General features: G+C 39.8%; 3 protein-coding genes across 7 annotated transcripts in view; 2 read left to right on the top strand and 1 right to left on the bottom strand.

Annotated features, from left to right (window-relative positions):
* rnd1 (Rho family GTPase 1) overlaps window positions 1-2,039 on the top strand; it is an 8,766-nt gene extending 6,727 nt beyond the window's left edge. The window contains exons 4-5 of the mRNA NM_001008072.1: window positions 111-245; window positions 894-2,039. Coding sequence (NP_001008073.1) covers window positions 111-245; window positions 894-1,139 — 381 coding nt within the window. The 3' untranslated portion in view covers window positions 1,140-2,039. The remainder of the gene's footprint in view (window positions 1-110; window positions 246-893) is intronic.
* A 23,995-nt stretch (window positions 2,040-26,034) lies between these two features.
* On the top strand, window positions 26,035-45,916 carry ddx23 (DEAD-box helicase 23). 2 transcript variants are annotated; one of them, NM_001017213.3, is given in 18 exon segments: window positions 26,035-26,159; window positions 26,913-26,980; window positions 27,515-27,708; window positions 29,186-29,269; window positions 29,351-29,444; window positions 30,571-30,636; window positions 32,642-32,780; window positions 33,473-33,606; window positions 36,253-36,365; window positions 37,338-37,481; window positions 39,653-39,878; window positions 40,197-40,342; window positions 41,701-41,878; window positions 43,082-43,324; window positions 43,681-43,832; window positions 44,008-44,116; window positions 44,409-44,583; window positions 45,089-45,916. In NM_001017213.3, coding segments are annotated over 16 exon segments (2,421 nt in total). In that variant the 5' UTR covers window positions 26,035-26,159; window positions 26,913-26,980; the 3' UTR covers window positions 45,313-45,916.
* Window positions 45,917-52,842: 6,926 nt separating this feature from the next.
* Window positions 52,843-142,217, bottom strand: cacnb3 (calcium channel, voltage-dependent, beta 3 subunit). 4 transcript variants are annotated; one of them, NM_001126672.1, is given in 13 exon segments: window positions 52,843-59,415; window positions 60,617-60,775; window positions 62,041-62,136; window positions 63,542-63,693; window positions 64,442-64,551; window positions 66,312-66,370; window positions 73,831-73,911; window positions 78,493-78,512; window positions 81,105-81,163; window positions 81,270-81,385; window positions 86,954-87,076; window positions 88,263-88,385; window positions 124,602-124,754. In NM_001126672.1, coding segments are annotated over 13 exon segments (1,455 nt in total). In that variant the 5' UTR covers window positions 124,644-124,754; the 3' UTR covers window positions 52,843-59,100.
* Between the last annotated feature and the right edge of the window lie 1,962 nt (window positions 142,218-144,179).

Raw genomic sequence — 144,179 nt, 5'->3', positions numbered from 1 at the left:
TTTAAGATACCACCTCTGACAGTTCAAAGGCTGTATTCTTGTCCCAATTAAATAAAGTGTTGTAAAGGGAAGTAATGTATTTTGTCTCAATTTTACTGTTCTCCTTGCAGTGGAAATCGGAGATCACAGACTATTGCCCTAACACAAGAATACTCCTGATTGGATGTAAGACAGACCTACGCACTGACCTCAGCACAATCATGGAATTATCAAACCAGAAACAGGCACCAGTATCATATGAGCAGGTATGAAACCATCAGCACATCAACTCCTTTTTTTTTTTTTTTTTTTTTTTTTAAAAAAGGAGAACCAAAGCCTAAAGAATATGGGTGGAAATATTCTATGTTATATACTGAACTTAGTGTTTTAACCCAGAACTATTAGGGGTCATCATAATGTATTAAAACATTAGCAGAAAGTTATTATTAACAGCTATTACCCAGTTCTATTGCAAAGTGCACTGATTATTATGTTGCTATTTAACGTGAATCTGAATTCATTACTGATCAGTGCAGTTGCATTTAATTTTGGTGAATTGTCAAGAGCATCGTCCCTTTGCAATCACTATTATTCTGGGAATTCTGTTGTGTTCTATATTGTATGCATACTGTATATTGTGAGAAGGTCCCTAAGCTCAGCTAACTGACAGCAACACAGAGCATGTCCTGTGAATAAGCAGAAAATATAATGAGTAGCTATTTGGGGGCAATTTTAGAGAATATTCACTACTAAATTACAGTGGTAACCTTGGTGCTGGTACAGAAGCCTCAAAACATAAGACGTAGCATTCTTACCCTTCTTTGAGCTTTAGTTCTCTTTTAAGCCAACACACAAGCTTTGTAATTTGCAGTCTGAAATCTGATTAACTCTTCCCATTTTGCTTTGATTTCTAGGGCTGTGCTGTTGCGAAGCAATTGGGTGCAGAGAATTATCTTGAGTGTTCAGCCTTCACATCAGAAAAAAGTGTGCACAGTATATTCCGAGCAGCGTCTTCCGCGTGTGTGAACAAAGCTTCTCCTGCCAGCCGCAAGAGCCCAGTTCGGAGCCTATCTAAGAGACTTTTAAATTTGCCCAGCCGTTCTGAGATCATTTCTTCCACCTTTAAGAAAGAGAAGGCCAAAAGCTGCTGTTTGATGTAGGGCTCTTATGTCTGAGAAGCACATGGACATGGACATTTGTATCAGACTTTGGACATTGTCTTGCACTCTGTTATCACCACTGGAAGAAAGGCAGGATGGGCCTGGGGGTGATGATTCTGACACCAGTAGCCTCACCTCCAGGGCAAGCTAGCATCTGGGCCAAGAGAGTGACGGAAAAGTTGGATTTGCACAAAGAATGATTGCACAGGAAGACAAAAGTTTAAAGCAGAAAGGTGTGCGGCAAAACAAATAGGGATACATTTTTTTTTCTATTTAGCAACCACAAAAGAAGCTGCTTTAATACACCTTCCCATACCTTGGTTAAGTCCCCTGACTTGCTGGGGCAAATCATTACAGTGTTATCCCTGTGGTACTTGTCCCTGTACAATACTGTATAGGATGCAGTTCCAGGAGAAACCAATAAGACAAGTGGTTTCCTTCCTGCGCTGTGAAGACTATAAATTATTATATTTTTTAATCAACAGTAAACCTGTATGTGCTTGATCTGTGATACTAAATTATTTATTGAAAATATATGGGAGAAAAACACCTGACGTGTTTCTTTCACAGCCTTTTAACTTGTATTAGGAGTTTTTAAGACTGTCAGGGATCCCTGCCCTGTGTGTACACTGATGCACTTTGGCACTGCAGATCTTGGTATCTGTAAGACTCATACTTCCATACTGTATACTTGATGGCAGTTATCCTGCTGAGTCATGTTAAATGATGTGTGTGTGTAACAGTCCTTGTTAAAGTTCAGTGATGACTGCATCCTGAGGTCAGAATCTCCAATATGTGGAGGTGATGACGTGCCCTAGACCAGAACTGGCAAACTAATTTAAAGGTTGCTCTGTAGGTGCAATAAACTGAAGCTGAACCATAATCTTCTCTTTAACCATGTTCTGTCTGTTTTATTGTCTGCCTGTTGCAAAAACTTTAGGCGTTGATGTGTCAATGAGCATTGATTTAAAGGAACAGTAACACTAAAAAATGAAAGCGCTTTAAAGTAATAAAAATATAATGTACTGTTGCCCTGCACTGGTAAAACTGGGGTGTTTGCTACAGTAACACTAATATAATTTATATAATAAGCTGCTGTGTAGCCACAGGGGCAGCCATTCAAGCTGGAAAAAAGGAGAAAAGGCACAGGTTACATAGCAGATAACAGATAAGCTCTGTAGAATACAATAGTGTTTTATCTGTTATCTGCTAAGTGCCTGTGCCTTTTCTCCTTTGAATGGCTGCCCCCATGGCTACATAGCAGCTTATTTATATAAATTATAGTAGACTTTCTGAAGTAAACACACAACTTTTACCAGTGCAGGGCAGCAGCACATTATATTTTAGTTACTTTTATACACTTTCATTTTTTGGTGTTACTGTTCCTTTAATGCTAAGACCAAATTAACTCAATGACTGACCTAGCCACGTGTGCCTCAGAAGTGCATGGATGCAACATACAGCCTTTCAGTCACAAACAAGAGCCCATGCAAGAAGATACTGGGAAATGGCATTCAGTTTCCACTTCCACTGGATACCAACATCTTTGGTATCCAGCGATTTTACAAAACTATGGTGACATAGCTCTTGGGTATAATGGTTGTAATGTGTTGCATGGATGTAACAGTACACACATACAAACTATTTCTAACATTTAATTTTTGCTAGCGCTCAAGCAGTCATGTAATAAAAGGCACAGAGTTGGACAGAATAAACATGAAAGACTAGATACCTATTGCATTTGCTTGGAGTGCCAGTACCTTCTATATTGAACAATATGGTCATTCAATAAATAAATAAAAATAAAACCATTTTCTAGTGAAGTTACCTTGTGGGCTCTGAATAGCCATTTTGGATTTGAGGGGCCAGTTTTCATAGCGGGGCTTGAAATAGGTCTCCAGTGAAGAGGGATTAGCATTTTAGTCATGTTTATTAACATATATGTATTTATAGTGATGTTCTATTAGCGGTTATTGGTAATTGATTTTTATGTAGCAAGACAAGAGTTCTCCATATGAACATCAGATTCTATCTCCAGCTCAAATCAGAAGCATTGGGTAGAGTTTACTGTCTTTGCTTTTGGGACTGTGGGGCTGTGATTATCCCCTTCCTATTTTGTTTTTGGCAGGGACCTTTACGACATGCCCAACCAATTTTACAGATAGTATTAATTTTTAGACCAAAGTGAAACTAGCACTATATATTATTCAATAGTAGGTGAGAAGTTAGAATTCACCCATTGATAAATATAGTTCTAAAAATGTATTAAGCTATAAAGTCACATTGATAAATCTGCCCCTAAGTTTGTAAATTAAAGTTTTCTTGTCCAGGTCTATTTTGATAAGTGAATAGGTGTTTAAACAGCACGTCTATGGGTACATGGGGTGAGTGAGTTTTTGGGTGCTTGGAAAATATTTAATTTGGAAATCTTGCTACTTGTTAGTAAAGATGGAGGGAATAAGCATTCATAGATCTATGTGTCATTACATTTAATGCAAACTGATTATTTTTTGATTGATTGAAGCTATTTGCCCTTATATCTGGTGGAAATTACCTTTTTATGAAGGATATGTGTTAACCTGGAGGTTAACCTGCCACATTGTTATATAGTCATTAAAGCTGGCCATACATGCACCAATATCGTAGGAAACGAGATTTCATTTGATATTCGGTGCAGGTATGGTGAATTGATGAGATGGGCGATATCGCAAAAGCCTTGGATATTGCCATGTGGTCGATTGAGTAGGACAGAAAATTTTGGTGCTGTTGAAGGCTTCCGAGCAAAGGCAAGCGTTTAGGGCTGAATCGTCAGATAGGGGTGTAATTCCTATTGTTTCTACCTCCATATATGACGATTCAGCCGTGAATATTAGTGGAGGGAACGAGCAATCTTTCTTGCAACCAATGGTCGCAGGAAAGAATGTAATTGTAACGTGCATGGCCTCCTTTAGGTTGAAAAAAAAAGCTTCACAGCTCTCACTGTATAAAACCTTTCCGAATATTAAAATGAAAACTCCTTCCTTCTTATCTGAATAGGTGCCCTCGTATCTGCTGGAGGGACCTACTGGTAAATAAAGCATTAGTGAGATTATTATATAATTATATTATATCCCCTTATATATTTATACATAGTTATCATATCACCCCCTCAAGCGTTTCTTCTCCAGCATTAAAAGACCCCAACTTGTCCAGTCTTTCTTTATAACTGAGTTGGACTCTCTCTAAGTCAGTAATATCCCCTTTGAGCATTGGAGACCAAATGGCACATGTGTGTCTCATCTCTGTCTGCAATCGCCATGTTGCAGCATTTTTTTCCCAGAATTCCATCCTAATAGTGATTGCAAAGGGACGATGCTCTTGACAATTCACCAAAATTAAATGCGACTACACTTGTGCTTTTGTCACAAATTGGGTTTTCGCACGTGAGTGATGTATTCTTTCAGCACAACTGAACTGCAGTGATAGACACAGGGCATTGAGGGGACCCTGGAGCTATCGCCTGGTCTGGAGGTGACTATAGTTCCAGGGTTCCCTTGCATCGACAGACAAAACATCGCTGGATTTGGAACGGAGAGCAGGAAGGGCTGAGCGGTGCCAAGCACTATACTGAAGCACAAGGAGCGCATTTGAGAGGGTACAGCATCTCCACTTGTGGATATACATGAGCCCTCAAAGAGGAGCATTTGTGTCCTGGGAGCTGCCCTGAGGCAATGCCACCCACCCCCTCACCCCCCAGAGCTTACCTTTTCTTCCACCGAAGGGGGTCCAAGGGGAGTTGCATAGCTAGTTTGGGGAGTGCAATTGTGCTCTCTGCACTTGGAGAGCCAAATTGGCTCTTAAAGTTACTAGGAGTGGCTTTTTGCTGCCCTGGTAACTTTTGGGGTCGCTGCTGCCTGAGGCAAGTTTCTCGTGTCATGGCAGCAACGCCCTTGTCCTCTGAACTATCTGGTATCTGACTAGGAGTCAGAACCAGAAATACAAACAATATAAACAACCAGACAGATAATACTTTCAAATACATTTGCAGACACATTTGCAAACCATTGAGCATGTTTAATTAATGTATATTGGAAAGTTGTTTAGCACAACATTTTCATTCATTATGTAAAAAGCAGTTTTTGGGTGGAGAAATTCTTTAACAATTGATGCTATGCTAGGGGTTTGTAGCCTTTATTTAATGCATACTGTAGTCAAAATAAAGAGTGTTTACTTTTTGCCAGGGCCCAAAAGTAGCCTTCTCTCTCCTGCCCAATGTGTGGAGGAAAACAGCAGTGAGCTGTGAGCTTATACCAGTATGTAATAAAAGGCACAAAAAAACTACCATCAAAAGTGTAATTTACCCTTAAATATTTTCTGTAGTAAGTTTGGAATGTGATGCAATGTTGCTACTTAGGATTTGTCCCTGTCCTTACTTGAGGGGCTGCTGTAAAATGCCATAGACAGTCACTATTTCTTGGCCCTGCGGGGGTTGTGTGGGTCTCTAAGTACTCAATCTTGACATTGGTGGTGATCTCCCAGGTGCCCCCTGAAATGTAAGCCCCCCCATAGGATAACAGCATTATTGTTATTGCTGTTGTTATTATTTAATATTATTGTATATTTTGTTCATTAATGCACAACCCCCAATAAGTAATGCATTATACTGTCATGTAGTACACCACACAGCTCCCACCAGTGCATATACAGCAGGGCCGCCGCTCCCTATAAGCAGAGTACTTATTTTATTTTTACTTCCGTAATATTTGGGGGAGGGGGCACAAAAGTAAATTTCTGCTTAGGGCACCCATTTGGCCAGCAGCGGCCCTGATATACAGTACAGTATGTGGATACTGCAACATTAGCAATCCATTTTCCATTACACAATGCAGTGCATCTCTCTGCTTCCAGGGTGTGACAAGTGTGTTCTTTAGGGCTGTTCAACTAGAGGCCTGAGAGCAGCTGGATGTGGCACTCCACATCCAATGTATTTTTTACAGTCCCCTGCCTGCCTGCAGGCTTCATAGACTGCTGTGTATTATTTTAATATAATCGGCCATATGGTATGTCAGATAATTGTCGCACAGCATGGAAAGAGTTGGGCAACACTGCTGTACCTTACAACCCTTGGCCCTAGTTCATATCTATAACAATGCACACAGCGTTATTGTGCTATTCTTTATACTGCATGTGGATCTTTGATGTCTCTATAGTACATTGTACAGTCTGTAAATGCCCCTGCAGTGCATCACAAGTCTACAACGTTAAGCTATTCAGGGTACCTACAGTACATTGCATGCACCGTTCATGCTCCTCAAAGAGCACCACAGTTCCAGCATGTTGCTCACCAACCCCTTGGATGTTGCTCTCAGTGGCCCCAAACCAGGTAGTTATATTTGAATTCCTGACTTAGTAGCAAGTTTTGGTTGAATAAAAAGATTATAATAAATAAAGCCCCTGTAAGCTGATAGTGTGCATAGAGGCTGCCTAATAGCCAATCTTAGCCCTTATTTGGCACCTCCATGAACTTTTATGATGCTATTGCAGCTCTCCAAGCCATTTCACATTTGACTGTGGCTCATGAGTAAGAAAGGTTGGGGCCCCTGTATTAGACAGTATTCCCTTAGCAGTCATTTCTCATTGCATAGGATACATTCAGCGAGTGAGAGGTCTACTTCTTAGACATTTCTGGGGAGGTCACATTAGGAATGGTTTGTATAATTAGAACAGCTTGAAAGTGCAACAATGTATAAAGATTGATTTAATTAATGTGGATACTCCCATGCCTTTGCTTGTGTCTTTTTTCTTATTAATTCTATTTAGCCTTTGTTTCTAATAATATTTTCTGATAAAATATTTATTGTTAATTCACTGTGTAACAAATGTAGAGGTGGTGCGATGTTGAACATACAACCCCCCTCTTGGCTGGCTTTACAGTAGAGTACGTTTTATGGGTTATTAGATGTCATAGCCATAATTTTCCCTATATTTAACCAGAATTGTAGTGAGGGCTAAACCATGAAAGTGGGGAGCAGACTTCCTTAGCCATTTTTCTATTTATTCTTCCTGGGGCTGAATAAACACCACTGCACTGATGAAAGCTAAACCATAAGGCAGGGGTGGTAGACTTGCAGAATTTTCCTTATTGTGAGGTACATGTTCCAGAATTCTCTGCCAGACACATCTAGGTGGGCTGTCACCCTGCTTTAAAGGGAAAAAAAAAACATACTGTACGTTGAACAATACATGGGGGATGTCAATATTATTGAGTTGGGATTTTATTTGGTATTATTATTATTGTATTTTACTCAAACATAAATCATCTGAGAAAATATCCAAATTTCATTAAGAATTTCCAGGAATAATTTTATTTTCATGCACTTTTTAGAAATAGGGCACACTTATTGTATCTAGATCATTTTCATGAATGTTGTTGCCATAGTAACCAAAATTAAATACTTTACTAGAAATGACGTTTAGTTTCCAACATGAACGTTGTACAGAGAAGAACGATGATAAAGTTGATACATTTAGACTGCTACAATGATCTAAGATGCCCTGTCCATTCTGTCTCTCTGGGCTGCCCGGAATTTATAAAGAAAACTATGAAATGATAGGAGAATGTGGATCTATAAAAATCAGTTGTGCCTGCACAAAGGAGTGGGATAGATTTAAATGGTCTGTCATCCCAGTCCAGTTTTATATCTTTGGGAAATTCTAATAAGCTGTACTAATAAACACATGCAGAATAAATACATTTGCAGTATTCGTGCATAACATCCATATGAATTTAGCCATCTTCTCACTCCTGACCAAAAGCTTTCCAAGTGCTACCTATTCTTGCACACCTATATACCAGGCACCTATGATTTTATGGCAAACAGAACAGAAAAGCAAGAGTGTTTGTTTTATGTCATTCTCAGTAAATGCACATACTCCTACAGAATGAGAAAACCAGGCACCTACTTGGCTACTAAAAACCACACAAAATTCTAAATTTTGAACTATTCTTTGTACACTGAGAAAAAAGTAAGTTATTTAAAACAGCCTACACAGTGTCTGCCTGCATAATGGAATTTATTTAATGTTAGGCAAAGGAAGTGAGCCAAGAGAGACGTAGATTAGGCCAGTCTAGAAGAGAAAATTATTTTGTGGTGTCAGGTAGAGAATGGCTAAAGGGCATTTTGCTTCCAGGGAGTCATCATATTCACTAAGACTGGGGTCAAATTGTGACAATGACTATATCCAATTTAATATGTGGACATCCCAGGAGTGCTTCCCTTAAGTTGTACTTGGTTGAGGTGTTACATAGTTACATAGGGTTGAAAAAAGACCATCAAGTTCAACCCTTCCAAGTAAACCCAGCACACACAAACCTATACTGACCTATCTATACACTCACATACATAAACCATATACTGTATACCAACATCATAACTAACTGCAGATTTTAGTATCAAGTTTAGAAGTGTTGATGTCAGCAGATGGTTCTGTGCGCTGTTTACATCCAGCAGGTAAAGGTGGCATTTCATTGAGACAGCAACTACCTATGTGACAAATCACAATAGATACAAATCCAATTTAGGGGCACCTATTACCTGAAAATTGTTTCAGTGCGGACCAACATTGGGGGAAACATTAGTATTTTTCTAAGAAAGCCCACTATTTAGTGCTCTGGCCCCTGCACCTGGTGGGAGATCCAGGCAGCCATGTTGGGGCAAACACGTACACATAATGAATGAGTGCCCCACCCTTATATCACCAGCATTTCCATAATTAGCGAGCTAGGACTCTCCTGGTGCGTGGGCCAGAGTGTCCAATAGGGGACTTTTCCTAGAAAAATTCTGTTGTTTGCCCCATCCAGAGTATGGGCATTGGAGGGGACATTTTTACATGATAGGTGCCCTTTAAATGCCTTGAAGATCACTAATATGCTTTCAGACAGAGCTGGGTTGAATTTAGGTGAACTACTTTCCTGCAATATACAGGGCAGGGTTGTCCAAATGGAGGCCCATGGGCCAGATATGGCCCTCCAAGCAGTAGGTCGCACTGGACCCCCCTGCAAAAAAATCTGGCGCAAACAGTAAGATCTGAGATTATGGGTTTTAATACAGAAATGCAGCTATTCTAGTGCACTGGCAAGTAGTGATGCAAACTCTATTCACCTTTGTTGGAGAACAAAAAATGTAAGTGTGGTAGAAAGAGGGTAAGGCTGCCTTTTGTCACCTGTGCAAGAGACAAATTCAGGTGTGCAGCAAAACACACCACCCGCCATTACCCTTGAGAATGATTTTTAGTAACTGAACAGTAAATGTGCTGTCCTCTATGCTCAATAAGCAGGGAGCAGCGCATGGTTTTCTGTTTGTTTTGGAAGCGAACAAAGCCTCAGTTAAGGACAATTAGATGTTTTATTGTGGGTAAATCAGAGCATGGCAGAACAGATAAATAGAACTGAAAGGGAAAACAATGCAGCCATATTGTGATGGGGAAACTTATTATTGCCATTATAATCCTTGTACAAAGCAACAAGGAACAATGAAATGAGAAGAATTGTGTAAGCATGTGTGTAAATAAATGAACAATCTAATGACCTTGCTCGTTACAGCTAAAACTCTCTACTTAGAGGAAGTTTCATAGGCGGATTTTCAATAAGGCTTGGGGAGGCTAAGCCTCCCCAAACCTGCTCTGGCACCCTAAAAATAAAAAAATAAAATAAAAAAATAAAAAAACCTGGCTCCGTTTCTGTGCTGTCCTGCAAATCTTCTCCTGTCCCTGCAAGCTCCGGGTTCTGCTCTAATCAGCTGTGCTCTGATTGGATCTTTCTTCTTGCATATTCTCCAATCAGAGCACAGCTTTCTTGACAGACAGTAAAATTGACCAATCAAGACACAGATGCAGACAGGGATCGGGAAATTTTGCAAACTGCAGAAATGAAGACTTAAAAAAGAAGAATCTGCAGACTGTAAGTTTACCCATGAACCAGCTTTGAACTTTGCTGCAGTTTTCATCCCACAGGTACTATACACAGGTACTATACACAGGTACTATACTGTATATGTTCTAAATGCTGACCCACTAGCTGGAATTAAATTGTTTTTTGTCATCTGACATTTATAATATCCCCTACCCTAACAGATGGAGGGTAAGTTAATTTTTCCCCCGTGACAAAGCTCATTGTGTTTTTATATATTTGTTATGGTTTTTTGCACATTCTATTTTTTTTTCATTTATAGTAAGTTACAGTGGGGCCAATGTTGTGTATCAGTGCCAGTGTTATAGTGCCAGGGCCTGAATATCTGCCATCTGTACCCACTGCTCCTCATGGCATATAATGTGCTGGTTTTGTATATAAAGACTGTGTCTCGCTGTATATAACGTGCCTGGGATGTCAGTACCTGCTGCCTCACTTTCTATAAAGCTAACTTAAACACATCTAATGGGGAGGTTCACTTTTAAGTTAACTTGTAGTATATTATAGAATGGCCTATTCCTAGCAACTTTGCAATTGGTCTTCCTAGTTAATTTTATATAGTTTTTGAATAATTTGCCTTTTGCTTCTGCCTCTTTCCAGCTTTCAAATGAGGGTCACTGACCAAAAAGTATTGCTCTGTGAAGCTACAGTTTTATTTTTCCATGCAGGCCCCTTAACTATTCATATTCCCATCTCTTGTTTAAACCACTACCTGGTATATAAGACCCTAGCAACCAGATAGCTGCTGAAATACCAAATGGAGAGCTGCTGAACAAAAAGCTAAATAACCGAAAAACCATTAAAAATAAAAGAGGACCAATTGCAAATTGTCTCAGAATATCAGTGTCTACATCATATTAAAAGTTAATTTAAAGGAACAGTAACATCAAAAAATTAAAGTGTTTTAAAGTAATTAAAATATAATGTGCTGTTGCTCTGCAAAAAACTGGTGTTTTTGCTACAGAAAAGCTACTATATAAATAAGCTGCTGTGTAGCCATGGAGGCAGCCATTCAAGCTGGAAAAAAGGAGAAAAGGCACAGGTTGCATAGCAGATAACTAGTAGATAAGCCCCATATAATGGGGGTTTATCTGTTATCTGCTATGTGCCTGTGCCTTTTCTCCTTTGAATGGCTGCCCCCATGGCTACACAGCATCTTACTTATATAAACTATAGTAGTCTTTCTGAGGCAAACACACCAGTTGTAGCAATGCAGGGCAACAGTACATTATATTGTAATTACTTTTATACACTTTAATTTTTTGGTGTTACTGTTCCTTTAAAGGTGAACTACCCCTTTAACCTAACTGAACACAAATGTATAGAGAACCCCTAACAGAAGTGCACGTATGAATGCTTTTACATCCTAAGCATTTTAGGGTTAAAAAAATCCCCCCCACCCGCACTTTTGCACAGTATCCCTGGGAATCAGTGGGAACTGCCAGAGGTAGTTGGGAGGTTAATTTTTTACACCAGCAGTGAATCCACTAAGTGTCACATTAGGCTGATGCCACATGCGGCGTAGGGCTGATTTTTTCGGCAAGCGGAAAAACGCTTGCTGAAAATTCAGCCCTACGCCTGCTACTTGTGCCTGCACCCGAATGAATGGGATACGCTCGGGTGCAGGCACATGTAGCCGATATATGCACGAAAACGAGAGAGAATGCAAAGTCTTGCGTTTTCATACGTATATCGGCTACATGTGCCTGCACCCGAGCGTATCCCATTCATTCGGGTGCAGGCACAAGTAGCAGACGTAGGGCTGAATTTTCGGCAAGCTTTTTTCCGCTTGCCAAAAAAATCAGCCCTACGCTGCATGTGGCATCAGCCTTAGCTGTAGGTCAGTCTGTGTATGGACCATCTTTAGCCTCCCCAAACAAAAAAGTCATCCTCCGCCTATGGGAAGTTTGCTACACGGCATTTCCCTGTGTTCTGTAAAGAATGAACAAATCAAAGGGCAGTGGTACTTGGGAAACTTTGGGCCCTTACCCATTGAATCTCTAGGTATCTTGAACACACAAACACAGAGGGCCCAAACACCCACTATTTCTATCCATTAGCCCCATGAGAATTGCCTGAAAATGTTAGCATTGGGGTTTGTCAGGTGATTATTGCCTGGAAATGTAAATCTGCAAACTGGAAATTTCACAGCTAAACAACATTAATAATAATCTAAACCTTCAGTGTGGATTACCAACAGACTAGCAGGTTTCTATCTTTACTTAAATTACACCTTGTCTGTTTTTTTTTTCATACAGTTTAGTTCTTTTTAATAGTTACCTTTTAAGGTAAATTCATAAAATCTAATGCCTATGTGATAATATTTTGTTTTAGGGATAGTGTATAAAACAGGGATTCTTAACCTAGGGATTTGGACCCAAAAAACATTGGCATTGATGAGGGTGGGTCGCAATATATTTTTTCTACAATAGAGAATAGTAACTGAACCAGCTATTGGGTGCCAAACATCTTTCACGGGCTTAATTTGGATTTGAAAGGTTGCGTTTTTTCGTAATGATCGGTATTTTGCGATTTTTTCATAAATTGACACGACTTTTTCGTAGCCGTTACGACTTTTTCGTAAATTGTTGCAACTTTTTCGTAGCGTTACGACTTGCGCGAATTGTTGCGACTTTTTCGTAGCCATCGCGTCGCAGAGTGCCATTGAGCCCTATGGGAGACTTTCCTTGGGCCAGGTTGGAGCTGCAGAGTGCCATTGAGTCCTATGGGAGACTTTCCTTGGGCCGGGTTGGAGCTGCAGAGTGCCATTGAGTCCTATGGGAGGCTTCCAAAATCATGCAAAGTGTGAAAGTTTTGCCCGCCGTTTCCGAGCGCTCAATACGAAAAAGTCGCGACAATATACGAGCAAATCGTAACGGCTATGAAAAAGTCGCGACAATTTGCGCAAGTTGTAACGGCTACGAAAAAGTCGCGTCAATTTACGAAAAAGTCGTAACGGCGACGAAAAAATTGCAAAAGATACGAAAAAGCCGCAAAATGTTTGTTTCCAATCTGAATTTTTCCCATTCGGATTCGTGGATTAGTAAATCAGCCCCCAAGTTTGCAGCTTATTTACCAGTGTATGGGTCCAAAATCACAGCCTGTCTGACCAATATCTGGTTGGGCATTGGTCTGATATCTAACTAGCCATTCCGAAAGCCAGGGTGGATTTAAATTGAGGGTGCTTATTTATTTACCTAAATAATTCTGATTCCCATTCAAATGAGTGAAAAGCTAATTTCAAGCAGTTTGTCCCTCAGCCAACGACTCCTCTTTACTTCCTCATCTTCCATTGAGGTCTATTGGCCCAAATAAGAGGAACAATAAAAAAGTAGACATGTTTAAATATGGTCCCTTGTAGAGTATCAATCTTTAAGGGGCTAATCCACTTGGATACCATATGATGTTTTAAAGCAAGGCCATCAACCAACAAGAAATACTAGGTTCTGCACACCTCTGTGCACTCCCACAGGCCAAACAATCAGTTCATCTAAGTCAGTGTTCCCCAACCAGTGGATCATGAGCAATATGTTGCTCCCCAACCCCTTGGATGTTGCTCCCAGTGGAGTCAAAGCAGGTGCTTATTTTTGAATTTCTGGTAAGGAGGCAAGTTTTGGTTGCATAAACACAAAGTATAATGCCAAACAGAGACTTCTTTAGGCTGTCAGTCCACTATTATGTAGCCAATTAAAGATCTTATTTTTACCCACAGGAACCTTTTTTATGCTTGTGTTGCTCCCCAACACTTTTTCCATTTAAATGTTGGTCACAGGTATAAAAGGCTTGGGATCCCTGATCTGAGTATTCCCTTCCACAAGGGGCAACAATGATCATCAGGCCTAAAGACCAAACTACTGGCTTTCAGAGGTATCAGCCTTTGTATATCCAGCTCTGGGATAATTCACTGTAGATGATACTTCTCATAATAGAGTGAAACTCCCTGACTTCTTTACAGTCCATTGTTTCTGAGATACCATTAACCCCTCCTACTGCAATGAGACTTTACCGTGCCATTTAATCTATAAGACAATATATAGTTTCATTCGCATTATCATGCAGAACACGTGCTATGTTTGAAAATGCATCACCAATGTCTTTTAGTGATTACTGCTCTGGGCTAATTGTTCATAATGAGGTGCTTCTTTTCTTTCCTTGAACAGTCATTATGATGGTATTATTACTCAAATATCAAATAAGGCATTAGTTTAGAGATAATACTAGATGGGGGAAATAAATTAATATTTTATGATATTAAAATAAGTCACTTGGTTAATGTAATAATAATTTGAAGGAATTTACACCCAAGAAATAGCTTGCTTTTAATTATTAATAGTGCTAGAGAGGTTTTTCATTTTACTAGTGGAACAGAATTTACAATTCTTGGAACAGAATTATAATCGGTTCTTGATTTTTAATGATCTGATAAACTGTTGTATAGATGTAAATAAACTATTTAGTATAGTTTGTTTCTTTCTTTGTTAAAGGGAACTTGGGCTAGTGCCACACAGGCCAGATTCTTGAAATACACTTGAAATATCTGATTCATGCTTCTTGTGAGAGAAAAAAATAGATTTTATCTCTAGATTAATTGTCAGATAGGTAGCTAGGGTCCAAATTACCCTAGCAACCGGGTACTGGTTCAAATGAGAAACTGGAATATAAATATGAGTGGGTCTGGATAGATAGAAAGATAGATAAGTAATAAAAAGTAACAATAGCAATTAATTATAGCATCAATAGCATCATTAGTTTTCTGGCTACTGGGGTCAGTGATCACCTTTAGAAAGCTGGAAAGAGGCAAGTTAATAAATAGTTAATAAATAATAAATAAATAGACCAACTGAAAAGTGTCTATAAGGTGGCCATTCTATAACATATAAACTTAACTTAAAGGTTAACCACCCCTTTAATAAGAATTTGCTTGCCAGATGTCTAATAAATGCATGGTTCAAGCCTATACTAGCCCAAAGTGGGAACAGACTTTACAAAATAGTAAAAATACCAAAAGACTTGGGTATTCTCCTGGGGTTGGGTTATAGCCAGTTGCAGCTGTGGTTTTCAGGCAGCTGCGATTTTCAGGCACCTGCAGCCCTGATGCCGCCCCTTCTCTCCCACTCCCTGATTACAACTTTAGTGTTGGAGTGGGTCCGGAGGTTACAGAGTCGAAATTTCATTTTAAAAAATTAAAATTTGGCTCTTAAAGGACAATGAAAGGTTAATATAAATTAAAAGTCTAAAGGCATTCTTTTTAGGTACTTACTGCATATCTAAATTCCCAGATCCCTGCTTGCTTCTCTGAGATATGGTGCTGGCAGCCTACAGCAGTGTGAAGACTACAGTGACATCACTGAAATCTCTCTCCCCTTCCTGTAGGTGCCAGCGGCAGCCTTCCTATTCTCTGAGCATGTGTGTAACTTGGTCCTGTCTCCTGTTCTGAGCTACACATGCCCACCAGCCAATCAGAAGCGGATCTGCCAGAGGGGAGGGGGGGGGGAGGGAATGAAACACATGTGCAGTATGAAGCAAGGAGGGAAAGGAAGAGAGAATACCTTTTTAGAGATGGCTGCCTGTTCTAGAAAATGTGAAGTAAGTGTGACTGAGTAAATATTTGATTAGGTGAGCCAAAAGTGTGGCGTTATTACTAAACAATAGGAGGAATATTGGGCAGTATGCTTTTTAAATTTTGACTTGCATTCTCCTTTAAAGCTACCATCGGCGGCTTTTTGCTGGTCTAGTAACTGGCCATTCCCAGCCGCCTGAGGCAAGCTTCTCACCTCACGCATCATGGCCAGTTGTTCCACTGCAAGCCAAGGCTTCCAGGATTTCCAGAATCTTTTAATAACCTTATAAATAAGCACCGTGAGTTTTTCTATCACCAGTATATGCCCCACCTTATTCTGGATTGTTGTCCAGTTTTGTCCACTTTGTATTGTTGTCCACTACTCGCTACTAATACTTCTCGATCTCTCTGCTGCTTTTGACACTGTGGATCACACTCTTTTCCTCCAGACTCTCCGCTCTCTTGGCCTTCGTGACACTGCCTTATCCTGGTTTTCATCTTATCTCTCAGATCGATCCTTCAGTGTCTCTTACAATGGGGAATCATCTTCTCCCCTGCCTCTTTCTGTCGGGGTTCCTCAAGGCTCTGTCCTGGGCCCCTTACTATTTTCTCTCTATACCTCCTCACTTGGCAAATTAATCAATTCTTTTGGATTTCAGTACCACCTCTATGCTGATGATACTCAGATCTATCTTTCCTCTCCTAATCTCAACCCAGAGCTTCTAACTCGTGTCTCTTCCTGCCTGTCCGCTATCTCCACTTGGATGTCCCAACGTTACCTTAAATTAAACCTCTCTAAGACTGAACTGGTTCTCTTTCCCCCATCCAATGCCCACATTGTTCCCGAGGTATCTATAAAGGTTAACAATTCCACCATCACCCCATCTCCCCACCTAAGAAATATTTCCAAAATACGATCATTTATCACCAAGATGCTGCCAAAATTCTTATTCACTCTCTTATAATATCTCGCCTGGACTACTGTAACTTCCTATTAATTGTCCTTCCCCTCCAAAGACTGTCCCCTCTCCAGTCCATAATGAGTACTGCTGCCAGGCTCATATACCTCTCCAACCGCTCCTTCTCTGCCATGCCGCTCTGCCAGTCCCTCTGCCATGCCGCTCTGCCAATCCCTGCACTGGCTTCCCCTACAATCCAGGATAAAATTCAAACTAATGACTCTCACATTCAAAGCAGTTCATAACTCTGCCCCACCCTACATCTCTGAACTTATCTCTAGGTACCATCCAACCCGCTTGTTATGCTCCTCTACTGACCTGCTCCTCAACTCCTCTCTCATCATCTCCTCACACACTCGCATTCAAGATTTTGCAAGGCTGCCCCCCTTCTATGGAATTCGCTCCCACAAACTGTCAAACTTTCTCCCAATCTCTCTGCCTTCAAGAGATCTCTAAAAACGCATTTATTTAGAGAAGCTTACCCTAATCTAGTTTAACATAACCTCAGTGTTCCGCTAAAAGCAATAAACTGCACCACACCTCTCACAACTCTGTCATGCCCATTCCCACACCTTGTGTCTCAACCCTTTCTCCTTGTAGATTGTAAGCTCTTTTGGGCAGGGCCCTCTTCACCTCTTGTATCGGTTATTGATTGCTTTATATGTTATTCTGTATGTCCAATGTATGAAACCCACTTATTGTACAGCGCTGCAGAATATGTTGGCGCTTTATAAATAAATGTTAATAATAATAATAATAGTATGTGGCCTCTCTAGTATTTAGCTATTATCACTCTGGTAGTTGAGCACAGTTTAATAGTCAATTTTATACTATAGACTCACAGATTGATACCCTGTGAATAGAGAAGGGAATAGATTTACTAATGCTATTTTGGGGCATGAAATAGTGTTAAACTTCATATTTAATTTATCTTATTGAATGGGTTCTCCTGTGCAGGCTATGGGACATTTCTAACACATATAAATGTAACTGGCTTAGTTGCAGCAGCCCCTAAAGCACAAGGTGGGGGGGGGAGATATTGGCAGACATTTTATTCATCCTCTGTGGTGTCATATACTATCTAGAGACTCTCTTATAATCACACCGTGTAATTTCCCATGCTACTTTAATGAGCCAAACCAATATGTTAATTGAGTTTAGCGACATCATTTACTATCAGACGTGATATGTTTTCTTAAGTGATTTCATTCTGTTATAGAGATCTACTCTAATAAATTCCTTTCCTATCCACCACTTGAAATCTAACTTTCTGGTACAAGGGGGAAAAAATATAAAGGTATCAAAAGGGATTCTTCATAGCATACTATGTCTCTATGTTCATCTATTGACCAGAACTATATAGAATTAGCAGGAAAAGGACTGTCTTGAGCAGATTTATTTTATAGGATCAGGACCCATCTTGGCTTCAGGGACTTATTTTCCTGCTTACTATAGCTTTATGGCTCAGACCCTATACATACTTCACTGCTCCCTGATGGCACTGCCCAGTTTTCCTAAAGGAAAAAGGTGCCAACCCAAGTGGGTAGGTAAATGGGTCAGTTCTGAAAAGCATGAGTCTCAGTTTAAAAATTTTTTATGGGACCAGTCTATGACCCTAGACACTATCTGTTAAGGGTTTTTATTATGTTCCTGTGTTTGCATGAGTTTCCCCCAGACAGACCCAGTTCCCACTCACCCTCTTTTCCGCTTGCCGTTTGTCGGACCTGCTTGCCTGCTTGCTAAAGCACTGGACAACTTGACAAAACTTGGACAAAATCCTATTCATTAAAGATACTTGTGTCAACATGCACTCCTTGCACTTCCCTATAGTTGTGCTCACCATCTGTATCGCATTTCAAATATTAGTTTCAATTAATTTCAATATTATTTCCTACACAGAGATTAGTTGCTACAGTGAACGACTAATCTCCCCAAAATGCCTTGCCTTTAGCAACAAAGGGAAATGCTGGATAAAGGGTCTACCCATTGCTTTGGTTTTTCGAAGTTGTGCAAAGTTGTCTCCTGCAGGAAAACTGATGCAATGCGTAGGCCTTTCCACCGGAGGGAAAACACAGCATTGTGGGTGAAAAACATGGTGATACTGCATTTTGCACACTGCTGTGTAACTGAGCCCCTAGGTCTTTTTGACCTGCACCTGGCTTCTGCCGTGATGCTGTTATGTGTAGGGTCTAGTGGACAGGCTTGTGATTTTAAAGGACAAGGAAAGGCTAAGTCACTTGGGGGTGCCAAAATGTTAGGCACCCCCAAGTGACTTTAATCACTTACCTTGTACCCCGGGCTGGTGCCCCTGTTCAAAGAAAACAGCACCAGCCCAGGGTACCTATAGCGAGTGCTTCCTTCTTCCGGCTTCGTTCTGCTGCAAATTCCCTGGACAGTCGCATGTGCAGTAGAGTGAAAAGCCGACTTTATAGTTTAAGTTCGGCTTTTCCACGAAGACAGAAGAAGGAAGCACTGCAGCTACCCGGGCTGGTGCTGTTCTCTCCTAACAGGGGCACCGGCCCGGGGTACAAGGTAGGCGATTTAAGTCACTTGGGGGTGCCTAACATTTTGGTACCCCCAAGTGACTTAGCCTTTCCTTCTCCTTTAAGGTGTGGGGCTGTGACACTGCGATTGGTGATTGGCTGCTCATTTAGTGCAGAGTCCTATGCAGATTTCCAAATTTTGAAATTAGGCAGGAAATTTTGACCTGGACAGCCAAAACCTGATTTTGTCAGGGGTCAAAACTGAACAGGTAATTATATCCTTGGATAGAGCTTTGACGCACAAGTTAAAATGCCTGGATCTGTTCTCCTGGTTTTTTTGTGTGTCTTCTAAGATCCCTAACCCTCCTCCATTAAAAAATATGCACCTGCTTTGAGGCCACTGGGAGCAACATCCAAGGGGCTGGGGAGCAACATGTTGCTCACAAGCTACTGGTTGGGGACCACTGCTCTAAGCCATGCCTTATATGCTCCTCGGTGAAGACACACAGAGCTACTAGTAGCAGCTACTTGTCGTGGCTACTAAAACAAACAATTCTCAGTATTGTCTATGGCAGGGTATTTTCTGGCATTTAGGGCTCTGGCACACGGGGAGATAATCTCCCCGAAATGCCATCCCTCCGGCGAAAATGTAAATTGCCAGTGGGATGGCATACGCGGCGCCACGATTTCCCTGAAATCTCGGAATTTGCCACGGACGACTAATCTCCCCGTGTGCCAGAGCCCTAAGTAGCCATGACAAGTAGCTGCTACTAGTAGCTCAGTGTGTATTCACCCAAAGTATTTTATTAAGCGTTCTTCAAGACTTTTAGCTGCTTGATAGAAGCTTGGGGTTGTGCTTACCATTGGAATCCAGAGATGAAGCAGTCATTCTCAGCAAGCGCAGGCTCCTTCCTCCAAACACTTTCCATTTTTTAAGCCAATTTCCTGGCCTACAACATAAAGTCAATAGTTGCTCTTCCAACCTCAGCACATAACCATTACAGCTTTTAGGTAAAAGCCTGCCATCAGAAGTACACCTGTAAGAGCCTGTTTATGCTGGGATTCAAAAACCATTATGAGGGCAATGACACATGGAGCTCTTACTTAAATTGTACACATTACTATGGGGCACATTTACTAATCCAAGAATCCGAATGGGAAAAATTCGGATTGGAAACGAACATTTTGCAATTTTTTCGTAGCCATTACGACTTGCTCGTAAATTGTTGCGATTTTTTCGTAGCTGTTACGACTTGCTCGTAAATTGTCGCAACTTTTTTGTAGCCATTACGACTTGCTCGTAAATTGTCGCAACTTTTTCGTAGCCATTACGACTTGCTCGTAAATTGTCGCGACTTTTTCGTATTGAGCGCTCGTAAACGGCGGGCAAACCTTTGCGACTTTGCATGATTTTGGAAGCCTCCCATAGGACTCAATGGCACTCTGCAGCTCCAACATGGCCCAAGGAAAGTCACGATACTGAAGCTTGAATGAATCCAAAACTTTCGTACTCGGCGCGGCGGCTACGAAAAAGTCGCAACAATTTACGAGCAAATCGTAATGGCTATGAAAAAGTCGCATCAATTTACGAGCAAGTCGTAATGGCTACGAAAAAGTCGCGACAATTTACGAGCAAGTCGTAATGGCTACGAAAAAGTCTCGACAATTTACGAAAAAAATCGCAAAATACAGATCATTACGAAAAAAACGCATTCGGACGCTTTTCGGACGTTCGTGGATTAGTAAATGTGCCCCTAAGGCTACAATTAAAGTTAATTTGAACATAATTTATCAGTTATTAAGAACCATTGTGAGATCTTCAATAAGGGGCATATTTATTAACACTGGAGACAAACATCACTGGTGATGTTGCCCATAGCAACCAATCAGCAATTAGATTTAAACAGTTACCTACAAGTTAGAAAACAAATGCAAAGGTCTGATTGGTTGCTATGGGCAACATTACTAGTGATGTTTGTCTCCAGTGTTAATAAATACACCTCTGTATGTATCAAAGATTCCAGTTTTGGAAGTTCCAAGAACATGTTTCATTACCAGGAACCATAGAATCCAGAAGAGAACAGCTATTTGCTTGAGAGTTTTCTCACACTTCATTGAATCTCTCCTGCTGAGCATGCATTCTCTAACAATGAGTGATTTATCCAACTATTAGGGCTAAAGAATGGAGAGCAGACACATTAGGGGGTCTGTAGTGTGCTAATGCCCTTCTTGTTTCCCAGCTGAATCTGCTTCTGTCTCCGCAAATAGTCTTTATTAGCATTTCCAACTTCAAAAGCCAAAGTGATCTAGCAACATCTGAATGACTAGGAATTCAGTTAGCACTGCACAAATACAGTCAGTGATTAGTTTGTTTCTAATTGTGGGCGCAACCTGGGACTGGTATCGCTGCCAGAATAGCATTCTCTGCGCCAGAATCTGAACAGAAGGTCAAATATGGGACTTGATAATATCCAAATCCATTGCTGGGAGTCAATGAATAATCAAAAGAGAGCCAGCAGAGCTTGACCATATGGCTGCAAGCATTTCCCAAGAAACACAAATCTGCCACAACTGGGCACATAGCAGCCTATTACACTCACCCCACCCAAAGTTTCATCTGTACTTTACATTATAAAATCTTGTGAACAGGGCTCTCTAATCCTAGTTTTATTCTGTAACCCTTGTTTGTTACACTGTAAATTATTATATGAACACTCTTTGTTAATACAGCACAACTTGCTGATCCTATCTATAAATGGTGATGACAACTTATATTGCAAAAGTGCCCAGTGGTTTTTGTATATAGCACACGAGCGCTTACTTCGGATAGGATTTCTGTACATTGGGATGTATGTGTATAATGCTACTTGTGTATGAAGCATTAATATACATTAATAGTACAGAGAGGTGAAGCAGACTACAATATATATAAAAATATATATTCTTTTTGATTGCAGAGATGCCTAAGAAAAATCTTTTTGAGTTGTGTGATATTTCCATTGGGTTCTATTCAATGCATTTACTAAACAACTTCAGTTATAGGGGTGGTTAACCTTTTAGATAACTTTTATTCTAAGCAGCTTTTCAACTGGTCTTCATTTTTTCTTTTTTATACTTTTTTAATTATTTGCCTTCCTTTGCCTCTTTCCAGCTTTCAAATTGGGGTTACTAACCCCAGTATTGCTCTGTGAGGCTACAATTTTATTGTTACTGTTACTTTTCATTACTTACTTTCTATTCTACTTTTAATATTCCCGTCTTTCATTCAAATCAAAGCCTGGTTGCTACGGTAATTTGGACCCCAGAAACCAGATAGCTGCTGAAATTCCAAACTGGAGACTGGATACATAAAAAGTTAAATAATTCAAAAACCCAGGGTCGAACTGGGCCGGCGGTCCACTGGGAAAAAAAATGGTGGGCCCTGTACCCTCCAGTCCAACACTGCAAAAACCACATATATCATAAAAAGAAGACCAATTGCAACCTGTCTCAGAATAGCATTCTCTACATCATATTAAAAGTTAAGGTATGGGTGAATAACCCCTTTAAGTCCTCTTATTAAAATTCTTTCATAAAAGAGAACTGGATAGAATTGATATTAGCACAATTGAGATGGTTTGAGATTCAAACACTTTAGAAAAAAACACAACAAAATGGACAAATCACTGAAATATTTCAGTCTATGGAATAAACCCTTTTTTCAGACTGATATAAGGGGGATGTCACAAGCATTTATAAATATGCTGCTACCATTGACATGTTGTAGAGAGATGGGAGGAAAAAGGTTCCTTCCCTGTAACTTACACATAAATAATATACAATATGTAAAAAATCCATAGATGTAAGGTAAGAAATGTTACTGCCTTTATTATCTATACAAATGAAGTCCTGTTCTTTGTACAATACAATTTATTTGCGCCTACATATTTTGCTTTATGCATAAGGCCAATGGCAGATGGGTTGATTTTAGTGATAAGTGACAATTTCTGCCAGACATAAATTCACAAAAAAATTATGCAAAAACACCCTTTTGCATGAAAAAAAAATGTTGCAAAAGACAACTGACTTCCATGAATTTTTTTGCAAGAAAAAGCAAAAAGCACCATCTGACTTCCATGAATTTTGTGCAAAAATTAAACCGGACAGATTTGCTCATTACTAGTTCTTTAGCTCAGTACTAGTACTCTGCTGGTGTATTTACAAGAGGAAAGCCAATCTGCTGCATTCTGCACTTCCTATGTGTGTTACCTGACAGGCAGGGGATTGGTTATTAGAGTGAAAATGCATACTTTAGTGTTTCAGCCCAGATATTCGCTATGTGTTCTGGATGATCCCTTGAGGAACACACATTGGAAGTGTAGAAGGCAGTGGATCAGCTTTTCTTTGTTGGTGTAAATATGCCAAAGGAGAAAATGACCCCTCTGCAACTGGCCTACAGGGAGATCATTTAAATCTAATTAATTTTTTTAGGTTAGTTTATTTAAAGAATTTCAAATTATCTGGATTTGGCTGATTACATGCATAAGAACTGAAGGTAATGCTCATTTGGATAAGAGTGCCATAAAAAAGGTCTTATTTTGACAAACTTCTGAGATACCTTTACATTTTTTCCCTTGGAATGATGGCAAATGGGTTGTTTTCTCCACTGCTGTAGATACACTGATCCTCAGTCTCTTCTGATTGATCCTCAGTCTGTGTGCACTGACAGGCATGGGACTGTCAGTAAGCGATGACATCTGTGGCTTGCTGACAATATTGGGGGCAGAGCAGGGATGTTGTGACAGATTGGTTACTCATAGGGACAGTTTCATGAGGAGCAGGATTGAGGCTTTTGACACTGCGGCAAGTATTGGCCAGGTTAAACTGAACAATCCCAATAAAAGACAGAACAATTTAGTTCAAAACCAGCAGGGCACAAACATAAATACAAATACATCTATGAAGCCCTTAAGCAGGCGGGGGGAAGATTATTGAGGGATATGTATCCACAAATATGTAAAGAAAAATATGTGTGTCAGGCTGGCAGCTTCTACAGGAGCCTGTGGAGTCAGTAATAGCTCCTCATTTTTAGCACCAGAAAGGTAACAGGTCAGCAACATCTCTTTTGCATACAGCTCCCCCTGGTGACAAATATGAAAAATGCAGCTTTACAGGAAAATATTGATAACTTGTACAATGTAGCACAACTTGCAACAAAGGTCTCCATTGCTACATAGATCTCCACAGACATGATTTTGATTATTTCTTGCCTATTGGACACAGGCCCAGACTGGCAATCTGTGGATTCTGGCAAATACCAGAGGGGCTGCCATAGACAGTCACTATTTAGAGGGCTGGTGAGGTTCTGGTTGGGCCTCTGTGTACTTGAAATGCCTGGGCCTATTCTAAAGCTCAGTTTGGACCTGATTGCACATTTCAATTAACAAACTTGAAAAAAAAAATTATATATATTATCAGGGCTGGATTTCAGAATAGGGTGCCCTGAGGGCACCCCGTTTTGCCGCCAGCCCACCTATAGCCAAAGACTGCATCAAAATGGCCTCACCACAAATTCGGGCCTGAATATTATGCTGAGATCATCCTGTCCTCAGAGTTGTCAACCTAACAACAGTGGTACTCAGGGAATTAATATTTTGAAAATGAATTTTTTCCACTTGAGCAAAATCGCTGCTGAACCTGAAAAATATCTATACATGAGTACATGAGGGGTAAATTCCAAGCATCTTTTGCAGTCCATGGATTCCCCAAAACACATCCATGTCTTCAGCAGTTGGAAAAAGGCTGGAAACTATGCTTTATTGTTTATTGGACCAGTGTTTTTTTTATGTCCTTATGACGTGGCTGTGTGTATATACTTTCCAAATCACTACCTTGAGGGGACAAAGGCTATTGGTCCAAGACCGCATCAATGTGCTAATGCTCTCCTCATCCACTTAGGGCCCCATACTTGTGCCCTATATTAAACCTAAGAACCTTTACCCTCAGTTATCTTAAAACCCACTAGAAAAATGACCCCCATTTCATTAACAATTGCCTAAAGCATCGGTTTTAAAGGAGACATATTGGATAAATGGGGAAAAACGCCTATTTTGTAGGCAATTATGAATAATATACGGTGCTGGTTTCCCTTTGGGCTAAAAATTAATCCTATCTGTAACAATGGCCCCTTTACTGGAGCTCCCTATAGATCCTCTCACTTCTCAGTCAAGTGTGAAATGAAGAGTGGGCGTGTCCTAACGGCCCCTGCCAGAGGCACAGTAGGAGGGGGAGAGCCAATCACAGCCCTGCACTCACACAAGCAAAGACAGGCTTCAGTTCCCTATCAGGTCAGCCTAGCTGCTGATTGGTTCCTATCCTACAGTGTGGCTCCCCAGCTCATCCAGAGAATTCAGCCAGCAGGAAGTGGAACAGATGGGCGGGGCTAGTGGGGTTTGGGGGAATTTCTCAATAAATCAGTTAGAAACACAACTTTTTTAAGCACAATCCTTCTATATCTAGAGGAGTATAATTTACTGGTACATTCATCATTTATATAGGATATGTCTCCTTTAAGTAATTGTTGCTTGAAATTTCGGTAGTCAGTGATTCTAAGCGATAGTTGTCTCATTTGTGGGACCAGCTAGATACCAATATAATGAACAAGAGGTGATTTCGAGTGTTTGCCCACCCACTTTATTGTAAAATTGCTCAGCGAATAAAACAACTCAAAAAAAAGCCTTACTGCCACTGTCATTAGGGTGTTCCTTAGATCTTATCTCATATTTTACATTCCGGTTTTATTCTGTACTGTATTATTGTATAAGCTTGATATCTAGGATAAACCCAACCTAATAAAACTGCTCAAGACTAAATGAAACATACCTAGCCTAGCCGAGGAGTCACTGTACGCACCACGGCATTTCGGGAAATTGAGTTTTTTCCCCCCCCTAGCGCGCAGCAGCATTTCGGGAAATGTAGTTTTACATACGTCACGACGCACGCTTCCTTCCGTGACGCGTTCCCAGAATGCCACGGAAATGCTCTAGCCAACATGGCGGCGGAATAGAAACGTTGTAGAGTGAGTTTATGGAGGTAAGTGGCCGAAGCTGAGAAGTTGGTATATCTGTTTGTGGTGAGTCGGAGTTAGCGGAGCAGGTGCGCTTACTGTGAGTCCGTGTATGAGAGCTGGCTTGTGTGCGTGTGTCTCTTGTATAGGGCCCTTTACACACTTCACTATGTGTTGCCTTACTGCTGCGTTTATTGCGATAGTCTACTCCAATACACAAATTGACCCGCCACAGCAACATGACGGAACCTGTATCACCATTCCTCGCTATGGAGGCGTATGGCGTTGAATCAGACTGTAGTATGAATACAGCCCTTTTTACCTTCTGTTTTCTAAGCCGCATTGGACTGAGGGCATGTGGGCTGCTAGGCTGCAGGAGGCTCTGCTTAAATAAATCTGTGTCTCTGTGCTTCCAACACTTGCCTCCAAGCCAGAAAAGTAAAAATGGGCACCTACTTTGAGGCTAATAGGAGCAACATGAAAAGGGGTAGTGAGCAACATGTTGCTGATGAGCCACTGGTTGGGCTATACGGGGTGCAATAGCAGTCTCCAGGGCAATGCAGTTTGTATTTTCACATTGCCTACATGTGGTCATAGGAGACTGTATGGGTTTGCTTCCAATATTTATGATTTTACAGCTTTGGCAACATGTCTTTAGGAAGTATGTTTGTAAGTATTATGAGAAACATTTTATTAAGGGCTAAGTCTGGAATTTGGTGGTGTGGTTTAGAGGATGCTTTCATTTGTGTTGCTTGATGATAATCTTTTCTGATTTACAGATCTGCTCACGTTCCATGTTGAGGCTCTAACAAAGAGACATTACCTGTATAAAAGTGATTAGGTGAAAGTAAGTGTTCAGGTTATTTTAATTTATATATACTGCATAAAATAATTGTTGATATTATTTGTTGAAGCTGCCAGCTAGTCTCTGCGGTGCACTGCATGTACCACAATCTGGCTTGACCTGTGCCTCTTCTTATTCCTGTTTGCTGACAGCCCTCAACAGTTAATTGAGGAACCATACAGTCTGTGGCCTCAAATCAAAACCTCAGACCTAGTTTGAAATAACCTATTTGATAAAGACACTTATCTAGAGATTCATTTGTCAATGCTGCTGATGAGCACCCAGTAGCCTCTATACTTTTTTACATTTATTTTGGCATGCTCTTTAGAGGATAAGAAAGGGGTTGTTACTGGTGAGTGCAAGTTTGTTAGTTAACATAATTACTTACCTTAGGCCCAGGGCTGGTGATCCTTTTGTTGAAAAACACATAGGGCCAGCATACTATTCCCTTGAGAACTATTTAATTTTTTTGTGTGTAATTTCTGAATTGTTAATGCCTTTCAATCATGTCTCACCATTGCTTGTGATTATGTACAGATGGCAGGAGAACTGACAGATAAAAGAGACCGTGATGGGTCTCCATCCAAGGAGCGTAAGCGCTCCCGTTCCAGATCAGCTGAGAGGGACCGCGATAGGAAATCATCACCCTCCAAAGACAGGAAAAGACATCGCTCTCGGGAAAGGAGAAGATCTCGAAGTCGTTCTCGTTCACGCTCCAAATCAAATGAAAGGTGAGTGACTGTGTAGAAATAGCAGTTTATAATTTAATAGCATTAGTTGTTGGTGATTCCTCTAAACATCAGGAATTTTGGAATTAAACAATGTTTGCATAAAAATTGTGTTTATAAAAAATGATGCAGTTTTAATGGCAGTGACAATAACCCCTTATAAGGCTAACCTGGTGATTGACCTGAACTTGCAGCCGTTAAAGCACTGACTTTAAAATGCTCACTGCTAAATCAAGAGATTATGCTGGCGGGGTCAGAGCTATCATAAGGTTAGTGTATGAAGGGGTATTTGTGGGCTCTTTATTGTCCACACACGAAAAATCGCGTTGGGTGGCAAAATGATAGGTTCTTTTATTACCTAAAAGTTGTTTCCTCCAACAGAGGTTGGTATTTTTGCCGATTCTATGTCACATGTACATAAAGCTCAAGCTGGGCATTTACTCATTATGCCCAGCAGTGTTGCCCGAACATAAGGGGATTTATATAAACATTACTTTTTCTAACTGGCAAGAGATACCTTGTTTTGTTTAAGGATAAAGAAACTACAAAATTCAGCTTTCATTTTTGCTTTATAAAACCTTTCCCATGGCCAGAGAACTTGCCAGATATGTAAATTCAGGTTTTTTTGGACCTAATTAGTTTTCTCTCCAGCACCCCCACACACAGTTCTAGTATGATGGCCAGTCACAGATTGCGTGGCAATAGCAAATAAGCTTAGGCATAGAAATTTGTACCTTTTATGGAGAAGGAAAGTGGTAAACATTTTTAGTTATTTTTTAAAAAAATCTCATGTAGATATAAACTAGTGTCAGGCCTTGTAGCATTCTGCCTACCAGTCTGTAGGGTTATATCATTGATTAATCTGCGAGGTAATACTTTCAAACAAATACATTGTGGTTGATGGGGCCTTATTCCTGTAGCAGCTGGCACAAAACAGAATAGGCATTGGACTGGACACACAGTATGCATATTTTAACAATCCATCCCCACAATCAATGCCATAGATCTCAACCTTTTTGCTTGTATTTAGGGTTAACTTTTTTTTTTTTTGCAATGCACTTTAATATGGTGCCATGTGACAGATGTTACTGTGGACAGTGTGTTTATTTACAAAGTAAACTGTAAACTGACATACTGTAAATTAATCTTGCGTTGCAAGTTATTTCATTGTGGGAATTTTGTAAGCATATAGCTAAATGTATATCATGCAATGAGTTATGATTACTTGCTTTTTTTTTTTTTACTTTTGCAGACTTTCAGAGCCTTTTCTAGCTGCATAAAAAGCACAGTGGTTATAGATAGGCTTGTGCTGAGACATAGATGTTAGCTTTGAAAAGACTAAATAGTCTTCAAATATGCAAGATGTTGATGCATTAAACTTCTTCACTAGTAAACTAATATATATACATCAGAATTGGTCATTTTGTGTGACTTTTATTTATTTATTTTTTAACTATATGCTTTACTTTGCCAATCATAGGGACCGAAGACAGAAAGATCGAAAGAAGGATCGGGAAAGAGAGAAAGATACCCACAGACGAGACAAAGAAAGAAAGCGTTCTAGGTAAAGTCAAAATGTTATTCATTGTTTTTATTATCCTTTGATCCTTACCAGTTCCTAACCTTCTGTATTTATTTCTCTCAGAAGTGTGTCCCCCAACAGAGGAAAAGAAACCAAAGTAAAGAAGGAAGTAAAAAAAGAAGTGGAGGAAGAAGAGCAGACAGACAAAAAGTCAAAGGTGAGATGTGATTATAGTTCGATATGTATGTGAAGCCTTTAGGGAATATTGGCACTAAGGTTTCTAAGGCTTCAAACCTAGTACATATTGTCTTCCAAAAATATTCTGTTTAAGCTTAGGGTGTGCATTTCAGTCCATGTATGGTGTGGGATGTTGAATATAGAATTAAAGTTTAAATGCATTCTACTTTGCACCACTAATGAGGTGTGACAGTACTAAAACACTGTCAATATGCATAGCTAATGCAGTTAATTTTCCTTTTGCTTGAACTCCAAAATTGATAGTAATTGATAATTGATAAAATGTACAGGAGTTGGATCAGAATGTATAGATAAAGCGACAGGCCTTAAGGCTGAAATGCAAGGTGCTTTTGTGCAATTTTGATTTCCAAAGACTGCAGTCTTGTGGCAATAGGGTTTTGACCATGAAAAAAAATTGTGGTGGCATTGGGTGACCAGTGTAGTGCCAGTCAAGTTCTGCCACTGCATTGCCAGTGTAAGCCATGGTTAATTATTTAAAAAAAATATTGTAGATAGTCATAGATGTGTTCATCTATATTTTTATTATGGTTTTCCTGGCCTTGCACATATTTCTGTAAAGGTATGGGGCCTGTGATTCAGAATGCTTGGACTTGGTTGGAGTTTACCGGATAAGGGGTCCTTTCGTAAATTTGAATCTTCATGCCTTAAGTCTACTAAAAATCGGTTAAATGTTACATTAACCCAATAAGATTGCTTTACCACCAATAAGGATTTATTATATCTTAGTTAGTACAAGGTACTGTTTTGTCATTACAGAGAAAAATTTGTTAAATATGCTTTAAAATTATTTTATTAAAATTGAGTCTGTGGGATTTGGCCTTCACTAAATTCTGAGTTTTCTGAATAGTGGATTTCTGAATAACTGATCGCATACCTGTATATATAATTCTACATTATCAGCTGGCAAATACAGTTTTTCTTTATTATCTTTATGAACAAGTTCTGGCTTTTGCAGAAAAAATGCTGAAAGTTTTTACATTTGTAATTTTTATTTACTAATTACAAAATATGAAGGTTTATTTAGCAGGTCATATGAAATATGGTTATTAGATTTTAGTTTAATAGTGTTTGACTCTGTTTTCCAGGTGAATCCTTTGTCACTAGAGGAACTGCTAGCGAAGAAGAAAAAAGAGGAGGAGGCAGAGTCCAAGGTATGAAATCTGGGTTCTTTTTAAGAATCGGATAATTTGATTTCAACCTGGAATACCAGGTTGCTGAGCAAAAAAAGCATTTGTTAAAAGTTTGGCCACCTGATACATGCACCCCCCTTTATGTGGAGGTATGGGAAACGTATGGGTGTTGGACAAATGAGACTATTCCTTAAACTTTCAAAGGAGAAGGAAAGGCAAAGTCACTTGGGGGTGCCAAAATGTTAGGCACCCCCAAGTGACTTTAATCGCTTACCTTGTACCCCGGGCTGGTGCCCCTGTTCAAAGAAAACAGCACCAGCCCAGGGTACCTGTAGCTCAGCGCTTCCTCCTTCCTGCTTCCCTTCCGAAAATGCCAGCAGTCGGCACATGCGCAGTATAGTGAAAAGACGACTTCTCTGTTAAAGTTCGGCTTTTCACTCTACTGCACATGCGCGCGCAGGGAACCAGGAAGGAGGAATCGATCGCTGCTACCCCGGGCTGGTGCTGTTCTCTCCGAGCAGGGGCACCAGCCCTGGCTAAAAGGTAGGCAATTAAAGTCACTTGGGGGGGGGGCTAACATTTTGGCACCCCCAAGTGACTTTACCTTTCTTTCTCCTTTAAAACCACACATTTCGATCTTCAGCCATAAAAAGTGGGTGGTGATAGCAGTTTGCCGCCTTAAGTACAGTGTTCTGCTTGCCTACTTTTCCTAAATGTATATTTCATTTGGAGTCTTATTTACAGATTGGAGATCTATTGTCCAGAATGTTTGGATTTTAATAATTTTGTGCACCAAGCAAAAATATATCAGTTGCCATCAATTTCCATATACATATATGCTTTGTTGCTGCACTAACTGTTCTAACCCAGAGGGGGAAAATGTTTATTACTTTTGTGTTTTTGTGCATTATTTGTGTGTAATTGCTTGTGTGATATGGTTAGGAAATGAACGGCTAAATATTGTGTAAAAAAAGAACGCGCAAGTGCATTATGCTACTTTATGTATAGAAGGATTGTGCTTAGAATAGTTGTGTTTTGGGCTTATTTTTTGGAAATTTCTCTAAAAACCCTGCTAGTCCTGCCCATGTGTTCCACTTCCTGCTGCCTCCATTTGCAGGCTCTGCAAAGTTGCTCACGGCACTCGGCACACTGCAGAATATGAACCAATTGTCAGCACATCTTACCAGATAGGGAACTGAAGCCTGTCTTATGTAACTTCAGAACTGTGATTGGGTATCCCTCTGTTACTGTGCTTCAGGTAGGGACTGTTAGAATATGCCCCCACCCCTTATTTGAAACATAGTCCCTTTTTGTAGCAGATTTGTGGGGGCTCCAATATAGGGGCCATTTTTAAAGATAATAATTTTTAGCCCAAAGTGAAACCAGCACCATATATTATTTACTTTGGCCTACAAGATTGGGTGGATTTTATGCTATGCTTTGTCTCATTTAAAGAAAAATGTTGCTCTCAAATTTTTTCCTTCCCTTCTCATGGTCCCTTTTGTGTGTTCTTTTTAGCTAATTTTCTTTGCACAACTCAAGGCATCCACCAGAGCACATACTTCCCGGCTTGCTCTATTTGTCTAAAACTATGGTTAAAACTCTTTCTAGCAAACCAGTGCTGGCCATAGTATAGATTATCCCTCAAATTAAGATGTAACATGAAAGATATGAAGGGAACAAGGTATTGTTTCCGATTCTTCTGTGGAGGATGCTATAGCTGGCCATACATTGAATGATTTGCTCATTTGGTGAGGTTGCCAAATGAGCGGATCTTTCCCAGATACACTCACCTTGATGGCATACAGGCCATCATTACAAGGGCCACATCAGCGTGCTGTAGAGCTCCTCTTCCTAACTGTATTTTTAAACCTGCCCAGTCGACAAATGTCAATGTATTTCAACAAAAAAGTATTTCAGAAATCTTTCAGCATGCTGCATTCACGTCCAACGGGCATGTATATACTGCTAATTGTATACACCATTATTCTGTTCCTATACTATACAATCTGTTGCCTTCTTGCAGCCAAAATTCCTTTCCAAAGCAGAGAGGGAGGCCGAGGCCTTAAAGCGCAGACAGATGCAGGTGGAAGAGCGACAAAGCTTACTCGAAGAGGAGCGGAAGAAAAGGAAGCATTTCCAGGAAACTGGGAGGAGGATGCTTGGTATGTATATAATCTCATTTTCTTGTGCCTATGTTTGGGGTACAAAGGTAAATATCCTGGGGATAAAGAATGCAATGCAGAAAAATTTACACTTAAATTGCTTCTGCTGCAGTATTTATCCCTTACTGGCTCCCTTTAGCATGTATAAAAGAGGTTGGGTTCTTGGTTTTTGGAAAGCAATTGTGCTGTCAACCTGGTTGCCCACTTCATCCTAGATGGCAGTCATAACCCAGCAGGACAAATCTTGTCTCTCTCACCTCAAAAAAATTTTTTTATAAAAAAGGTGTGGCACTTGGCATGTAGTAGGCCTTTTCTTTGTCATACTACTTTCCTGGAAGGCCCCCCTTCTATTAAACCTTTAGTATTATTAATACCGAAAGAGAGTGGCATATAGCAGCATATCCAACCTTATATATGTACTACTTACAAATCACTATCTGAAAATCAATATAGGGTTTTTATGTTTTGTTACTGATGTTTTATTAAATAGGCATGATCAGTTCGGCATTGGGCTTGTGTCCTTAGTCAGCTTTTTACTGTATCTGGTAGTAACTTGAAAATTAAATATAAAATGTACTAGTTTTTTCATCTTCTTTTTTACTGATTTATGATTATTGACATCTTTTTTGGAAGAGTCAGTTAGAAAGGCATGGTTAACAAAATGCTCAATAACCTGGTATATTGTTTTGCAGAGGATCCACAGGAGAGAGAACGACGAGAACGCAGAGAAAGGATAGAGAGAGAGAACAATGGTAATGAGGATGATGAAGGTAGAATAAAAGTTCGCGAGGAAAAAGATAAAACCAAGGAACTGCAAGCGATCAAGGTAATGTTTGGAGTATTGACTAAAGCACGCCAGTTTAAAATCTTCATCTTCCTGCTTCTTTTGGCAGATCTCTGAGGTTGCTACATATAGAATTGCATTGCTTGGGGTAATAGTCCTTTTTATACCAAATAAATATATTTGTGCTGTGTAGCACAAAGCCTATGCACTGGGGTCCTCTTTTGATCTGCATGTTGAAGGGTAATATCACTTCAACATGCAGATCAGCAGTAAAGTGTGACTTATCAGAGCAAAAGTCACATGGTTGTGGCACCCTTGGATATGAAGAATATATAGCTATATATAGCCCCTTGTGGAATTTCAAAATTAAATATAAACAATAAATCTTTTTTGAAATATGGATTTCAGTGCAGGATTTTGCTGGATAAGCTCTATTAACTGATGTGTATGAGAGTACTGGATGTTCTTTTTCACTTAATGAAATAGCCTATTTCACACATGTGATTTTATAGATTGCAGCTACTTATACATCAGTAACCCACCTGCCCACATTTCCTAGTCCTCCAGAAGTAGCATCTGTTGCTTATTAAAGGGGAACTTCACCCAAACACAACTTAAGCTTTTTGAAAAGTAAACATAATTTCTAGCAACTTTTGCAGTATGCATCAATTAAAAAATATGCAGCCTTTTCATGATTAATGTAATACTATGGCTTGGAACAGTTACCAAAGCTTAGCCCCCCATTCTCCTGCTAAGAATTGGGGGCTAAGTTTTGAAGGAACCAATTACAGTAAGAGGTATAATAGGGATTTCTGTGTTGTGTTCCCTTTAAAGGAGAAGGAAAGGCTAGTAAAGAGTTAATCTCAAGCTGCAGGCATACCTTCAGTTGTCTCAATAGTGCCCTTAAGTCTCCCCATATTTCTCCTGTTCAGAAGATCTGAAGCCAAACAGGAAGAAAAAATGCTGAGCTGTGTAAAGAAAGTTGCCATAATGCCTCACTCCTGCACCGACACCCAGACCAAGTGAACATGCTCAGTTAGTTAGACTATGGGGCACATTTACTAAGCCACGAACGGGCCGAATGCGTCCGATTGCGTTTTTTCGTAATGATCGGTATTTTGCGATTTTTTTCGGAAAAATGTCGCGACTTTTTCGTTACTAATACGATTTGTGCGAAAAAACGCGAGTTTTTCGTAGCCATTCTGAAAGTTGCGCAAAATCTGGCGATTTTTCGTAGCGTTAAAACTTGCGCAAAAAGTTGAGCTTTTTTCGTAGGGTTAAAACTTGTGCGAAACGCCGCACCTTTTAAGTTTTAACGCTACGAAAAAGGCGCAACTTTTCGCACAAGTTTTAACGCTACGAAAAAATCGTCCGATTTTGCGAAACTTTCGGAATGACTACGAAAAACTCGCGTTTTTTTGCGCAAATCGTATTGGTAACGAAAAAGTCGTAAAGACGCCGAAAAAATAGCAAAAAAATACAAAAAAGCCGCAAAATGTTTGTTTTCAAATCGGAATTTTTCCAATTCGGTTCAGATTCATGTCTTAGTAAATGTGCCCCTATGAGTCAGATTCCTGCTGATTGACTCAGATCCACATTCCTAAGGGGGGGGGGGGGGGGGAGTGAGCTCTTAGCATTCTTGAGGGAGGGGGGAGCAGGAGAGAGCAGGAAGCTGAAAGCTGCGTGTCTCTAGCACAGGAATTACAGACACAACTAATCTTTTTACAGAGAAGTCAGTGCAGCATTTCTGTGAGTGTTTATGGTTGTGTTTACATAGACCTTTCTAATAAAGCTTACTTAGTTTTTACCTTTCCTTCTCCTTTAAGTGATATGGTGTGACCTCTTTAGTTTAACGTCTTTCACTTAGGCCATATATCCACTATGGACATAAGGATAATGCCAGACATGGCGTTTTTACGCTGCGTATTTTCTAATTCTCTCGGCGGCTGAAAAACGCACGATATCATCATCCATAGAAATAACTTAAACAGTCTCGATGGAAAACACACTATGCGTAAATACGCTAGAAAGCGCATTACCACGGACTTTTCATGCGTTTGCCGAAATACGCCGTTATTTGCACAGCAACCTATTCCTATGTATGCACAAAGGCAGCTGCCAGACCTTGCGGAAATACACAGCATTTTTTTTACTATTTCACACTATTAGCACCATGGGAAACTGGATTTGCTACGTCACCAGTACTAGGCTGAAAAACGCCATAGTCGGGGGCTGTGTGGGTTGTGCTGCGTTTTTAGGCGGAGAAAATACGCAGTGTAAAAACGCCACGTCTGGCATCGGCGTAAGAACCTTAGTGTTCTCCTGGAATAAGCAAGTAAAATTTGGGAGTCACAGTCTGCAGCATGCCCTAGTACATAATCTCAGCTGATGCCACCCATTTAAGGGGAATGCTGCTCATTATATTTTGGGGACTCTGAATTAAAGAAGTCCCCTGTCTGCCCACAAAACAATATTCTGTAAATGTAACCAGTGTTGCTGCTTTGTAAAAGAAAGGAACAATAATACACTAACCAGTCCTAATGCCAAAATTACTACATTTAGATTTAAAGTTGCAGTTACATGCTTTTTTCAGGCACAAATACAAAAACCTATATTTTCATGAAATTACATTTAATTTTGAAAGCATCATGCACATGCTATCAGCAAAGATTTTTTTTTTTTTTACAGGAGCGATATTTGGGCGGTCTAAAAAAGCGAAGGCGCACTCGCCATCTAAATGACAGAAAATTTGTGTTTGAATGGGATGCCTCAGAAGATACTTCTATTGATTATAATCCACTGTAAGTAACAAAGCAATGCCTTATTTCCACACTATATCCTTAACTATTTTTTGGTAAAAATTCCATAGATTTTGGTCAACTGTTATATCCTGATTTTTTTCTGTACCATTTCTTGAGTTTTTTTTTCTCTGGTTGCTTTTCTTTTCTATAACAAGAGGCAGACTCCTGCATGTGCTAACATTTCACGGATACTCTTACCAGTCTAAGCGGTCAGGAATGTAGATTCAGCAGATTCATCATATGTTTGGGAAAATGAAGTAAATGGTCAGATGTCCTGTTGCCTCAAGCAGCCACATTTTATCTAAAGTTTGTTTTTTGGTTTTTTTTTTTAAAGATTTTTGAAAGTGCTGAAGCCTACTGCAGCTTTTGGTTGGCTTGATCAGCCTCTCTAAAAAATGTTGTTCCAAAATATCCTGAAAAAGTTATTTCATCCTCTTAATGTAACATGTCCACAAACTTAGTGGAAAGATTTCCTTTTTCATTTGCTTCTGTAGGCTAAATGCTTTTCCAGGTCTTATTAATGGCTGCACTGCGTATTTATATGTTAAATATGTTTTTGCGAGTGGTGTATTATTTTAGGATCTTGGGTTATGGAGGTTTCACATATATCTTGTTCTTTTGTTAAGCATAAAAGTTACTCACATACATGATTATCTGGCATTGTAGCTTGATAAAGTCCGAAACATTTGCATGAAATTGGCCTGTGTTGGTGCAAAACAATCCATAAAAAAAAAAAATGTGTATGTATGTTTAGTATATATGACATATATCAGCCCTCAGTTTGGTTGTCTGCATTGGGGTCAGACATGGATCTGTTAGTGAGTGGCTATCTGTTCTGCTTTCTTATTAAATCAGGGATATCTGACCAGTCTGACCATCACTAATGCTGAACTGCAATTTTCTTTCATTTTCAACCTCAACCACGGAAGGCCTTAGACTTGCCATTTTATCTTAAACTATGTCTTGTCTCAGGTACAAAGAACGACACCAGGTCCAGCTTCTTGGACGTGGCTTCATTGCTGGCATAGATCTTAAGCAACAAAAGCGTGAACAGTCCCGGTTCTATGGAGACCTCATGGAAAAAAGACGGACACTGGAGGAAAAAGAACAGGAAGAGTAAGTAATGTTTACCAAGGGTAAACAAAAGAAGAAAATAAATCCTGTTTCTTTTGATAGAGAACTCAGAGCAGCTTTTTGCGTGAGTGCTTATGGCTGTATTTACATAGACCTTTCTGATAAAGCTTATTTAGTTTTAACCTTTCCTTCTTCTTTAAGGATCATAGCTGACTGAAGGTAATGTCACCCAGGTGGCCTTTTATTAACTACTTAAGAGATTTGCCTGTTAAAGAGTAACTGAATATGCCTTAAGCTGCAAAAAGTGTTTAACATCTGTACTGCTTTGAGTTCAGGTGGCAGTGTCCTTGTTTATTTCAGCACACTTTGCCTTGTATTGCATAATTTTCTGTATGCCATTAGGCATCTTTGCATTTGCGTATTTGTTGTTGAATTCTCAACACCCTGCTGTACCTTACCTTAGAATTCTTTCTTCACTTTAGTAAAATTTGTTTTCAGGTGATCAGCTCCTTTTATGAAAAAATATAATATAAGCAGCTTCCCAGTAGGGCCAATGGGGAGACACATTTATGCCAATGGAATGAGTATAAATGTAATTGCTACTGAAAGCAGTATCATAGGAATGTTCATATTCTCCACTCAGCTGCTAACTCCTAAAAACAATGTATCTCAAGCCAGCTGATTAACAGATCAGAAGGATTACTGACTTGTGTTGTTTCAAGAATCAGAACCAGAAAACAGAACAAAAAATTATAAACAAATATTGATTTCAATAGCAATTACATTTACACATAACTTTAAAATCACTGAAAATGTTTAAATACTGTATATTGGAATTTTTCTTAAAGTTAAGTTTTCTTTTATATCAAAAATATTTTGGGTAGAGATCCCCTTTAATTTGACAATCTAAGTGTTATTAGTTTGTTAATCATCCAGCAATAACATAAACATAACATAGGGTCAGGGCCTGCCTGTAAGCACTAGAAAGAATATTCTTTGTGTTTTTATAGTATAAGCCTGCTTTCTTCCTTCGGTGTGTGCTTGACTGTGTGGAGGAAAATGTGCGCGGCGAGTGAGATTTGATTCGTTCTTGTTTTCTTCAAATGCTGATACCTACGCTTTTTCACAGCAGCTCCATCTGCACACAGTCAAACACTGCCCCTCTTCCAACTCATCACTGCCATGCAAGCACAGTTCATTTTTAATTCACAGTTTTATAGGCATCTCACCCAGAACAGCAGCAGAGACAGGATGTGTTAGTTACTTACAATTTAATGAGGCTGAGCTGATGTTCTTCCCTAGGCATATACTTTCATCTTTATCTAGGTTCTTCCTCTCTCTGCTATGCATACAGCATATTCTTGTTACTAAGCAGCAGCAATATTTGCTCTGCTCAGGAGAAAGTGGACTCCTTCACATGGTAGAATTTAACTCCTCAGTGACTAACAGTCTGCTCCTTTACATGGGTAGAAATTAACTCTTCTCATTAAGCTGCAGGCATACCTTCAGTTCTCTCAATAGTGCCCTTAAGTCTCCCCATATTTCTCCTGTTCAGATGATCAGAAGCCTCATAGGAAAAAAACTGAGCTGTGTTAAGAAAATTCCCATAATGTCAGGCTCCTGCACCAAGACCAAGACCAGTGTACATGTGCAGTTAGTAAGACTATGAGGAAGCTTCCTGCTGATTGGCTCAGATCACACATTCTTTAGGGAAATCCATTTGCTAAATGTATATTAAAGCAGTAGAATTCTTAATAAATCAGATAGAAGTGAATGTAGGACTGGCCAGAGGGGATGTCTTTGACGTAGTTGGCCAGCTTGAAATATATTACAATATATGGAGAAACAGTCTCCTGGTGGCTTAATGCACAGAATGTATTTATTATTACTGGGTGAGTACAGAGGACCTCTTGATGCTGTATATAGGTTATAACATTTGTTTCTATGCATTTTTCTTTTTAACGAGAACCGATTCCTGAATATGTACAATGTGATTTCTTTAGGCTCAGAGTTGTGGTTGAAAAGGCAATACAAATATGCATTTTAACAAACTAAATATATTTATATTTGTGTTTTGCTTATCCCACTAGTAGCTGGGTTGGGACACAGGTTGTTGACATGCAGCTGCAATATTAATTAAATTTTTTAGTGTAATGTGTATTGCTATACATTCATTTAACCTATATAGAATAAACCATTTTTACCTATCCTAGAGTAAGGCTCCGCAAGCTAAGAAAAAAAGAAGCCAAGCAGCGCTGGGATGATAGGCACTGGTCTCAGAAGAAGTTGGATGAAATGACGGACAGGGACTGGCGTATATTCAGAGAAGATTACAGCATCACCACAAAAGGTGGCAAGATCCCCAATCCAATCCGTTCTTGGGTTGACTCCTCTCTTCCTCCACATATACTGGAAGTTATCGACAAATGTGGATATAAGGTGAGTCTGCTGTTGGGGGAAGGAGTGTGAGGAAGTGGTTATTGAGCTCTTCCATGCTGCACATTTAAAACTTCTATACAGAGAATGTCTTATGAATTAGATAAAAATAATAATAATAAAATTAATGTTACTATTAGAATTCTGAGAAAATGGAGAAACACAAACTTACTGGCCTCTTGTGCAGTTATGAATAACTTACTGCTATAAAATCATACAAAGACCATTTTGGCTTATTTGATACTATGTTAATTACTACTAATTGCATGTTGTGAGTATTGCACCCCTAACTTGAACATATCTTGTCCTTCTCATCTGTAGGAGCCAACTCCTATCCAGCGTCAAGCCATCCCCATTGGTTTGCAGAACCGGGATATTATCGGTGTTGCTGAAACTGGCAGTGGTAAAACTGCTGCCTTCCTGATTCCTTTGTTGGTCTGGATCACAACTCTCCCCAAAATAGACAGGTAAATGATGTATGAAATAATTTTTGCTTTGAAAACCGTTTTCTTGGTGAAAGAAGGGAAATTTGTAGGGAATAACACTGTGTCCTACTTGTTAAGTGATTACACAATCATATTTTTTTACTTATTTGTGTGCTTACATATAGAGGAATAAATATTCTGACATAGTTTTATGGTATCTCTCTTTACAGGCTTTTTAATTTGTGTATGTATACCTTTTATACAGTGATATGAGAAAATCAATAGACAAGCCTGGCCAGAAAGATCTATGGCAAAAAATGTGCCCCAAAGCTGCTTCCATCCCAGTATTACCTTAAAGTGCTAATGACACACTAAAAGACCTTCTCTTCGAAATATTTATGTACATTAAAAGTTACTTATAGGTCATGTTGATAATTTCTTTGCTGATGGGGCTGCTTTTATAAGTGTTACTTGAAGTTCCTAAACCTGACTGTCCATTTTCATTGTCAGTTATAGCTTCTAATGCTAATGGCCTCCTGCTGCACAAATATGGCAGCCCCCTCATAGAAGAACATAGGGGATCAGATAGGTTAATAATTTTACGGCAAAGTTATAAACAGGTTGCAAACACGATGTTATGATAGAGGTAAAAATAAAGTTTTAATTTCTAGTATCCGTATCTCTTTTAAGACATGAGTTTGCACATAATACTGACATGTTCCTATCTATTGTATGAATGTGCCATTAACACTTTAATAATGGAGAAACAAAATGTATGCATATCTTTAGAGGTACTCTGAAACATGTGCTTTTACAAGTAAAATTTAGATTTTTTTAAATTTAACTTTAGAAAAAATTTAGTGTCCAACCAGAGTTCAGTAAAGCATACAGGTATAATGAGTGAGAGCTGCCTCCTAAATTCAGAGGAAATTGCCATAAACTTCCATTTTACAGTGCCACATCTGCCAAAGTATCACAAATTCTAACTTCATTGCTTATCTTTCCCATTTGTGCCAAAACATGTAGCTCCCATTCTCTTTGGCAATACATGGTTAAAATGCATTGATCCATTTGTTTGGCCAAAAAGCAGCACATCTCAGAGGAAATAAAAAGGATGGAAGCATACCCAAATAGGATAGTGACCTTTCAAAAAGGACAGCAGTTAGTGCTGTCAGATGAGATTTGCTGTCCAAGCAAACCTACTGCAATCCACCGAGCAAAGTTGTAAGGCAAATTCCTCTACACCTGGGCAAAGTCTCTGACCAGCACACTGTGTATAGTCAGTTTTTCATGGGAAGTAGTTTATTATTTTTTGCTCTTAAAAATGAACATAATTCAGTTCTGTTTTTGTGTGGTAGGCTATAGAACAGTGAGATCAATATCTGTGTCTGTACTTTTAGGATTGAAGAATCTGACCAAGGACCTTATGCAATTATTCTGGCTCCAACAAGAGAGTTGGCTCAACAGATTGAGGAGGAAACTATCAAGTTTGGAAAACCACTTGGTATCAGGACAGTTGCTGTTATTGGTGGTATCTCTCGAGAGGACCAGGGATTCCGCCTGAGAATGGGTTGTGAGGTATTTTCAAGAGTTTATCATGTTTAGCATAAACTCAAAGTTTTTTATAGACAGAATTTTTTAAGGTTAGAGAGAATCTTCTATAAAATAAATGACCTACTGTAGAAACAATTCCAGATATTACTTTTACATTTCTTAAAATTCCCTTAATATGTAATAGTAAAGGAACATATACCTCATGCAAACTGGGACATATAAATTTTTCTGTAATCCATCGTATTAATGGAATGTCAGTGTTTAATATACTTAATTAACATTCATGCAATAATCTATGCAGAGAACATTTCATCTGCATTTATAATTATTTAGGTTTGCTGTATTGCTGGTTACTGCTAAGGTATTCTTGTAAGAGAACCCACAGTTCTTGTCTTGGCAGTTCCTCTCTTGAGGATTCTCTTTTCAAATATTCAAGTTCAAGATTCTCTTTGAATATGCTGGTGACATCTCAGACTGACAAAACCTACTTGTATGTTGAAGAAAACTTTCTCTGCCCCCTGCTTCCTGCTTAAGAATTTTGTATCACTGAACTGAATAAATAGGGCGTTTGAGAGATAAAGGACCAGAGCATGGGATATGAATATTTTTATAGTGCCGTCAGTCAGTTCTTATTGTGGCATCTATAGGAATTCTCAGTATGTCCCTAGTGGCCTGCTCTAGCATCTTCTCTGGTCACGCCTAGTTTGTTTCTATTAAACAATAGCATTTCGTTAGAATGATTTATATGGCTCAGTTTGCATGAGCTTACAATATAAAGGGTAGTTTGTTGTGTCCTCTATTTCTATTTAATTCTGTGACCTCATTTGTTGTAAAGTGCTGCTTAACTTTGATATAAACATATATTTACACAATTACACATATTTATACAACTTACAAAAAATGTAAATGCTTTTAAGTAAAGAGGAGGGTACAGCAAGTCAAGCACTTTTCACCATCAGTGGACAAAAAATGCACAAGTGTGTTTTTCTTGCTTTAATCAAAAAAGCACTTCCCATTCTGTAAAAGGCTAGCCCAATAATAACCCATAAGGTTTTATGCTGTTGGTGGCCTTTATTAAAATTAAATACTTGGGATCAGTATGCTTATTTCTGGGTTTTTAAACATGTTTATTGGCTTATGCAGTGCAGCTGCGAGTGGATTTGTGCACTGCCTTCTTTTCTTGTACAGTGTTTGCCGCTTACACATGATTGTCTCTTCTTCTGACAGATTGTGATTGCCACTCCTGGGCGTCTGATAGATGTACTAGAAAATCGCTACTTGGTTCTAAGTCGCTGTACTTATGTGGTACTTGATGAGGCTGACCGTATGATTGACATGGGTTTCGAGCCCGATGTCCAAAAGATTCTAGAACACATGCCAGTGACCAACCAGAAGCCCGATACTGATGAGGCCGAGGATCCAGAGAAAATGACTGCCAACTTTGAATCTGGAAAACACAAATACCGACAGGTAAGATTATAGAGGAGTATAAGGCTCTAAGGAAAATGTAGGATTTTATATCCTACGCTACGACTCTTAAATAAAATAGACTCATTTTGGGGAATAATGGTGATTCTGAAAGGCACTAAAACTGCTTTAAGTCTGCTTTAACACTGATTTCTTATAGATTCACACACACACAAAATTATAGTAGCATTTATATGCCTATAAAAGACTGATCAATATAGATCTGGATATCGTATTTAACACCAACTGAATGCTCCTTGTTTAAGCTGTAAAAACAATTTATGGAAAATACTGTGTTTATTAGAACAAAACCTGTTGCTGCATTCATTAAATTATAATTGACTTTCTTTCTGCCTTAGACTGTCATGTTTACAGCCACAATGCCTCCGGCTGTAGAGCGTTTGGCAAGAAGCTATCTGCGTAGGCCAGCAGTAGTGTATATTGGCTCTGCTGGCAAACCTCATGAGAGAGTAGAGCAGAAGGTGTTCCTCATGTCAGAAGCAGAGAAGAGGTAAGCAGGTTTGCCGTGAAAATCTGTTGGCAGATTTGTGAGTGATGTATCATAGCTACTAAATGATCAGAAATGGCTAAATATTGTGTGTATGACAGTGACTTTTGCTTTACTAAGAGCAAATCATATGCAGCTCTTCTCATGTTATATTGGATTTCTGTTTTTCCCTTTTTAGGAAGAAATTGCTTGCCATCCTGGAGAAAGGATTTGATCCACCAATCATTATTTTTGTCAACCAGAAGAAGGGATGCGATGTACTGGCAAAGTCTCTGGAGAAAATGGGGGTATGTACAACACAACAGGCTCTTGTAGGTTGTGCAGTCTTTCAGACAAACTAAATGCTTGCTAGGGTGAGGGCAATGCCATTTTGTGTTTTACTCACTTACTTACCATTTTCCACTGACAGCAGCAAACAACCTGCATTACTGAGAACATGCCCTGTGTAATAATAATTTCAAAAAGTTAGCTTTGCATCATATATTTTATATATATTTCTATGCAAGGTTCACTTTTGTAATGTAACAAAGGAGTACTATTCTGTGATTGTTTGTTAAATGTGTCATTTTTTCGTTACAGTACAATGCTTGTACTTTGCATGGTGGCAAAGGCCAAGAACAGAGAGAGTTTGCGTTGTCTAACCTTAAGGCTGGAGCCAAGGATATACTGGTTGCAACTGACGTTGCTGGGCGTGGTATTGATATTCAGGATGTGTCTATGGTTGTGAATTATGACATGGCCAAGAATATTGAAGGTAAGCCTCATGCCTATCTGTTCCTGTATTTTATTTTGAGCTTTATCTGTATATATGATACGTGATCTTTTATGATACAGCATTAGGTTTTCTTTTTATTATACAACACACTGTGTTTATCGAGGCAAGGGCAACATATGCATGACTTCCTTTATGTTTGTTTTTTTCGGCTTTTTTTGTGGGCTAGCATTACTCATTTTAGGTCTTGCCATTATTGAGAGCTAATTATGACAAATAATACAAAAACATCTAGGCCAAAATTATATTTAATGCTATCTATATTCCTCTTGCTATATTTTTCCAAAGAGCCAATTACTGTCATCAGAAGCAGTGCCTGTCAAGCTCCCAGGATATCTAGTACAAGGCATACCAGAAACACTAAATGTATCTCTTGTTTTTTTTGCCCTTGCATGTGTGTTTTATAAACTTATCTCAGTAGTGTCTAATTCACAGCTTGCTTTATATTTATATGTTCTGAGCTTAACCACAATCTTCTTTTGCATAGATTATATCCATCGTATAGGAAGAACCGGAAGAGCTGGTAAGAGTGGTGTTGCCATCACTTTCTTGACCAAAGAAGACTCCTCTGTGTTCTATGACCTCAAGCAGGCCATTCTTGAAAGTCCAGTGTCATCCTGTCCACCTGAACTGGCCAACCACCCTGATGCCCAGCATAAGCCCGGCACAATTCTCACTAAGAAGAGGAGAGAGGAGACTATCTTTGCTTAATTGTGCCCTGCCGGTCTTTCTAAATAAAGTCAGAGCAATTAAGAAAATACTGTGGTTCCTAATATTGCTTCTCGGTGGCAGAAGGATATAATGTGATTTAGAAAATAACAGCTCACTCGTTTGGATGACCTGACATTCATTGGCTTTAGAGACCTCCAACATACAAACATTTTTTCTGGATAAAGGGATCCAACTACATTCAGAATGTGACTTGTGTTTTGAAACTTCAAACTTCAGATCTACAATGCAGATTATTTGGTGTTTTAATAGCCACCAAGCAAATTGTCCTTGACAACAAATCTATCCATTGATTTCTTTGTGCACACTGTAAGATGGCTTTAGGGGCCTTTCTTTTGCTTCTGTCGGTATGGTCCTCATTATCCATATGTATAAGGGACACCACACAGCACTACAACAGTGCTGTGCCTCAGTTTTATAAAGAAAAATCTTGCTTTACTGAGTTTAAACTTGTTTTTCATAGAGTTGCATTTCTGTGAACTGTAATTTTTTTCATTTGTTCTGTGCAGTAGTTTGCCAGGATTAGATGAACACTTTAACATGCAAGTCTTGACATGCTTTAATAAATTCAGGCCTAGAGAAATAGGAGGAAATTGCTTTTCTGATGGCATATGCAGTGAGGGTCCCAGTGAAGACTGCTCGCTCTCATGGCTTTACATTCAGTGCAGGAGTAAAACACCCTTGCATTTCTGTTGCCTTCCTTCATGCTTCCACCTCATTTTTAATAAGATGATTGCATGGTGTTGAGCTGTCATAAAGACAGCTTGATTCCATAAATATGGCTTTAGCATAACTGCTAAGATATGTAAAAAATGAATATGTCCAGATCTACAGAAATGTTAATGCTTAAATGTCCTCATCTATACCTGTGTGCCAGTTGCTGTTAGCATGCTACACATGGGCAGTTATTTAAAGGAGAATTAAAGGTACAATCACTGGTGGTCGCCAAATGTTAGGCATCCCCAGTCATTTACTTAATACTTTGTCCCAGCGCTTCTGTAAGCAGAAAACTGCTGGTCTGTGGTACTACTGTAGAAGGTGGTCTGCAGCAATCTTCTTCCTCTTCTGTCTTCTGGGTGAAGTCAGGCACATGTGCAGTAAAAGCCAACCTTTTCCTTAAAGTTAAGCTTTTCACTGTACTGCACATGTTCACCTGTGTGAACAGAGAGAAAGCGGGAAGAGGATTGCTCTGTGGTGCTGCTCCAGAAATACCCCAGGCCAGAGCAGTTTTCTGCTAACAGAAGCACCAGCTTGGGTATCAGGTAAGAAATTATAATCACACCCTTTGTTAGTATCCCTTTTCTTTTCCTTTAAAGGAACAGTAACACCAAAATGTGTATAAAGTAATTAGAATATAATGTACTGTAGCCCTGCACTGGTACAACTGGTGTTTTTACCTTAGAAACATTACGATCGTTTATATAAACAACGCTGCTGTGTAGCCATGGGGGCAGCCATTCAAAAAAGAAAAGGCACAGAATACATAGCATATAACAGATAAACCACCATTATGTTTTACAGAGCTTATCTGTTATCTGCTATGTAACCTGTGCCTTTTCTCCTTTTTTCCAGCTTGAATGGCTGCCTCCGTGGTTACACAGCAGGGTATTTATATAAACTATAGTCGTGTTTTTGTAGCAAACACACAATGTTTACCAGTGCAGGGCAACAGGACTTTGTTTTATTTCATTTAAAGCTATTTAATTTTTTGATGTTACTTTTCCTTATACACCCAGCTTCAAAAAAAAAAAAAAAAAAAATTGTATGGTGAATGGTAATGTCATTATATGCAACTATTTAACATTAGTTAAAAATTGTTGCTTGCTTGAAGTTTTGTAATTGTAGTAGGTATTAAAAGGAATATCTATCTTTTTTTCCCTCCTCTGCTTGTCCTGATCAGTTGTATTATCTAAACTCTGTATTAGTTGGCTCTCCTTCACATGACTCCAGTTCTTACAATGCATAGTATGTTCTGTAAAGAACAGACCTGAGAAAGATGTCAAATGTGCAAGGAACTGGAGTCTTGGCTAGAGGAGAGCAGATTTCTGTTTTGTTCCGTAGTCTGGCAAACTGAGAAGTGTGTTGCAAAGGGCAGATAAATTCCTTTTAATTGCAATTTTCTTTACATATAATATTTAATAATTGGAAAGTGGCTTTGAATAACAGAAATAGGAAGAACAGTAAGAGACAGACTGCTGTCAGTGTAATTACCCTTACAAAAACACTAGAAAGTCATTCATGGGAAGCTGCTTGGGGTTATGTTTTTTCATTATGCAAAATAACTTTTTTGGGTGGAGATCCCTTTATTTCTTTTATTTATATTTGTCCATGTGTGGCCCCCAGACAGCAATGAGCAGATAGCTGGGAAAGTACTAACTACTACTACTACTAATTGCTGTAGGTGTAGATGAAGGCAGGCATATTGTTGCCAAAGTACTTTACTAGTTTTGATGCTAAAACCATCTACATTCCATTTATGTAAGTTATCTAAGTAAGCTTTATCAGAAAGGTCTATGTAAATACAGCCATAAGCACTCACAAAAGAGCTGCTCTGAGTTCTCTGTCAAAAGAAACACAGTATTTCTTGTCTCCTTTTTTGTGAGTATGTTTTTCGGTATCAGACTTCCTTCTTTCAGAAAAATCCTTCAGGGTATGGCTCAGTTTGCCCCATTTATTTTTTCTCTCTCCCTCTCGCTCTCGCGCTCTCTCTCACTCTCTCTCTCCCCCTCTCCCTTCTCCTCCACCCCCTCCCATCTCTCTCTCCCAGTTCCAACAGTGCTGTAATCTGAGCTACTAGCAGCTAGAGCTGCAGCAGGAAACTACTGAGACCAAGCTAAAATGGCAGCTGCTATCTTGAACAGATGGAGCTTCTAGGGCTGTTTACTCTGGTATGGTAAAGCTTTTCTGCAGAATAAATAGTGTTCTATCTTGTACTATTGACTAATCTATTGGCAATAAAATGCCTTTCCTTCTCCTTTAGCTGCTAAAAATTATTTAAATGGAAAACAAATCCAATAGAATTGTTTTGCCACCAATATCGATTCATACAGATTAGTTCCCATCAAGTACAATGCAGTGTTTTATTATTACAGAGAAGCAAATCATTTTTAACAATAAGAATTGTTTGCTTAAAATAGTCTATAGGAGATGGGCTTGCTGTAATTCAGAGCTTTCTAGATAATGGATGCCATACTGGTTTATATATCAGTATAAAAATAGGATTTGCTTTAGTATATGGCTGAATCCTTTACAAAGGATTTGGGTGTTTGGCCAAAAAAGTGGATTTGGTGCATCCCTACTTCATTCTTAAATGTTTGACTTAATGTTTCCAAACACCCGCTTTCCTGCTGAATATATGGTTGGAAGTCTCCAAGAAGTTCCACATAGAGGCCAGTGGCCACGAGCAAGAATATTCTTATGATATTTATAGGTTCTTGTGTGGTACAATTTCATACACCTATATAATAAATATATAGTGTTGTTTGAAATTATACTGGAGGGTGCCGTTCCCTCTTGATACTGTGCACCAGGCAAAAGTGTTTTTGGAGGAGCCAGGGAGTGCTGTTGAGTTTTTCTTTATCCATTTATAATTCAGAGCCTACACATGGTCTGAAAATTGTATGTAATGTAGTTTCATACTATTTTCAGACCATGTGTGGGCCCAGAATCACCACCCTGATAATTTTCGAATATTTCAGGTAATGATAAATCTGTGCATGTATTGTGATAATATCTTTGGGGGACCTACAATGCATTTCCAGGAAGTCGCTTTCGTACGACTGGTGTCTGCCAACTATTTCATGTTCAGACCATCCTCCGATTTGTTATTTTTAGGGCTTTATCAACAAAAAAGTTATATGTTTTTTATTTCTGTTTAAGTGCCCTTTTTTTTTTTGTTAACAACTGTCCTGTTTTATATGTGAGAAGCTATCATTCTGTAGTTCCATAGGTAGCCATGAATGGCATTTAACCCCTGTGTAAGAACTAAACCCATTGTATTTTATATAACTTCTCTTTTCTCTGCTTTATACACTTGAGCCCCTTTGCCCTATTCAGCTTTAATGCCTGCCCCCATTTATTTACGTATTGCAGTAATGATTCGCAATCCCTCACATTTTTTGCCAGTGTAGGGTAACAGCAAATTATATTTAAATACAAATGAAACACTTTATTTTGGTGTTTGTGGTCCTTTAAAATCACCCAGTCCTTGCAGTGTAAGTGCTTTTCATGCTCAAACTCCCTGATCCTAGAATCAAGAAAACCACCATGTTCTGTGCTTATTTGTTGGGATTGATTGCTTCTGAACAGTGTAAAAAAAAAAAAAAAGTCAGTTATTACTGCAATTTAATTTCTTGTTTAGCAGATCTACAAGTCACCTCATGCACAAACAGCCCTCTTCATTTTCCAAGTATGGAGGGGATTTGTTGTTGCTGCTTGGCCTTTATTGAATCCTGTGCAGTCAAAATCAGCAGTGGATGAAAAAGTGGCTGTTATGTCTGGTTGTAAATACTTTGTTTTGTTTTTTACAATTGTATATGTGTGTTTTTCCTTTTGATTGCAAAGTTCTCCTGATTAGAAATAAACCAGATGGCAGTGTGTAGAGTGGTTATTTTCATGGCCTGATGCAATCAATCTTTTTACCCCCTTATTCGCCAGTAACACAGGCACCTGTACCTCTGTGTGTCACACCCTAGAAACAAACAGCACAAGGAGTCTGTAGGTGACAGGCAAACATGAAAACATCTTTATTAGTTAGAAATCACATACAAGTAACCTGTAACCCCTGTAAACTAGCTGTAAGCTTGTTATAATACTGAGCAGCGAGGCCTTGCTACAGAGGCCGTGCAGGTCGTTCCAATCAGGACAAGAGCCCTTTTTTTTTTTCTTTCCCCTTCAATACCAAATCTGTTTCCAGAGTTGCTCCCCTCACAGCTTAAAGACTTCTCCTCCCCATCTGTGCCAGCGTGCTTGTAACAAGTTATCAACTGGGCCGTCTGAATCTGAAAGGGACTCTGCCATGTTTATGAAGAAATAGTAGCGTCATTTTTCTTTTTCTTTTTTTTTTTTTAAATGATTTCAATGATTGTCTAAAAATTCCAGTGGCAGCTCGGTTTGATACATTAGTTGATGCATTGCTCTCCTTAACATGCTCCAAAAGCTTTGCTATGTCTGTTACAATTGCTATATTATCTCATTTGTGTTCCAACATGAGTTTGTGGAAATGTTTGCTCTTCTAATTGCCGTGTATGGCCAGTTATGCTGTATTCGGCCATTGGGCTCTCCGGTTGATCGGTCACTAAGTTTAAAGGCTGGCTGGTGTATGTCACCAGTAACCTGCCCTAGATAAGGCGTAACAAGCTGTGTCTGCTACTGGTACACTAGACAGCCATAGCAAAATGCTTTCTGAAACTCTGAGTATGTGCAAATAACATTGTTTCATTTAGTTGGCTGGACAGCACCAGTAACTGGATCTGCAGGAAATGATAAAAAGCCATTTCTCTCACTGTTCCATCTGTTGATGTACCAGGTACCCACTTACAAGGTGCAGATGAACTGTTTCATGTGGAGTGATCAACTTTAGGAACCCACCCCGATGGTACATGGATTGCATACACAGTTGGGCAGGATGGCAGGTGTGGGATAACTCCCTGACAAATCTGGGTACCCATGGTCAGCTTACGAGTAGCTGGTGCAAGAGTAGGAAAGTTTAGTGTGAGGCACAGTGCTAATCAAAATGGTAGCTCAGACCCTTATTTGAAGGTTGGAGATCCATGGTAGAATATACTCATTATTTCATGTTAGTGTCCAGTTGTTAGTTTCATATACAGTTATTGCCTACAGCATGTGATAGAGGGTTGCGTAGCACATGAGGGCAAAGAGCTGGCTGCATATGTCCTGTGTATGTAATAATCACTAGGGTACATAGTAGGGCACCCATGGTGAGGTCTGACAAACAGACTTTGCATTGTAGTGCCAATGTTTCTCAGTTGATCTTGGTGGCACACATCTCATAGGAAAACTAATCAAGCTTATATTCTATTTGGAACTCGACCAGATGCCATTGGTTTCTTCCAGAAATATCTTGGCACAACAGTCACTGTAAAACTAAACTGGCTGCTGCACTTTTTTGTTATAATAAATTTGTGCAGAATTAACCCTTTAAGTGATATAGATTTTAAATTATACATCAGAATAGCAGGGCAGTGATACCATATGTTGCCCCTCATACAGTATCTATATGATTGGCCCATGTGCTGATCGACTGGATACCAGCCAGGATCAGCCTGTGCATGGCTGCCTTAAGTCTGGTAAAGAATGGCCATTGGTTAATGTATACACTGAGCTTTCTGTATTCAATTGTGGCAAATAGCTGCAAAAGTAACTTCAGCAGCTCCATTTATAACCAATTGAAATGTGCTGGAGGGATAGTGGGAGTTGTGGTTCATGAGCAGATGATTGTGTTGCAGGTAAAACTTTCCAGAATGACATTATTCTGGAGAGAGGAAAGAGTGTAGGAAGAACTATGCTGTTGTCCACTGTGTAGTCTAGGGGCTCAAGGGCACATATAGTAGTTTGGTTGCTAGTCACAAACTAAGGATTCCCACAGGCTGCCAATTACTAAAGGCAAGGGAAAGTGCCATGGTTAGGCCTTGGCAGGTTGATTGTCATCTTGAAAACCTGGAATGGTGTGTGCTACTCACACCTTATCATTAGTAGCATAATAACATGGTACCAGCTAGCTTGCCCCATAGAATCTGACGCTGAAAAGATACTTGAAGTCCAACATAGTGGATTCATTAAACCTGTGGCCACCTCCTGTGTTTCCAAGCCTCTACCATCTTTATTTCCCAGCATAGCTTTACCCCTAAAGACTGGTTTTCTTATGAACTATCTCAGTCCTTTGACCACAAGCAGTTTTGTTGCTCGTGTGCAATGGAAAGAGAAGCTTCCTATCAGCTCCTCTAAAACACAGAGAACAGGGAATGTCACATCTCCAAAGCACTATTGTTTAACTTAAATAAGTCATTGCTAAAGGCAAAGCCAGATCATTCCATCAAGTACTGGTATCTCATTGCATTATTAAATAATTGGCTGCTGCCTGGAAAATCCAATGGCAAGAAACAGCTTGATGGCAATAACAAAGCCAAGCAAGGCATTATCTGACCAATGACTGCTCAACTTTGCAAATGGTGGCCGCTGTCTCATCTACTCGCTGGCGGCAATGAGCAGACTTGTTACAAGCCTCTTCGGCACAGAAGTGGTTAAACACAAATCCCTGAATCCCTGTTTACATTAATTAGCTTTTTCCTTCTCTAAAAAAAATCAATAAAGAACTGCAACAGTTTTTTTTTTTTTTTTCAAACATTGTTTTTAACTAATGACACATATAAAAAATGGGGAAGGCTTTCCAAAAAGGGAGAATGTAAACTCCAGCCCAGTGTTTCCAGACAGAAGAGCAAGAGGGACGGGTAGAAAGGGGATTGTTGCTGTCAGTACGTGCAGGCTCTGATATATAAGTGCAGTGTTTATTTTCCACTATATCATAGTGTGCAAACTCTTCCAAAACATTCAAACATGCCATAGTACAAAGGGGAGACTTGTACAATGGTGGCAGACACAACTCTAAAAGCAAAATGGCAGCCCAATAGATCTTTGTACATAAAGATTCTTGCAGACAAACCACAAACTTACTCTTCTTCTCCTCTTCAGGCGCCGGAGAAGCTTTTGTGCCACAAGACTTAGGTGCTCTGTTCCGCTAGCAGCACATACACAATAAAACATGGGTACAAAGGACAAGCCAGGTTTGGCTATAAGGTCTAATACAATAAGGAATCCAGGGAAGGGGTAGTGGTGTGAAAGAGCCCTAGTATTAGCCCTAGTGCATGACTGCTTGGGTCTCCTTCTCAGTTTCCTTGGCAGAATTTTATGGGCCCCAAGTTATACTGCTATTTATAATCCATTTCCACGCCATATCTACTTATAGCGCACACTCAGCCCCCTAACTGTGGCTATTATACCATTGCACCCACTATTAGTGAACCCACTGTAGGGTCACCCCCATACCATGTGAACAACATTGGGTCATTGGCAAGATGATTTAATAACCCATAGGTAGGGGCCTGAGCCTGTACCACTCCAGCAGCGACCAAAAACCAATATTTTTAGATTCTGGGCAGGGCGTGGGGATGCTGAAATTGCTGCCCAGCTTGGTTATTGGAGACTGGTTAATGAAACAAAACCTCCCCCTACACTCATGCTGCCTGGGAAATAGATCCAAGCTGATAGAGAATATGTACCATGGGTTGATGGGTTGAGCCCTTAATGTTGGTGCATTATTACACTGAGATAGTACCACAGATCAATAAGAACTAGTCTACCAGTGTTACTATATATATATATATATATATATATATAGTAGTATATACTGTATATATATCTAGTACAGGTGCATTAAAATAACACACAATATTTAGGTCTGACAGTTTATCTTTTGTAAAAAAATAAATAAATGACCAGCGACACTCTCTTCTACTTGCTAAATACATTTCTGTCTCAAGGGTTGTAACATCATTAGGAAGACTATCTCTGCTATCTATATCTCTGCTATCTATATATCTGCTATCTATTCTCTATGGATCCCTTCTTTATCTATACACATTGCATTACACCACACTAAGACCTCACCACGCCAGCCAAATTCTACTATGAAACACTCCACTATGTTCCACCCAACTTTCCTGTTTCAAGAACTGAGAGACCTATGATTAAAGGGATGGGGATGTTGCCCATCGTGATGGCCTCCTACTTCTGTTTCACTTTTCCTGCAGAGGTGCACAATGCCTTCTGTCCTGCACCATCGCAGCTCATTACCTGACATCATTACTGCAAGTGACAGTGATTGGATTTTCAAGGGCAATTTTGTTATGTTCCAGTAATTGCAAGCAGCAGGCATCCAGCAGCTACTCTTCCATTCATGGGCTCAGACCTGCCATCTAACCCCATGCCCCCATGGTACGGATCCGCTCCGGGGATTTTTTTCTTATGTTACCATTTAGAGTAAATTCAAACTAGATTTTTACAAAATCAAGGACTGGCTCATCATAAACCAAATGGCATGGGTTTAGTTGACATTTCTGCTATGTGAAGTTCTTTTCATTCTGTATAGCCCTTGATTATTGGTAGCAGGATTCTGCATGAAGAGCTGAACACAGATCCCCATATGCACTTTTATTGCCCCTTGGTGGGGATCCGCATAGTGTTCAGATCTGTGGGTGTTTCCTTGTTGGCACCAGGGACCATGAGAATACAGTGGCCCTCAGGACTCTAGGGGGCATATTTATCAACGCTGGAGACAAACATTAGCAGTGTTATTGCCCATAGCAACCAATCAGACTTTTGCTTTCTAGCAGTAAAATCATATATGTGATGTTAGGTACTCCTCCACAAAATAGCATTTGTATGACTTTCTGAAAAACTGGAATAATCTACAGTTTAAAAAAAATAGACACTACCAAACATCTCTGTGTGGATTCAACTGGTGGTCATTAATCAATACTGTGCAAATTTGCCCATGGGCTGTAACCCATGGCAACCAATGAAATTGTTGCATTCATTGTTCTACCTGCAGCTGGCTTTAAAAAGCCAATGACTGTTTGGTTGCTTTGGGTAACAGCACATGGGCAAATGTTTCCAGTTTTAATAAGCAACTATTATGAGACTAATGATTTTCAAATCATAGCTGATATTTTATTCATTTCTCTGCCCATTAACCCCAGGTCTGGAATGGCAATCTGGGGATTCTGGCAAATGCCAGAGAGGCTGCTGTAAGATACCATAGACCAGTGATCCCCAACCAGTGGCTCGGGGGCAACATGTTGCTCCCCAACCCCTTGGATGTTGCTCTCAGTGCCCCCAAACCAGGGAGTTATTTTTGAATTCCTGACTTGGGGGCAAGTTTTGGTTGAATAAAAACAAGATTTCCTACCAAATAAAGCCCCTGTAAGCTGATAGTGTGCATAGAGGCTGCCTAGTCTTGCTCTCCAAGTCTTTTTACATTTGACTGTGGCTCATGAGTAAGAAAGGTTGGGGATCCCTGCCATAGACAGTCACTATTTATTGGGCGGGTGGGGGGCTGTTTGGGCCTCTGTGTACTTGAAATGCCTATTTTGTATCCCAGTCTAGACCTGATTATCCCTGCCTGTCATTATAGTGTTGCATTTAATTGTATCGCAGCCCACACTAGCAGCTCTACTTACTACTTACATGCAGGACCCATAATGCCATACTTGAGTGTCAGTTTGTTTAAATTAGAAAACAGGAACAGGAGAACAGAAATGGATAAGTATTGTTTTTCAATTGCAGATACAAAATACTTTCAGGATTTCAGTTTGGAGGATTTTTCAGGATTTTCAGTTTCCAAACCTTGGATTTTTGTTGCAAGGTACAGTTTGTTTTCTGTACAGAAGATAAAATGTTGATACATGCACTCAATCCTGAACGTGTAAGAAGTCAGGGTTTAGGTTCAGTTTGGTATTTGGGCATTTAAAATCCATTAAACTGTGGATTTGATGCAACCCCCTTTTGTGAATGATCACGAGGCCTGGCAATGCCAACAGTTCCATTTATTAGACATATTTAGGCTGAATGTGCTGCTGAGCTCTAGTTTAACAAGCGAGGCTGGTTACAGGGTAATGGCAATCAGTACTTTTTGTCATCTGCGCAAAATCTTCACTAGTACGAACGACAACGCGTCTGAAAATACTTGTATTGCAGTCAATATGAATCCCAAATGATAAAACATAAGACATAAGAATAAAGTAACTGTGGGAAACTGCAAAAGGCAGCAATCCCATTAATTAATATATTCAAATCTGCTAGTGGCAGAGATTTCAATAGACTGCAATACAAAGGGTATTTGGGATGTGATGTCACCCACACTGGAGGAGATTTAATGCGGGGGGGCAGAATGTCTTGTTTGCCATCATCCTTAGAGCCCATTTCCCTGGACCCCAATATCAGAAAAGACCATTTTCCTGCCTTTTCCAGATAAACTTCAGGTAGAATTATACCACTGTGCAACAAATGTGTAACAGCCCTGAAGGCTGTCTGCGGATGTTGGGACAGATGATACAATATCAGCTGGTCTGTAATTGGGGCCCCAGCCTTTATACTTTGCATAGGGCCCTTTATTCTGTAAGTCCAGCCCTGGATACAAGTTGTATAAGAACAGAGCAAACTAAATAAAAAATGTAGTGTTCAGATGGTACATACTTGCCTATGCCCAGCCGATTCCTATTGGTTTGAGGGGCACCTTGTGTGCTATAGCCCTTGTCAGAAATATCATATGGCTTCAGATACAAGGTTTTTAGATGACACTAAAAAGTTATTTATGGTAAAATATTTTAGTAAATAATAAACCAAATACTACTTGCTCTATTTCTATTTCAATTTGCCCTAATCCAGCCAAGTCTCTGTCTTCCAGATGCTGCAGAAGTAGAAGTGCCAGCATGTCAGCTTTATTTATACTGCTCAAAGAATTCTGGGAGTTGTATTTCTGCAGTTCTAGAGCACAGAATATTACATTTCAAGTACAAATATAAATACATTTTATTGCTGTTTGCAAACATATAGTGGGCCTAATTAGCTGTCATAGGTTGTAAATGTCACTAGTGCAGTTACCAATAGCAACCAACCAATCTATTAGCTTTGGTTGGTATAACGCCAGTTAGAAAATTATTGCTACTGGTAAGGGAACTAGTGCAATTCGTTGCCTAAGTATCCAGCCCCACTGTCTGTAGGTATCCAGTGGACAAGTCATGGGACAAAAAGGTTTAAATCCTGCTATTTTCCCAAACCCGGATCTGAGTTCTGGATTTAGTACATAACTGGTAAATTATCGCTGTGTTTTGGCTTGAGCACTTCTTATGTAAATGCAGGGATAGGTTTACTTGCAGGATTTTGCAGGACACTTGCCCTGGGCTATGGGCTTTAGAGGGTACAAATACAGAGGATAAATTACATTTTGTAACACTTGTTTTCTGCAGATACTTTGTAATGTCTAACTGGCGCCCCTCTAACAAACCAAGGAGCTACAGGGTGGGCAGCTCATTTAGTGCGCTATATGTATGGGGCCCTATTCTTGCCTATCTCTGGCCTTATCTAAATGATCACCTTAGATACCTGACAGGAGATGACTGTTTTAACCACAACTTCCCTGTCTTTAGCTACACATAAAATATATATATCAAAGAGATATTAAGGTAGGAATGGTGGATTATACATTAATGCATTCTGTGTGAAGAATACCTTCCATCTAAAGAGTTTGCATTTAGCACAGAATTAGGCACAGGAAACATAAGGAATCATTAGGATAAACTGGCATTTTGGGAATCTGTAGTGAATAATCCAGTATGATAGTCCCGATATTTTGCAGTTGAAAAAACAACCCATTCCTGATATCCATTAACCAACTGCCCAACTGGATAGCAATTTAGGCTCCTCTTTTAAAGATACTTTTACCTGACAAACTGGTGAGAGATAATACCAAATAAGTGCTAGATGACCAACAGATCACTAGCCTGGATGCCCAGCCAACTATGGCTACATTGCTTCTGGATAATGAGTTAGAAGAACACACAATGCTGTGAACCAAAGTACAGGCAATATGATGCTCTCTGCTGTCATTTTTAGAGCAAATTGAATACCCCCTTGACAAAATGTATGTTACACTTGTCTGACAGATCAAATCAGCACCCAGCACTCGGTGAACTACTCACCCAATAACCCCAATGCTCTGCAGGGGCAGTAAGACACAGAAGACGAGAATTATGCCATTTCTGTCCCCTGTTATGGCAATTAGACTGATGTCTACCAGGGACCTACTGTAGATATTGTATGAGTTTCTTCCTTTTCCTGCATGAGTTGGAAGGTATACCAAGATGCTTTAGTACTAAATGTTAGACTCTTGACAGGAATGAAATCAGAATTTGTTTTTGCTTGCCCTGTGCTACATGCAGCTAATTTCATAGCCAACAAGTGATCAGCACAGGGTGCTATTGTTCCTAAAGTGAATGGCTGACATGTTCCTGGCTGAGATTGGCATCACAGGATCTGGCAAAGTATATGCTATTTCAAAATGCAATGTGTGCTGTTGTACTGCATTGCGGAGCCAGGCCTAACAGGAGATATGAAGTGTATTGCAGATTATACTGTATATACTGAGAGAATATGCAAGCACTGACAAGCAGGAGAGTCACCCGAACCCCACACTCCACTCAAAGCTCACTCTTACCTTGACTGACACACTTGTGTCACTGTAGGAAGGACTTCTGCCACTCTGTTGTGTAAACCTGTGACTGTGTATTGTGGAAGTGCTAGAAGGTATGTGTGGATACAGCCCAAAGAGATTCCCATAGGAGGCCTTTCAATACTACCAGCTTTCGTGGGTGTATAGAATTGGTTGTGTGTGTTAAGCACCATGCTGCCTTGGACTGTAAAATACCTTGTCTTAATTTTTTTGATCCATTTTGGCAGCAGGCGCTGCATATGTGCATCTACTTCTCTCTCTGTTCTACCGTCTCACCTTTGTTTTGCAGCCAATAGCTACCAGGCACCTGGTATATGTAAAAAGGGCTGTTGTTCACCAGTACAGTTTTGCCTCTTGGAGCTACCCTGGAATTTGCACTCAGTGGTTGTGCCTCCTGACATGCACTGCCATGCAGGAGGAGTGTGTGTATGTGTGTAGGACGGGTGTGTGCAGTGAGATCCCTTTCAGTAACTGTCCTTAGGCCATGGGCGGTTACGCTGCCAGTTCCTATCATTATGGTTCTGCTCAGAATCCCGCTCCAGGAGCCGGTCCTGAGAGTCATGCCCATTCGTGCTGTTCAGTCCACTGTTGTGGTGCCTGTGGGGCTGGTACAGGTCAGTGTAGGTGTCAGAGTACTCATCCTCAAGATGGTGAGAGCTTCTTTGTGATGAAGCTGTCCATGTTTTTCGGGATGTTTCACTCGCCTCATCTGATTGCATCAAACTGTCACGCTCCAAGGGTGAGTGCTCATTGGCTCGATCAGAGAGAAGCTGCTGGTCCTGAATGTAAATAGAAACACTTGTTAACTGACAGTGTCAGGCATTTCACATCATGCACACAAACACAGAAGAAATTGCAGCATTGACTGGTATTATACAGGTACAGTACATGGGGCAGGAGGAAGGCATGGCTTATCTGCCCCAGCTGAAGGCATATAGTATAGGATACAAAAAGCTTCTAAACAGGAATAGTAAATAAGATCAGAACACATCAGACAACATTATATAAATGTAAGATTGTTGTCTTTGGCAATTGCTGTAGCAACTATAGACATACGTAGCAATGCCACTTTTAATGAAGCTTTTGTTCCGTGTCAAGGCTCAGATTGGCAAATGCCAGAGGGGCTGCTGTAAGATGCCATAGACAGTCACTATTTAGTAGGCTGGTGGGGGCTGTTTGGGCCTCTGTGTACTTGAAGTGCCAGGGCCTATTTTAAAATCCCAGCCCCGACCTAAGTATCGCTGTCATTCTCCAGACTCCCAGTAAGGAAAAATTGTCATGCAAGATTGCTTCACGATAGCAGTGCCGCCACTGAGGTCTCAACACCAGCATCATACAATACAATGTTCGCTTATTCGATCAGCTTGCCCATTTATTTGTTTCTTTGTTTTCTTTCAGTTTTGCATTGGGCAAACTATTTAAAGGGATTCTGTCAATATTTTTATGGAATACTTTTTATTTCTAAATTACACTATTTACATAGCAAATAATTCACTCTACCATTTAAAATGTTATTCTTAGTCCAACAAATTTATTTGTCTAGCTGTAATATTGGTGTGTAGGCGCCATCTCAGTGCATTGTGCCTGAGTCTGAGCTTTCAGAAGGAGCCAGTGCTACACACAGGGGCGTCTTCCGATGCTGGCCCCCCGAAGGGTGGGGGCATCGCTAGTGTAGAGAGCGTAATTGAGTTGGGTAATATCACTCCAACTTGCAGCTCAGCAGTCCCTGTGCTGCTTGTTCTGGCAGTTGAAACAATATAGCAGAAGCCTGCTAATTAACAAGGTGGCTGAAGCAGCATTGTTACACAGTTTCAAGAATCAGAAGCAGCCGTAATACTAACCTCACAAACCTACATTTACAAATAACTTTAATTAAACATTTTCAATAGTTTTATTGTTTTGCAAATTTTCTTAGAATTAGGTTTCCTTTTATAAGGCAAAAAATCATCTATCCTTTATTTAGAACTTCAAGTTATATACCTGTAAACCAGGAATGGCAGTTGGGGGTGTGATAAGGTTCTGACTGTTTTGGGGGTGCAGCGGGTGGTGTGTGGCTCTCCAGTAAACCTCCATATACTCAGCAAGGTGCTCACAGGCATCTTCCAGCTGGTTCTCATCCAATATCACATCAAACAGTTCCTAGAGAAGAGCAAAGAAATCATTCATGCACAAAGCAGCTGTCAGATTTCATTCAGTGAGCCAGTGTCCATGGAGAAGGGCCTGACACCGGTGACAGATCATGTTATACAGAAATATAGAAAGGCTGCTGGTACTAGAGCTGGGTTATTTATGCTACGTTTCAGTTTTGCTGCACATTTTCAATGCAACATTTCATCAATTCACTACTTATACTATTAAGGTCAAATAATTTTGGAACTTTATGGGGCCTGCCCTCCCAAACATTCAAGCATTAGATTATCAGATTCAGATGACATCTAACGTGCCTTTAGATCTATCACTTCTATATGTTTCATGAGTCATAACCTAAAATGGCTTAGTGCTATTTGCTAACACCACTGGCAGTAAATCATCATTAGAATTCATCTTCCAATGGCTTAATAATCATCTCTGATTTATTATTACAGTGTGACACAGGGGAAATTTAATTTGGTGTGTTTGTCTCATCACATACACACCTTATAGATGGGATTTGTGTGCTAGCCAGGATGCAGCAATCAGATCTGGGCTTGATGTTCGATAAAATCTTTAGTTCAGATTTAGCCTGAATTTACACACATTTAGTTGCTGAATGGAGTTTGGTAAGTCAAAATGACTGTCTGTATGTGACCATAGAGGCGCACAAACAGGACTAGCTACCAACATAGGCTACACCTGATTACAGCTTGATACACCCAAGATACATTCCTAATAAGGTCACAATCATATACGACTGTGTCTCACATTAACCCCCTGCAACTACCCGTATTTTACCTAAAGATGAAGGGGCCACTTATCTTGAAGCCCTGATCTCTGGGACTCATATAATAAGAAACATCTCTAGCAACAGAGCTGGTAGCAAACAATAAGAAACCAAGATATATGATTCAAATAACAAGATAGCAGTTTCCATGCAGAACTAAAGAAATAGTAATTAAATAAACCTAAACATCATAAAATACTATACCTGAGTGATACTTATAAACAAACAAGGAGTAAAATGGATGAAATTCGAAACCTAAGCCCTGGTTTTTGTTGTACAAAAGCACTAGACTCACGGCCCCATTGGCATATTCTCTGTTGGTGTTTTTCACCCAGCAATTAGCCACGTGTGCCATGAGCCTTAAGTTTTATTTTTCATCTACATTCCCATGGGAGCAACCACATGAAAATAAAGACAGAGTTCACCTCCAGCAATATAAAAGAGAGACTCCACAACAGTTGCTGCCATTAATGTTCTCACTCACCGGAGGGCACTGTATCAGCTTGTCGGCTGCCAGCATCTGGACATTGAGATGTTTGACTTGAGATTTTCCCCTGGATTTTATTAATCTTTGCAGCACCTGGAATGTATGTACATGGGAAATTATGCACGGTGATTAACAGATAAATCAGCGCATATATATATATATATATTACCCCTATACAGGGGCACTGCAGTCATGAGGCGAGTTAGGAAACTCGCCTAAGGTGGCAATGCCTGGCAATTTACCAGGGGTGGCAAAAAAACACTCCTGGTAACTTAAAGAGCCGAAATTCCAATTTTTAAAATGGGGGGAGGGGAGCTGGGGGTGGCATCAACTTGGCCCCTGAGGCAGCGCTGCCCCTATATTAAAGGAAAACTATACTGCCAAACAATGTAGGTCTCTATAAAATATATTGCATAAACAAGCTCATATGTAAAAAACTGCCATTTTAAGAATTAAGGGTCATCTCCTGGGATCATATTATTCACAAACAAGCCAAGGCACATGCTAGGCTTCATCAGCCAATTAATGGACAGAGTTCTGCCTTTTGCTTCCACACTACTTTCTGTTATAGTGGGGGTATAGTTTTCCTTTAACCTCCAATATTTTACAAAAAATTAACATATTATTATTAAACTGCATTGAACAATGTTAATTATCTTAAACCAGCTAAGATGCAGACTGTGGGGAGGTAGTCGCATGTGTGTGTCACAAAACGTTCCCATTGCAACAAATCTAGTTAACTATATAAATGAAGACAATCAGACTTAGTTTCTCTTTAATGGGTGGAGGTTGGTCACAGCTTTATTAAACCATGTGTAGTCTAAGCAGATAACCCATCCTTGCCATGTTCTAAATAAACAAAAAGTTACCCCAGATGCCAGCCACTGCAGGCGTGGCACACATGTAAAGAGAAACCCTATTAACAAGACCCAAATGGCAAGGACCAAACTCAATTACCCGCCAGCAGCTGTGACATAACATATCAAATAACAGTACAGATAATGCAATTCAAAATGTGAAAATAAGCTCCTTGAACATTTATATAACAAATATAATAAGGTAAATGAAAAGACACCAGGTAACATTGTGCAAAGAACACACCGGACAAACTCCCCAGGAGAAATGCAAAGGGGTGGGGAGGGGATGATCTGTCACCATTATGGGAGAAAAGTCACACTGCCAAGGACCTGCACAGTGCCCCAGGTGCCTGTGATGTTGAAAGAGCAGGAGGGTAAAGCAACTTCCACTTAAATACCAGCCCTCCTTCAGTGCCAGTAGCCAATCCTGCAGCCCCACTTAATTGGTCCCAGGGTTCCCTCTGCTCCCAGCACCTCCCCACAGTCCCAAGCACCCTTCATTAACCACTTTGATGTCAGACAGAATAGGCACATTCAGGTATGTAACCAAACTGGCTGCTATGTTCATGCTAACTAATATTCTCTACAATGCAATCATTTAAAAGAATGCTACAAGTCGAGTTCTGAAATGTCTGTCTCACCTTTGGAGAAGACACTTTCACAAATACAATGATGGGGGCCAGTGAGGTTTTGCTAAGCTGAGTGGGATGGTTGATTGTATCAGCATCCAATATAACCAGCTGCAGAGTCTTGGCCAGCTCAAATATTCGTTCAATCTCACTCTGGACCTCAGCTGAAAAGTGGGAAACAATACAGGTTCAGTGTGTCAAGAAAAAGAAAGAAATACAGAACCTATGTCAAGAGAGCATTTCCCTCATGGGAATTGCAAAACTTGCTAAAGGTATACTTAAAGAGGACCTGTCACCCACACATAAACTGTATAAAAAAGCCCTTTGCAAATTTAGCATGAAACCAAAATAATTTTTTCTATAAAAACATATGTTTCTGTTATAAATGTATTTTAAAATCTGAGCCTGTCTCGCCTCTATGTCAAAATTACTTTCACTTTCCATTCAGCACTTCGTGGATGTAATTGTATTTATTTAACCTGTACATGGGCATGGGCATGGGCATCAGGTTCCAGATTGTGGAGCCTAAACAAGATTTTGAAGTGATGCATAGTGGCTGTGATTGTGTACTTGTAAGACTGAGGGAAACAACATTTATATAATGATTGTGGTATAAGTAAAGTCTATTTTGATATAAAAGGCTTTGGAATTATTTCTTAAGGTGACAGGTCCCTTTGAATTTGTGCATACAGCCTAAGTTTTACAGAACTAGCCAAACCTACAACCCTGTGACTTAACTTAAAAAAAAATTGCATATACAGATTCCATAATAAAACTAAACTGGCCTGCACATGGGCAAACTTGGCTATTATCCATCTAATCAGCCTATGGACCCATCATTGATCCATTGATTGTCTGGCCATCTGCCACATGCAGGACTGGAAACTTATGCACCTGTACTTTTGGTCTTACCGATGCTTGAGCGGGTGCTAGAGCGTTCAATGATGGCTCTCTTGCCTGGGTTGTTCAGCACAGAACGCTTAGCCAAAGACAAATCAGCAGTCACTCGAGTTATGGAAATCCTGCAAACAGAAAGTGGTAAGCATACATTCTTCCAGACAAATGTGCCAGATTTAAATTATTAGACTTATGATGTTTAAAGCATTTCCATGCCAAATGGCATATTTGTAATTAGCCATGAGCCTGTGTCAACAGCCAGATGAGGTTGAAGGCAGGTTTGACCCAGGGCTTGTAAGCTATATTTCTTTCAATATAGACACTATATACAAAGTTATAGTGATAAGTGAAGTGTTTGCCAGGTTTTGCCACAAAAAAAGAGTTTTGCAAATTTTTGCTTAAGTGAAACAGGACAGATTCGCTCATCTGAACTATCATTAGTACAGGGGAACACATGGGGGTATCCTTAATGGAGAAGGATCTAGGGGTTTTTGTTGATAACAAGTTGTCTAATTCCAGGCAGTGTCATTCTGTGGCTACTAAAGCAAATAAAGTGCTGTCTTGTATAAAAAAGGGCATTGACTCAAGGGATGAGAACATAATTTTGCCCCTTTATAGGTCCCTGGTAAGGCCTCACCTTGAGTATGCAGTGCAGTTTTGGGCTCCAGTCCTTAAGAGGGATATTAATGAGCTGGAGAAAGTGCAGAGACGTGCAACTAAACTGGTTAAGGGGATGGAAGAGTTAAACTATGAGGTTAGACTGTCGAGGTTGAGGTTGTTTTCTCTGGAAAAGAGGCGCTTGCGAGGGGACATGATTACTCTGTACAAGTACATTAGAGGGGATTATAGGCAGTTGGGGGATGTTCTTTTTCCCCATAAAAACAATCAGTGCACCAGAGGTCACCCCTTTAGATTAGAGGAACGGAGCTTCCATTTGAAGCAGCGTAGGTGGTTTTTCACGGTGAGGGCAGTGAGGTTGTGGAATGCCCTTCCTAGTGATGTGGTAATGGCAGATTCTGTTAATGCCTTTAAGAGGGGCCTGGATGAGTTCTTGATCAATCAGAATATCCAAGGCTATTGTGATACTAATATCTACAGTTAGTACTAGTGGTTGTATTTATAGTTTATGTATGTGAGTGTATAGATTGGTAGGTGTGGGTTAGGTGTGCTGGGTTTGCTTGGATGGGTTGAACTTGATGGACACTGGTCTTTTTTCAACCCTATGTAACTATGTAACTATGTAACATATCAGCAAATGTTATCTTTCTGCACATTTTCTTCAAGGAACCTACATACTGTTGGGTAACATGTAATCAGTGTTGAGTGGGATGCCATGGGCCCACCAGAAAACTTTAGACTACAGGCCCAATCTTCAAAAACTATTTTTCCTCCCCTCCTCACTTTTCTCCTACTTTCTTTTCTTTACATATCATAATCTATCCTTCAATCTTTGTTCCATACACAAATAGGGAATTGCAATGAAATAGGCCAAATGGTTAGTGTAGAACGCGAGCCCATTGACACCTGGCTCACTGAAATTTTTTTTCCAACCAACACTGGATGAAATAAGTTAAAAAGATATCACAAGGTACAGTAAGATGAAAGTATATAAAATGCCATAGTATTATGGAGAGACCTGGGTGAGATGAGAATGGGTTATGTGCATCAAAGGGTGACATGAGAGATGTCATGAATGACTATATAGTGTTAAGAGGGGTTATGAAATACCGTATGAGATGAGAGGAGGTTATGGTGTACCACACACACTACAGTAAGTTCATGCAACATTACAGGGTGTAACAGGGCTTTGGAGCTAGTTTTGCAAAGAAGGATGTGAGGGGGTTATTTTTTTTTTTTTTTAATCTAGATGCAAATAATATCTCACCTGCCATCAAATCTGTGCTTCAAGAAGTCAAAAAGAGCTTTCTGCATCATGTCAGTGACCTAGGGTTGTAGATAGAAGAAACGTAAACACAGAGAACTTCGTGGTTCAAACAAACTCATGCAGTATTACCCAGATCCACAAAAATGTAGTCTAATCGGAAAAGTAAGAAGTTTCACCTTCAATTCACTGAAATGGAAGCACTAATAATTAAGCCTGGCTCCATATGCCTTTTGGATAGTTGTCAGAGCAGTACTTATTTTCCTGTGCTGCCTGCAGCAAACTGCGGCTACAACTTGGCTCTGAATGTCTCTGTCTTGTCCAAGTCTGGGAAATGAGGCCTTTCAAGAAAGTGATATAAAATATGTTTCCTGTTGTGAAGGAGATCTGCACCCTTGATAAGGGCTCATTTAAAGGACTCAAATTATTAAGAATGAATAAAAATAAGGTGTTAAAATGGTACATAGCCCTTTATACTTATAGGAGGAATCAGTAATAAATATGATGTAGACGCACACTTGGGCTTAAGGATTTTGGCGCAAAGGTCTGTCTGTTAACTCTGCCAGGAGGCTGGATTTTAACTGAAGCAACTTCTTGCATCTATAATTACATTCAAGCCACCTATTTGATGGGCAGTGCAATGAGTTTTAAAAACAATGACTTTCAAGACTCTGCAGTCCCTTCACTGATCGCTGCCAATCTGCCATGGCCAAAATTACCACTAATTCCTTAATTATAACAACTCTATTTACTCCTATTCTGTAAGCACTACCTCCAGAACTGTTTTAGCCCCATAACAAGTTTTTTACTTCCATTTGAAAGATATAATCCTTTGTGTTAATGGAGGTGCTGCTACAACCCCTACACTCCCTGTAGTTAAGCCCTAGTATCCCGCTAGCACTCATTTCGTTTTTGTTAACAATTCAAGTTTTAGCCATTTTAGCAAAAATACAAGATTCCTCTTCTTCCTCACCTGGCTAAGATGTTAAAGAGTATTTTTTCTACTTAATATTATAAAGCTGTTTACCCAAAGTTACAAGCTATGTGTGTACAGGTATGGGACCCATCCCTGTATTTAGAAAACATACAATCAATGGCATAAAATGGGATGAAAAATGTATTATTTCTGCATCACATGCTCCAGAAGAGAAAATCCAAAATAATACGCTGAAACAATAATAAAACATGTATTTTAAAGTGTTCTTTGCACATACCAGCAAATGACATGTTGTACATTTGTGGAATTAATATTGGGGTTACATTTGTCTGCCCAATGTATGCTGGTAAATTTGCTAACTCCAAGGATAAGAATTTGGCCCCAGAAAAAAGTGATGTAACTTTGCATGTGCTCTAGATTGTTGAATCTACCAATTTGCCAGTGTAGAAAATTGCTGTTTACAGATTCAATGTCATTTTCAAAGTAATTTTATTTAAAAAATAGCCTGTCTAGCAGCATGTGTTTCTGGTTGCTGCTGGCAGTCAAAAAATAAAGGTACAGACACTATGAATGTAGAGACATCAGCAGTTCTGATGTGAATATTGTATATTCTCTCTAAAGCACCATGGAATATATTAGCACTATAGAAGTAAAGAAGATGAACTAATATAATAACAATCCACTTTTCCACATGATTCCTTGGATTTTTATATTTTATAAAAAAAAATGCATCACCTACTTTGAAAGATAAAAATTAAAGCCACAGCTTTACAATTACAATACATTTACAGCTACAGAACCTGTAATGTAAAGTCAATTTGTTCAACGAGAGATAAAATTCTCCATGATTAATTGGTGTACCCTATAAAGCCTCGGTGTCATCTGTGAATTTAAACTACACTCAGGGGAACTTTCATTGAAATAAATGTGCCCAATCTGTAGTGGGGTAGAATTTAAATATATTTGTACTTTTTTTAGATATAGATAGTTTATTAATGTGCTTCCTCCACCAAACAGCAGACAACCCAACCATGCTGTTTGTCAGGTGTGCAATTCTATTTGCCGCCTCATGCAGCAAATTCATTGCAGGAAAGTCTGTAGTATGAACAAAGCCTTAAAAACCAAAGCCATCACTTCCCTTCATCCAGCAGAAAATGGATGTATTGGCTCCTTACCAGGTTTACAAGACCAGCCAGCCCTGGCCCCTATATTACCTAACACATGTAACAGGGCTTTTAGGAGTAAGCACTTTACTACTTTGTATAATCATGGGTTTTACTAAAGCCCTAAATGGGCTCATTGTGGTCACAGGTTATTGCTTTCCTTAGAGTCAGGATATGGAAGCAACTCTGAGTCAGCACAGGCCATTAATATCCAATTGCTTATTGAACTCTGGAGAGAGATGGAGCTGAGCAAGTGACATATTATAGATAACTTTCAATTAAGTAAATGAGCAACACGATGACAGTACCATTTTTGGACTTTGCTTGACAATTCCTTGTTGTGGATCCAATTTACTCATCAATGTAAAAATGAGGTCTTTAAACAGATCCACTTATAATTCTATGTGATGTTATAGGAAATTATTTCCATCCTGTTGCTAGACCACAAACCCCAGCAAGCCAGAGAGGGGCAGTCACTCAAAAAGAGACTGAGGCGCAGGTTGACAGGTAGAATAGTCTGCTGTTAGCAGATACTCTACACACACAACAACAGGACAACCTGTGGCCCTAAAGGTCACAAAAATAGGAGGACTCTATTGTCTTTTGTGCTAAACTGTGTTCTTTGTACACGGAATCTTGGAGATAAATGGATTCCAAAGGAGTAGTGGTAACAAAGTCAGCCACAAATAGCACAGCTTTTCTTGCTCCTGCCCTAATAGCATCTCCTAAAAACCCCAGTTGTTAAATGGAGATTCTCATTTGTCACTTATTGGCTAAAGGGAAGTGTGCTTTATCAAAGGAGAAGATAACAAATACATTGCATTGAAATGTACATGCCATGTTATTTTTGTCAATATTCTTCTTTATAACCCAGAAAAATGAGCTTAAAGCTAAATATTTTATGTTAATGCTGCTTAATTGCCCTAATTGCTTCCATTTCTGGACCAGTGATTATCACCTGATCTTGTCGAACAGTTACTGGCCCCAAGCTGCTTATAGTCATACCCACATTTCACAGGGGGAAATGAAATGCGATTGCCACTACTAATAGCAAAGACTAAAATCTCTAGTACAGGATCCATTATCAGGAAAACCCTTAATCCAGAAAGCTCCAAATTAGGGGAAGGCCTACTCCCATAGATTCCATTTTAACAAATAATTAAAATTAAAAAAAAATGATTTTCTTTTCTGTGTAATAATAAAACAGCAACTTGTATTTGATCCCAACTAAGATATAAATAATCCTTATTGGAGGCAAAATCCTAGTTGCTTGATTTAATGTTCAAAAGATTTTTAGTGCAGATCCAAACCTCCTTTTCCTGGAAGCTCATTTTGAAGGTCAGTTATACAGAAACAGGGTCAGACTGGGGGGTGCAGATGCCCCCGCCGGCCGCATCCCCCGCACCATCTAACCCCCCTGTAGGGGCCCCCACTGAGCCTCCATTACCCCCCGCAGGGGCCCCTACTGAGCCTCCCTACCCCCCTGCAGGGTCCCCTACCCGAAATCCTCCCCTGAGCGCTCATAAGTTTAATGCGTCAGAAGAGGAACTGTCAGCTGGGGGAACGCCAGCAAGGGAAGGGTCTGGGCCACCAGGGCCCACCGGGTTTTTTCCCAGTCCGACCCTGTAAAGAAATTAGTTTTTTGGGGGGAGATTTTGCTGTCCTAGATATTCTTGGAATGGTGAATTACTAATACAGCAATGTTTTCTAGAATCTTCTTATAAATTTATGGGGCTTTGAGCAAATGTTGAATCTCAAATGGGTTTTTAAACACAAAAAGTTAGAACACCACTGCCATATTTGGCATCTTCTCCGCTTTAGGAGCATGTCCTAACGCTTGTTCAACAGAAACAAGTGGAAAGAAAGCGAAAGAAATTAGAATGTGAGTAGCCCTCACACAGGGAAAGATTTCCTACAATTTATGGTTAGATCTGTTTAGCCTTTGGAAATGGGATGGCTGATGTTTCTTATTCAATCAACTTAAACTATATATATATATGTATATATATATATATATGAGAATCACATTCAGCAGTATTTTAGGTCTCTTTTGTGACCACAAGTACATTAGTGAGAGCAAGTTGTCATGTTTTTTTACCCACAATGTTGTATAAATGCAGTGAGAGGGGTGGTTGTGCCTGTTTGCTGTTGGGATGTTGTCATAAAGGCACAAAAGCACAGCGTTTACTGACGGAGGTTTCTGCGGAAACCCTGGAGGTGACAGTTGCTCTAGGGTTCCCTTGAGTTAGTACATACACTTGCATTAGATTTGTAAAAGAGGGCAGCAACTATACAGAAGCACAAATAGGATTCAAGTACCATTAAAAATTGGCTTTTTTACACACAACTGCAGCCAACTTTGCATGGACGCAACTGCTGTAGCACTTTGTAAATGACCGCATCAAATTTCAAAAATATTTAGCATCTGTTTTAATTAAAGGGTAAGTAAACCTTCAAAAAATTAATGTAAAATTGCTCCTGGTGCTTTTCTTAGCATTTTTGAAATTTACATCCATTAACTATTTTTTTTTTCAATTTCACAGCTATTCAAGTTTGCTGCCAATATAATTTGTACCATCAGCGCCACCAGCTCCTCAGCTAAAGTACCTATACAGTCAGAGAGCGATACATTTAGAAGTACAACAAAGATGTGTTGTGATGTTGCGCTGCTCAGGAACAAGATGGAGAGAGCATCTGAGGCTTCTGATCTGTTGTTCTGCGCAGGGCAACATTAGAACACTTCTCTACTTTCCTTCTGAAGGTATATCTCTTTTACTGTTATTGACTGTACAGTTACAGGAACTGACCAGCATGGCTTTGAAACAGAAAAAATAAATAATAAATGTAAATTGCAAAAGTGCTTATAAAAGCACCCTGAACAATTTTACATACAATTTTTAAGGTTTAATTATCCTTTAAAGCCATTTGTTTCAGCATTTCTGTACCTAAATAACAAATTGATTTAAGACAAATGATGCATAATTAATTTCACATTATATTGATTGCATTAGATTTTAAAATACATTTTTAGTTTAATATACCGTAGTTATGAAGCGCTTTCTAAACCAATATCCTTATTTAAATCTAATGACTGTAAAGTGCTTAGCTTATGTATCCATTCTGGTTTCTATTTTGTACTCTATTTGTCTATAGTAATACGTCTAATCAACTGGATTTTTTTTCTCTTGAAGACATTTCGCTAGTCACCTGACTGGCTTTCTCAATGCAGAATGACTTGTACAAGGATCTGAAATAAATAACCTGGAATGTTGCTCCAATCAGCATAATCTGTTTATCATAACCAGCATTGGGTCAGGGTTCTCATGAAGGTGAGGTGTTCAATGTATTATCATAATTGGTGTTGTTAAACCATCCAGGGAGAGGTTCCATAGCAGCATTGTATGTGGCAGACAATAGATGTTGCACCCCCGGCCTCTATGTAAACTTGGTTTTCCCCTTTTTTACATATATGGCTTTTTAATGCCTCTTGATCCAGTCATTAAATGTTAAATTAAAATCATTAAATATGTTCTTTTTCCTATAGATGTAGGTACACAGTCCTGACCAGAGGAGCTGGCTCTACTGTGCTGCGCCATAGGCTGGTGTAACTGTTGTTTGGTTTCTCCCACATACAAGTCAGAGCACACCACACTGCACTGCATACACCGTGTTGTGTGAAAATCTACATAAGTGTTGCACCAACATCTCTGCACCTTCAGTCTTCTATCCTTGGCAGTCTGCACATGTGCAGTAGTGTAAATCAGCCAAGTATACTCTAGCGCACATGTGCAAACAAAGATTTTTTACATAGGATGCCTGGGACAATGTTAGTATGGTATGTAAAATGCCAGCGGAACACTAAGGGGCTGATTTACTAAGACACGATTTCGAATCCGAATTGGAAAAATTCTGATTGGAAACGAACATTTTGCGACTTTTTCGTATTTTTTGCGATTTTTTCGGCGTCTTTAAGATTTTTGCGTAAAAACGCGAGTTTTTCGGCGTCTTTACGATTTTTGCGTAAAAACGCGAGTTTTTCGGCGTCTTTACGAAAGTTGCGCAAAGTCGCAATTTTTTCGTAGCGTTAACACTTGCGCGCAAAGTCGTGCCTTTTTCGTAGCGTTAAAACTTAAAAGGCGCAACGTTTCGCGCAAGTTTTAATGCTACGAAAAAATCGCAACTTTCGTAATGACGCCGAAAAACTCGCGTTTTTACGCAAAAATCGTAAAGAAGCCGAAAAACTCGCGTTTTTACGCAAAAATCGTAAAGACGCCGAAAAAATCGCAAAATTACCGATCATTACGAAAAAAACGCAATCGGACGCATTCGGCCCGTTCGTGGGTTAGTAAATGTGCCCCTTAGTGAGCACCAGCCTGAGGAAAAAACTTCTATTTTCCCTGGCACCCCCAGTAAAATACACTTTACTTGTATTTTAACTTTAGAGTGATCTTTGTACATGTCATTCTGAATTTGGGTGACTAGCGAAACATCTTTAAGGGAAAAATATTACAGCAAGTCAAATTGATTTGATTTAAGTGTGAGATTATTGGGATTATTGGTAAACCTTTATGTGTCCATTTGTCCCATTGGCTTTCCAGTATGAGTAACTAAGTAATGAGAGCAAATATGCAAAGAGGTTGGGAATGGGAGAGAAATACAGGTCTAGACTTGGATTGAAAATAGGCTCTGGCATTTCAAGTACACTGAGACCCAAACAGCCCCCCTACCAGCCCAATAAATAGTGACTGTTTGTGGCATCTTACAGCAGCCCCAGATCCACAGATTGTCAGTCTGGGCCTGATACAGTTAAGCACTACCCATATTCTAGCATTACCTTTTTACCAACATGTTTTTTTTATTAATACATTCCTTGGCTATGTTTATATACAAAACACAAATAATAATTCCTTTAACTACATTGGATTTTTGGTGATACATAACAGAGTACATCTGCAAGTGCTACATTTACATTTAGAAGCCCTCTGCACTAGCAGTCATCTAGTAGATAAGGTTGGGGCTGTATGGCGACACTTATGTACAAGTTAAAGCTGTCAATACTGGCAGTGACTAGGATTTTTCACTTGTACTATCTAGGTCAGCTTCCTATATCACAACGTATTACATCAAATTAGCAAGCAGACCAAGAGTGAGAATATAGATGTAAAAACAGTGAGGTCCCCAGAGCAAAACAATGCGGTTCTATGCTCCAGTGACTAGCAATGTCCAATAACCTGAGTCCTACGACTGGGCCCCCTAGAATGTCATTATGCTTGCCTTTCTGCCAGCTAATGTAATTTCCTGCTATAATCAGGGCCAGTCATTTTGCTGATATCTTACTGCATGATATATCTTTGTTAATTAAGAAAACATACTGCCCAACATGGTGTGCAGGTCAATTCACCCTAAAACACTGAATTTGTACCTCGTATCCCTTCAGGGAGGGGCCGACAAGAACCACGGGCCTCATGGATGGAACCACATCATATGGTGCAATGTGCTCTGCCTAATAAGAAATGAAAAGATTACTGTAAGAACACTGCAATAACATGGAAGATATCTTAAAATAAATAATGGAGTTAAAGATTTAGGCTAACTTTTATTCACTTACATTTGTGGCATGTTCTTCCTCCCTCATAAAATAAAATATACCCAAGTGGTATACATGGAAAAAAAAGCCACCAATAGAAAGGCATGCAATGTGCCATTTAATGCAACAATATTCCCTACTGGGTGCCAGTGCTTATAGCTTGATGCTACTGTCCTGCCACTGTCCATATAGAATGCCTTGGCTGGTGCAAGCAATATAAGAGCTGCTTCATACATATAGAGAAATACAAATAAGCAGTAAATGTTCTGTGCACTCCAGCATAAGTTACAGTCACTTCATACACACATAAATTGGTGCAACCCATGACAAGGCAGTCAAAGTGAGAAAATAAAAACCAAGTTATTAATGGCCTTAAATTCATATAAATACAAATATATGTAAAGTTGACGTAAAGAATTCAAATCCCAGGAGAAGAATGACAGGGCATAGATACAGCTACACACTTCTCTGTGCAGTAGAGTCATTACATTATTCTATCAGATTTTTTTGCCACAATTAAAACTTTTCGCATCTGATTAAAACGCACTTCTAAATATACACAGGGGTCTATACATTTCATGCATTATCAGAAATATATGGCTTTTGCTATGACTGTCACTGCTACACCAGCAGATGTTGAACTGATATTGGCCCCAGCCAGTCAGTAGCACTGAGGCACAACCTATGATTTATCCTGAAGCCATACTATATAATGCAGTCACTGCCTGTGTGTACCTCTATGGGTGAGTCAAATGTAAACTATTACTGGTGCCACATTATGCTAAGGATACCAAGGAGACTTGTTAGTGTTAGTAACTATAACTTTTCTCCATATGAGAACCAGTGATAAAACATGTCCAACAAAAATCATACTGCATAGTAGTAAAGGTTTTCTATAAATATGATTTCTTTTGTTGTAGTGTTGTTTCTATGTCTATTGCTATGTATTATTTTTCCATATATATTAGGGGTGCAACCTAGAACAAGGCCCTAAGCAGGAGCTGAAGGTGACTTTTATGGACTAAAGCTCTTTAAGAAACATAGATATTGGCCTGCTGACCAGGTTCGGACTGGGGGCCCCCACACCCCCCGCACTGCCCGCCCAGCCCCCTCCCCTGAGCACACGTACAGTATAGTTACATTTAGGGCTCTGGTACACGGGGAGATTAGTCGCCCGCGGCAAAACTCCCTGCTCGCGGGCGACTAATCTCCCCGAGTTGCCTTCCCCCTGCCATCCCACCGGCGAACATGTAAGTCGCCGGCGGGATGGCAGACGCGGCAGCGCGATTTCGCGCAAATCGCCGAAAAAGACTCACGACTAATCTCCCCGTGTACCAGAGCCCTTAGGTGAGAACAGCAGCCAGCTGGAGCTCCGGAGATCAGGTCTGACCCAATATATATAGATATATATATATATAAGGGGCAGAGAGGAGCACTACCCTTTACTATATGTAAGCTGTCCCGGGTGCTGGTAGGCAGAGAGGAGCACTACCCTTTACCTAACCCTAAATATATTCAAAAAAACATACTGCACTCAATCGGGAATAAGTGATTTATTGAAAAAAATCCAACATTTTAAGCACTACTACTGTGAGTTTCAGCTCTGTTTGTTGGTACCTGAGGAAGAGGGACCATAAATATAAATATATATATTTACAGTATATTATACTCTCCAGTTCTTGGGGAAAGCAGCTTTCAAAGCATTTATATATTTGTATGTGGTCACCTTTTTATATTTTAAGATATTATTGGTTGCTATGAGTTACAGCATCTGGGCAAACGTTGTGCTTTTTATTATATATAGAGGATGGTTTTCTTTTCTCCTGCTTCTAGGCTTCTGCTTTTAATGTCAGACTGTCAGCCTAAAGCAAGATTTCTAAAGCTCTTATATGATAATAAATAGGCACGCCACAAAGTGCATATATAAATAAGGAGACACAGCCAACTAGCTGGTAATGCTGCAGTTGATAAAAGGCCTAGAGAGGATAAAAGGCACGAAGAAGACAAAAGAGATACCCACTACAGCATGTGGTTATTTCAATCAAAGCAGATTAAAAAAATTAAATCCATAACTTATCCCATGACATATTGCCTGTTAATGGCAGGATACAAACCTACAAAGTCAGCTCTGTGTTACAATTGCAAAAGGGCATAATGAGATAGATCACAAAAAAAGTACATTATGATATATGTGTAAAATGCTATATTCATTTTAAGTCTAAAATATATGTACAATTCATATTTTCCATTGGATGTGTCTCCTTTTATTAAATTCTTGGTTGTAGGGTTGCCTTGCCCTTAAGGAGCTGAACAGCTGCACAACAGAGATTAATTCCAGTTACATATGTACGTTTGTAACTTGATCTAAACGCTAGCTCTTAAACTATTTTCTGGATCTTTTGACCCATCTGTCTATCAGATACATGCAGTGATTAATGATATAAACACCACTTCTATATTCAGCCCTGTGCAGCAAGAGAGAAGCCCCATATTGGCTTTGTGCGAGATCATACTGCACCATCATCTGCTGCTCTCCTTGGCTTTGGATAGATCTACAGTATGTAGGTCCCCCCAAAGGAAAGAACAGACACAAAGATGCAGCAAACGGAAATATAATGTACAGTCTACATAGACCAGTCTTGACACAGGAATAAGATCTGGGCAAAAAAAAGAGGGGCACAAGCTTTGAGCTCTGGACAAGCAACTGCTGAGATGGCCATATACAAGACAGGCATTACGGAGGATAGAGTCTTTGATGATCTCTGATCAGCCATTAATTAGAACTTGTTAATTCTGTCTTATTAATTACATGCTTCAGTAAACATGATTAAAACTATGACCCTTGATTAGGAAAAAAATTACATTTTAGAACTAATAAGTGAAGCAGTATGATAAATGAAAATAAACCCCCAATGCTGTTTGAATGTAAGCCTCCTGTTTGATGGAAGATGACCTACAGTAACACAATATCTAGTATTATATCTAGTATTATTGAGTGATCCCCAGCTGACAGTGCCAGTAACTGCCATTGCCATAGGCATATGAATGGGAAGCAGCTGCCAGGAGGGAAGGCATTTTGACCTCCCCAATAGATAGTTGTCAAAAGCTGCACTTCCATTTAAAATATGTTATTCTGTACACAGGTTATCTGTTAGCTTCATTATTCTAAAATATTCTGTTCCGAATACATGCCTATGAAATACATCATCTGGGGACCCTCTCCATTGAAAGTTTGCCTGGGAGAGATAATTCCACTGGGGATGGTGATATTATAAACAAACCATGCTCTAATGTTTGACATAAATAACAACCAAACTTAAGCTGGCCATACACGTGGCGATCTCACGATGTTTCGTACGACCGTCGGTCGCACGAAACATCGTCAGATCCGCCACACACCATTCAGGGCTGAATCGGCAGGTAAGGAGGTAGAAACAATAGGATTTCTACCTCCTTCTGCCGATTCAGCTCTGAAGGGAGAATTTTGGTCAGGCGCCTTCTATGGCGCCCGATCAAAATTTTCTAACTTGGCCGATCGGCGAGCCGACCGATTTCAGCAGCTTCCTGCGATATCGGTCGGCTCGCTGACATGCCATACACGCACCGATTATCGTACGAAACGAGGTTTCGTGCGATAATATCGGTGCGTGTATGGCCACCTTTAGGCAGGGGGGCATTTTCAGCATAAAGCTTACTTATTGAGTCTTTGCTGGCCACAGGTGTACATTGGCACTTTAAAATGCATACAACTGGTTACACGGCACTGCACTATTGATTGTTCCTGGGCAATGTAAGGTGAAACCAGAGTACATTTCCTTGTTTGTTATATATATATATATAAACTAAAAGTAAAAGAATAAAATAGAAACTAAGACAGAATGTAGCAAAGCACACTTGTTATATGTGACATCATCCAAAAGGAAAGAACTGCACTGAATAAAATTAGACAAATAAATACATTTGTCTTTGTATAAACAGATCTCGTTGCTCAGTCTTTGCAGCCAAATAACCAAAAGGAAAAGAAGAGAAGAAATGCAAACAATAAAATCAGAAAAATAAACAAGTTTGTCCTTGTATTCTAGTTATCAGTTCTTGTTGCTCAGTGTTTGCAACCATAGTAACCAATGTATGTCTTAAAAGCAGAAGTGTCAAGCCAATGTGAGCATACATTCTATTACAAGACTTTCTTGTGCGCCCATCAGATAGCTAACTGGAAATTTAGAGAAAAACATACTAGCACAGTGGGTTCAGCTTCTTATGCATAAGATCGTTTACTGTAACACTGGTTACATAATCCCTGTGAGTGCGGATTCCTTTACATTGTGGGAACTATCTTCACCATCTGAACTGCACCCAGGCTCTGATATTCTTCTTAAACATTTATGCTATTTAGATTTAAATTGACCTGCACTTTTACCATTGAAGGTTAATCAAAACTAAAAAATTCTGAACTGAAAAATGCAATAATAATAAACTTGAATAATAATAATAACATACCTGTTTTTGCTTCTGTTTAGCTTTGGTGAAGGAAATAAGAATATGAATTGATATTGGGAAATGGTTTACAGTACAGAAGGCATTAAAGAATATCATTACAGAGGGGACCCATTATCTCTATCTATGTCTAGCATTGGTTATGGAATTTGTACAGAATTTGTACACAAACAGAGCAAGCATTGGACACAGAAGGCAAGTCATACAAGTAATGGGCTCTTCTGCTTCTTATCTGTGGGCTTCAGTTTTCACTTGCACTTTTTCTGTTTCACATATATATTTAATCTCAGTAAAACATTTGTCCCCAAATTATTTGGAATCATTTCTTTTTCTTGCATATATACAAAAGGGTAGGAGCATTGCCTTAGCTAACGTAAGTAGACCTAAGATATCCAAATAAGAGCACCAAATACTTAAGTTGCTTCTGGCCTATAATACAGTTTACCTTCATTGTGGCACAGTAAGAAATATAAAATATATAATATGTTAAAAATGATCAAAGGAAGCAATGTAAGGTACATTAATGGAAAACAGTATATATATTATACAGGTAAGGGACTTTGGATCACTATACATTAAGGGGCCGATTCACTAAAGGTCGATAACGCTTAATGCAAAAAAGCATGCGATAATTAAGTCCCGATTCATCAAAGTCATTTTGCATTGCGTTAATTCTCGCATAGAAATAATACTAACACGATTCACAAACACATATGAAGCGTTAAATGCGCTAAATATCGCATTAGTCTGTGCGAATATTAACACCTCGTGAGCTTTTGGCAACACAATATGGACTTTGCAGTGGGATTTTTTAAAGTATGTGTTGCCCTAGAGTCATGGATCCTCCAGTTTTCAGGGAAATGGTAATTTTCAGAACAGTTGTTTTTTCGAAAGTAATGGTTAAGTGCGTAAAATCGTGCGCTAATATAGTGGCGAAATATATCACGCGTAGTGGGAAATAACGCACGCGGTGGGAATTAACACAAGAAAAGCGTTCATCATGAGTTAAATAACGCAAAGAACATCGCGTCTTAATTATGACGCCTGTCCTTTTAGTGAATCGAGCGTTAAGTCGCAAAAAATAAGAAACGATAACATTTTTTACAAATGCTATAAATAGCACTCGTTTCATCGCACTTTAGTGAATCAACCCCTAAGTCTACTAAAAAATCATTTAAACATTAAATAACCTCAGTTGAATTGATTTGCCAACAATAAGGATTTATTATATCTTAGCTGGTTTCAAGTACTGGGCTCAAATCGATTATTTATTTAAAATTGAGTCTATGGGATATGGTCTTCCTGTATTCGGAGATTTCTAATTACGGATCCCATACCTGTATTTTACATTTTTGCGTTCACCATTTTTTAAATGTTTTATGTTTTTCTGTGTGTCCCAAAGCTGTCCCCAGGCTCAGTTCTAGCACAGGCACTGACAGATTCAGTGACACCAGTATTGGGCAGGGACCATGGAGGTTAGGATGACCAAACTTTATGAGCACCCCTTAGATGGAAAGCTATTAGGAGAATGATAAAGATATCTTTGCTTCTGTAAGGCTGCAGTGCTACAGTATGGAGTGTCCTATTTTATATAAATAGTGGGGCCCCTGCTACTCTCCTGTAAATACAAGGCAATCTTTTCACAGAGGAGCATTAGTTTCCCTTTATTTACACATAAAAAGGCAAAAGTAATAATAAAGCAAGAAAAGACCCAATAACGTCCATGTGGCTTACACAGAACAAATTTCCTGGCAACGGCACAAACAATAGCAGACAGATATATCTCAGTTATTGTTAGCTTCCAAAATATTTCATCTTAACAATGGCTTGTAATTACTCATTCACTTGTGCTGCGATAGCATGGTAACAGGGAATAACAGGTTTATAGGCATAAAAGTAATATCTGAACTGGTTTCCACATTCTTAGAGAAAGGGGAGTTTGTTACGCTGCGGAATCTAATGGTGTTATGCTTTCTATTCAGAACAACCTTCTTGCAGATGTTCATAGGCAGGGGTTTACAGATTACACTAGCAGTGATAAAACTAGTAAGAGGTTAAAGAGCAGGTCTGGACTCAATATAGGTCCTGACATTTTAAGTACACAGAGGCCTAAACAGCACCCAATAAGATTGGCATCTTATAGCAGCCCCTCTGGTATCTTCAAGAACCCACAGATTGCCAGTCCAGCCCTGCTGAGGAGTTCCATATTATTCCCACACCCATGAAACAAACTGGCCAGATAACCCTATATCCAGACAAAATAAGTGGTCCATAAAATCTGTCTTAGAATACTACAGTCTTCATCATAATAAAAGATCATTTTAATGAGGACTTCCCCTTTAATCTCAATTGATGTCCAGCAGGAGAGAAGAACCCAGCCTTAGCATAGAATAGAAATGGGAAGCCTTGGGCATTGTACAGAATAGCAGTACCTTTAGGCTAAGTTTTGTTAAAGCATGCTAGAATGGTAATGCATTTCTAATACTGTAATTTTTTCACCTTAATGGGACTGGAAGCTTTTCTGCAAACTCCCTGGCACCAATATGGCATTAATCTGTGCGTGTTTCCACGTCACAATACAATATGCCAATAGTAAAATAAAATGCAGTCTTTACCCATAGATGGGGGAGGTGAACGTCGATTTCCTGAGACCATGTCTCCGCCACCAGACCTTCTACAAACGCACAGACACAAAAAAAAAAAAGAAATAAGATGATGAAACTGGAAGCAAATAACAATAGTAAGTCAATTAATGAATGCAAAGTGATTAGAAACTTTACCTTGCTTTCTGCTCCTGTTTCAGTCGAATGGCCTCAAGCCTTTGGGGGCTCGGGATAAAGGTGATGTCTGCCCCTTCTTTCACTAGCCGCCCGACCCACCAGTCATTGTTGTATTTCTACAAAAAAAATAATTAGTAAAGTGGGACAAAAATCTATTCATTATGAAGCTGGCATCAATGCTACTAAATTAATCCTGAACTAGTGCAAAGACTTGAGCTGTGATATATATATATATATAGTGCCACACTAAGTGCCTGTTGTTGCATGATGTGGCATGATGGTGCACTAAGGACCATCGGGGTGGCTCACTGGGACTGCCTGTTTATCAAGTGAAACAAAGGTAAAGTGCATTGAAAGTGCAGTAATTATGCAAATAATACAAGAAAATGGAAATACATTGAAAAACACATTATTTTACTTCCAAATCCTAAATTCAAAATGTTACTAATGGCCATATGCAGAATAGAAGGTAAAAGGTTGCGGTGGATGATAAATTCTGCTAATGGCATTGATAGTTTAGCCCTAGGTCAGCATCTCTCAGTATTAATAAGGCCTTGGCACACCACTGTTGAAATGACAAAAGCTGCCCCGAATCTAATCCCCTGTCAATCTAGAAGAAACTTTCACATCACCAGAATTGATATAAACATATGGTCAGCACCTTGGAGAGAGGCATGGACAACTTCTTTAAGACAGCATTATATTGCATAAAAGCCTTTTCAAATCCTGTTGCTAGTTCCTATCAATAGGGTTATGAGTCACTGATTAGGAGAACAGTCATTTTCTAAGTGAGCCACTGGGGTGCCCCCAACAGGAGCCGTCTCTTAAAGGAACAGTAACTAAAAAATAAAAATGTTTTAAAATAATTAAAATATAATGTACTGTTGCCCTGCACTGGTAAAAGTTGCGTGTTTGCTTCAGAAAGACTACTATAGTTAATAGAAATAGCTGCTGTGTAGCCATGGGGGCAGCCATTTAAATTGAAAGAAGGAGGAAAGGCTCAGGTTACATAAGAATATACCAGATAAACTGTGTAGAATACAATGGGAATCTATGCTACTTATCTGTTATCTGCTTAGTAACCTGTGCCTTTTCTCCTTTTTTCAATTTAAATGGCTGCCCCCATGGCTACACAGCAGGGTATTTATATAACTGCAGTAGTGTTTATGAAGAAAACACACAACTTTTACCAGTGCAGAGCAATAGTATATAATATATTAATTATTTTTATACACTTTCATTTTTTGGTGTTACTGTTCCTTTAAGGTCCTCAGATTGTCTTCTCTAAAACCAACACTGCTTATGTAGTACTATGGGCAAAGGCGGTGTTTGGCAATATATCTTCCAAAGCAAACAGTTTCTAGCAAGCCTCCATTGTTTGCCGATACAAGTCCATAATAAGAGAGGCAGAACATTGCCAATAGGAAAGGAAACTTATGGTGACTGCTGGAAAGGGGGGGGCATGGAGGGGGAGTTAAAGGTTGCTAAGAAGAACAGGAGAAGGCCAAGGCAAGGAAATATAATTACATGCCAGTTCTTTTGCATTAATTCCCAGTTGCATGATCTTTGAGTAGTCCTAGCCTTTGTGTATGTTAATCTATGCTCTTTCTCTATAGAGAATTGAAGTAACAATGCAAAGCAGTTTTGATGCCTAAATATAATAAACTATGTCTGACCATTCTCTTTTTTGGTTTTAGGGTTTAAAATTCAAATAAACACAACTGCAAAACAAATGACTACATTCAAGGAAATTCAGTTTTTACACCCACCCAAATCATCAGCACATTTCTACTTTATTTATTAAATATATCAGGTTCACAACACATGAGTTATTAGATCCAATACTATATACTATACCATATACAGTTTAGTCTTCATATGTAAAAATTCAGATGTATAAAAAAATGAACATTTGAGGTTATTAGAATAGTCTAGGTTTTATTGTGTGTGTATGGAGAACAACATTTAAAAAAACAATAATTTAGATCACTGATTGGTATATTTGTCAATTTTAATTTAATAGGACAATAAAAATGCTTTTATAAATTCATGCCATCCATACTAGTAATTTCAGTGTTTCTTTTCTTTTTAGGCTTTAAATAAGTATTAATGAATGAACCTAGAATGCTATGACCAGGACGAAGGAAATATATTCCCATATGCAGTTAAGATTACTAGACATTAGACACTGTATTGAGGAGTAAAAAAAAAAAAAATTATACACAGTGAGGAACATAAGTATGGTAACATCATGCTTTGGGGGTGCTTTTCTGCGGGGGGACAGGGCGACTGCACTGTATTAAGGAGAGGATGAATGGGGCCAAACGACTGCTTTCTAAGCTAAGGTCTATTGGTCTTAGTGAAGTCGTTTGCACATGGATAGAAAACTGGCTACAGGATCGGGTACAGAGGGTGGTTGTTAATGGTACATTCTCTACTTGGAATAAGGTTCTCAGTGGGGTCCCTCAGGGTTCTGTACTGGGTCCACTTTTGTTTAATTTGTTCATAAATGACTTAGGGGAGGGTATTATGAGTAATGTATCAGTGTTTGCAGATGACACAAAACTCTGCAGACCAGTCAATTCTATCCAGGATGTGACATCCCTGCAGCAGGATCTTGACCAACTGGCAATCTGGGCAGCTAAGTGGCAGATGAGATTTAATGTGGATAAATGTAAGGTCATGCACCTGGGATGTAAAAATATGCAAGCCCCGTATACCCTTAATGGGACTGCACTAGGCAAATCCATAATGGAGAAGGACCTTGGAGTCCTTGTAGATAATAAACTTGGCTGTAGCAAGCAATGCCAGGCAGCAGCTGCAAGGGCAAACAAGGTTTTGAGCTGTATTAAAAGGGGTATAGATTCACGGGAGGAGGGGGTTATTCTTCCCCTTTACAGAGCGCTGGTAAGGCCCCATCTAGAATATGCTGTTCAGTTTTGGTCTCCAGTGCTCAAACGGGACATTACTGAGTTAGAGAGGGTCCAGAGAAGGGCAACTAAGCTGGTAAAGGGTATGGAAAGTCTCAGTTATGAAGAAAGACTGGCCAAGTTGGGTCTGTTTACACTGGAGAAGAGGCGCTTAAGAGGTGACATGATAACTATGTATAAATATATAAAGGGATCATATAATAACCTTTCTAATGTTTTATTTACCAGTAGGTCCTTCCAACGGACACGAGGGCACCCACTCCGTTTAGAAGAAGGGAGGTTCCATTTAAACATTCGGAAAGGATTTTTTACAGTGAGAGCTGTGAGGTTCTGGAATTCCCTCCCCGAATCAGTCGTGCTGGCTGATACATTATATAACTTTAAGAAGGGGCTGGATGGATTCTTAGCAAGTGAGGGAATACAGGGGTATGGGAGATAGCTCTTAGTACTAGTTGATCCAGGGACTGGTCCGATTGCCATCTTGGAGTCAGGAAGGAATTTTTTCCCCTCTGTGGCAAATTAGAGAGGCTTCAGATGGGGTTTTTTGCCTTCCTCTGGATCAACTAGTAGTTAGGCAGGTTATATATAGGCATTATGGTTGAACTTGATGGACGTATGTCTTTTTTCAACCCAACTTACTATGTTACTATGTTACTATGTATTGTGAGATTTTGAGCAACAATCTCCTTCCTCAGTCAGAGCATTAAAGATGGGTCGTGGCTGGATCTACCAACATGACAATGACCAGAAGCACACAGCCAGGATAACCAAGGAGTGGCTCCATAAGAGGCATATCAAGGTTCTGGAGTGGCCTAGCCTGTCTCCAGACCTAAATCCAATAGAAAATCTTTGGAGGGAGCTGAAACTCCATGTTGCTCAGCGACAGCCGAAACCTGACAGATCTAGAGGAGATCTGTGCGGAGGAGTGGGCAAAATCCCTGTTGCAGTTTGTGCAAAACCTGGTCAAGAACTACAGGAAATGTTTGACTTCTGTAATTGCAAACAAAGGCTTCTGTACCAAATATTAACACTGATTTTCTCAGCTGTTCAAATACTTATGTGCAGCAGTGCAATACAAATACATTCTTTAGAAATCATACAATGTGATTTCCTGAATTTTTTTTTAAATGCTGTCTCTCGCAGTGGGGGAATGCACCTACAATGTGAATTTCAGACCCCTCCATGATTTCTAAGTGGGAGAACTTGCAAAATCGCAGGGTGTTCAAATACTTATGTTCTTCACTGTATATATATAATTTTTTTTTATAATAATGCCCATTTAGGGTTTTTACTGAATCAGCTCTGAAAGGGATTTGTCAGCCCTGGTTGCTCTGCAGATATGGGAATGAAAAGCAGCCTAGGGTGTGCTCTAATTGAACAGAACATATAGAGAGTCAAAAGAAAAGAGAATGGCTGTAAGCGAGCACAAGCAGCATCATTCACTGAAATCCCAAGAGAGTCTATATGAGAGGTAGCACTGGAGATTATGATTGGTGTGAGAATCAAAATAAATGTAACCTTTAAAAGTACAATTTAAACCATGGGGAATTCAATGGAAAAACATTGGCTGCATGACATAAGGCATAGTATGTAAACAGGTATGTATAACAAATAATTATGGTCTGATCTGTATGGGCACTGAGCTTAAAGTTAACTAATGAAAAGCTTGAATTAAAAGCACAAAACTATTTTCAAAAAAGCTGAAATGTTAGGCCCAAAATTCCAGACTCATTCATAAGGGAGGATGAGAATACCTGCACTGTGCTGGCCTGTTGTGGATTATTGGATTAAACTCGTTGTGAGACAGAGTTCTACCATTTCACCCTGTTGTTACATAACTCAAAACAACAGGTTTTCCTACAACATGCAGTTCCAAAGAAACTGCACTGGCACAAAGCAGGGAAACCCCCTGCGTGTCTACTGAGTGCAAGCATAAATGTAACGTTTCTGTCTGACGAAGGGACGTGCCCCTAAACGTTACATTTGTACTTGCACTCAGTAGACACACAGGGGGTTTCCCTGCTTTGAATTGCCAGTACATTTTCTTTGGAATTGCATGTATAGGAAGTTGGGGTGCCAATCCCTCTTTTACGTACTGAGCACCAAGCTACAAATTTCTGGAAAGGTCAGGGTGAGTATTCTTCAATTTACTACAATATGCAATGGTGCATGAAGCACACTTAGGGGCTGATTTACTAAGACACGAATTCGAATCCGAATTGGAAAAATCCCAATTGTAAAACTAACATTTTGCGACTTTTTCGTATCTTTTGCGATTGTTTCGGCGACTTTACGACTTTTCGGAAATTATCGCGACTTTTTCGTTACCAATACGATTTGCGTGAAAAAACGCGAGTTTTACGTAGCCATTCCGAAAGTTGCCCAAAATCTTGCGATTTTTTCGTAGCGGTAAAACTTGCGTGAAAAGTCGCGCCTTTTCCGTAACGTTAAAACTTAAAAGGCGCGATGTTTCGTGCAAGTTTTAACACTACGAAAAAATCACGACTTTTCGCGCAAGTTTTAACGCTACGAAAAATCGCAAGATTTTGCGCAACTTTCGGAATGGCTACGAAAAACTCGCGTTTTTTCGCACAAATCGTATTGGTAACGAAAAAGTCGCGAAAATTTTCCGAAAAAATCGCAAAATACCGATCATTACGAAAAAAACGCAATCGGACGCATTCGGCCCGTTCGTGGGTTAGTAAATGTGCCCCTTAATGTTGAAAGTTCTGAGCTCCTAAAGTTGGTTTTTACCTCCTTGATATGTAGGAAATCTTTGGCTTCAAAGTTAATGGCAGCTCCTTGAACTGGGCACTCCTCATCCAGCGCTCCACAGTAACTGACATTGGTTCTTACAGCAAATGCTACCGGCTTGAGCTGGAAAAAAAAGTTAACCCACTGTAAAATAAAAATCTAAATATCTAGAACACAATGCATTATTTATGTAAGTCTTCTATGACATATCCCCAAATTGTGGGGTTGCCAAAGGCCAGTGAGAGTGAGATTCAGAGTAGGATTTTTTTTTTAATGTTTGGATACTCATAAGTTCGAGCTTGTGCCAAAGTGCATCAGATGTAAGTTACACTAACTGCAGCCTATTTACAATGCATAAATCTTTGTTATATAAATCTATGTATTGACCATCTACTAAGAGAAAAACTATTCAGAGCCTTTTCTTTGACTGCACCTTCACTTTAAGGGCAAACCCACATTTCTGAAAAAATAACTCTCTGCACATTTGAGACTAAGTGGACCTTTGTCAAGTGTAAATGAAACACTGTGATACAGATATATTTAACTGTAGTTACAGTAAGTGACTTGGTAGCAAGACATACCCCCTAAGAGCCAACCCCCATGTGCACATGTAACTACATTGTTACATTGACATCATATCCTTTGTGGTCCAATTAAACATAAAAGCTTCAGTCCATGATGTACATAATAGTTGTTTCCATTTTTCTGTTTTTTATGCCCCGCCACATGCCTAACATCTTCTTTGTATGTTTTATAGTAATCCAGGCCTCCAAACATGAAAACTGTGGGAACATTTTGGGTAGCACTGGTTCAAATATTTAGGGCTCTTCCCCATAAACACAACATTGCCTGTGTTTGGAAGTGCTGTGTTCATATGGGTTGGAGGGGGGATGCATATTGACATATACAGATGCTATCTTCTACATGTTAGCTATACAAGATAGGGAGCGGCAGGACACAGGCTTTGGTTACCCTTCTGCTTTGAGAATAGTAAATGACCACTCATGTGTTCCATAGGCCTTAACCATTGTACAAATCAGCATTTCTGTCCAGAACTATGTGCCACCTGTCATTGCTTAGTCAGCTAGACTGCAAGTGCATGAGACATAGTTTCTTCAACAGGCAGACAGTACGTACTGAATGCATTTTAATGTGCAATGAGTATTTCTGCACAATCTGTCTGACTATTTGTTATCCTGTAATCTCTGTTTGTTAAATTATTCCGGTTTGTTTTAAATTAGTGTAAAATGCTGCATGACTTGCTAGTGCTATATTAATAAATAATGATGATGGCTGAGAAATGATTTACCCTAGCTCTTTCAAGCTGCTCTTGAGCCTGCCTCTCCACCTCGCGGCGGGCAGTCTCCCGATCCTCCTCCAGGGACACGTCGGAGTCTAACGATGGTCGGCTTGTGTATGAATCAGCTGAACCCTGGAACAGAAAGGCAATTCTATCCTTAGGCTGCTCTTCTTTAGTTGTACTACATGTTTTAGCAAAAACCCATAAATAATTACTCAAGACAACTGATCATTAATAAATAAAAAAATAATGAATGATTATGTTATAAGGACAAAAAAAATGAAGTCACTGGAAACGATTCCTTGGCATAAGGATTAAGCATACTTTTGGCCTTGGCAGATGCTTCCAACACATGACATGTATGGTGTAAACACTTCATTGCCTTTCATTGTGCTTCAATAACTGATAACTGTGCATGTTTTAATTCCAAAAAAATATACAGGTATTGGATCCCTTATGTGGAAACCTGTTATCCAGAAAGTTCCAAATTACGGGAAGGGCATCTCCCTCAGACTCCATTTTAATAATATAATTTTAATTAAAAATGATTTTCTTTGTCACTGTAATAATAAAACAGTACCTTGTACTTGATCCCAACTAAGATAAAATTAATTCTGATTTGAGGCAAAACTATACTTTTGGATTTATTTAATGTTTAAATTTTTTTTTACTAGACTTAAGGTACGGAGATCCAAATTACAGAAAGACCCCTTATTCAGAAAACCCCAGGTCCAAGCATTCTGGATAACAGATCCTTTACCTGTATAGAATACATGGCATATAAAAGGTAGTAAAATCATAACACAAGGAGAAAATAGGAAACATTCCTACACCTGTTGAGCAAAGACCAGACAATTATACTTGCTTACTGGTCACTAATGTTAAAGTATAGACTTGCAGCAGTAATATATGCGTATTCTAGCAACAGCCCCCTTTTAGTGTCCATCGAGCATTGTTAGATTTAAAAGTTCCCTGGATGATGCCTGTTGGTTGATTTGATAAAGGCAGAACACTGTCAAGCAACTTGATCAACCTGGCATTCCAGAGAGGTATAAACCAAACCACACTACAGCAGTGATCTCAAAAGGACTGTAAAGGACTTTAAATCATGTTAAAATGATTGTATAAGAAAAGCATATATAGAATATAGGTTTGATGGGGCCAGCTGAGATGTTGCCCCTTTCCAAAATGAAATGAAATGGGGACAGCTCCATACCAGGTGTATAGCTCTAAGACATATTGAATAACTCTGCATACAGGTTATTATAACAATAATCTGTTACCATCTGCTAGTTTTTAGAAGGCCATTGTGTTCTTTGTTTTCTGTTCATAACATCAGAAGATGAGTAAATCCAACAACAAAGCCTCTGTCTTAGAAACACGTGTCTCTCCAGCCATTGTGAAACAATCCAATCCATGTTCTATAGTCAGCTATTGCCTGAGGATTAGGGGGACTGTATTTAAACAACAGCTTAGGGGCTGTGCGTGCTCACACCTGATCAAAATAAAGGGCCATACTGACATCATTACTACTCTGACATTTTCCTTTGTATTTGTCACAGTAAAAAACTAATGTAATGAAACTACCCATATGCCCTAAAAGATTAATCAAGACATATGATCAGTACAAAACTTCTCCGTGGCAGAAAAAATATGGCCATTGTGTCATAAGCATTAGGTGGAATTAAGTTAAAAGGCTCTATTTATATTCCATGTAACGAAGGCCGCATAATATAACCATTGCAGTGTAGAAAATTTGTGATAACATTTTTAATAGGGGGCAATGTTAGAGAAGAAGCGGTAAGAGGATGAGGACCCCAGTATGAAGACAAAAAAATTATGTTATCCTCTTTGTCTGCTGCTGAATAGCAATTGTAACCATATAAGATGCAGAGCTGTGTGTTTGATGACTCTGTGTATGCTAAATAACTGAAACACAATATCTGTCTTTTTGTTTCTCCTCATGAGGAACCACGTGGTGCAAGGGTCCCAGCCGACTCTCTCTGCTTTTCCCTAAAACCAGTGTAAAAATTTTACCACAGAGCCCTAGGCGCTACAGAGGTAGCACCCACTTTAGTGTATGGATTATGGCAACAAATGAGTGTATTGAGCTCTATATTTCATTGTTATTGCTACGAAATCCAAAGAACGGTTTGTTTTATCCCTAGTACTCACTAAAACCTTACCAAGAAATATAACCTAACCAGGGAATTTGCTCAAAATCCAGCAGTTACATCGTTGCTTTGCCCAGTACTGCCATGGAATTATGCTTATTAAATGTCATCACTGCTTCCTGCGTGAGGCTGCAGATCACATCATACATAGGCCAGGGAAGCTAAAAGTGGCCCTCCAGCTGATGCTGACAATTTTAAGCTGTTATAGGGTGCAGGGGGATTGTCCAGCAACAGCTGTAGTGGACAGCCTTGGTGCAGGTCTATTTATTCAGAGTCATTTAACAAGTGTTTCCATAGTTATTTATTTATGATTTATTTCCTGCTATTTATATAGTGCAACACATTTCTGCAGAGCTTTTTAAACAACAGACATGATTCACATCAGTCCCTGCCTTAGGAGCTTACAGTCTAAGGTCCCTACAACATTCACATACAGTTTAGTTTGAAGCCAATTAACCTGCCTGTATGTTTTTGGAGTTTGGGAGGAAACCAAAGTACACAGAGGAAACCCACACAAGTAAAGGGAGAACATAAAAACTCCTTGCAGATAGTGCCCTGGCTGGGATTGACTTATGACTCCACTGCAAGGCTACCCACTAAGCCACCATTATGTTACAGCAACCTCTTAGACTTAAACCTTTGTTCCACACACCAGTACCTCCCAAAAGGTCACTGAGCACCCACTGTGCAATGTACTCAATGCTTATTGAATTGCCATCAATAAATACTGTCATATGGGACAATAAGGAACAATGCTTTTAGTAATGTTCAAAGTGCTACAAGGGGTGCTATTCCCATCAGTTATCTTGTCTTTACACTGACCTGAGCTGTTTAGCTAGGTCTCGTATCCAGTTTGGGAGTCAGATGGCAATCTCTATGGCAGTAGGTATAATTCAGGGAAGCCACAAAGGACACTGAAGATTGCAGTTTAATGGGGGAATGTTATAAAAGTTGTTAATAGAAAATATGCTCAGTATAAAGAACTATTCCTTTGTGGCAAAAAAGAATCCACTCAGCTGGCTGCTATAAGTTAGCAGTTTTTCCAACAGCAGGAAAATTGTGTATTCATTGTTTTAGCACTGGATATATATATAAATACATTTAGTATTGTATAAATAGTGCACGTTATGCAACATACAACAGATTTTATTTAGTTCTGCAGGTGCATATTCTCCCCCCAAGAAGCAGTTCTTTTTTCAAGCTACTATAGTTTCATATTCCCTTAAGAGTGCTCATTGGTTAGGGAAGGGAAGTAAGCAGCCATCTGGGCATGCTTAGTGATGTCATCAGTTCTAATTGGTGCTTAGTAATGTAATTTCTGTCACATGACTCACTGAAACTGGAATGTTATAATAAATTATGTACCCCTGTTGTAAAATATGAGGATATTAGAAGTCACCTCTGAGTTCCAGGAACTGTTTGAAAGCACTGAGCCTTCGCCATTGTGCCTTTATATGGTCATGGTCATGGTCGGTCATTGATCACTTATAATATCCTTATATTTTGCAATAGGAGGTACATTAGTCACTATATAAACAGTGCTTAGTGATGTCATAAGTTATAATCAGTGCTTAGTGTCACATGACTCACTGAAACTTGTGTATTACAAATAATAATTAAAAATACACCTATAAGCTCCATGACCTTTAAAAAAGCCTTATGCCTATATTGGTAAAATAATATCCTTATACTTTACAACAGTGGGTACATTGTTCCCTATATAATAGCCACAAAGTGTTCACACTCAAAAAATACATATATATGTGGTTGTAACGCACTCCCAATAGAGGGAAAAATAACCCAGGTGCATCCAAGAGGAATGAATATTCACATGAAAAAATTAAGCACTTGTGGGACTTACTTTGACAGTTTATGAAACTCCTCGGTAAAATAATATCCTTATACTTATATATCAAGGTTTATTCTTCATAAAGGCTCCAATGAGGCATTGAGGGCCGAAACGTTGAATATAAATAAAGAATACATTCTTCACAAGACTGAGCACCCCGGCCTAACTAGAATGGACAGAGTGGGGTTGCTAAGAATCTTTTATATATATTTTATATTTGTGTGTGTGTGTGTATATATATATATATATATATACACACACACACAAATTACACATATACAAATTTCAAGGAAACTTTCATTTAGTCAGCATTTCATGATAGCAGATACAACCACTGCTTAAATTCATTATTATTACATTATATTAGTAGAACTCTGTGTCTTCAGCACAGACGAAATGTGATCATTTATTATAGTGGAGCTTTTGCAGTATCTATAGCAGTGTAATCTGGCTGAAGATCTATAATGTGTATTGAATAAATGCAACACTGGGCCTGCCCCTCCTGTACTGCCCTTAACCACTCCACCTTAGGTAATAGGATCCCTGGAGGATTGCAGGCCGGCCTCAGCAGCACAACAAGCCTGGGAATGATACACAAACACTGCAGCAACCATTAACTGCCAGTGAGGCACAAAGGGTGTCAGTGTGGGGGGGAGTACATACTGTAGCACAGCCGCCTCATTAAGGCTTGTACCGATGAACATTATGAAAGGCACACACATCGCCACACAGGCACATTAAAACATTCATATGTTTGATGCTATATTACATACACAGAAAATGTAAATTAAAAGTGCCAACTGCTATATGTACACATGAAAGATTCCTATAGAAGAGGCATAGTGCAGTGCTGTCCAACTTCTGTGGTACCAAGGGCTGCAATTTTCTGGTCAGCGTGGTGGAGGGCCGATAATGGAAGCCAGAGTTGACCACTCACCTTTTTTAAACCACACACACCATGTTATCACAAGAACTTTTAAGACCATACCCACATTAATAGTGGTAGCGCATATGTAAAAGAATTCTATGAAGCCATATTAAGACATACCCTTAAATCCATATGCCGCCTCCTCCCCTGTAGAGGCAGCATAGGGAAAGCACAATCTGGCACACACAGGTGGGCAGTGTATGGCACGCACAGTCAGAGTAGGGCAGGCAGAGTATGGCACACACAGGCAGCATGGGGCAGGCAGAGTATGGCACACACAGGCAGCATAGGGCAGGCAGAGTATGGCACACACAGGCAGCATAGGGCAGGCAGAGAATAGAACACAGGCAGCATAGGGCAGGCAGAGTATGGCACATAGGCAGCCTAGGACAGGCAGGGTAGAGCATGAACAGGCAGAGTAGGACAGGAGACAGAGAAACCAATCAGGATCATGCAAGTAACCCATTAGGACCACTTTAACATTAACACCTGAGGTGTGAACAAGGCAGATGCTTACAGTCTGAGGTGTCAACAATGTAGAGGCTTACAGGTGCGAACAATACAGTGACAAACAGTTGTGAACAATACAGGAGGATTACAGCCTGAATCTGAGGTGTGAACAATGCAGGGGGCCAGTTAATCTCAGTACTGGTACCATTTAAAGCAGTCACAGACTTTAATTGGGGGGGAGTATATTACATCAGGCTCTCATTCATTGATTCAGTACTTTTTTTATGTTCCGAGAAAAAAGCCCCATTGTGTAAAAGCAGTTCCTTTTCCTTCGTGCAGTGCGGGACAGATCTACATAACCTTTGCGCCCAGCAGGGGCATTGAAAAAGATGTTCTTTTAAAACAGATATGTGTGATAACCAGCACATGATGTACTACCCTGCACCAGATACGTCAATATACCTTCATTAGTCTAATTGCTAGAGCTATTTTCTTATACATCTTCATATTGTTTCTAGAAGCCATAGTGCATTCAGACTTTATATTAAAAATAAGAAGAGGTTCCTGTGTGCCAATCAAAAAAGACAGTGACCCCGGAAAACTCAATAGTGCCCATTAATAGAAATGAGATAAAACCACAGTATTGGCATTTGGCACTTACCTAAGAATCCTCTGACAATAACATGAAAAGAATGCCGTTAAAGTAAGATGGAGAGGAAGCCGTTAAAAATGTATTGCCTCATCATCTTCACAGGGTTTGGCCCAGAATGTGGACAGCTCTGGCCTTTTTCAATGCAAATATTGGGAACAAATGGGAAGCCTTAATAAGTTTTTTTGCCATTACATGGCTGTGACTGGAGTTACTAACCAAGAATCTACCAGCTTTATTGGCTCCACATCTTGACCATTTCTAAATAATGGCCATTTTCTGTTAGGTATTTGCTCACACAGACAGGTAGACCTGCACCCAACCTGCTGACCTGCAAGCCACAATTTGCATTTTACCTAATCAGTCCAAACCAACCTGCAACAGTTTTATCTGCAACATAACCCCACCATAAAACTGAAAAATGACAGTATCATAAACTTGAAGTAACAATGTAATCCCAAAGAGACAGCAATGCAAAGAAAGATAAAGGGGAGTAATAAACTTAATGTGGGGCCTGGAAACCCATATTTCTACCAACAACCTGCTCAGTACCCACATTTTTTTGTGGGTACCCACAAATACCAGACATATACAACACTCTACTACCACCACCCTCTTACGTTCTGCTCATTTTATCCCCTCCTTCAACTAACTTTATTACTAGCTCAAATGTCTTGACAATACAGTATAACTGACATGCAGACTATGTAAGCTGCAGTATTTCCAGCATGGTGATACACTTTTTTTTGGCTTCAGCTGCATGCAACATTCTCCTCATGCTTTTTGTTTGCATGGTAAGGGTGGGTAACTGCATCATAAAATTGTAATTTCTCGTTTTTTTCTGCCCATGGACAAAATAAAAGCTTGCAGGAGTACCTGAACTGAAAGTGTGGGCTATCAGAATAGTGCCTTATATTTGCACAGCTTTTCAGAAAAGAGAAACGTGCAACAATCAATATGTTACTTCATTCTGGTAATTTAATTGTTGCCAGAGCACACATTTGAAAAGGAACCCCTTCAACACCCATCTTACTATTTGATGGCAGTGATGCATGTTTCTGTCACGCTCCAGCAAAGCCTTGCAATTACTTTCTTCATTTGCTGCTGAAAATTAAATTACTACCGCTGCACAGTGATATTTTCTCATTACGGTATGTATCGTTCTAATGACATGAACAGAGCAGCAAGCTAAATCTGTGGAATATTATAAGCAGGACTTTTAAGAGACCACCACCCTGGAGGCCCAGGTAATCAGTGGACTAATAACCTGAGCTTCATGGGGGGTTAACCATGTAGTATGGGCCTCATGATTTCCGATGGCAACTATGGTTACAGGAGTTGTGCTTGCACTCTGGCTATGGTCCTAAGGGGGCCCTTTGGGAACATATAATTTGACCTTTCAATAAAGAAGAAGATATATCTGTGTTTAGAAGGGGGCCAATATATAGGGTTGCCAACTGGTTAGTATTAGGAATATAGGAAGGCCTGTATTTTCTTCAAAAAAACCTACATTAACAGCATATTTACCAAACGGTGACCTTAAAGCTCACCAACATCCCCTCCACACCTATTCACTTGTAAAGGATTTTAAAGTGGAATATTTGTTTATGGTGAACTATTTTTTCACATGATAAATTTGACCCTAGAAATTCTATACAGGTGAATAATGAGGTAGGCTGTTCCCACCCCTGTCACCATTTAATAAATATACACCTTATTGTTTACCTAAAAGTTATTGTTAGTAAGCCAAAAGAAACCATTTGAGCAACTAAGTAGTTTGGTATTTAATGCCATAACCTACATCATTGCTGGCAAATATATAATAATTTAATAACATATAATCAGAGCTGTATAAAAAAATGTGTATTGTTAGCAGTTCTTTGTGGCACCTTACTATTACAAGCTTTGATCTATAATTTAGTATTTGCTTTTGGACGTGATGGGAACTGAAACTGCTCAGAAGGAGAAAGAAAATGCTTTTTTTTCTTTTCTGCTAAATGAAATACTAATTTGCAAGGATTGAAAAATATCGTTCTTACTGCTACTTGTTAAAATAAAAGGCCTCTTTCAACAAGGCTTCTGTCCTGCTTCTTAAAGGGATAGTGACACATTTAGGATTGGCATAGGTTGTACAAGTATAATAATTGTACTATTTCTTTTTAAACCCAGTCTGCAGGAATTAATGAGAGATATCGCATCTCCTGCTGATCTCCAGCACATATACAGCTAAGTATAGTGCTTCTTTTCTACCTGTCTGACAGCTTGTCAGATCTTCTGAAATGTGGCAGCACCTTGCATGGCAAAAACATGCTTCCATAGCAAACCTTATGCTCCACTGTCATTGGTCAGTCAGCTTGTGCCATTACCCTTGGGCTGCTGGCACACATGATATATTCTCCACATGCCTTTTTCAGCAAAAGGAGAAGCACTCCAATCTATCCATGCTGCCTATTATAAAGGAAATCACCCTCGTAAATGGAATCTTTTTGGCAAAAACATGTTAATTATAGCTAGTAACAGCTGACACATACAAATTTGGGCATTTCTCTGCTTGCTTTATGGAGCATCCAACAGCATGGTTAGTGTTGTTATTTGGCTCCTGCCCTATACCCAAGAAGACTCCAAGTAGTTGCTGTCAGTGTTTCCTGTTTAGCAGCCAGGTTCTTCTCTGCAAGTTGCCTGTATCAGTTGAAAAGAACGGTGTACAGAAAGTAAAAGAACATGAAATGATTAAGGAAAAACAGTGCCACGTTGCAGTGGAACCCACAGTTGCAGTGGAGATAGTAATGAGTTTAGCAAAATGTCATTCATGACATTCTCACATATGAAACAGCACTGCAGCTGTTGGTAAATATTGCATACAGTGAAGAACTATCAATAAACTATAAATGTATATTAAAGGGGTTGTTAACCTTATTTTAACTTTTAGTATGATGTAGAGAGTAATGTTCTGAGACAATTTGCAATTGGGTTTCATTTTTTATTATGTGTGGTTTTTCAATTAATTACCGGTAGCTTTTCGTTCAGAAGCACTCCAGTTTTGAATTTAAAGCAGGTATCTGGTTACTAGGGTCCAAATAACCTTAGCAACCAAGCGGTTCTTTGAATGAGAGCCGAGAAAATGAATAGGAGAGAAAGATAAGTAAATAAATAACAGTCACAATAAAATTGTAGCCTCACAGAGCAATAGTTTGGCTTCCAGAGTCAGTGACCCCCATTTAAAAGCTGGAAAGATTTTTAAGAAGGAGGCAAATAATTCAAAAACTATAAATTATAAAACAGGCCATGTCAAAAGAATAGCTCATTCTATAACATACTAAAGTAAATATGAAGTTATGTCTAGATCAGTGATCCCCAACCAGTGATGTTGATCCCAGTGACCTCAAAGTAGGAGCCCTTTTATTTTTTTTCCAAAGTGTCTTTATTGGAATTTTCAAAGAAAAAACAGTTTACATATTTGATCACAATTTCTTTTCCCTTTGCAATTTTCAAAATATATTTTATGATTATAGTAGTGAAAAACTCGCAATTGTATATGGTTTAAATATGGTCATTTGAATCATCAGACTTATCTAGACCAATTAAACAGAATAGACAAAATAACAGAATAACAAAGTGACCTGCATTCAAGCCAGGAGCCCATTTTAAAATTTCTGGCCTGGAAGAAGGTTTTGGAAGCACATAGACGCCATTTTACTCCAAGCAGGGCCTTCTGCAATCTAGCAGCCCACGAGGGGCTACCAAATAGCCAATCACAGTCCTTATTTGGCATCCCAAAGAGTTTTTTTCATGCTGTTGTTCTCCAACACTTTTTACATCTGAGTGTGGCTCACAAGTAAAAAAGGTTGGGGATCCCTGGTCTAGATTATAGTAGCTTGTATTTTTGCAAGAGGGAGGCTGACCAAATGAAAGGCATTTTTGAAATTCTTACTTTTTTATTTTCTTCCTCAGATATGACAGTATAAATGCAAAATAGGGTGAAAGCTAAAGTGTCAGATTGCTAATTATTAGCAGTAGGAGGAAATCCAGCAAAGATAGGCGATTATCTCTCTGTCACTAAAGCAGAACAGATTGTTACAGTCCTGGAATTTATTCGGCCCATATGCAGCATCTCAGCCTACAGTAATCAGAGTAATTCAATGTTTGTATTAATACAGAGCCCAAGGCAGTCTCTGAGACACTGGTAATTGGCACCACACCGTGCCGACTACGCTATCCAACAAATGCGTGGGAAGGCAGAAAGAGAGACACAGAGGATACTGAATCAGTAACTGGATAATTGGAATTTAGTTTTAGGTATAAAAACTGTTAGATTACTGCAGTCTGGAATTCTAAAAAGTTATGTTTTTTAATATTAATTGAGCTAAACAGGGAAACTGAAGTTGCTCCATGTTTTGTTAACAATAGTCAGTTATACGGGGGGGGGGGGGGGGGTACATTAGCACTGGTCATTTTACTAGGTGTAGCTTTGGTTTTCCCTGTGAAGCTCAAGAATAAACACAAATCATAGATTTTTCATGATTAAAACAATCGTCGAGAAGTATGTTCAGCATAAGCCCTATTCATGGTCTCATCATGAATGGCAAAAGCTTTTGCTCGGGCGCTGTTGAAGGTGTCCGAGCAAAATCTGCATTTAGGGCTGAATCATCAGGTGGAGGTAGAATCCCTATTGTTTCTACCTCCATATCTGACGATTCAGCCCTGAACGTCAGTGGAGGTAACGAACGATCACAGGAAATGTCATTATTGTAAGGTGTATGGTCACCTTAAAGGAGAAGGAAAGTCAAAGTTACTTGGGGGTGCCAAAATGTTAGGCACCCCCAAGTGACTTCAATAGCCCCTGTTAGGAGAGAACAGCACCAGCCCAGGGTAGCTGCAGTGCTTCCTTCTTCCTGTATCGCTCGCACGCATGCGCAGTAGAGTGAATAGTGGAACTGTAACAGAGAAGTCGGCTTTTCACTCTAATGAGCATGTGCCTGTCCCGGACAATAAGCAGCAGCGCGAGTAGGAAGGAGGAAGCGCTCGCTCACAGCTACCCCGGGCTGGTGCTGTTTTCTCCTAACAGGGGCACCAGCCCGGGGTACAAGGCAAGCGATTTAAGTCAATTGGGGGTGCCTAACATTTTGGCACCCCCAAGTGACTTTGCCTTTCCTTCTCCTTTAAGATGCCATCAGCAGTCACTATTTAATGGGGGGCTGTTTAGGCCACTGTGTACTTAAAATGCCAGGGCCTATTCTGAATTCCAGTCTGGCCCAATACATAAGCCTCTGTAGAATACAATGGATTTAATTCTTACACAGATATCTAAGATCATTGTATTTTACAGAGTTTATCTGCTATATAACCTGCACCTTCTTTTTCAGACTGAATGGCTGCCCCCAAGGCTACACAGTAGCTTGTTTATATAAACTATAGCAGCGTTTCTGAAGCAACATCAGTTTTACCAGTGCAGGTTATATATTGTCATTTCCTAAAACATTTTTATTTTTTGGAGTTTTGTTCATTTAATGGTATGTATCACTCAATACATTGCTGTTCTTGTCCCCCCTATACTTTGTTATTACCAGGGCATAATGCCAATGGTTATATAAGCACACTACTATTACGGTCACTGTGCGACTAAGACGTCTTATTTTCCCATGCTCAAGCTGTTGGTTATTTTTTCTAGCTAGCTATCGACAATCAATCCTCGAGGAATTCAGTATCCAAGCAATTAACACAATGAAATCAAAGTGAAAGAAGCAAAGAAATGGGTGCACTGATGCACCAGCGGATTGAGATTTTTTTTTGCGTTGTCTTGGAATCTGCAAAGAGTCAACATATTTTATGTTGGCTACATGGTATAAAATGACTGTCAGCTGGGATTAGACTTGCACCAGAAATCTTATCTGAGGCCATTATGAGTTATTTTTTGTGCCAGGGTGTAATTAGGAAGGTCCTGCCTGTGGGATGGGAAAAGCATTAACACTAAGAGTTATTTATTATTCATGCACTCCTGCTGAAAACTGCTAACATTAGTGCGCACTGCATCCTCATCTCCCAGCAAGCCCCCCTGTCTTCCACTGTTGCCACGCTCAGCCCTTGCCTAAAAGGGAAAGGGCTGACAGTTAAATGTCTTGTTCTTTCATCTCACTTGTTTCCCTATTAGAAGGGATAATTGAATTAACTATTTCACTGCCAAACTGCTTAGCCAATGACAGGAGGCAAAATGATGCTCACTTGTATGTTTATATTTCATCTTTAGAATTCCATGGCAGAAAAACAAATGGAAAATTCTAAGATCCCACTGAAAAGTACATTCTACCAGCAAATAGATACATCACTAATCACTTTATCTCCCCAGAAATTGCAGGATTCTGCTCCCTTTCCCCACAGCAATAAGGTTCAGTAAATTAAAGAAATGGCTAGGAGCCATTGGGCACCTTGTAATTGACATTTGCTGTGGTCAGTTTATAGTTTATCTGTAATGATCTGCACTGCCTTAGCCATGATCGTATGTGATACAGTAGATACATCCTTTGTTTTCAGCAATTGTAAGACCTAATGCAGAAAAAATGGAATGTTTAAGCTCTGCACGATTGTTATGGATAGCAATCTCAGGTGTAATGCTTCCCATGCTGGCTCGCCTGTCTGCACAGGTTATCATTAGTCATAAATACAGGAGTCTAGACCTGCTCCTGGGCAATGAGGCTGCAAGCAAGCAAACAGCATGGGAACAATATGAATGCCAGCACAATACAGAAGAGAATGGTGGCGAATAACTACTATAATGTAGAAATGTTGTGAAACGCCAACTGGGAATTTTCTCAGCATGGGAATGTAGGAGAGAATGCTTGAAGGGCCTATTACTGTAGCCTGCCTTCCTTGCTTTCCCAAGGACTTGTAAACCCAATATTAACATTCTACCTAATGAAAGAAATTATTATTCTGAGCAACTTTCCCCTGTATTTTTCTTAGAAAATCTCAGTGGTTTCAAAGTTATTTGTAAATTTTATTCCTACTGAAAGCAGTATCTCCACTGCTGGTTCATACTGTTGCAGAAGCCAACTGGTAAACAGATTAAGAAAACAAGCCATTGTGGGAATTGGAGTCTTGTCTGGAGAAGAGCTGGCTTCTGCTACATTGTTTAATAGTCAGAACTAGCACTGAAGGCAGATGTAAGGAACAGACAGAAAACACTTTCAATAGCAGTTACATTTAAAAAATAACTTTGGATCCATTCAAATGAATGCATACTGCGAATTGCACAAATATTTATTTTGGGGTTTACAAACCTTACAACAGACTCGAAGCTGAGAAAAAGCTGAGATGCTGCTAAAACAGGTCAAACAAAATAAAGCCAGTGAAGGTTTGCACTGAGCCTAGAAAAGCAATCAGCACTGAGCATTCTGGGGTTTGTCTCCCATTGCAACTGCAGTCCCTCCCGGTGACCCAAATTTTGTTCAGTTAACTTTGCTCTTTAGCCAAACAAGTTGCATAATAAAAGCCAGACTAATGGTGAGCATACACAGGTGATTTAAGCTACCAATTTTGACTCTTAAGACTAATTCAGCATCTTAACTGCCCATGTATGGGTCCCTCTGATGGGCCTACCTGACTGATATCTGGACAAAAATAAGGCAGGTTTAATTTTCCCATCAGATCAAGGACTGCATCTGCACATTGATGAAGTCCTCTATCTGACTGCCTGCATAGTGGCAATGATATACAGTATCTAGTAGTAAAGTAAAGCAACTTAGAAACTGTCACTACCCATCACAGAGGCTTCTTCAGGTCATGAGAACTGAGTGAGTGAAGCCACTAACCACTTCCTCTATCAATTCTCTCTCTGCAGCCTTATGGACCTTCAAAGGTTTGAAAGCTACAAAAAGAAGAAAATCAATTGGCACAAGGATCATGCCATTACACACTGAGGTATGGGAGTCACTTTGCTTCCCAACTGATTCTATAGCTTGCCAATTCCATCAGGACTGTGGTATTAATACATCTACTGGGCTTTTCTCTTTATGACTGGCAAACACTTAACACTTAACACATAAAGCCTTGCAGGTTCTTCATTGTAGACTTAAAAAAGCAAAATGTGGACCTTTGGTTGTCTATTAATTTTGATTTGGGTCTTAACATTGTAAATTGTATTGTACAGACTTTATAAAGAGAAATCTGTTTCACTGTGTCTGAATCATAAACTGGATCTTTAAATTCCCATGTTTTTCTTCTGCAGCCATAACTGCATCTTTGCTTTATTAATAAAAGATCAGCTTTTATTGTGGGCACAGCTGATGGCTTATGGATGTGAGACAAGTGCTACTTACCTCCCAGAACTGCTATTAGAAAGTATGAACAAATTCTAAAGAGCTCAAGCTCAGGTGGCTGCGTCTTTATTAGCTGTGACTAATTGCAAATTTGAGAGCTTGTGGATATGCAAACTTATGATTTTATTTTGGTTACTTTTTGCCCCTTCTGCTGTTCTGAGAACCACCATGTTGTATAAATGCAAATACAGGTTTTGGGACCTGTTATTCAGAAAGTTTGGGACCCAGGGTTTTCTGGATAAGGGATAAAAAACCATTTAAACATTAAATAAACCCAATAGGATTGTTTTGCTACCAATAAGGATTAATTATATCTTAGCTGAGATCAAGTACAAGGTACTGTTTTATTATTACAGAGAAAAAGGGAATATGTTTTAAAATGTAGATTATTTTTTTAATTAAAATTAAGTCTGTCGGAGATGGCCTTAATTCTAAGCTTTCTGGATAATGCATTTCCAAAATACAGATCCTATACAGGGTCAGACAGGGCAAGGGGACACTGGGAAAATACCTGTTGGGCACCAGTAAGTATGGTCGCTGCCCTGTTGCTGTTGCTCCCCCGAGCCCTCCCTCCCCAGATCACAGTGAAGATAGTATAAGGTATGAGCATAATGCTTGCTGAGCATGCTAAAAGTGAGCGGGTGGGTGGGCGACAGGGACCCCTGAGGTGCTGTGGGGGCACTTGGGGTAGCAGGAGTCTGATGCTGATCCTATGTCTCTATACATTTATATCTAAATACAGGTACATTAAGTCTACTAAAAATTAATTAAAAAATTAATCGAACCCAATAGAAGTAATAAGGTTTACATCACAATGTATTTCTGCAAGAGGATGTCTGACCAAGTAATTACATTTTTTTTAAAGTGAAAGAAAATGCAGTTCCCTGCGACTTTCCCAATTAAAAGTTTCAGTGATTTAAAAGTTACTTGTAAATTAAATTGCAGTTAAAAGCAGTTTCTCTATCCTTTACTGTCTCAAAAATCAGCTTACTCAGAGCTAAGACCCCAGTTCCCACAATGCCACGCATGCTTCTATTATTCTCCCTCTTTTGAGGTCTCTTAAAGGGGAACTAATGCAAAAATGAACATTTAATATAAACTTAATCTCATGAAATTAAGAAGCTTTCTAAATATAATGTGTTAATAATTCTACACCATTTCTGAAATAACAAAGTTAATCTTCACTTGCTCTTGTACAATTTCTAGGCAGCGGAAGAACACGCCAATTTATCTTGCCTAATTATCATCTGGCACTTGCAATTTTTGCATTTTTTTGATTGCAGTGCAGTAGACCTCCGACCACATATCTGGCAGGGGTGTTTGGCTCTCATGCCCCTTCCCCGGCCCAAAACCTAGCCCTGCCATGGGTGCAAAAGTCATCAGGCCCTCCTTGGAGGACCATTGGTTTTCCCGAACTCTTATGAGCCTTCGGACTGGAGGGGGATGGATAAAGGGAACCCCTAGCCTTGTGGCAAAGGAGGTCTGAAGACCATTGCCCTGTGGGTCTTTTGGCCTGGGAGGTCAGAGATAAAGGAATTTACCCTAGCCTTCAGGCAAAGGTGAGTCCGAAAACTTCAGATAATTTTACGCTTTTTGCTAAGTGAACCCTGGAGATTTTGGACTAAGTCATTGCACCCTTTGCTCTATACACATATGCACTTTTTTTGCACATGGGTGATGAAGCACTCGGGCTTCAATAAAAAAAAAACTGTCAATCAAATGCTGGCACCTGCATGTAGGACAGTAGCTATCTGTAGCAGGTGTTGGTGTAGAATATTTAAAAGTATTTTCAGAAATGGTATGGAATTTTAAATAACTGTATTAACTTTGAAATCACAGAAAATTTGAAAATGTTATATTGGAAAGCTTAGAATAATATTTTTCATATTGTGCTTCCCACAACACCTGACAGTAGTGTGCACAGCATTGTGGGACTGAAAAATGCACCAGCCCAGCTTACTATGGTAGAGAGTTCTGTGCCACCATCTTGCTCCTAGTCTGTGTGATCCTCACTGATGATCTGGGGTGTACGCATGCACAATAAGCTCCCCCTCTCCAGGGATTAAACCTTTCCTTATCCTTTAATCAACATTCAGATCCAAAGACAAGAATTTGTACAAAATATCTGCTCTTGGCAAGATAGCACTGACATTGTAATGGATTGTATTTTATTTCACTTGAACTAAATGTCATCATGTTGCTTATACATCTGGATATTGTAATATGGAGGGGCAATGTGGGCAGTACGGTGGCTCAGTGGGTAGCACTTCTAAATTAGCAGCACTGGGAGCACTGCAGTACTCCAGCTCTGACACTGTTTTCAAGGAATTTTTATGATCTCCTTATGAAAAAACATACAGGAAGATTAATTGGCCCTGTTATATATGAATGGAATTGGGACCATAGATTGTAAATAACAGATAAGCTCAGCTTTTCATTAAAAAGAGCAAAAAAACTAAATTCAGAAAGAGTAGAAGCAATCCATGCATTGTTGGCCACATTGTTATCATGACTAAAATAAGATTTTTCCTTTACATATTTTCATTTTTTCCTACTTGCGTTTCCTTGCTTAAATAACTGAGAAATGGAAGAACCATTCAAACCAATGCTCAGAGTAGCAGATGTGCTCAGCCAGTGGGCTGCCTTAGGAGCTTTAAGTCTATGGCAGGGGGCTCAAACTCAATTTACCTGGGGGCCGCAGGAGGCAAAGTCAAGATGAGGCTGGGCCGCATAAGGGATTTCACAAAAAATTGGCTTTCAAGGGATAATGGGAAGATGTTCTATGTGCACAATTAGCTCCTTAGCAGCTAATTGTGCACACAGAACGTCTTCCCATAATAACTGTTATGATGGCATAACGTCATTTCCGCAATCAGCAGCTCCCGCCCGCCGTGCCTTGCATTATCCTTTGAATCGCAATAAAAATCGCGATCCATTCATTGCTTTTGAGAAGGCGTTGGTGCGGGCCATAAAATATTGTACCGATGGCCGCAAATGGCCCGCGGGCTGCGAGTTTGAGACCCCTGGTCTATGGGGACCTTGCACAACTTTTCATTTCTATGCTGAGAATCTTGACACAAGACATGATAAATATGAATAATTATGCACAAGCTTGGGGTTTCTTGCTACCAAGATCACAGTTTTTGATCAATCTGTCCCAAAGAAAATGTATGTATTTTGTTGTTTCATACATACTGTACGTGATTTCCTTTTTAGAAATAAAGTATTATGATATTATTATAAAGAGTAATCCCATGATACAAGCACAGTAAAACTGCCCTTCAGACATGCTGGATTTTAATGTGTAATAATGTTTAATAATTACAGGACCACAGACTGTTATATACAGTAGAAACTGAAAAGAATTTACCATTAGCAGAATTTTCCTGTAGAACTTTTTTTTTTCCTACTTAACTGAGAAAGGCTCAGAGAAATCATATAGCTGGAACAAAGATACAGTGTTACAGTCAATCACAGGCTGCAGTAGTCTCTATGGCATTATCCAATAGCCAATCAGTGGTCAATTTCCTACTCTGGCAATGCACAGCAATTTTTTTTCCTTGACTTCAGAGCATCTTTTTACTTGCATATGGCACCCAAAACTTTTTGTATGGTTCGCAGAATAGAAGTCCTCTGATCTAAGGTGTATGCCAAGTAGTTGTGAAATTATAAGCCTTATTAGAATAACTGCACTTCCAAAATCCCCTGAGTTTGGTTCTCGTTCCTAGAAAATGGCCACTCAGTTATTCAACTGCTCTGTTACATTCTCCTTAACCAAAATTCTGGGAAATGTAACTGTATAATATAATTACAGAGATGCAGTATATAGCTCATCTATAACTGAACTTTAGTAACCAATCAAAGGATAGATTAGTCTACATGTTATATATGCACACACCCTTGCATTAAGGGAAAACTATACCCCCCAAACTATGTAGGTCTCTATAAAAAATACAAACTCATATGTAAAACCCTGCTTTATCTAAATAAACCATGTTCATAAAAATATTCTTTTTTAGTAGTATGTGCTATTGGATAATCCTAAATAGAAAATTGCCATTTTAAGAATTAAGGGCCGTCCCCTGGGATCATAGGATTCACAGTGAATACAAACAAGCCAAGGCACACATACATGCTAGGCCCCATCAGCCAATTAATGAACAGATCTGTCTTTTGCTTCCACACTACTTCCTGCATTATTTCTGGTCATGTGATCAAGGGAAGAGATGTAAAAGGGCAATATTAACCAATAAATATATATTCCAGTTAGGTCACTTAACATAATATAAACTATCTGTTGGTTAAGTATTTATTCTGGGGGTATAGTTTTCCTTTAAGGTTTCAATTAGTCCACATTTCAATAAGACAGAACCATTTTTACCAGCTTGTCCAACGAGAGAGAGCAGTTTTCCTCATTGAAACTGAAGCGAACCTAATACAGTGGCTGCAGAACTGGCCCATGAGATTCAAAGTTGAAGCTCCTGCACCAGATTACTAGTAAAATAAAGGGGCCACAGGGATTTTGTTTGGTAATAATGCCACTCTGCCCAGACAATGTTCCCTTGAAATCCTTTTTAGCTATGGACTCAAAAACATTATTTTGTGTGCTCATGTTTAAACTTGTTTGTGTGTTTTTAAAAATGAGGCTCTCAGGTCAGAATGAATGCAAAATGTTGTGTTTTTACACAAATTCTGTGTGCACACACAAGCGCATGGCTTAAATGGAACATTGTGTCCGGAATAACAACAGTCCTGTGCAGGCAGCTAAACCTACAGTTTCTGGTAAGACATATGTATATCCTGAATAATGAATGTGTATACAGTACATATAGTAATTTGTGCTTATATTATGCAGAAGTAATTATGTATCACCTATTGCCTGAAACCTGATTTCTTTCACTTATTTTTATTCCCTTTTTCCTCTTTTCCTCCATTTTTAACCTTAATCTCTCTTTTTGAATATCCTATCCTTCCTTTTTTTTCTTTCTTTGTCAATATTCTTACTCACCTCCCACTTACGCCCATGTGTTCTCTCTCTCTGTGCCAAAGCTCAGCTCATGGTATATCACCCCTATTCGTTCCCTTGCTTATTTCTTTTTCTAATACAGGAGAGCCACAACTTAGTGGGGGCCCATGGACTGCACCCCCCCTGAAAATAGAGAGAGAATGTGTGCGTGTGGGAGGCAGAAAGCATACATGTGTTTACAGAGAGAGGGTGGGGAGAGAAAATAAATTATATGGGGGGGTTGTGTGAGAGGTGTATAGGAGAGAGTGAAGGGGGAGGCTGTTTGCATGTGAGAGAAGAAAGAGTGTGAGAGCTTATTAGCTGTTGTTAATCAGGATATGTATCTGGTATCCAATAATTTAACATAGCTACCATGGTTGTATATTGATGCAAATCAAATGTAGGAAATATAGGGCACTTATGTTTAAACCACAGTATAATGTACAAAGGTGAATGGTACAAAGGCCATGCCGTCCAAACTTGGCCCTTTAAGAAAATGCAGAGTGGGAGACATTTAGGATTTTTTGTGTCTTTATCACAGTCAAAGAAGCTCTAAAACTGTAGTGCAAGGAGCAACATACTGTTTATTTACCATACATTTGCTTATATTACTTTGCAAAACTTGTTGCATTATTTTGCTCACAAAGAATACAGCAGAACAGGAACTGGTGTAATGTACAGCTGTTATTGAAAAATTTGGTATAAAGGGTAAAAAGAAATTGCTGCAAAATGGTAAAATCCAGCTTAGTATAATAATAATCAGGCATGGCCTTGCAGATCAAGTAAAGCAGGTCCCGACTGGGATTCAAACTAGGCCCTGGCATTTCAAGTACAGACAGCCCAAACAGCCCCCACCAGCCCAATAAATAGTGACTGTCTATGGCATCTTACAGCAGCCCCTCTGGCATTTGCTAGAATCCCCAGATTGCCAGTCCAGGCCTAAAGTTGAGGTTTTGAGAGGTTGGCAGGGCTAGCCCGGGGGGGGGGGGGGGGGGGGTAAAAAAGTGCTGGATAAACTTTATGGCAATCACATGCCACTTACATTACAGAGTGTGGCTCACATGCCACTTACATTACAGAGTGTGGCAACCTTAAGCATGGTGAGTAAATGGTACTAGAGGATTAAAGTTAGTTTGGGAGTTTGAGTTTGGGAAGGCACTATTACTTTCCAAATACATAAATCCAAGACAAGGGAGAGCAGCAGTGCCCACAGAGACTGCAGAAGCTAATATGGCACATCAATCTTACTATTAGTTAAAAATGTCAATTTTATTAGAAACATTAAAAAACTTAAAAATACAATTAGGACAAAAATAAGCCTACTTATGTAAAAAATATTAATTCATACAGTAAGGAGGAAATTTATCAAAATTTGAATTTCCCTGAACCTCTCCATTTAAGCACTAACAGCCCTTCCCACCTTCCTGTCAGCAGGCCCGGATTTGTGGAGAGGCCACAAAGGCCCGGGCCTAGGGCGGCAGAAACCTGGGGGTGGCATGCCGTCCCACCGCACTAAAATCTTTTAAAATTTTTGTTCACATACGGAGCAATGGGGACTTCTCCCCACTGCTCCGTATGCAACTTTGTCCGACCACGCAACCCTCCTGTTCGCGCATGCGCACTCGGGGGGAGGGGGCGTGCGACTGGGGGCGGCCTAGGGGCGGCTGGTTTAGAAATCCGGCCCTGCCTGTCAGAGATAGAAAGGGTGAAGACACACAGAACTACTAGTAGCAGCTACTTTTCATGGCTACAAAAAAAAGACAATGATGATCATTTACTGATAAATGTCTCTACGTGTGTTTTAGCAGAGGCAATTCTTAGTATTGTCTATTGTTTCTGGCATTTAGTAGCCATGACAAGTAGCTGCTACTAGGTAGCTCTGTGTGTCTTCGCCCTAAAAGCTCTCAATCAACAGTGCATACTGAACAATACAAAATCAGTCAAACTTTTCATCTCACGCTACTGGTGTCCCCTGGTACTTCTGCCACTCAGTTACTAAATAGTTTAAGAAGATTTTTATTGTACTACTGTCCCTTTATTGGTGCCCAGGTCACATCAGTGTTTAACATGATGAGTTTGAATCTATGGGCTGTAGACACTTTTAGGGCAAATTTGTATGCCCTAATTGCACGCTGTTGCAGCTATCATAATGGTTGCTGTTATTTGCTGGTCAGTCAATTCAACACACAGTTTTTAAAGATTAATTTGCAAAGATTTTTACATTTTCCTTCACCAGTTGTTTCTACTCTAACAACTAAAACACAGATGCATTTATTTGCATTCTTATGCACAAACCTGAACTGAGCTGATAGGGCCCACGGCACACAAGCAGTCAGTTGCTTCAGTGAGCCCTGTAGTCAGTGCTGCATTCCCAACACAAGCAATGTAACCCGTTTTAGTCAATGACAAAATAGCTAAAAGTTGGACGTGGCACCAGAACATCCTTAGGAAGGAAAGTAGTGGGGACTCATTCTCAAGGTGCAGGAAAAATCCATATAAATGTGCAACCATTCTGATTAAGTAGAAAATAGCCCCCACTAGTAATAAGCAAATTCTTTTGCCTGGCATGAATTTATTGTAAAATTTGTGTATTCGCAAGTTGCAACAATTTTTGTGAGTCTGCACTAGAATTTTGCCATGGCCACTGACTTTAATGCACATTGCCTGAGAAAAAAGCGCTAAAAAAAAGCCCATTGACTTCAGTGAATTTGGCATGATAAAAACTCCCATTGACTCCAATGTGTTCTGTGGAATTTTGCAAATTTTTCCATGCTTTTTCAAATTTATTGGTGACTCAAAGCAGGTCAATTTAGCTCGTTACTAGCCCTCAACTTTCAAGAGGAGTAGAGGGTACCTAAGCAAAAACAAACCTGTCACTCCTTCAGAGGCCTCCCTATCCCCATCTCAACAACATAGTTCCGACTGTGTAAGGACCATATCACACTTGGCATTTTCTCTGCCAGCAATTGACACAGGGGGTAAACCCTGATCCACTTCCTTCTGCCCCCAATCATTGTGCATTGGCAGGCACATGATGTACAGACGGGTGGATTCTAATGCCGTGCCTGTCAATGAACAGTGATTTTTGATTTTGGGGTAGAAAAAGTGTATTGCCATTTGGCTATAAAATCCTACAAGCCCTTCATTCCCAGTCCCAGATTTGCACTTACTGACCAGGATGGGGATGGTGGGCAGAAGTATGCCCATTGGAAGCCAGGACCAGATCACATTCAAGTGCATATGTTGCTGGGAGACATAGCCAGACAACGTAAGTAACCTAATACGGTGGCCTTAACTCCAATTTTAACTTTCATTTTATTATCCATCTTTGAAAAGGTGCAGGGACAAAGTTTTCACTAAAAACATAGGGGAATTCTATGCCTGTGCATGAATGTTGTAGTGCACAGAGAAGCATACAGCATGTACATGAATAAAGAAGAGTACAGCCTGTACATGAATAAAGAAGAGTACAGCCTGTACATGAATAGAGAAGCGTACAGCCTGTACATGAATAAAGAAGCGTACAGCCTGTACATGAATAGAGAAGCGTACAGCCTGTACATGAATAAAGAAGCGTACAGCCTGTGCATGAATAAATAAGCGTACAGCCTGTACATGAATAAAGAAGCGTACAGCCTGTACATGAATCGTACAGCCTATACATGAATAAAGAAGCATACAGTCTGCGCATGAATAGAGAAGCCTACAGCCTGTGCATGAATAAAGAAGTGTACAGCCTGTGCATGAATAGAGAAGCCTACAGCCTGTGCATGAATAAAGAAGTGTACAGCCTGTGCATGAATAGAGAAGCGTACAGCCTGTGCATGAATAAAGAAGAGTACAGCCTGTACATGAATAAAGAAGTGTACAGCCTGTGCATGAATAGAGAAGCGTACAGCCTGTACATGAATAAAGAAGTGTACAGCCTGTGCATGAATAAAGAAGTGTACAGCCTGTGCTTGAATAAAGAAGTGTACAGCCTGTACATGAATAGAGAAGCGTACAGCCTGTACATGAATAAAGAAGAGTACAGCCTGTACATGAATAGAGAAGCGTACAGCCTGTACATGAATAAAGAAGCATACAGCCTGTACATGAATCGAGAAGCGTACAGCCTGTACATGAATCGAGAAGCGTACAGCCTATACATGAATAAAGAAGCATACAGTCTGCGCATGAACGAGTATGTTCATAGCCTGCACATGAATGTTGTAGAGTACAACCTGCACATGAATAATGTTTGTAAAATACCTGGAGTTCTATTTACAGGAGAGCAACTGAAAGTTTAGAACCAGCTCATAACAAGTCAAGTTTTTTGAGCCTCTGACCCATGGCAGTATAGTAGCCAAGGTAAATATAAATGTATATGATTACACAAAATGTATATGATTACATAAAAAGTCAGTGGCATATAATGCTACTTTTTCCAATATATGTGCTGTGCCAGCCTAGGACACTAGCCCAATGCAGACATTGCCACAACACAGCCTACTGGATCAGTCACTACCCTGTGGCGGTGCAGCCAAGAAACCAGACGCAAATAAATAGAGCTAATGACAGTGGCACAGAATTACAGCCAACTGCATGTGCCAGCGACAGTCTGAGCCACTTGCACCACCATAGGGCGTAACCACTCGTATGCTGTGTAATCAGTGCTGCTACTAAGTCGCCTTAGGAAGCCTGACATGAGCTCTACTTACTTCCTACACTGCCCTGACCCCATTACATGCCTCTGCTTGACCTCATCATCATTTTCATCGACACATCAAGACATGTGGGGCTTGTTAGTTCCCTGTTAATTGCTTTATTTTATCAGTGACCATAAATACAGGCTTGGTGCCTGCAAATACACAGCAATAAACATTTTATTGGTGTTGTTCAATCATCACTATTGCTGACGTATAACGGGTGTGAGCCATTTTGCTGTGCTTTTTATAAACACAATATAATGAGACAGAGGTCCCATAGGATATAGTACTTCTCCACTGTAAATACACAGGGGATGGGGAACCTAAAACACTCCCAAGGATGCAGAACTACAACTCCAACCTTCACACCGCCTTCAGAGTTCTAATTCAACAACTGGAGAGCACAGAGTTGCCACCTCATCCCTTTAAAACAGAACCCATAGGGAATCAGGAAGATTAATGGCTAATTATTGGAATGAAGACTATACTGAAACCGAATGCAGGCAGCGGAAGGCATCCAAATTAAGGGCTAATTAACCATCTAGCACATTGATTTAATTTGTCAGCTTTTAAAGGGGTGAGGTGGCAACTATGGCAGGATTGCGGGCTGCAGAAACAAAACAAGATAAATGAATGCCAGTCACTGGCACAAACAGCACATTACCATTAGCACCATTAGGAAGTGATACTTCAGCACTGCTCAGCAGCAGAACAGCAGCTAATTAGCACAGAAAATGTATACGTAGTCACACAACATATGTACAATCTGGCTGCGCTCTCTCCTCTAACATCTGTACCTGCCAGATACACACACGGTGCAGGCTGCTATTTGTTATACATACAACACCGCACAGCATTTAAAGGGACATTGCAGTATATTTGCAGTAATATACAGGCACACTTATTTGCCTATATTTGTATGCAGGATTGAATGTTACTTAAATTTTGTCAAGAACTGGATGGTCAGCAGTGGCACTTGACCAAGTTTTAAATAAAATTAATACTTTCTAAAGTCATGTATATTACTTATTTGGAATGACAGTACTAATTAGATAAACCAGCATGTTTAACAACACTTCTATTTGTTTGCTAGGGCCAAGGGGACCATAAATGTGATCATTAACACATACATTGCCTGTTGGGTGCACTGGGGGTTCTCTCATCTCCCAAGCACTCAAACTGCTAGAAAGTCCCACCAAGCAGCAGTAGTATGGGGAGGGGGGCTAGAGAGGCTTGGTATGCACATTGATACAGCACGAAAGTGTCTGCCTATAGAACTCCCTCACTTACCACCTCTGAGTCTTCAAATCCATGGAGATACAGGTCGTCGTACATATGGATTCCAGTGTGTGGGGGGAAGGAAAGGCAAATGTGCAATTAGATCCAGTGGTGATGTATGTAATGGTGATGTATTCTATCTCCTATGAAACCTGGGAGCTGCCACACGGGGAGAGCAGAGAAGCAAGAGCTTGCAGTGATGCCTGGAACTGGTCCCACCCTGGATGCTGAAATAAGGAAACCAGGAGGTTTCTCTCAGCCTAACAATCAGGCAGGGGAACAATAGTACCCACCCACCAGCCCTTCCCCGTCACACACACACACACACACACACACACAGATGCCTCCTCTGATTGGCAGAGCACCTCTTCCCTGGGGTGTGAGGCTTCACAGCTGGGCGGCGGATGCAGGCGGGAGAGGAGCACCTGCCCACGGCTGCTGGAGCTCGGGATGGGAGAGATGCTGTTATCAGCACATTAGCCCTGCTCTTCCTTATTCCTCTGTACATATACTTGTACATATGCTTATATAGGTGCAACAAGTACAGCTGCTTAGGGCTTTCCTTACACACAAGCGTTTGCTCACATGTCTCCTTACTGTGGAGCTTTCGTGGTTTCCACCATGAGGGAATGCAGGAGTTAACGCAGCCCTGTATTTTCTATCCCACTGGTAAGCGCTGAACCCTACAGGTTACACTCCAACATTAGGGTATAAAATCAATAACTTCCTTTCCTAATGATAATACAGGTATAGGACCCCTTATACAGAATGCTCGGGACCAAGGGTATTCCGGATTAGGGGTCTTTCCGTAATTTGGATCTCCATACCTTAAGTCTACTAAAAAATCAACAAAAAAATTAATTAAACCCAATAGGATTGTTTCAATTGATCAATTACAAGGTACTGTTTTATTATTAAAGAGAAAAAGGTAAGCAGATTTTAAATTCTTAATTATTTGATTAAAATTGAGTCTATGGGAGACGGGCTTTCCAAAATTCGGAGCTTTCCGGTTAATGGGTTTCCGGATAAGGAATCCCATACCTGTATTGGGTTAAAGGACAAGTCAACCCAAATTATAATATTCTGCCTAATAAAAGAAAACTTAATTCTAAGCAACTTTGCAATCTACACGCATTACATATTTGTAATGGCTTTTGAGTTATTTGTATATATAACTGTTATTAAAAGCAGTGTCTGCCTGTCCTTTCTATTCCCTGCCCTGGTGGCTCTGGCACTTAACAATGTTATAGAGGCAGCAGGCTTGATAAAGGGCGTCACATTGCCCGAAACATGTTGTGTATTTTGATCTGAAATAAATAGCATTTTAGCAGAATTCTGCTTTATGGTGCTCTCCTCTATATTTGGATTGTATTGAAGGGCTCAGCGGTGTGCCTTGCGAGGATGGATGCATCAAGCCTGAATAAGAGGCTGTGCAGTTGAATACCTATTTGTTGACAGGCAGCAGACTGACAGACCTGACTTGCTGGAGGAGACTGACCTTTGCAACATTGTTTAAAAAGTAACTATCAAGAGTTCAGCAAATGCTGTTTTCAATAGCAATTACATTTACTCTAAAAATTTCCAATAAATTGACATTGGAAAGTTGCTTGGAATTATGTTTTCTTTTATTAGGCAAAACATTTTCTTGGGGGTTGACGTCCTTTAAATTAACGATTCACAGCAGCTTTTTAAGAGCTCGTACTCACAAGCATTTTTTAATGCATTCAATGCACATTTGAGACGCATGTTTGAGTGCACCTACACACATTTGCTAATTGATTCCATTATATTCTGAGTGGTTGTACTCACAGGTATTGCATTTTACCCCATTTATGTTTCGTTGTGCAAAATGCTGCGTTTCAGTAGAAAAGTGCGTTGCTTTTGGAACTGACAAAAAAAGTGCAATGTATGCAGTTTTGTGCATTTGTAGATGCTGGAAATGCTTATGAGAATGAGCCCTAATTGGTCTTCTTTTTCATTGTAACTTTTTTTTAATTATTTACCTTCCAGAACTGCTACTTTCCATCTTGCTCTTTAGTTGTCAGGTGTCACTGACCCTGGCAACAAAAAACTGCTGCTCTGTGAGGTTATAATTGTATTTTTATCGCTACCTTTCTGTTTATAAGATAAGTAAACCTTAATGTAAAATGCTCAGGGTGCTTTTCTAAGCGCTTTTGCCATTTACTGTCATTATTTATTTTTTTCAGGTTCAGAGCTATTTCAGTTTTTATTAACTGCCCATATAATATATTTTGTAACACCAGCGCCACCTGGCTCTGTAATGTTACAGTCAGCAAGATATGCCTTCAGAAGGAAATAGAGAATTGTTCTGCACAAGAAAGACATCACAAGCCTTAGATGCCCTTTCCTGTCTGCTAAGTGAGGAGTCAGGGTATAACTAATGATGCTGCAGCAGGTATTTAGAATGGTTGCTTGCTAAGCAGTTGCTATTGTAGCAGGACATGGTTGCTAACAAGCCAGTAAGCCAACTTGAATAAACTGGCTTTGGGACATATCCTTGACAAGATCATCTGTAAAGCTTTCATGAGTGACTGTTTCTGCTGGTGCTCTTGTGCCTTGCTCCATAGGAGGCACTTTGTTACATTTTGGGCAACATTTTGCTCATTTTATTAGAAAGGCCCCCTTTAGCCACAGGAGCAATTTGGGGTCAGCTCTTCTACAAGCCTAGGTTGTCTTGAGCCACACAGAGCCCACTGAGCATGTGCAGTGCCACTGACTCTGAAAAGATGACCAAACAAGATACTGATGGTAAGCTGCTGTGCACAGCTTTAAAGGGGATATATACCATAAATTTTTACAATGCACTAAACCATGTCAAATAACGTAAAATAGAAGGAAGTTACTTTTATTTTAATTCCTTTGGGTCCAAATATGTCCATAACTGCTTGAAAACTGTGCTCTACCCAGACCTTATGCCAGCTTCCGGTTTAGAGTCTTCAGTATATCGCTCAGAGCCGCTGGCCCTCATAGACTTCTATGACACCCTCATCTACTTAAAGTGAAGTGAATATTCATAGAGTGGGCAGGGCTTAGCGATGTCACAGACAGTCCATTCCTGCTCTACTCGCTCCTCTCCCCCCCCCCCCCGCAGCAGCACAAGCAGAGAGACACAGAAGGAGGGAGGGGTTTTCCCTGCTGCTGCTGAGTAAAGCCTGTCAGTCAGTGCTGTGACCACTTCCTGTGGGAGACTAAAGGACACTCCCATGTTTCATTTGGCTCTGACTTCTGATCAGTGAGGTTGTGTATGCAGCTCTCATGTAATGGCAGTTTTAGGAGGTAAAATGCTTTCAAAACATCTTTCTTTCTGCATCATTTAACATTTTGAGGGAGGATGAATATTATAACTGAATATGAACTTTATATAAAATGTCTCCTTTAAAGGCATGGATCGTTACTATTATAGGGCTGCTTAACCTTTCTACTGATACAATAAGTTTAGTATATAAAAAACAGCATTTCTAGCCATATTCATTCATTCATCATATTCCTTTATATACATATTATGGTAACTACATATCTAGTTATCTCATCACATTGATAAAACAACTCAGATATAGTTACATCAACTAAAACCATAATATCATATAGATATATGTCTAAACATTAGTTGCCATATTATACACTGTATATTGCTTTGCATATGTACTTCTGAAGACTGCTGCATTCATTTGTAAGCCTGGGTTTTAGTAATTGTACTTAACAGCTCTGAGTTACATGAAGGCCATCTCCCATAGACTCCATTTTAACCAAATAATTCAAATATTTAAAAACGATTTCCTTTTTCTCAGTACAAGTATCGGACCCCTTATCCGGAAACGCATTATCCAAAAAAGTTCTGAATTACTGAAAGGCCATCTCCCATAGACTCCACTGTAATCAAATAATGCACATTTTTAAAAATAATTTAATATTTCTCTGTAATAATAAAACAGTACCTTGTACTTGATCCCAACTAAGATACAATTAATCCTTATTGGGGGGCAAAACAATCCTATTGGGTTTATTTAATGTTTAAATAATTTTATTAACATAAGTAAGGTAGGAGATCTGAATTACATAAGACCCCTTATCCGGAAAACCCCACGTCCCGAACATTCTGGATAACGGGTCTTATAACTGTGGTAATAAAACAGTACCGTGTACTTGATCCCAACAAATATTTAATGAATCCTTATTGGAAGCAAAACAGTCCCTACTGGGCAGGGCCGGAACTAGGGGTAGGCAGAAGAGGCAGCTGCCTAGGGCGCAACGATTGAGAGGCACCAAAACCTCTCCTGCCTACCCCTAGTGCTACTTTGTCATTGCCTCCGCCGCTTGTCATTAGCGGTGGAGGCAATGACCGATCTAATCGCACCTCCTCCTGTGCTTTGGTGCGCATGCGCCGTTCGGGGGGAGGTGGGCGGTGTTGGCCGACCGGATGGCCTAGGGCACCCGGTCGGCTTGGCCCGCCCCTGCTACTGGGTTTAATTCATGTTTGAGTTATTTTTTAGTAAAGTTAAGGCATGGAGATCCATATTACAAAAAGACCCCTTATCCTAAGCATTCTGCATCCAATCCCTGTAGCAGATACAGCAAGAACTGTGTGTGACCGCACCAAGAGACGTGCCTCTCTGTACAAAATGAGGGGGCTACAATATCTCAGAAGTAAAACAAGGGGGCATGTATGGACCCCAGTGTGTGAAAGGTGGCGCTGCTTGTTCAGAATATAGTAGTGCTTTTACTGATTCAGTTGTCAATCATGTGACACTTTCATGTACAATGAAGTAGGTAGGGCCCGTTTATAGAAAGAGAGAAGTTAAGCCTATATATTTTACATGACATGGCAAATAGCATATTGAGGTATATATCAATTAACTGCCTTACTCACAGTACCAATTGGCATAGGAAAGTTGCTACTAGAGTAAGCTTTCTGCAATCATTTAGGAGGGTGGGTGTGCAGGCTCTGCAATCTATCAATATATAGTTGGATAAAGTTATTTTAGAGTCCACACTTTTCTCATTAGAATCAAAAAGTTATACTGGTTTGGCTGTCTTGACACTATTTATTACAGTAGAGATCTGCTCATTATGAATAAATCAGGGCAACTTTAATTAATAGGCAAACATGGACTTTATAGGGCAACTAATCTCCCCGAATTGCCTTCCCACTGGCAAGAATTTGTATTGCTGGTGGGATGGCATACATGCTGCTTTGGCTTTTCAGAGTCGCCCAAAGTTGCTTTATGATGGAATTTTAGGTGACTTCGGAAAACCAAAGTGATGCGTATGCCATCCCACAGCAATTGGTCACAGGCGACTAATCTCCCCTTGTGCCACCAATCTAAAGGACAAATAACTGGACTGTAGCATTTCAGTTGAATTCACTGAGGAAAATATATGCAGGGAAGAGTTAAAGAGCAAGTAACAACAGGAAATGAAAGTACCCTATTAGTATTTACAGATAATGTTCACTTGGACCAGCATTTCTTCATTTTAATTAAATGGGACCCAGTTGTTGGGTCTGGTATATTGTAGTTACACCGCTGATAAAGCATATATTGGGTTCGTTAAAAACCTATGACATAGTCTGTGCTTTTCAACACACTGCGCCATGTCTAGAAAGCATAAAATCCCAGTGAATATATAAAGTTCCTCTGGTTGGACTGGATGGGGCTTTATTTGGATGACAAATAACAATACAAAGTGTAGCTGGACACAGTAGAGCTGATAACAGACAGGGCTTCTACATCATATATCATTTTTGGTCCTTTAAATGTAAAAGTGGAAAAGGACAACCATCACAAAGATGGATACCTTTAATGAATGTGCCAATTAGAAGCTAATGGACCTAAACAAAAGTTAGGAAAACTGACTTGATGGCACTTAATAATGCAATAAGTAGTGTCACATTTATAGGGGCCTTAGTGACGGGGGCAGGGGCCCCCAATGATGTTACATTTGCCTCAAAATAGCACTGGTATGAAATACTGATAAGAAAGACAGTTGTTGGTTATATTTAGTTAATCACAAAAACTATAACACAAACTGCCATTTGAATCATTGCAGCAAAATGGTCGGTTAGATATCAAGTTGTAGGGCACCATCTGCTGGTCATAGATGGATTTACATGCATGCAATATTACTGATCAGGGCCATATACTTGTTACATTGTTCTTATTTATTTATAAGGTTCAACCATATTTCCCTGCACTGCAGAATACAGCAAATATTCCAGCTGCATCAATGAAACATGTATGTGCCGATGATCAAGGCTGGTATTAGAAAGGGGCTGATGAAGAAAGGATTGAACCCAGTTTGAAGTGGAAAATGATAAATCAGGGTTGTCTAAACTGTGGCTCTCCTGCTGTTGCAGAATTACAGCTTTCATTATTCTCCCATAGTGCTTGTTGCAGTTCAACAGCAGATGAAGGGCTGCCGGTTGGACATCGCTAACGTATGTCATAAAAATATTTAACATATGTCTTCTGGGATAATGGTCTCACTGCCCAAGCCCAAAAGCTGAAGGAACCTGTCTATTCCCTTTGTTAAGTTGTACAGAAGGGCCCTGTAGATCTAAACAACCACCAGGCCACGGGCTTAGTGTGTGATAATAATGTGGCATCCTGTGTAATTATCTCTGTCCTGTTTTATCAAGATTAAATTTTCATATTTGGGGGATTAAACTTTTATATTGTGCCTTGTTTTGTATATATGAATCCTGGACTAGTGTCATGCATTTTTAATCTATGCTTTTTTTTTTACTGTCTTTCTACTTTTCTTATTTCTCCACTGTGGCAGCGGTGAGCGGAAGCTGAAAAAAGAGCACCTGGTACATCTGTACAAAAGAGAATCAGGCACTAGAACAAAAATCTGCACCTATCTCTAGATGCTGGGAACTGCTCCTACTGCAGCTGTACCCAATTTGGCAAATTCACCACAATTGCTAGGGTTGCCACCCAGTAGGTATTGTACTGGCCCTGCCAGTCAATGTCACACATTTGGGGGATAAAGGATAATTTATCCCTGAAATGTGTGACATTGACTGTATGACTGAATCTGAGAGAGGTAAAGTTATATGCAGGGCAAGCTGAAAACTCACCTCATGACGGCAACAACCTTCACGTTACCGGGGTGGCAAAAACCAGACAGGTAGGGTAGGGTAGGCATAGTATAGCACACATAGGCCGGGTAAGCAGGGAGAGTATGGCACACACAGTCAGGGTAAGGCAGTGTAGGGTACTGCCATACTCTGCCTGCCCTATGCTGCCTGTGTGAGCCATACTCTACCTGCCCTGTGTTGCCTGTGTGTGCCATACTCTGCCTGCCCTGTGTTGTCTGTGTGAGCCATACTTTGCCTGACCTATGCTGCCTGTGTGTGCCATACTCTGCCTGCCCTATGTTGCCTGTGTGTGCCATACTCTGCCTGCCCTGTGTTGGCTGTGTGTGCCATACTTTGCCTGCCCTATGCTGCCTGTGTGTGCCATACTCTGCCTGCCCTATCTTGCCTGTGTGTACCATACTCTGCCTGCCCTATGCTGCCTGTGTGTGCCATACTCTGCCTGCCCTATGTTGTCTGTGTGTGCCATACTCTGCCTGCCCTGTGTTGGCTGTGTGTGCCATACTTTGCCTGCCCTATGCTGCCTGTGTGAGCCATACTCTGCCTGCCCTATGTTGCCTGTGTGTGCCATACTCTGCCTGCCCTGTGTTGCCTGTGTGTGCCATACTTTGCGTGCCCTATGCTGCCTGTGTGTGCCATACTCTGCCTGCCCTATGCTGCCTGTGTGTGCCATACTCTGCCTGCCCTATGCTGCCTGTGTGTGCCATACTTTGCCTGTCCTATGCTGCCTGTGTGTGGCATACTCTGCCTGCCCTATGCTGCCTGTGTGTGCCATACTCTGCCTGCCCTATGCTGCCTGTGTGTGCCATACTCTGCCTGCCCTATGCTGCCTGTGTGTGCCATACTCTACCTGCCCTATGCTGCCTGTGTGTGCCATACTTTGTCTGCCCTATGCTGCCGCCTGTGTGTGCCATACTTTGCCTGTCCTATGCTGCCTGTGTGTGCCATACTCTACCTGCCCTATGCTGCCTGTGTGTGCCATACTCTGCCTGCCCTATGTTGTCTGTGTGTGCCATACTCTGCCTGCCCTGTGTTGGCTGTGTGTGCCATACTTTGCCTGCCCTATGCTGCCTGTGCGAGCCATACTCTGCCTGCCCTATGTTGCCTGTGTGTGCCATACTTTGCCTGCCCTATGCTGCCTGTGTGTGCCATACTCTGCCTGCCCTATGCTGCCTGTGTGTGTCATACTCTGCCTGCTTTATGCTGAAAAAAAATGGTGATTTGCATTTGAATTTTGCAGTTTGTACATTGCACATTGTACTCTTTTTGGAAATGAGCCTTCATATGTATCTGTGCATAACTGTGGCCCCTATCCATACATAAGACATTGCATGAAACATACAGTTTCATGCAATGTCTTATGTATGGATAGGGGCCACAGAATTCCAGCAAGGAATGAATTAGGGGAGGAACAGAATGCTTTACCCATCCCTCCAACCAGGGTTGTCTAAAAAAATAGAGGGAGGGACACCATATGCCTAATTGGCCACGTCCCCAGTATGCTCAAACCCAGCAACAATCTGTTTTCTGCATTTCTGCACCGACTTGCAAACTCATTAACGCATGTTTAGTAGTGACATCATTATGATGTTTTTGTACATTACACATGGCAAGGAGTACAGTCAATGGCATACTTATGGAGGGGAGCAGCCTTTACATTCTAGTGATAGGGCCCACAGTGAATATCTGCTGAAAATGCAAAGTCTCACGTTTTTTGGTGGATATCGGCTACATGTGCCTGCCCCCAGTGTATTCCACTCATTCGGGTGCAGGCATAAGGTAGGCCAATTGTTACATTTTTCAGGCTTGCTGAAAATACACTCCTTGTGGCATTAGTTTTAAGGCCTAAATCTAACAATTCATGTTCTTTCACGTAACCCTTATCATTGCCATTAATTGCCATTAATGTATCTTAAAACATGCACATTTATATCCCGAAACAGTCCTTTTGTGATCACCAAAGATGGCCAGCTATATAGGGTAAACAGCGTAAAATGTACTCATTTAGATGGCAAACAAATAAATCTTTGGCCAATTTAGCACATCAAGTTGCGGCCAAAATCAGGCTTATGTAACACAGAGCACTTGGGCCAACAATAAGACCATATAGAGTCACTATACAGGTAAAGGATCTGTTATCCAGAATGCTCAGGACCTTGGGTGTTCCAGATAAGGTGTCTTTTTCATAATTTGGATCGGCACTAAAAAAAAAATGTAAACATTAAATCAACCCAGTAGGATTGTTTTGCCTCCAATAAGGATTAATTGTATAATACTGTTTTATTATTACAGAGAAAAGGAAATATTTTTTCAAGATATGATTTATTTATCTGGATAATGGATCTCATACCTGTATTTAGTTTAATCCACTAACTATAATTATAAGTTTTTTGAAACCACAACTAAACTCATTTCCACTAAAATTATGAAGGTCTAGTCATTTATTAAAAGATCCAAATTGAAAAAGCACAAACGAATAAAAATGCAGAATGAAAAGGAAAAGAACATGAAAACCATAAAATTTTTGTTTTTGCTGCCATCTGTGAGCAAATGCGCTACAATAGAAAATTGGTTCTGTTTTTACCAGTGTAAAGTACTTTCTGGGTGTGATTTGCACTTATTGCAGAAATGGCTCTGTGTCCAGTCTGCCATTGAAACCACTATCCCTTGTAATGTTGCCATACATGGGCTCATAAAAGGTGCTGACTTGATCCTTTGGCAGCTTATTGAAACATGTATTGGTGACCATGCCAAATAAGAGGATCTTACATTGTATGCCCAGCTTTACTCTAGCAACCACACAAGCTCAGCTTTTAACAACACAGCAGCAGAAATAATTAAACCATCACAAAGAAAAATCAAAATCAAAACTGGATATTTCTGGTGCTATAATAATAAATGATGATGATATTGACTAAGAACAGCATTCCCATGCTGTAAATTCGTTTTAAGATGAATCTCCACTTTAATGGTTCTGGGCAGATAAAAATACTCTAATTTCTAATGTAAATCCACCAAGGACTATTGGGTTAGTGGGGCCCGACTGCTTATTATATGTGTAGCTCAGCAAATCTATGTTATTAGTCACAGAGAAAACAGAACCATGGCATGTAGGTAGGATAATGGAGGCAAGTGTAAAAGCTGATTTCAACACAGCCGTGGATTATGGGTGGTTTGGGAAAGAAGGCAATGATGAGATAGTTAACAGTCAATTAAAATCAGAGACAAGCTGATTAGGAGCCATCTCTTGCAATCCAGCTGAGCCAGAGCCTGTCATGCCTGATCCTTTTCCCTCCGTCTCAGCCTCCCTCCCTGGCTAAATCATGTTCATTTGTTGCTTGTCAGCAGCTGTCAGTTTCTCCATGATCGCTGTCTATTTGTTTTTTCTTCTTATACATTTCCATATAATAAAAGATCATTCCACCTGGCAATAGCTACTGCCTTTTAAGTTTTCCTTTTGCCGAGTGTATGGTGCCTTATTACTATTAATTTTTAACCTTTATTTTTGGATTCATACACTAACGATTCAATACAACAAAGTACAGTGACATTGGTGTTGCTCATAATCCTATAGAAGACAATTTAGTAGTATCCCTATTCACTGCTTCCCCCCCCCACACACACAATATTAATGTACCAGCATGCCCCTTCCCAGTTTTCTTTCTGTTTGTGGTCAATGGTGGTACCTATCCCCTGTGCCTTTTTATCCCCACCTTTACCTTTGTTTACCATTCTTCTGTGTTTCAGTAAAAAGCAAGAGGTTTTATATTAAAAGCACTAAGCACAACATGGCTCATTGCACATCCCCAAAAAGCTGCTCTGTTCTTCAGATAAAATAGCCCTCAATGCAACAACACTAACCTTCCCTTTAAGGCAGTAAAGAAAGGCAAATGGTTACCTCATTCAGAAGAAATGTTGCACTGGAGTCAGAGAAAGACATAGAAGGGGCATAAATAGCCCAAAGCCGCACTCTCAGAAGCTTTTTTTATATACAAAGCAGACTTTGCATTCTCTGTTTATCTGCCTCGCTGTGCTCATAGCTTTTCTCTCCATCAAACACACACAAAACACACAATTTCTCCCCTTCCCTGCCTCTCTTACTCCTCCTTCTGTTTCTCTCATTTCATTTCCACCTCTCAGTGCCTAAGCCTGGCTGAAATAATGGATTCACAGACATTTAAGTGCCGAATAATTGTATTAATGGCTTGTGGCAACACAATGGGGGGGAAAAAAATCTTTGAAAGGCACAAATGGATTTTTTTTTTATTCTGCAAGGAGCAGCCCCCGGCACATAGCTTACCATTCCCTGTCCTTTAAGGCCACTCACAATGAGCAATAATTCCACATCTACAGGCAATGACCTTTATTGGCAGGGCTATGAGCTCATGTTCAGTGATGGATATACAGCAGGAGTAACTACACATTGTGATAGAAGCCTTGATCAATTTCTTTCATTATATTGAATGGAAAAAGATGGAGATATGAGTTCTATAAAGACTATAGGGAGTCATTAACTAAGTGAAAGGCAGGCTGCAAAGTGCAAATAAAGGGTGCAATCTTAAGTTTGCACTTTGCACACTGCCTTCCACATTTTTGAATTGCCACAGGTCTCTGCACCTGTGACAGCCTCAGTGAATACAGTGCTGCCTGTGTTAGGCAGCAGGGCCGCTCCTGCCATATGGCAAGGTGAGAACAGCAAAAAGCCACCTTTGAAACTATTGAGAGTTGAATTTTCATTGTTTAAAATGAAAGTTCAACTCTTCTATTGCGGAATAAGAAATTGTATCCACCAGTGCTTTGCCAAATGGCCACTAATTGTGTTGATATTGGAGGGAAGATGGAACATGGGGTAAGTCCATATTAGGCTAATTAGTTTGCAATTTACCTTTCTAAGTTTAGAAGGGAATAATTCAGAATCAGTTTAGTTTAATCAGTTCAGAAGGAAATCATTCCTCTCTGTGTGCCCCAACTGGCAGCTCCCATTCTTCTAAATCAATTTGTAAAATGTTTCCTACAAGTTGAATGTGATGGACTCTAATCCAGGTTGGTGTTACTATGTATTATGGGGATGCACCGAATCCACTTTTTCGGATTCGGCCAAATCCCCGAATCCTTCGTAAAAGAGTTGGGCAAATACCAAACCGAGTCCGAATCCTAATTAGTATATTCTTATTAGGTTTTGGAAGGGTTTAACCCTTCTACTGCCAGCCATTTTGGTCAAAGCGGAACTTGTATTGCCAGACAGTTTTTGAACATTTTGCACTGTTTCACTTTAGGGGCCTTTCCTCGGGGGGACTTTTAGTTTACCAAGGAAAACAATATATCGTTTTTTTCAGAACAACCTAAGCTTTCAAAATATGGTAGAATTTTTGTGTAATTCCAATTCTGTAACAAGATATAGGCTTCTAAATGTCTAAAAATGCAAAAAAAATCAAATTTTCCATAATATAATCACACATACTAGAAACAAAAATTATTTTATGCACGAATATACAACTGATTTGGAAAGTCCCATGTCTCCTGAACGTGCCAATACCAAATATATATAGTTTTATGGAGATTTCTCACTTGTATAGGTCAAAAACTCCCAGCAGTACACTACCAAATTCCCAAAGCACTGCTCCAAAAAAACTGCATACTTTGGATTTCAAGGCCAAAATTCCACTAACAGAAGGTTTATCCCAGAAAATTGTACATTTTTGGAAAGAACAGATTCTGGGGAATACAGAATAGGCACAACTGTCTGTCTACTCCAAACTATCAAGTCGCAATGCTTTCCTAAAGTTATTGGTTTTTATCAAAATTTGTGATTTTTTTTAAAAATCGCTTCAAAGCTTCCAGTCTATAGTATCTTATCTCCTACAGGTCATAAAGTAACCAAATAAAACACCCTAAATATGAATGCCTGGGGTCCACTGAACAGTTTGATGCCCAATATGTATAGGTTTACCTAAGTATGTGGCATGTAGGGGCCCCAATGTGAACATACCCCATATGAACTGTCATTTCTGTCATTTCAGCTTCTGCAAAATCAACACATTTACATCATTATATGTGGGATAAAGCTAGTAAAAAGTATGCTCACCCCAGAAAGTCATATATTTTTGGAAAGTACACATTCCCCCGAATCTAAAATGGGTACCCATGTCTTTCTACTCCAAAGTACCAAGCCGCACAGCTTTTCTAAAGTTAGCAATTTTGATGACATTTCCAAAAATCCCCTCAAAGCTTCCACTTTGAAGCATCTTATCTCCCACATAGCATTAGGTACCAAGATAAAACACCCTGAATTTGAACGCCAGGGGTCCACTGAACAGTTTGATGCCCAATATGTATAGGTTTACCTAAGTATGTGGCATGTAGGGGCCCCAATGTGAACATACCCCATATGAACTGTCATTTCTGTCATTTCAGCTTCTGCAAAATCAACACATTTACATCATTATATGTGGGATGAAGCTAGTAAAAAGTACGCTCACCCCAGAAAGTCATATATTTTTGGAAAGTACACATTCCCCCGAATCTAAAATGGGTACCCATGTCTTTCTACTCCAAAGTACCAAGCCGCACAGCTTTTCTAAAGTTAGCAATTTTGATGACATTTCCAAAAATCCCCTCAAAGCTTCCACTTTGAAGCATCTTATCTCCCACATAGCATTAGGTACCAAGATAAAACACCCTGAATTTGAACGCCAGGGGTCCACTGAACAGTTTGATGCCCAATATGTATAGGTTTACCTAAGTATGTGGCATGTAGGGGCCCCAATGTGAACATACCCCATATGAACTGTCATTTCTGTCATTTCAGCTTCTGCAAAATCAACACATTTACATCATTATATGTGGGATAAAGCTAGTAAAAAGTATGCTCACCCCAGAAAGTCATATATTTTTGGAAAGTACACATTCCCCCGAATCTAAAATGGGTACCCATGTCTTTCTACTCCAAAGTACCAAGCCGCACAGCTTTTCTAAAGTTAGCAATTCTGATGACATTTCCAAAAATCCCCTCAAAGCTTCCACTTTGAAGCATCTTATCTCCCACATAGCATTAGGTACCAAGATAAAACACCCTGAATTTGAACGCCAGGGGTCCACTGAACAGTTTGATGCCCAATATGTATAGGTTTACCTAAGTATGTGGCATGTAGGGGCCCCAATGTGAACATACCCCCATATGAACTGTCATTTCTGTCATTTCAGCTCCTGCAGAATCAACACATTTACATTATTATATGTGGGATAAAGCTACAAAAAAGTACGCTCACCCCAGAAAGTCATATATTTTTGGAAAGTACACATTCCCCCGAATCTAAAATGGGTACCCATGTCTTTCTACTCCAAAGTACCAAGCCGCACAGCTTTTCTAAAGTTAGCAATTTTGATGACATTTCCAAAAATCCCCTCAAAGCTTCCACTTTGCAGCATCTTATCTCCCACATAGCATTAGGTACCAAGATAAAACACCCTGAATTTGAACACCAGGGGTCCACTGAACAGTTTGATGCCCAATATGTATAGGTTTACCCAAGTATGTGGCATGTAGGGGCCCGAATGTGAACATACCCCCATATATACTGTCATTTCTGTCATTTCAGCTCCTGCAAAATCAACACATTTACATCATTATATGTGAGATAAAGCTACAAAAAAGTACGCTCACCCCAGAAAGCCATATATTTTTGGAAAGTACACATTCCCCCGAATCTAAAATGGGTACCCATGTCTTTCTACTCCAAAGTACCAAGCCGCACAGCTTTTCTAAAGTTAGCAATTTTGATGACATTTCCAAAAATCCCCTCAAAGCTTCCATTTTGAAGCATCTTATCTCCCACATAGCATTAGGTACCAAGATAAAACACCCTGAATTTGAACGCCAGGGGTCCACTGAACAGTTTGATGCCCAATATGTATAGGTTTACCTAAGTATGTGGCATGTAGGGGCCCCAATGTGAACATACCCCCATATATACTGTCATTTCTGTCATTTCAGCTCCTGCAAAATCAACACATTTACATCATTATATGTGGGATAAAGCTACAAAAAAGTACGCTCACCCCAGAAAGTCATATATTTTTGGAAAGTACACATTCCCCCGAATCTAAAATGGGTACCCATGTCTTTCTACTCCAAAGTACCAAGCCGCACAGCTTTTCTAAAGTTAGCAATTTTGATGACATTTCCAAAAATCCCCTCAAAGCTTCCACTTTGCAGCATCTTATCTCCCACATAGTGTTAGGTACCAAGATAAAACACCCTAAATTTGAACGCCAGGGGTCCACTGAACAGTTTGATGCCCAATATGTATAGGTTTACCTAAGTATGTGGCATGTAGGGGCCCCAATGGGAACATACCCCCATATGATCTATCATTTCAGCTCCTGCAAAATCAACACATTTACATCCTTTATGTGGGATAATGCTACAAAAAAAGTACATTCACCCCAGAAAGCCATATATTTTTGGAAAATACACATCCCCCCGAATCTATAATGGGTAAATATTTCTTATTGCTACAAAGTACCAAGCTGTAAAGCTTCCTAAGTTTGCAGATTTATATGACATTTCGAAAATCGCATAAAAATGTTGCAATTTGCCGCATTTATCTCTCACAATTTCTTGATAAAGATCAGATAAAGACAAATCACCCCAAAAAGGAACACCAGAGGTCTACTGAACAGTTTGATGCCCAATATGCATAGATATACCAAAGTCTGCGGTATGTACTGAACCCAAAATGAAAATAGCGCATAAGGATTTCTCGCCTGCCAGCTCAGCTTTTGCACACAGAGCCCCCTGTCAGTGTATTATGTGCCAAAACTTCCCCTAACCATACAGTGACCCCCACAAAACCATATATTTTTGGAAAGTACACATTCTGACAAATCCAACAAGGGTAAAGAGTCCTTTCTACACCAAAGTACCAATCTGCAGAGCTTTCCTAAAGTTATTGGTTTTTATGACATTTCAGAAAATCGCCTAAAAATGTTGCAATTTGTCGCATTTATCTCACACAATTTCTTGCGTACAAAGGCAAGTCACCCCAAATAGGAACACCAGAGGCCTACTGAACAGTTTGATGCCCAATATGCATAGATATACCAAAGTCTGCGGTATGTACTGAACCCTAAATGAAAATAGCGCATAAGGATTTCTCGCCTGCCAGCTCAGCTTTTGCACACAGAGCCCCCTGTCAGTGTATTATGTGCCAAAACTTCCCCTAACTATACAGATCCCCCACAAAACCATATATTTTTGGAAAGTACACATTCTGACAAATCCAACAAGGGTAAAGAGTCCTTTCTACACCAAAGTACCAATCTGCAGAGCTTTCCTAAAGTTATCGGTTTTTATGACATTTCAGAAAATCGCCTAAAAATGTTGCAATTTGTCGCATTTATCTCACACAATTTCTTGCGTACAAAGGCAAGTCACCCCAAATAGGAACACCAGAGGCCTACTGAACAGTTTGATGCCCAATATGCATAGATATACCAAAGTCTGCAGTATGTACTGAACCCTAAATGAAAATAGCGCATAAGGATTTCTCGCCTGCCAGCTCAGCTTTTGCACACAGAGCCCCCTGTCAGTGTATTATGTGCCAAAACTTCCCCTAACTATACAGAGACCACCACAAAACCATATATTTTTGGAAAGTACACATTCTGACAAATCCAACAAGGGTAAAGAGTCCTTTCTACACCAAAGTACCAAGCCGCAAAGCTTTCCTAAAGTTATCGGTTTTTATGACATTTCAGAAAATCGCCTAAAAATGTTGCAATTTGTCGCATTTATCTCACACAATTTCTTGCGTACAAAGGCAAGTCACCCCAAATAGGAACACCAGAGGCCTACTGAACAGTTTGATGCCCAATATGCATAGATATACCAAAGTCTGCGGTATGTACTGAACCCTAAATGAAAATAGCGCATAAGGATTTCTCGCCTGCCAGCTCAGCTTTTGCACACAGAGCCCCCTGTCAGTGTATTATGTGCCAAAACTTCCCCTAACTATACAGATCCCCCACAAAACCATATATTTTTGGAAAGTACACATTCTGACAAATCCAACAAGGGTAAAGAGTCCTTTCTACACCAAAGTACCAATCTGCAGAGCTTTCCTAAAGTTATCGGTTTTTATGACATTTCAGAAAATCGCCTAAAAATGTTGCAATTTGTCGCATTTATCTCACACAATTTCTTGCGTACAAAGGCAAGTCACCCCAAATAGGAACACCAGAGGCCTACTGAACAGTTTGATGCCCAATATGCATAGATATACCAAAGTCTGCAGTATGTACTGAACCCTAAATGAAAATAGCGCATAAGGATTTCTCGCCTGCCAGCTCAGCTTTTGCACACAGAGCCCCCTGTCAGTGTATTATGTGCCAAAACTTCCCCTAACTATACAGAGACCACCACAAAACCATATATTTTTGGAAAGTACACATTCTGACAAATCCAACAAGGGTAAAGAGTCCTTTCTACACCAAAGTACCAAGCCGCAAAGCTTTCCTAAAGTTATCGGTTTTTATGACATTTCAGAAAATCGCCTAAAAATGTTGCAATTTGTCGCATTTATCTCACACAATTTCTTGCGTACAAAGGCAAGTCACCCCAAATAGGAACACCAGAGGCCTACTGAACAGTTTGATGCCCAATATGCATAGATATACCAAAGTCTGCGGTATGTACTGAACCCTAAATGAAAATAGCGCATAAGGATTTCTCGCCTGCCAGCTCAGCTTTTGCACACAGAGCCCCCTGTCAGTGTATTATGTGCCAAAACTTCCCCTAACTATACAGAGACCCCCACAAAACCATATATTTTTGGAAAGTACACATTCTGACAAATCCAACAAGGGTAAAGAGTCCTTTCTACACCAAAGTACCAAGCCGCAAAGCTTTCCTAAAGTTATCGGTTTTTATGACATTTCAGAAAATCGCCTAAAAATGTTGCAATTTGCCGCATTTATCTCACACAATTTCTTGCGTACAAAGGCAAGTCACCCCAAATAGGAACACCAGAGGCCTACTGAACAGTTTGATGCCCAATATGCATAGATATACCAAAGTCTGCGGTATGTACTGAACCCTAAATGAAAATAGCGCATAAGGATTTCTCGCCTGCCAGCTCAGCTTTTGCACACAGAGCCCCCTGTCAGTGTATTATGTGCCAAAACTTCCCCTAACTATACAGAGACCCCCACAAAACCATATATTTTTGGAAAGTACACATTCTGACAAATCCAACAAGGGTTAAGAGTCCTTTCTACACCAAAGTACCAAGCCGCAAAGCTTTCCTAAAGTTATCGGTTTTTATGACATTTCAGAAAATCGCCTAAAAATGTTGCAATTTTCCGCATTTATCTCACACAATTTCTTGCGTACAAAGGCAAGTCACCCCAAATAGGAACACCAGAGGCCTACTGAACAGTTTGATGCCCAATATGCATAGATATACCAAAGTCTGCGGTATGTACTGAACCCAAAATGAAAATAGCGCATAAGGATTTCTCGCCTGCCAACTCAGCTTTTGCACACAGAGCCCCCTGTCAGTGTATTATGTGCAGTAACCCCCCCTAACTATACAGTGACCCCCAGAAAACCATATATTTTTGGAAAGTACACATTCTGATGAATTCAAAATAGGTAAAGTTATTTTTGTACACCAAAGTTACACCTGGCAAAGCTACGCTAAAAACAGATCAGGAACACTTATATAGGGATAAAATGTGATAAAACCACAAAAATTGTGCAAATCAGTGAAACAACAAAATAAGTCACATGACAGTGTAATTAGTGGCCAGAATATCTGATCCAATAGTTACGCTGTCAAAATAAACAGTTTTTAGGTAAAAGAAAATAAAAACAAAGTGGTAAAATGAAAAAAAAAAAAAAAAAAAAAGCAAAACAAAAAAAACCCAAAGTGTTTGTGTATACATGTGTGTACATGTGTAAAAGTTGTGTGATAGTGTGTAAGTGTGTATATGAGTGTAAATAAGTGTATAAAAGTGTGAAAAATGAAAAAAATAAAAAATTAAAAAAAAAAAAAATGCTAAAATGTGTGCTGTAAGTGTGTGTAAATGTATGTAAGTGTGTATAAATGTATGTAAATGTGTGTATAAGTGTGTAAAAGTGTGTAAATGCAATAAAAAAAAAAACTCCTTACCTGTTCCTGAAGACCGATCGCCTCCTTCCTCATTTGGGCCGGCGCTGGGGGAGAGAGAGGAAGCAGGAAGCAGCAGACGCGATGCGATCGCGTCTGCTGCTTCCTGGAGGGTCCTGCGAGCGATCGGCTCGCAGGACCCTGATGACAGCCCCCCTGGCACATTGCCCAGGGGGGCTGTCATTGTTAGAAGCCCTCTGCAGCGGCGGCACATGCCGCCACTGCAGAGGGCAGCGCTTAAACGCCAACGACGTATGAGACACGTCGTTGGCGTTTAAGCCCTTTTACTGCCAGCACGTATGCCATACGTGCTTGGCAGTAAAAGAGTTAATATTGGCATGTTGAAAAATGTTCAACTTCCATGATTACGTGACAAAAAGTCATGTGATTTTTAGGATTTGGTTTGTCCTTAAAGGAGAATGCAAGTCAAAATTTAAAAAGCATACTGCCCAATAGTCCTCCTATTGTTTAGTAAAAACGTCACACTTTTGGCTCACCTAATCAAATATTTACTCAGTCACACTTACTTCACATTTTCTAGAACAGGCAGCCATCTCTAAAAAGGTATTCTCCCTTCCTTTCCCTCCTTGCTTCATACTGCACATGTGTTTCATTCCCTCCCTCCCCTCTGCCAGATCCACTTCTGATTGGCTGGTGGGCATGTGTAGCTCAGAACAGCAGACAGGATCAAGTTACACACATGCTCAGAGAATAGGAAGGCTGCCGCTGGCACCTACAGGAAGGGAAGAGAGATTTCAGTGATGTCACTGTAGTCTTCACACTGCTGTAGGCTGCCAGCACCATATCTCAGAGAAGCAAACAGGGATCTGGGAATTTAGATATGCAGTAAGTACTTAAATAGAATGCATTTAGACTTACTTTTAATTTATATTAACCTTTCATTGTCCTTTAATGTATTAAGATATATTTTTAAGAATTCACTAGAAACCTGAAGCAGATCATTATGCAGGTACTTGACACTCCCAGAAGATTAGTTGTAGATTGTGTTTAAAGTGCTCTCTGCCTTTTGTTTTTGGACCTGTGCAGGCCTATTAAAATATCTATTAAAATGCAGCATCCCTTGCACAGAGTGTCTTGGTGCCACATATCACTCTAAGCCATATTACATCTCTACACCCAAAAGTCCTACACCAAAGTTCCCCTCTGTTGCACTTCATGGGCTCTAATGAGATCAAAACAGGCAAACTGCAAGTTTGGATTTATGGTTATGGTATGCATCCGAAACCACTGGTATAGCAGAAGATAGCTTCTGCTATACCAGTGGTTTCGGATGCACCAAATAAGAGAATAAGTTACATTTCTCTGCCCTTAATTTCTTAAATGATGGTTGAAATCTCTGATTTTTGGTTTTTCCCAGTGCAATATGTGTAGGTATGTATTATGTTTTAAGAAGGCTTTTACTGCACTAAGAATTCCTTGTCATCGCTTCGGCAGTACAAGGTATGTGTGGCCGATATAAAGTCAAGAAAAAATGCCAAATATTGCATGGGTCCTGAAGTTAGTATGCAGTAAGGTGCCTATTTGGGTTGCCATATGACATGCACAGGGGTGTGAGGCACAGCCATTATACACAACATGCATGCAAGTTACGTAAATATTACATATTATAGAGAATACCGTGGAAGCAAACCCTGCGGTCCAGGCCGCCCTGTCCCCCCCATGGCCGCGGGGTCTGCTTCCTCGTTACTTATAGTATTGTGGTGGCATCCTGCACACTAATGCAGAAGTTATATATGGTGGTGCTGGTGTTCTCTAGACACCTGGAATGGTATCACAGTGGTACTGCAAATAGCAAAATAGGAACTGCACACACAGCTTGCCCTGAAAAAATATGTAATACCCAAGACATCTGATGAAGGGTGGCTTGACTGCCCTAAACGTTATAATAAACCAAACTTGGGTATTCCACCCTTTTTCACAGCAAGCTGTGTGTGCGATTTCTATTTTGCTACTTCCTCTACACTAATGCCACTGCCACGGTGACTGTCCAGGAATTTAAAGGAGAAGGAAAGGCTAATAAAAAGTCAGCTCAAGCTGCAGGCATACCTTCAGTTCTCTCAATAGTGCCCTTAAGTCTCCCCATATTTCGCCTGTTCAGATGATCAGAAGCCTCATAGGAAAAATAAACGGTGAGCTCTGTAAAGAAAATTCCCATAATGCTTCACTCCTGCACCAAGACCGGTGTACATGCACAGTGTGTAAGACTATGAGGAAGCTTCCTGCTGATTGGTTCAGATCGCACATTCCTTAGGGGGGGAGGGAGTTCTTAGCATTCTTAAGGGAGGGGGGAGCAGGAGAGGGGAGAGCTGTGTGTCTCTGGCACAGGAAAACAGAGACAACAAATCTTTTGACAGAGGACTCAGTGCTGCGTTTCTAGGAGTGCTTATGGCTGTATTTACATAGACCTTTCTGATAAAGCTTATTTAGTTTTTACATTTATATCTCCTTTAGGCTCACCTGTCTGGGAAAGGTTAGCAGACGACCCCACAGTTACGTCCTGGAACTTTCAGCAGGAACAGCCATTGGCATTGGTTACCCCCTGGTCAGTATTTGACCGGCCCAGCCAATAAATCACTAGCTAAGACCGGAATTACAAATTTCCCATCAATGTAATTGCCAGTTAATTTGTAATGCCCTAAGAATGCCTCCCTTCCCTGACCCTTTCCTCTGACAAATTACCCCAGACCCACCTGTACTCCACCCATTTCCCAACTCACTCTGCCCATTTCCCTGCTCCACGTGGCCCCCTCCCGCCTGCTTGCCCGACCCAAAGGCTGGTATAGTTAAAAAAAAGTGTCAACCCTAGTTGGAATTGTGCCCAATGTGTACCACAGCTCCCGGCATTTATAGAAAAGCAAGATTGCCTATCTGTCATTTCCAGGTGTATAACTAGAGGAAGCAGACCTCCGCAGTTGCAGGGGGGCCCGGGGGACAAGGAAGCCTGGACTGCAGTGTCTGATTTACAGAAATCTGCCCGCCCCCGTCAACTCCTAAAGAGAAAATGTGAAAAAATACACCTGCTCGCGCACGTGCCCACTAGGTGGATGTACAAGTGCGAACAGACAGAGAGCAGGCTGTGATCTCTGGGCCCCTCCTAAGATGTTTTTTGGTCATTTCCCCTACAATAGAGCCAACCCAGAGAGCTGCAGCTCACATATTCAGTACATTAATTATTAAATAACAAGATTCTGTGTTTTTAAAGATGCAAAGTAATCAGGATTGCATATCTAGGCAATAAATCCAGAGAGGTATCTTAGATTTATAAAATAAAAGAGTTTGACAGATCTGCACAGCTATAGGCTTCCATTTGAGAGACAAGATTTCTACTCCTTCTCATAAATCAATTGGAATTAAAAATTCATATTCTCTTTAATGCATCCAATACTATCTGAACAAAATATCCCTTGCATCACAAGGGCTGCAGGAGTTACTACAAATAAATGTTTATGACACCTAAAAGCTTTTCTGACTGCAGAATCCCTAGGTAATACACTCCATTTGCACCAGTTACCAGCAAAGGTCAGTTTTGAGGATGATGTCAGAGGGAGCGCAGGAGTCCAGAGCTGTAACACTGTAAGCGCTGACTTCTTCTACAGCTTTTGCTGAAGGTCTGCCACTAAACAACATGCTCTCTTAATTAAACATTAGTGGCCAAACTGTATATTTGTGTAGCCTCATATTAGAGTAGGTAGTGGTGTAGAATGCATAGCTGGGGACACACAGTGGTATATTTTACAAAAATAGTGACTAAAGGAATGCGGTCACGTAAAAACATGTTATTTTCATATTGCATCAGTTAATAGAGCTACTCTAGCAGAATTCTGTGCTGAATCCATTTTTTTAAAAGAGAATTTATTTTTTGAAATTTGACATGGTGCTAAAGATGTTTGTTTAGTTTCCTAGATGCCCTCAGCCATGTGACTTGTGCTCTGATAAACTTCAGTCACACTTTACTGCAGAGCTGCAAGTTGGAGTGATATTTGGGGATTGTAATATATATTGAGAGGTTCCTGCCACACGTTATGGTACTGTAAATGGTTATTGTAATCTACAATATATAACACACATTAATAGAAAGTGGATTTGTTTTTCTGAAGTGAGTGCTAATTTCACACTATGATAATTCTGGTCCTATGTTGAAACTTTAAAGTAACTGGATTTCCATATCCTGGGTAAGTCAAAGGGATTCTGGGAACAAATTCCTTAAGGCTCCAAGAAAAATCCCATTTACACGAGTTTATGCTATAGGCTAAAGCTTACCCACTGGGTTTTAATGCAGAAGCCAGGATAATAGTTAATCAGATTCCCAACTACAGACCAGATTCACCCTTCTTAGGGCTCATCAGTGTAGTCAAGGGTTTTCTGATCAGCTTAGGTAGAGCCAGGAGTGGGGATTCACTAACAAGTCAAAAGGGTTGACAAGACCGCCTTAAAGGACAATGAAAGGTTAATATAAATTAAAAGTAAGTCTAAAAGGCATTCTTTTTAAGTACTTACTGCATATCTAAATTCCCAGATCCCTGCTTGCTTCTCTGAGATATGGTGCGGCAGCCTACAGCAGTGTGAAGACTACAGTGACATCAATGAAATCTCTCTCCCCTTCCTGTAGGCTGCCAGCGGCAGCCTTCCTATTCTCTGAGCATGTGTGTAACTTGATCCTGTCTCCTGTTCTGAGCTACACATGCCCACCAGCCAATCAGAAGCGGATCTGCCAGAGGGGAGGGGGGGACGGAATGAAACACATGTGCAGTATGAAGCAAGGAGGGAAAGGAAGGGAGAATACCTTTTTAGAGATGGCTGCCTGTTCTAGAAAATGTGAAGTAAGTGTGAGTAAATATTTGATTAGGTGAGCCAAAAGTGTGGCGTTATTACTAAACAATAGGAGGACTATTGGGCAGTATGCTTTTTAAATTTTGACTTGCATTCTCCTTTAAGGCTTCTAGAAAAATCCCATTTACATGGGTTTATTGTATAGGCTAAAGCTTACCCACTGGGTAAATAGGATTTTTCTAGGATCACTTTGTCATCTGTGGGCTCACTTTAGGAACATCTTCAAGCCTAACTGGTCCCAGGTCATTGGGATATTCCATCTAGCTTAGGCTTATATGTCATGTTCTATAGAAAATAATTTATTCTATAGGTTTTTATAGGTTACTGGCATTAAAATGTGAAAATAATTTGCTTTGCTTTTCAGGCCTGCTTTCAGAATATAGACTTGAGGAGAGTGTCTGAGGTTGTCATAATCAGTGGCCTAACTATAAAGGAAGAATACCCTGCAGTCACAGGGGCTCCCCTGCCTGAGAATGAGGAAAATGTTCTCTGCAGGGAGCAGAGAACACAAGCGGGTGGGGCGTGGGGGAGTGGCCTGGTGTAGGGGTTGCAATGTGCAGTGTGAAGATTTTTGTGGGGGAGGCAGGTGCCCTTTAGTTATGCCACTGGTCATACCATATAAATCCTACTTTTATATTCTGTCTTCTGTGTATAATATGTGCTCAACTGTGCTCTAACCTGACAAACCAGCTGGCCTTAAAGGAGAAGGAAATCTACTCAGACATTTTATTGCCAATAGATTAGTCCCAACAGTGTAAGCTAGAACACTATATTAATTCTGTAGAATGCTTTACCATACCTGAGTAAACAGCCATAGGAGCTCCCTCTTTATTTAAGATTTTAGCTTGGTCTGCCTTCACCTCCAGGCAGCAGTGTGTAAGCAGGAAACAGCTCTCAGCTCAGATTACAGCAGAGAGGGGAGGGGGAAAGAGCAGAAGGTAGGTGGAGAGAGGAGACAGCAGACTTGTGCCTTGCCCTAAAGAATTTTTCTGAGAGAAGTCTGACAACGAAAATTATATATACAGAATAAGAGAAAAAGAAATGTGATGTTTCTGTTCACAGAGTTTTTACCTTTCCTTCTACCTTTCCACTACAGAAACAGAAAAATAAAATAAAATATGCTTTCCTACATATGAAGGCCACAGTCAGTTACTGTTGGTCATTGCCTGTGTTTTTTCTTGCCACAAGAAAGTTTAGATATTTTAGTTAAACTCATGCTGCAAAGAGACTGCACAATTCTGCACACATTGCTAGCACAAAGAGGTTACAAAAGTTAGAAATTCAGCTCATCAAGTTATAAGGGACATTTGTTGCAGCTATCAGTCAGGAAAGTATGGATTCAACACTGCCCTGTCTCTTCCTCACCCATTTGTATAGTATCAATGGTAACTGCATTGGATGATCATCTTTCTTATGATCAGTTGAAACTTGTTAGAGGCAGAGTCATTTTAATAAATGAGCATCTGCCAAGATCCACCATAAGCCATTACATCTGCAATAAATTTTCACTGAAGCATCTCTTTGAATTGGCAGAGCCCTCCTTTTAAAAAGCAGGAAGAGCGTTACAGCTACTGATATCCTTTTGTTTTCTGATTTCGTTATTTTATTTATTATGTTATCTATCATAACATTGTCTTTGCACGAGCTTTATAATTTCGTCATAAAATATTTGCTAGATGCTTCTAGATTACTTATCCAATCCCCCATGCTCCTCTATAAGGTGGCTGCCATATTTGTGCATCAGGAGTCTGTTAGCATTAGAAGCTCTAACTGACAGATTGAGAAGGGACAGTCAGGTTGGCAAAACAGGCAGGTTTAGGGACTTCAAGTAACAATTACTTACAAAAGCAGCTCTATCAGTGCAAAACGATCAACATGACCAATAGGGAACTTTTATAGTACACAAATATTTTGAAGAGTAGTTTTTTAGTGTCAGTATCACTGTGAGTGTTGGCTTGCCTTCCAGCACTGAGTAGCATTTAGGGAGTTCTGTAGGCTACTTATTCACTCTAGTGTACACGCTGGACACTACCCATTTGTATTTGTACAACTGTAGGAAGGACTGTAGAGATATAGCCCCCTGCCTTATTCCTCTTATCACCTGTTTGATAAAGGGCAAGTGCCCGAAATGTTTCCTAGTCTTTGGCACAAATAAAACACTTTTAACACCACTTTGGAGTGCTGTAGCGCAATTTCTTGTCTCATTCCTCTTAAGCACTGAGCCCCTGCAGGCTGGGTAGAGTTAATAGATTGTCAGTCCTAGACTATATACACACACACACACAAGGCATTTTACAGATGGATCACTTGGATCTTCTTCATAAGTGCTATATCATCTCTCCATCACCAACATATGCGAGCAGGTTGGTTGGCAGTCTGGGAAAGAAATATTACTGATTCATTTAAAATAAAAACTGAGTATTAATTCTAAAAGGAGCCTTGGATATTCTATTTAGTCAGCTTTTTCCTTATCACATAATTTATTAGACACCTTTAATAAATACAATCCCTACCATCAGTTTCTTATTAGTGTTTCTCAGGGGACCCCAAAAAGGTCAGTCAGCTTTGCAACCTCAAAATTGGTTTAGAACCAGCCATGCGCCCTTTTATAATGACTATTTTCTGCTGTAGGAGGAAGCATCACAAAATGAAAAAGCATTATGGGAAAACTGTATTTTGTGGTCCCAAGCCCAGGTTAAGAATCCCTGCTCTGCAACATCAGCATTGCAATTGTAGAGTTTGCTTGGTTTGTGCAGCATCTTGCAAAGATTTTCTAAATGTCCTTTTTTTAATACACACTTTAAAGTCTAAAATCATTTTCATCAGGGCCATGATGAAATATTTAAAACAGCCACATAAATTATTTACAGATCACCCAGAAAGCAGATACAGGTATGGTACTTGTTATCCAGAATGTTCTGGACCTTGGGTGTTCCAGATAAGGGTTCTTTCCATAATTTGGATCGGCACTAAAAAAAAAATGTAAACATTAAATCAACCCAGTAGGATTGTTTTGCCTCCAATAAGGATTAATTGTATAATACTGTTTTATTATTACAGAGAAAAGGAAATATTTTTTCAAGATATGATTTATTTATCTGGATAATGATTTTATGGATAATGGATCTCATACCTGTATTTAGTTTAATCCACTAACTATAATGATATGGTCACTTGTCGGTAGAGAAAGTGTTAGTTTAGTGCAGTATAGTACAGCTGCCAGAGGAACTAGGGAAGTAAGCTGACATACATTTATTAATGAAATGAAAGTGCTATTTTCTTGTTTTTCTCTTGTCCTGGTTCAGACTTTCTTTTTGTCGCAAAAACATGAATATTTATCATTTTACCATTTTTCTGATTATACAGAAGCAGTAGTTGACTAGGTAAATCACTGATTTTTCCCCCAAGTTGAAATGTCAGTGACCCCAAATTCTTACATAAGAGCTGAGCAGGGGGGATAACAGCTGAATGAACCCAACGCTTGACTCGTTATTTCTGTTTACAGATAAAGAGAAAGATCTTAATTTTTAGAGACTTTTATAGAAGAAAATCCAGGTTTTCTGAATTGCGCAGTCTGCAGTAAGTAAATGTTTATTAAATTCCCTCTACGGGGAAATGCTCAGTGTTTTGGTGTAAAAATGTGATAACTTCCAACTAAGTAAAGTACATGGATGAGTTGGTCTGTTTACATAATACAGTACAATTCTCATAAACAGCTTAACTTTGGGTTAAGTATACTTAGATTGCATGTTCTGCAGGACAGGCACCCATCTCCCCCAAAGTCCCAGCACATGGAACTTCTTTCTATTTCTTTTGTATATATTGCAATGTTTGTTCCCCTTGTCTGTACTACTAATATACAGGCATGGGATCTATTATCCAGAAACCCATTACCCAGAAAGCTTTGAATTACAGGAAGGTTATCTCCCATAGATTCTTTTTTTAATCAAATAATTGACATTTTTAAAAATGATTTCCTTTTTCTTTGTAATAATAAAACAGTACTTTGTACTTGATCCCAACTAAGATATAACAATCATAAGGTAGGAGATCCAAATTACAGAAAGACCCCTTCCAGAAAACCCTAGGTCCCGAGCATTCTGGATAACAGGTCCCATACCTGTACTATGTATGTACAACAGGGGTGTATTCTGGTAACTGCCTACAAACTGCAAAACAAGTTTAATGAAATCACTGGGAATATTAACAAATAAGTGCACATCCCCTTCCCCATCCCACATTGTGTTTGATCAACTAACCTATATGTCACAGTTATTTCCACCCTGGGGTCCAGGCATTGAGCTTCTTTGCAGCTGGGAGACAATGGTATATAGTCCCAAACAGTGTGGGAAGCCCAGCTTACCTCGTTCAGCAGGAACACACTGGAGTTGGACAGCGACATGCAAATAGGCTGCTTCTGTTGGAGGCAGGGAGCAGGAGGCTGGGGATAGTGCACTCGGGCTGCATTGACTTGCTGCTCTCACATCACAGCACACAGGGCTTCTGGGAACCCAACCCACTAGATTTTTGTTTTTCAACCAGGGTTTTGATCAGACCCAACCCACTAGACATGAGCATCATCACAACACATTTGTTCCTGATTATTTCAAGGACTCTCCCCCCACCCCCATAACTTCTGAAAAATTCATATTTTTCTTAAACTAAAACGCTTTAAAAATTGATGTGTATCCAATCTATGTTTGAGTGGCAGACTGCTGTACAGGGAACTGTTTCATTAACCAGTAACACCAGCTATGCCAGCTACATTCCATTAAGGGCTGCTTTACTGATATTGTTGAACATGGTTTTCTGCATCTCAAATTGGTTTTTTTTCCATATAATTGATATAATTATAGAATGCTGAAAAACCTACTACAATTTTACCATTGTTTATAATAATTTACACCACCAAAGAGCAAACCAGTTAAGGCAGAACACCATGAGGAAAAGTACTACAAATGACTAATAAATTGCAGGAGAACATACATTCACATAACGAAATTTCTTCTAGACTCAAATTTTGATAAAGAGGAAAAATATGGGAAAAAATATAAATGCAAATCAACTTCTGAATGTTAGTAAACCAGGTTCCAGGACTATTTAGGAGGTAAGGCTCAATACTTCAGCTATTCACTGGCCACAAATAAGTACTGTCTATGAATGGCCATGATCCATTATTCTGTTTATTCCGACTGATTGGACCTCAGGACGTGAAGAGGAGCTGCTTCTCCTCTTCATTGCCTCACGTGAGCAACAGGGACAGGATGCAACATCAGAACAAGGTGCTCTACAACAATTCAAGATATAATGACTTATAAAAGATGCAGAAAATGAATGTCTTATATGTATATAGGAGAGAGCTTATGGCAATTACAAGAATTTGCATGCGTTGCCTAATGCTGTCAGCCAGAAGTAGCTGATGAGTTACAAACCCAAGGAAGACCATGTCCATTGTACACAATTATTGGGTCATTGGTTCTATAACAATATGGGAATGCAATTCCATGAAGTGATCTCACTGATCAGCCTATGGGCCAATCAGAATTAAATTGCTGTTTGTGTGTTTGGCCAGATTGCACTATATATAAATGTAATACACAAGAGCTATGAATATCTTGTAAATTACATCCTTATATCCTTATAATCAGTGCCTAGCGATGTCATCAGTTTTAATAGGTGTTCAGTGACCTTATTTCTGTCACATGACTCACTAAAACGTGTGTATATTAAATAAAGTACCCCCTGCTGTAAAATATGAGGATATTAGAAGTTGCCTTAGAGTTCCATGACCTGACCCCTTATCTGGAAAATCCCAGGTCCCAAACATTCTGAATAACAGATCCTATACCTGTATTATCAAATAGGTCAATGATCATTCTATTCCTCTTTCAGTAAAAGGAAGGAATAATTTAAGCATCATTTCCTTTTAGACTGTAAGCTCTAATAACTAGGGCCCTCTTTTCCTCCTGTATCGATATTTGTATGTTTGGCCAATTCAACCTTCTGTTGTTCTGCACCACAGAATATGTTGTCACTTTATAAATACACATTAATAGTAATGGTTTGTTTATTATTTTATTATTATTTTGTTGTGAAAGGGTTTTTTTTAGCATTCTTCCCAAAGAATCATGAGCTTTTATATCAGAGGTGGGAGCAAAGGTAAAAGAGTGCATTCAGCAGTAGGTTGAGATGGGTTAACATAAGAAAGCAAGTTTGCATGCACTTAGATTTCCTGCAGCTAGACTATTCCTGGGATACTGTTTAATGGATGCTTTCAGAACGCAGAGTTCCCTGGGGTTTGGACAGGCATCTTATGTTTCTGAAAAGGAGCAGGCAATAGAAGCAAGAAAAAAAGCCCTTGGCAGTTCCCTCTTTCACTGATTAAGCAGTTCAGGAAATCAAAAACTCGTTGGGTTTTAAATAGATGCATCAATGCTTTTTTTAGTGTATCATCT

The sequence above is a fragment of the Xenopus tropicalis genome, chromosome 2 (genome assembly GCF_000004195.4).
Source record: "Xenopus tropicalis strain Nigerian chromosome 2, UCB_Xtro_10.0, whole genome shotgun sequence".
In the NCBI taxonomy this organism is placed as follows: Eukaryota; Metazoa; Chordata; class Amphibia; order Anura; family Pipidae; genus Xenopus; species Xenopus tropicalis.
Note: the sequence above shows the minus strand (reverse complement) of the source record. Positions and strands in the feature narration are given on the sequence as shown.

Bases quoted from the DNA above. Each gene is read 5' to 3' on its own strand.
- ddx23 (XM_012957047.3), top strand. From the start codon at position 27,515: ATGGCAGGAGAACTGACAGATAAAAGAGACCGTGATGGGTCTCCATCC. The intron at 30,637-32,641 runs GTATGAAATCTG...GCCTTCTTGCAG, and splicing joins AGGAGGAGGCAGAGTCCAAG to CCAAAATTCCTTTCCAAAGC. The intron at 36,366-37,337 runs GTAAGTAACAAA...GTCTTGTCTCAG, and splicing joins TCTATTGATTATAATCCACT to GTACAAAGAACGACACCAGG.
- cacnb3 (XM_012956447.3), bottom strand. From the start codon at position 113,643: ATGTACGACGACCTGTATCTCCATGGATTTGAAGACTCAGAGGTG. The intron at 81,386-86,953 runs GTAAAAACCAAC...TTTTTTTTGTAG, and splicing joins ATTTCCTACATATCAAGGAG to AAATACAACAATGACTGGTG. The intron at 63,694-64,441 runs GTAAGACCAAAA...CCCACTTTTCAG, and splicing joins TAGCACCCGCTCAAGCATCG to CTGAGGTCCAGAGTGAGATT.